This window comes from Oncorhynchus clarkii, chromosome 12 (assembly GCF_045791955.1).
Source record: "Oncorhynchus clarkii lewisi isolate Uvic-CL-2024 chromosome 12, UVic_Ocla_1.0, whole genome shotgun sequence".
NCBI classification, from domain to species: domain Eukaryota; kingdom Metazoa; phylum Chordata; class Actinopteri; order Salmoniformes; family Salmonidae; genus Oncorhynchus; species Oncorhynchus clarkii.
In genome coordinates this window covers 27,155,548-27,262,217 of record NC_092158.1, presented here as the reverse complement: position 1 = coordinate 27,262,217, position 106,670 = coordinate 27,155,548, and the positions used below count along the sequence as shown (strand labels likewise).

General features: G+C 42.5%; 1 protein-coding gene across 1 annotated transcript; it reads left to right on the top strand.

The window, feature by feature from the left end:
• Nucleotides 1–56,117: 56,117 nt before the first annotated feature.
• Nucleotides 56,118–104,120, top strand: LOC139421953 (NALCN channel auxiliary factor 2). Its single transcript, XM_071173091.1, has 3 exons — nt 56,118–56,965; nt 103,274–103,445; nt 103,597–104,120. The coding sequence occupies exons 1-3, from the start codon at nt 56,246–56,248 to the stop codon at nt 103,905–103,907; spliced, it is 1,203 nt and encodes a 400-aa protein (XP_071029192.1). The 5' UTR covers nt 56,118–56,245; the 3' UTR covers nt 103,908–104,120.
• Nucleotides 104,121–106,670: the final 2,550 nt, after the last annotated feature.

The window sequence follows — 106,670 nt, the reverse complement described above, 5'->3', positions numbered from 1 at the left end:
TTCAGATCATTAAACTCCCTGACTGGCATTTCTCTAGGTGAACTCTCGGACACCAAACCTTCAGGCCTCTCACTCCATCAGCCACCATATACCCCCCTCCCCTCCCCCTCCCCACACACAACCAAAAACCCCTTGCTAAAGCCTTTAAGCACCAACCATTTTAATAAAGTAGAGGGTTGTCAATAGACTGCCTCCTTTTTGGGATATATGACTGGATAAACATCTGGGTCTTGTTATGGTCACGGAGAACAAGCCTCGCCACAGTGCCGAGTTGGGGAGTTTTCATACAGTATATCACCAGGCTATCTCCACTCAGCTCTCCTCTGCAAAAACCAAACAGGCCTCTCAACCACACAGATTTATTACTCATTTTTGCAGTGTGTGGGGAGTGGAGCTATAGATGGTGCACACCAGTTAACAAATGGCCAGAATGAAGAATGGGCACTTGACACCAGCCTCAGTGTATTAGTCTGCCTGGCTAATTGTGCCAGCCTCCTGCCACCCAAGACTGTCTCCATCTGGTCTCTAACATCCTCTCTCTACAGGAATCTACCCTACCTTGACTTGCTGTATCTCCTTAACTATTACATCCTCTACCTTGGCCTGAGAATCGCTCACTCTTTTCTTTTCTCTCTCATGCTGCTTTTCTGGTCATTTCTATCTCCATCTGTGTCTCATCTCTCATCTAACCCAATGGGTTTGCCTTACCCGTCCCAATCTTTCTGATTCTAGCACTGGCTAGTTCTGTCTCCAACCGATGGAGGAGGACATGCATCATTAACTTCCTGAAGAATAGTATTCATTTATATATGGATATAAAAATAATAATGAAAACTTGGATGTTGATGAAAGGAGTTCCTGGATGTGAATGAGGGACTCAATGTCTTTGTCAAAATTCAAACAGTATGTCGCCCAAACTAAAAATAAAATATGCTTTGGGAGGAATGTTTTGCAAACCTTAATTTTCAGGTTTCATGTTGAAACTTATTAATAAGCTATACGTTACCTTCATCTCTGTTCAGTCTGATCCTTACTCCCCTAACATATCTCCTTCCATTGGAAATGGAATTCAAACACACACAAACACACACATGCTCCACACTCACCTCAGCTATTCTATCCAATCATTTCTCATTTTCATTAGATTTAAAGTAAATCATTGACAGAACAAATGCGGATTATTGCCTAGTAATTTTGTTTAATACTATGATTGCTATCTTAGGCGATAATCATTGCAATTGTTTTGACTAATACTTTAATCCATAGATTTAAGAGTTGGGCTACATGTACCCAACAGTTTCCAAACAGGTTATCTACAATATTTGGATGTAATGGACTGTAGGCCTACTGTATCTACTGAGACAGAGATAGTGATAAAAAGCTAATCTACTGGAAGTATGTGTAACTGTTCCCTTAGCGATGGACCAACTGACAATTACCCTCCCCACCTAAAAACTTTTTTTTTTGCACACACTGGGCTTGGTTATCTGGTGGAAGACTATACTAGGAGGAGTGGTTATCTGGTGGAAGACTATACTAAGAGGAGTGGTTATCTGGTGGAAGACTATACTAGGAGGAGTGGTTATCTGGTGGAAGACTATACTAGGAGGAGTGGTTATCTGGTGGAAGACTATCATGGAGGAGTGGTTATCTGGTGGAAGACTATACTAGGAGGAGTGGTTATCTGGTGGAAGACTATACTAGGAGGAGTGGTTATCTGGTGGAAGACTATACTAGGAGGAGTGGTTATCTGGTGGAAGACTATACTAGGAGGAGTGGTTATCTGGTGGAAGACTATACTAGGAGGAGTGGTTATCTGGTGAAAGACTATACTAAGAAGAGTGGTTATCTGGTGAAAGACTATACTAGGAGGAGTGGTTATCTGGTGAAAGACTATACTAGGAGGAGTGGTTATCTGGTGAAAGACTATACTAGGAGGAGTGGTTATCTGGTGGAAGACTATACTAGGAGGAGTGGTTATCTGGTGGAAGACTATACTAGGAGGAGTGGTTATCTGGTGAAAGACTATACTAAGAGGAGTGGTTATCTGGTGGAAGACTATACTAGGAGGAGTGGTTATCTGGTGGAAGACTATACTAGGAGGAGTGGTTATCTGGTGAAAGACTATACTAGGAGGAGTGGTTATCTGGTGAAAGACTATACTAGGAGGAGTGGTTATCTGGTGGAAGACTATACTAGGAGGAGTGGTTATCTGGTGGAAGACTATACTAGGAGGAGTGGTTATCTGGTGGAAGACTATACTAGGAGGAGTGGTTATCTGGTGAAAGACTATACTAAGAGGAGTGGTTATCTGGTGAAAGACTATACTAGGAGGAGTGGTTATCTGGTGGAAGACTATACTAGGAGGAGTGGTTATCTGGTGGAGGACTATACTAGGAGGAGTGGTTATCTGGTGGAAGACTATACTAGGAGGAGTGGTTATCTGGTGGAAGACTATACTAGGAGGAGTGGTTATCTGGTGAAAGACTATACTAGGAGGAGTGGTTATCTGGTGGAAGACTATACTAGGAGGAGTGGTTATCTGGTGGAAGACTATACTAGGAGGAGTGGTTATCTGGTGGAAGACTATACTAAGAGGAGTGGTTATCTGGTGGAAGACTATACTAGGAGGAGTGGTTATCTGGTGGAAGACTATACTAGGAGGAGTGGTTATCTGGTGGAAGACTATACTAGGAGGAGTGGTTATCTGGTGGAAGACTATACTAAGAGGAGAGGTTATCTGGTGGAAGACTATACTAGGAGGAGTGGTTATCTGGTGGAAGACTATACTAGGAGGAGTGGTTATCTGTTGGAAGACTATATGGGAAAGAGTGGGAATCTGGAGAAGTTCTGCCCCCAGATATAGAGCTTTCTGTAGCACCCAGCTGTCACAGCCCTAAGGTGAATCCTGCTTGATGCACCAAAAACGGGCACCTTTTAGAGAGAAATGACCTAGTGTTAGCCTAGTCCTGTTTCACTGTAGATTTTCTATGATTGATCAAAATATCTCGCTGTCACAATAGCTAGCACAGTGCTCTGTGTTATTTTGTGCTTAATGTAATGTTTATTTATACCGTCTCCCACGCTGCACTCTGCTATTCATGTGAAGGCCAAATTGAATGCATTCATTGTGCTCTGGCAGTATTATTTTTTTCTCCTGTGACAAATTAAGAAAATCTATAGTTTTGCTTGAGGAATTCAAATACGTTCTGAGAATTTTGTTTATGTTGCATTAATTGAGGGAAGTCTCGTTCTTTCCCATCAGTGAGGGGAGAAACAGTATCCCCTTCCCTGCCAGCATTGTTTACTGAGATATTATGGTGTATGCTGTGTGCCCGCCCGTACCTGGCTGCTGATGACAGTCTCCTTCCCATACCACCTGGTGCCAGACCATATTTCACAAAGTCAGACAGAACTGCAATCAATCAGAAGCCATCCCCCGCCGAGCCTCAGCGCCCTGGAAATATTCCCTAAAAGCTGCAGCCAATTCCTCTTTACTGAACCCCCAACCCCCCTTTGGGCACACATGTTTTCCGCTAGTGAGAATCCCTCTCTCATTATTCCAGGCTAAACGTAACCCATGGTAAGGTAACCAAGCCTCTGTTTTGCATGACAGGAATGCTAAAAAAGATGTGCTTTTCCACAACTGAGATTCCAGCCTCCCGCCACCCCTCTCCCTCGGTGGACATATGACTGATCCTTAAATCTTTAAACTGAGACCGGCTGTCAAAAGCTGTAAGACTCAATATTCTTGTGCCAGCCAGAATAGGACCATGACGCTCAAAGGCTGGAAAATCCCCTCGAAGGAGCCCCTCGAGTAACAGACAAGGCCTTAAAGTCTCTATCACCTTGGTGGCTAAGAGCCCCTATAGGCTAACATCACAACTTTACAGTGTCTCGTTAATCTAAAAGCCATCATTAGGAGTCAAACTTGTGGTCGTCTCAGTGATTTTAGCGATTGAATATTTTCATTTCACTTTTATTTTACAGTCAAGGTAATATAGCGGTGATATTTAAAACCAATCAGATTAATTAACATGTGGCCCTGGCCTCCACATAATGTTATTGAAATTAGATATGCATTAGGTTGCCTGCCTCCCAGGTGGGTCCATAGGCAGGCAGAGATATGCTTTACTCCTTTTCCACATAGCAGAAATTGTTCTATGCCAGTGTTGCAGACCAAGTGGTGGTCGCTAATTAGCCGACCGATTAGCGAATGAAAATAATCATTCCTCAAATATGTTGGTCAAATTAGACAACATGCTTATGGTCATCTTAAAATCTCTGGCTCAGAGCAACCACACAGAGAGATACAGTAAAATGTCTGGGCTGAAATGTCCTGGGGCCTGGAACCTAAAGTCTTGTGGTCTGTCCGACTACCCCTGTAAAGTCTCTGGTGGCAGGCTCGTAAAGCTGGGCATGATTCATCCCTGCCTCAATGCTTCTCTCTTATACAGTGCAGTGACACCATGCCAGACAGTGATGATTATGACAGCCATGCAGTTGCTAGTATGATAATACAGCATTGCAGTGTTTTAGTTACACTAGACAATCATACATTTAAAAAATATGGTTGATGGTTTGAGGGGTGGGTAGTACTTGAGTCCTATATTTCTGGGTAAATTCAAGGTCAACCAAAGATGTACTTGACTCCTTTTGTAGTAGGCTTTACTAATAGGCACAAAGCAATTGACCTCAAGCCTTTATACTTGTGTTGTGTACCACCTGTGTTGCCACCACCTGTAGAAATAAATGTCTACTGATAAACGTGTTTGACATAATTGAGTAATGATGGATGCAAATTATGTATGCACATTGAATGACTTACATTTAGATGTAGATGGATATTTAATCTACATTTAGATGTGGATTTATAAGGAATTTTATTAATTGTAATGTCTTAAGAGATTGACCGCTTACTGCTTACAAATGTGTATTGTATGGGTGGGGATCTGAGAGGGCCGTAAGGTTGCCTGACATGATTTGAGAGGCTGAAAATACAGGCGCATCTTGTCCTTTCAATTGTGCAATAATTTGTTTTTGAATAATTTAATTTGACTAATTACATGCTATACTAAATTAAGCAACAGGATAAAAGTGTGCTTTTGTGAGTGATGTAGTAAACAAATTACCCCTCTAAAAATAATGAAGCTGGAGTAGCTGACTCATTTATTCTCAGAGCAGAGCAGCGCACTCATATTTTCAGTCTCTATTTATATCAAGTATTCTACATTGTTGAATAGCAGAAATCAACTGACCAGATGTTTCATGAGGACACTCCTGAAGTAAAGCATAGCACTCATCCAGAGTGCCTGTCTGAGAGGGTTGGAATTCCACTCCATGGCTCGGATGGGAAAAAAATAATATTTTAACCTACCATTTACTGCATGGCGGTTTAGGGGTTTAGGGGCAAGAAGAGAAGAATAACATTCACACATCGCTATCATTATTTATTATTTTATCAATAGCACAGAAATGTGTGTCTATGTTCCCTGAGTGTGCGTGCCAAGAGTCATGGTACATTTCAGTTGGTTCAGTACACCCAGAGTAAGAAAACCAATGAGAAGGCGACGTTCTTCTGGATAGGTACAATATTGGGTTTGTTGTAAGTTATTAAAATAAGTTATTAAAATAATAATTATTTATGTGAAGCTAGCACCAAGCAAGCCAAGTACCAACGCATCAGCGTCATATTTATACAATATCTACTGCAGTACATTTTCCTTTGTAACATTATCTCTTCAAGTGGATATAGATTTTTAGCTAGGAATGTCTGGCCAAAGACAAATGCAAGGCAAATGTACGTATCTCTTCCTTTGCACTGTACAAACAGACACTTTCCATGTACTGTACAGCTTTTTTCCTGCCCCTCCCTAGCACCTGTAGTGAATATGATAGATGTTAAAAGCTGTAGATTTTATGTCAGCATGGAACTGTACTGTACATGATGTCATCAGTCAAACCGGAAAAAAAGATAACATTTCCCCCCCTCTTCCTGAAAGGTAATTCTACTTGCAGCTGGTGCGCAATATTTTGATCAGTCCATTACTTGCCCAATGTATACATCAGCACTGTGCCTGTTTTGCTTTCATCAAAGTAAATGAATCAAAGGATGCATCCTTCAAAGCTATTGTGAGACAAGATTATTGCATATATTTCAGTTTGACAGCGATTGAGCTCCTCTCATAAAGATGATGGGCCTTTTAAAAAAGTGTCCTCTTACTCAGAGCAAAATCTATAAAAACTGTTGTTGTTTGCGGGTCAGATGATGAATGAGTCAGTCTGAAAGACAGGAAGGCTTTCCGTGCCCTGTGGCACAAACAAAGCAGTCTGTAATGTAAACTTGTACTATCGGATTACCCAGACTGTGCCGGTGGGGCTGTTTTTACCCTCGGCTCACTTGTCTTGGCTGTACAGTGGTACATCAAGAGCACAGGCTAATAATACATTTCTGTGTGGCAAGGACCCACTGCACACATTTAGCTCCTACATGGAGATCATTCAGGGCAGGACAGTGCAGCTGTACTTGGAATTAGAACATGGGTTACTTGTCTTTTCTTTACGTTTCCCACTTCCTACAGAGGATGGCTGTTAGCTCAGGTCACAATGGTTTCTAAACGTAATGTCATGTGGTCCAGTAATGAGCATAGGCAGAATTGTTATACCTCCAATTGGATTACTTCAGAGAAGCGTTCCTACAGCTGATGACTTTGATTTGCATTACAGGAGATTTTTTTCTCAACCAGAATCTGGGGGAATGTATTTTGGGGTATTGCAAATGTAAATATTAGCAAGTTTTAGAATTACGCATGTGTTCAAACCCTTCCCCAACGCTTCTTGTTGTGTTGGGAGTTACTGTATTCCTCATGGCCATCAAAACATGACCCTACATATCTGCTAAGCATATCCAGATATTCATATTCTAACAGTTTCAATACTCTTGTGGCATTTACTTTCAGCAATGTTCTTGATGCCAGACTCACAACAGCAAGCTTTCCAGAACATGTTGCATTATTTTGGTTACAAGTCTGCTATATGAGAACATGGAGAATACAAAGCTCAGAGGACGTCAAGCTAATCCAGCAACTAGCTACATTATTAATGAATCAACACCCACAACTGCTTTGTTTCCTGAGAGGAGACCCCTCCAACAGCCAGACACAGCCCCTTATGAATAAGCAGTGAGAACTGCCCCATTTTCCCTGGAATGCTGTGGATGGATTTATTGACTTGCTCCCTCAACTGTGACTCGACTGTGATTATGTCTGTGTTGACTGGAAACTCGCCCTTCATAAAACTCAACCTTTGGGACCGGGGGGGTTCACTTATACGTCTATTAAGGGAGCAGTTCTAATGAATATAACTAACAACATTGACATCTTTATTCTAGCTTTTCGTACTGTATGTGGTGTGTCTGTCTTTTTTTACAGTATATATCAGCTGTTTCCATGAAGGAATAGCTATTTATATCCCTAGACACTCATAGAGTTGGTGTTGTTATGAAGAACAGAATAAGTATACCACTGGTTGGCCTCTCCATAGGAAATGCAACTTCCCTTAGCACCCCATAAAATACGCATTCCCCCTCCCTCCTAGCCCGATGTGTAAAACAAACAGACAGGCCTCAGAAATTATGGTAGGCCCTAAGACCTTTTATACAATGATTAAGTAAAGCTCTCTGTCTGCTTACAACAACAAAAAATATGTTTAACTGAGTCTAAGAATTTATATATTAGAAACAAAAGATTTCTCAAGATTTTTTACTAGAAATTGAAGCAGCGTGTTTCCCCCTGAGTATGCCATTGCAAAACAAACAATCATTGTTGTTTAAGTCTGCCACAGGTTTGAGCGATACTGTAGTAAGTGATATCTTCAATTTCACAGTGTGATGTCTCCATTGACATTTTGCCTTCAATGCAGCTTAAAATTACACATTTGATCAAGTCATTGGAGAGGAAACTGTGTTAGATACGTACATCACTGAAAAAGTAGAAGGCTAGCCAAATTTTGGTATTTTCTTTGTGAGGAGAGTGAGTGAGTGCATTTGGTGATACATCTTTCTATTCTAACCACAGTCTTATCAGAACTGTGATGGACTAGAACAATAGATGATTTGAATGGGAAATGATAACACTGAGGTGTTTGCTGTTGTAGCCTAAATACAGTGGGGCAAAAAAATATTTAGTCAGCCACCAATTGTGCAAGTTCTCCCATTTAAAAAGATGAGAGAGGCCTGTAATTTTCATCATAGGTACACTTCAACTATGACACACAAAATTAGAAGAAAAAAATCCAGAAAATCACATTGTAGGATTTTTAATGAATTTATTTGCAAATTATGGTGGAAAATAAGTATTTGGTCACCTACAAATAAGCATGATTTCTGGCTCTCACAGACCTGTAACTTCTTCTTTAAGAGGCTCCTCTGTTCTCCACTCGTTACCTGTATTAATGGCACCTGTTTGAACTTGTTATCAGTATAAAAGACACCTGTCCGTCCACAACCTCAAACAGTCACACTCCAAACTCCACTATGGCCAAGACCAAAGAGCTGTCAAAGGACACCAGAAACAAAATTGTAGATCTGCACCAGGCTGGGAAGACTGAATCTGCAATAGGTAAGCAGCTTGGTTTAAAGAAATCAACTGTGGGAGCAATTATTAGGAAATGGAAGACATACAAGACCACTGATAATCTCCCTCGATCTGGGGCTCCAAGCAAGATCTCACCCCGTGGGGTCAAAATGATCACAAGAACGGTGAGCAAAAATCCCAGAACCACACGGGGGGACCTAGTGAATGACCTAAGTAACAAATCCTACCATCAGTAACACACTACGCCGCCAGGGACTCAAATCCTGCAGTCCAGACGTGTCCCCTGCTTAAGCCAGTACATGTCCAGGCCCGTCTGAAGTTTTCTAGAGAGCATTTGGTTGATCCAGAAGAAGATTGGGAGAATGTCATATGCTCAGATGAAACCAAAATATAACTTTTTGGTAAAAACTAAACTCGTTGTGTTTGGAGGACAAAGAATGCTGAGTTGCATCCAAAGAACACCATACCTACTGTGAAGCATGGGGGTGGAAACATCATGCTTTGGGTCTGTTTTTCTGCAAAGGGACCAGGACGACTGATCCGTGTAAAGGAAAGAATGAATGGGGCCATGTATCGTGAGATTTTGAGTGAAAACCTCCTTCCATCAGCAAGGGCATTGAAGATGAAATGTAGCTGGGTCTTTCAGCATGACAATGATCCCAAACACACCGCCTGGGCAACGAAGGAGTGGCTTCGTAAGAAGCATTTCAAGGTCCTGGAGTGGCCTAGCCAGTCTCCAGATCTCAACCCCACACAAAATCTTTGGGGGGTCTGTGTTGCCCAGCAACAGCCCCAAAACATCACTGCTCTAGAGGAGATCTGCATGGAGGAATGGGCCAAAATACCAGCAACAGTGTGTGAAAACCTTGTGAAGACTTACAGAAAATGTTTGACCTCTGTCATTGCCAACAAAGGTTATATAACAAAGTATTGAGAAACGTTTGTTATTGACCAAATACTTATTTTCCACCATAATTTGCAAATAAATTCATAAAAAATCCTACAATGTGATTTTCTGGATTTTTTTTCTCATTTTGTCTGTCATAGTTGAAGTGTACCTATTATGTAAATTACAGGCCTCTCTCATCTTTTTAAGTGGGAGAACTTGCACAATTGGTGGCTGACTAAATACTTTTTTGCCCCACTGTATGTGCCAACGGGGATTTCCAGAGGCGAATGGTTCATCATCTAATGCCTTCAGCTGGCAAACTGTTTGTCTTTTAGCTACTCCATTGCAAACAACAATGTTATCACATCCATGTGTCACAATCTCTTACACACATTACATACACAGAGCCACACACAGTTTTGGCATGAAATACCAAGCTGGTTTGAATTCATAATTCAAGGCATTGCTGTGTTAACATTAAATCTATGATACAAGTGATGTTAGCTTACAATACAATAGCAAAGGGGGAACTCCGCCTATGTCCACCACTCCAGGTCCCATCAAATCCCCTGTGATTACTCTCCTGCCGTCCACTAGGACATAAATCTCTGCTTATCTCAGCCCCCAAACAGCAGGATTTTTCTAAATATCTGCTTTATATTAAGTTGCAGCCTCTAAAAGGAGAACAAAGTCTTGTTGAGGGAATAAATAATGCCCAGGGTGAAGTCATGAGCAGATTTACACTGCTAGACTGGGGGGAAGGGATTACCTCTGCCACTCCTCAGCTAGGCTGTAGCCCAGCACTGACCAACTCTCTGTCCAGTTAGAAGGATGTCCTAGGGCCACGTAGGACCAGGCCTAGGTCTGGAATGTCTGAGTTCACAGGGTCATCACAGAACCTTCACCCCACATAATCAGGGTTCCAGTGATTAACTTCCAATACTCCCCTTTCCCAACAGACGCAGCTCGAAACATAAAGAAAATATTTCAAGCTCAGATTATGTCGGTGCTCTATTGAGATTGATGCATAGTTGGCCTGGTGATCCATTAGTTTGTTTGAACCAAATGTCTTTGTTGTTTTATCACAACAATTTATAGCAGCAGGAGTCTTTAAGTTGTGTACACTTGTAGGAGGTCCTTCCAACGCCCTCATAGAATTAGCTTTGCCCGTTGAATGTGGATAATTGAGTGGATATAGATTTGAAGGGGCATTGCAGGAGGAATCTTTTGAGAATTATTATCAATACCCAGCATTCAAGCAAAACTAAACATTAAATATTTTAATAAATGTTCATGTTTGGTTTTCTGCTCTGTTTACACTTCACATTAAATTCCAAATGAAGCATAAAGATAATAACCAAGATTTTAAGTATTGAGTCTCCTTTAACAGTCATCAATTTGTAATTGTATGTTTGAAATGACCAAGGAAAAAAAATATTTGTTCTAGTCATTGCTTCTAATTTTTTCTTATATAGTATTGCAATAGATCATTTAGAAAGAAAACAACCTGTGAATGTTTTCTTAATTTGGTGGTTTCTTCCTGGGCAGTATTACTTCCATCATTAAGGCCTCAAACATTCGACCACCGTCTGTATTACTCTGAACATGTAACCGATGTGCATAGTTTTTCCTTTACACATGCCTACACAGCATAGGGAGCTTGTCCCTAAACTATTCCCGCTAATCTTTATGGATCGTGAGAGGATAATCCAAGAGCAATTTTAGTGTTAACATTTGTGGTGGTCATCTGAACCTGTATAGCACCTTCTATTACAGTTGGATTACTGGACATTTAATAACTCTGGACATTTTTGCTCAGTAATTCTGCAAGTACAGACCTCTGAGGTTCCAGTAAGATGACCTCAGCAATGTGTAATATCCTCTAAAGGAATGAACAATTGTATTGTTAGAAAAACATTTTATTTTAAGGACATGGCATTGTCCTTAAACAACCTTTAAGGGTAGGGTGCATTTTTGTGTGTCTATGGTCAGCATTTCCTGTTTATTTGTATCACATAATAAACCAGCCTAATAACAATCCTAGATTAATCATTGTTTTATCTTTTGATTGAGGTTTACTTAAAGGGAAAATCAGCATTTGCTACTGTACATCCATTTTTGGACTAAATTATTGATATTGATTCTTGAAGAATATAACTTATGAGTGGTTGCACCCCATCAGAACCCAAAATATAACATTGTTTTACTCCAATGTTTTAAAACATAGAAAATGTAAACAAACACTATGGAACCTCAAAACATGGATAAAACTAAACATTTTATATCATGGATGGTCAGTCCTTGCACCCATAGCTTTGACTATGAATTTGAGAGTGGTTACATTTCTCCAGCCCCATCCCTCCGCATTTACCGAACCAGGGGCGGGGAGTCCGCTTTGTTATTGTTAATTCTCCTAATTGCCGCTTTAAATGTATGTAACCATGTATTATTAAATACTGCAGACTTGGTCTAAAAACATCTGTTTCTGGTATGTGTTACCTATCGAGCCAGGTTAAACATCTGTTTCTGGTATGTGTTACCTATCCAGCCAGGTTAAACATTTGGTCTTTCTATCTGAGCCTCTCCTGGGACTAGGATTAGGGTGAGATTAAAAGAGGTTATAGTTTCCCCACGGTGTTTAGTTTACTCAGTGCATACTCTGGGTTAATAATCTGAGTTGGAGAGGAGAGGTTCTCTGTAATTAATATCACGGACAGTTACAACATTGCACTTCATTCACGACTCAAATTAATCTAAAGTCTAAAACAACAAAACTATGTATTTGTCAAAAAGGGAGTGTTTCATTTTTTGTTAAAGAAATGTTTAATGAATGCATCAAAATGTGGTTGTGAAATAGACCTTTTTTTTTATCGTAATATGAATAGACTGAAATATGGAAATTGTGATTCCGTATGGCGACTGACATACAGTACAGTACTCTGCCATGGGAATATTTTCAGTAGCTGCCTGTCCAACGTGCTAACGTAAAGCATGGCACTGTTCTCTCTGGTGGAACAGAACAGGACAGGGTGCAGGGTAGCAAAGGTCTCTCATGTAAACATCTCTTTGTTTAGACATGTCAGGGACGTGGTGTAAATATAGCCATGTGCGTCTATGTATTTATCCTAACATTTCACAGTCCTGCAGACATAGCATTGGCATTTCCTGTAGTTGTTCAGTGTGAAACTAACAAGATCATAAGAACCCTAATGTCTCATACCGTATCTGAAGAATGAAGAGGAGTAGAGGCCCACCGTTGCCCTTTTCATGAGAGACGCGTTTGAAAAGCGCTGGAAAGTAAACACAAGTTAACCTGTGGGAGTGGAGAACTTAAGAGCTCCCACTATCTGTCCATCAGGGCCTATGGTGCCTAGTGATTAATGCTGTGTGGTTGGGAGGCCTCTTCAAAATATACAGTCTCTTCAGCTTGTTCTGTTGTTCCCTTTACTATCTCCAGATAAACCATAGCCAGCTGCAGACTGGTTAGTTCTGGTCCTAGGGTGCTCTAAGATATTAGACATCAGCTGTGCTAACAACCACACCTCAGAGTCCCGGATGCTATATCCCAGTTGACATGTAGAATTATTTTTTGTGGCCAAAAAATACATTGAGGAGGAAATTATGTCCTCAGTGAAGTAATGAGAAGGGTTTAGGCATACAATAGGAGTCGGTTACACTCTAGTGTTGTAGGCATACTGCTGTGAGACTGAGGGATAAAAACACAATCCAACTTTATTTTCTTCGTCCCAGTCTCCCATGAATTCCTGGGGCAGCATATAAAAATAACAAATGACCACAATGAAAACTAACAATTTCACGTTTCACACATTCAGGATCAAATCAGTTGTTGTTTCAGTACAGACAACAATGCTTTTTGATTCCCTCTCATAAGGTTTGTGCGTAGCAATATGCACTTTTATGAAAATTGGCCTTTGTCTTTAGTGAGGCAACTGTTTGAAGATAATTTATTTGAAATAAAAAAGGTAAAATGTGATGCTTCTTAAAAGAGCACTGATAACACTTCTGCACAACTTAAACCTTTTACAACAACATTAAGTTCATTTGGCTCTCCCCCAATTTTGGGGGGGCGCTTTCGATTCAAATGTGAGTGTCTGCCTCCAAACAAGAGGCAGTTAAAGCAAGAAAGTAAGAAATAATTAACAAGGTTGACAAGTAATCAGAGAAATAATTTGGTCCATTAAGAAAGTAGCATAATAATACGTACCTAAATGTAATGTTTTGTTACGATCAACTAGGAGTGGTGGGTGGAATCAGGCGCAGAGAGCAGAGTTCTGTCGTTTGTCAAATTTATTCACCAGCGCAACAAAACGGTCACGCCAACACACAGGGCATATATAAGTTGCCAGTCCCTGACGCGCAGCTCCCGCAGCGCCCCGACCCCAGCCACGAGGACGACCCGGAGGACGAGGCGCAGGGCGATCCGGGTGGAGGCGGTGGAAATCCCTAAAGAGGGAAGGATCTAAAATGTCCCTCCCCGGTACCCAGCACCTCTCCTCCGGACCGTACCCCTCCCCCTCCTCCTCCTCACCGTCTTGTAGGGGACCAGCTACCACCGGCCTGAGGAGAGACACATGAAACGAGGGGTTAATACGATAATAAGAGGGAAGTTGCAATCTATAACACACCTCGTTTATCCTCCTCAGGACTTAAAATGGCCCCACACACTGCGCCCCAGCTTCCGGCAGGGCAGGCGGAGGGGCAGGTTTCGGGTCGAGAGCCAGACCCTGTCCCCTGGTGCGAACACCGGGGCCTCACTGCGGTGGCGGTCAGCGTCTCTCTTCTGCCGTTCACTGGCCTGCCTGAGAGAATCCTGGACTGCCCGCCAGGTCTCTCTAGAGCGCTGTACCCACTCCTCCACCGCAGGAGCCTCGGTCTGACTCTGATGCCACGGATCCAGGACCGGCTGGTAGCCCAGTACGCATTCGAATGGCGACATGTTCGTGGACGAATGCCGAAGAGAGTTCTGGGCCAACTCTGCCCACGGGACGTACCTCGCCCATTCTCCTGGCCGGTCCTGGCAATACGACCTCAGAAACCTACCCACTTCCTGGTTTACTCTCTCCACCTGCCCATTACTTTCGGGGTGATAACAAGAGGTAAGGCTGACCGAGATCCCCAGACGCTCCATAAACGCCTTCCAAACCCGGGACGTGAACTGGGGACCCCGATCGGAGACAATATCCTCTGGAACCCCATAGTGCCGGAAGACGTGGGTAAATAGAGCTTCTGCAGTCTGTAGGGCCGTAGGGAGACCAGGCAATGGGAGGAGACGGCAGGACTTAGAGAATCGATCCACAACGACCAGAACGGTAGTGTTCCCCTGAGATGGGGGAAGATCAGTAAGGAAATCTACTGAGAGATGGGACCATGGCCGTTGTGGAACCGGGAGGGGCTGTAACTTCCCTCTAGGAAGGTGCCTAGGAGCCTTACTCTGAGCGCATACCGAACAGGAAGAGACATAGAGCCTCACATCCCTAGCTAAGGTGGGCCACCAGTATTTCCCCCTAAGACCCCGCACTGTCCTATCAATCCCCGGATGACCCGCAGACGGTAGTGTGTGGGCCCACCGAATCAACTTATCACGGACACCAAGCGGTACGTAAGTTCGACCAGTCGGACACTACGTAGGCGCAGGTTCAACCCTCAACGCCCGCTCGATGTCCGCGTCCACCACCCATTCCACTGGGGCCACCAGCCGAGAGGCTGGAAGGATGGGAGTGGGTTCGATGGACCGGTCCTCGGTGTCATAGAGACGGGACAGCGCGTCGGCCTTAGTGTTGAGGGAACCTGGTCTGTAAGAGATCGTAAATCTAAAACGTGTAAAGAACATGGCCCACCTAGCCTGACGCGGATTCAGTCTCCTCGCTGCTCGAATATACTCCAGATTACGGTGGTCAGTCCAGATGAGAAAAGGGTGTTTAGCCCCCTCTAGCCAGTGTCTCCACACCTTCAGGGCCTTTACCATAGCTAGTAACTCCCGGTCCCCCACATCATAGTTCCACTCCGCCGGACCCAGCTTCTTAGAAAAGAAAGCGCAGCACGGAGCTTCGGTGGCGTGCCCGAGCGCTGAGACAACACGGCTCCAACCCCAGCCTCGGACGCATCCACCTCCACTATGGATGCTAACGAAGGGTCCGGATGCGCCAACACGGGAGCCCGAGTGAACAGTGCCTTCAACTGGTTGAAGGCTCCATCAGCCTCTGCTGACCACCGCAGACGCACCGGCCCCCCCTTCAGCAGTGAGGTAATGGGCGCCGCTACTTGGCCAAAACCCCGGATAAACCTCCGGTAGTAATTGGCAAACCCTAAAAACCGCTGAACCTCCTTTACCGTGGTCGGAGTCGGCCAATTACGCACGGCGTTAACGAGGTCACACTCCATCATCATCCCCGAGCTGGAAATGCGATAACCCAGGAAGGAAACGGCTGGTTTGGAGAACACACATTTCTCAGCCTTGACGTATAGGTCATGCTCCAGCAGTCGCCCAAGAACCTTGCGCACCAGGGAAACATGCGCGGCGCGTGTGGCAGAATAAATCAAGATGTCATCAATATAGACTACCACACCCTGCCCGTGCAAGTCCCTGAGAATCTCATCTACAAAGGATTGGAAGACGGCTGGAGCATTCTTCAACCCATACGGCATGACGAGGTACTCATAGTGGCCTGATGTGGTACTAAACGCTGTTTTCCACTCGTCTCCTCCCCGAATACGCACCAGATTATACGCGCTCCTGAGGTCCAGTTTTGTGAAGAAACGCGCTCCGTGGAATGATTCCACCGCCGTAGCGATGAGAGGTAGCGGATAACTAAAACCCACTGTGATCGAATTGAGACCTTGATAATCAATGCACGGACGCAGACCTCCCTCCTTTTTCCTCACAAAAAATAAACTTGAGGAGACGGGTGACATGGAGGGCCGAATGTACCCCTGTCTCAGAGCTTCCGTGACATATGTTTCCATAGCCAGCGTCTCCTCCTGTGACAGTGGGTACACATGACTCCGGGGAAGTGCAGCGTTCTCCTGGAGGTTTATCACGCAATCCCACCGTCGATGGGGTGGTAATTTGGTCGCTTTCTTCTTACTAAAAGCGATAGCCAAATCAGCATATTCTGGGGGAATGCGCACGGTGGAAACCTGGTCTGGACTCTCCACCGTCGTGGCACCGATGGAAACTCCTATACACCTCTCTGAACACTTGTCTGACCACCCCTTAAGAGCCCCCTGTTTCCAGGAAATAAGGGGATTGTGAATAGCCAGCCAGGGAACCCCCAACACCACCGGAAACTCAGGTGAACAAATAAGGTAGAAACTGATCCTCTCCCTATGATTCCCCTGCGTTACCATGTCCAGCGGAATCGTGGCCTCCCTGACCAGCCCTGACCCTAACGGTCGGCTATCTAAGGAGTGCACGGGGACAGATGGGTCTATCTGCACTAATGGAATACCCAATTTACGGGCGAGTCCACGATCCATAAAACTCCCAGCTGCGCCTGAATCGACTAGCGCCTTATGCTGAAGAGAGGGGAAAAACGCAGGGAAAAAAATTAACAAAAACATGTGACCAACAGGGAACTCTAGGTGAGTTTGGTGCTTACTCACCTGGGGTGGCCGAGGAGTGTTCCGCCGACCATCTCGACTACCAGAGGGACTCCTCCAACACCGGTCCGAAGTGTGTCCTCTCCATCCACAATAGGAGCAGGAGGAGTCCCCTCTGATCCCCCTAGATGCAGCTCCTCCCAACTCCATCGGAGTGGGAGTGGGAGAGCTGGAAGGTGGAATTAACAGGACCCCTTCTGAACGCCCGCGGGCAGCTAGCAGGTTGTCCAATCGAATAGACATGTCTATTAGTTCATCCAGGGAGAGAGTTGTGTCCCTGCAAGCTAGCTCCCGGCGGACGTTCTCCCGGAGACTACACCGGTAATGGTCCATCAGGGCCCTGTCATTCCACCCAGCACCAGCAGCGAGGGTCCTAAACTCCAACGCGAAGTCCTGCGCGCTCCTCGTCTCCTGTCTGAGGTGGAACAGTCGCTCACCCGCCGCTTTACCCTCTGGTGGATGATCGAACACAGCTCGGAAACGGCGGGTGAACTCCAGGTAGTTGTCCCGAGCCGAGTCTGGACTGTTCCAGACCGCGTTAGCCCAGTCCAGGGCCCTGCCCGTTAAACAGGAGACGAGGAGGCTCACACTCTCCTCACCCGAGGGAGCCGGACGCAAGGTAGCCAGGTAGAGCTCTAGCTGGAGCAAAAATCCCTGGCACCCAGCCGCCGCTCCATCGTACTCCCTCGGGGGGGAGAGACGCAGTGCGCCGGACCCAGAGGACGACGTAGGTGGAGTAGGTGGTGTCGGCAGTGGGGGAGCTGGGGTAGACGTCGGTAGACCACTCCTCTCGCTCCATCCTCTCCATCATCTGATCCATCGCGGTACCAATCCGATGGAGGATAGCTGTGTGGTGATGGACGAGCTCCTCCATAGTGGGGAGAGGTGTGGTCGCTGCTCCGGCTGACTCCATTTCAGGTGGTGCGGGCTTCTGTTACGATCAACTAGGAGTGGTGGATGGAATCAGGCGCAGAGAGCAGAGTTCTGTCGTTTGTCAAATTTATTCACCAGCGCAACAAAACGGTCACGCCAACACACAGGGCGTATATAAGTTGCCAGTCCAAACAACAGGACAAAAATAGTCCGAAGAATAAAGACTTGAATAAATCACACCATCAAACACAGAGTAACAAAAAACAAGCCCGCACAAACACCCAGCGGACCTAGTGTCCTTAAATACCCTACAAACAAACCCTAATACAAAACAGGTGTACCCAATTACCCAATAACCAAAACAAACAGAAAGGGAATCGATGGTAGCTAATAGGCCGGCGACGACGACCGCCGAGCACCGCCCGAACAGGAAGAGGCACCATCTTCGGCGAGGTTTGTGACATGTTTAAAGTTTTATTAGCTTAATTACTGTTTTGACTGCTACTTTGTAGTCAAATTTGTTTGTGAAATTGGCTTGAACAGGAGAAGTTATATATAACAAGTATTATTTATTTGATCATTGATCATTGATCATTAAAGCCCTTTTGGGTAAACTCCCTCTTTACCTCTAAAGTCTGATCTCCTTCACCACCAGCAGTTACCGTACCCGGTCTGCTAGGTGGTTGCTACTGAAAGTCCAGAGGACATTTACAGTATCGTCTTGTGCACCAGTGGCATGGCATAGTCTACAACCCATGCTTCATCTAGATATGTTAATGCCACTGAATACATTTGACATTTTGATGGGAGACTGTTACAGTGGAGTGTAAATTCTTTTTTTAGGCTGGATCATGTTGTTGAATTGTATTCTGTTGTTGTATATTGTAATCTGTAATGTATTGATTTTTGCCCCCTTCTGGGCCAGGTCTCCCTTGAAAAAGAGAATGTGGGTCTCAATAGGCTTTTCCTGGTTAAACTAAGGTTAAAAATAAATAAATAAATTGTTACGTGAATGAAGAAATTGTTACGGGAATGAACCTGGGTCTATAGTAACGCCTCTGACACTGCGATGCAGTGCCTTAGACCGCTATGCCACTTGGGAGGCCCCTGCTGCTAGGTTTAAACAAAATAAGAATTTAGCTCAACAGCTAAAATCATTACTTAAAGATTAAAAAATATTCCACTTACATTAAAACCATAGTGCAGTGGGGCTTGGCTGGTAGAAAGGGTTTTAAAGTTTCTGCATTCTTCAGACGTCCTTTCCCATTGTTTATGTGTGTTTGTCACTTATGGTAAGCATTTGTCTAAGGTATATAATGAATATGATTGCGTAATGAATATGATTGACTGTCTGGCTCTGACTATGTTGATTGTCTGTCACTTAGCACTCTCACATTGATAGATGTATTTTCTAGAGCAACTTTCTTCAGGAAGTACAACCAATTTTTTATAAAGATGGTTCCCATTTTAGAGGATGCCAAATGACTCCAAAATCCTGACTCTGAGAATGTTTATCCTTATATATCATCAGGGCTACGTCACCTCTAAGTGTTCCCATGTTCTGGATCAATATTAAGTGTCTTTATTAACCATTATAAATGATGTTTATTGATTACTGTACCCTACCGGTCATCACGTGAAAACCAAAGCATAAGTGCATATGACACCAATTTCGTTTCCTTTCACATGGCAACCAAAGTGCCTGAGTTCTATGCAGACTAGAATTGGCAGTGTTGAAAGAGTAGAGATTGTTTTGGTCATGGAATATGGTGGGAAGTTCAGAGATTTTTTTAGGCTGGTTTGTTGTTGTACCGACATAGTAAGTGTTGATTGCTATCCTAAAGCTTTTCATTTGGTTGAAAGATTGTTAGAAGCTAGGAGGAAAACTTGGAAGACTTAGTTTTTTTTCTCAGTGGATTAAAAAACAACTTCCTCCACAATGTATGTTGCAGTGCAGAAACACCGGGGTGTTTAATACTGGGTGACCGTGCACCACTCCTACCCATAATGATGTCTTTGTATCACAGAAAGTGCCTCTGGCTTTCTGTCCAGTACTCTGCTAGGACCGTTTCAATGCACACACTTTTCCCCAAGCCGGAAGATTGTTTTATTGTGCAAGAGTATGGCAAGTATTGTAGCTCAAGTTAAAATAAACAACTCTATCCCCAAGCTATTAAACAAACACTCATGACAAAATCAAGTTACTTGTTATGTTCAGACCAAGTCTCCAAGTTCTCTCCCCCCCCCCTTTGTTGTTCCTTCCCTTCTCTGGTTATGCATATAAAAGTCACTGAGATCCCCCCCCCATCCAAAAGTCCAAAGACTAAGAAAGCGCCCCAAGTGTTGTGCTAGAAATCGAACAGGCAGAAGCAGACATTTTCTAAATATTCTCTGGTTTCTGGCTGCTTACATTACACAAAGTTATTAGTTTGGCCTTAGCAATCAAAGCAAATCAAGAGTCCACACTCTGAAAACCAATCTGTGTTTATTGGCCTTGGTGATGCCGACATTCCAGCTGGTGGCTCTATCCCGAATCCTGATCCTGCTTCACTAACTTTTAATGTCCTCAGCAATATGTCACGAGGGCCAACGCTGAAGCCAACGTGCACCCAGAGCACTGCAAACGATCCATGAACTAGCCTTGTATTTTTGGCCAACTCTTCAAAAAACTAAGACCCCTCTTCCTACTTTCAATCAATAAGTCACGTATAGTATACGGGCAGTAAGATAAATACATAATTAATTGCCAATGTTTTCATACTCCACATCTGTAAAAACAAAAGGTGTTAAAAGGTTTTTTGGGGGGAGCACTTGCTATGAATCACTCATCGTAGTCGGATCAAATGAAAAATAGTACTGGCTTTCACAAGAACACCTATTCCCTGGGACTTCTCTTTTACATGAGCTAACAGGCCCTGTTGAAGTGAAATGCACTCAAAGTGAACATGTTGGCTAGTGTTACACATCTCCAAGGTACAGTGGTTTCACAGTGAAGTTGGTTACGGTGGCGTGGTCATGTTCAGGGTTTGGTCTTGGCAAGAAACGAGGCTCCTGGTTTTAAAAGTGCGGGATATCTTACATGAGAGAATAAGAAGTCAGGTTCAACAAACCTGCCACAGGGACAGATCGAACCTGGCAAACAGGAACAAATTATCTGTAATTGTTGAAGGCTCTTTTTAAAGCAAACCATGGCCACACACTCTGACAGCCCAGGAGGAATAGCCCTCTTCTCCTTACAAAGAGCCTGATGTTTAGGTGAGGTCCAACAGGCATAGGAGAGACATCCAGCATCCGCTCAGCTATGCAAACAGAGCACGACTCCAAATGCAAAAACAATGTTTGACTGTGTGTGCGTGCGTGCATTGCCGTGTGTGTGGCCGCGCATGTGCGTTTGCATGTGTATGTAGGCGGAGGAGAGAGGAAAGGACACAATGACTTTCAGAGACAGAGCAGCATTGCATGAGCCTTCTCTGCCGAAGGCCACCCATTGGCTGTGACAGGTCATTTCTGTGGTGTTGCTGCAGGTGTGTCCTCAGCTGTGCAGCTTGTGGGAAAGGAGCAGGAGGCTTGTATCCCACTGCCACATGTACAGAATGGAGCTGAGCAGGCCACAGCCTGACTGACTGTGGGCCAGCCATCACCCCTCCTTTCTGAACTGCCTCCACCATATTAGTTGCAGACGTTTCCTTCTATGGCAAAACTAAACAGCAGATATGAGAAAGAAGCACCGCCACACCACGTTATATTTTACAGCGAAGGCTGAAGCAGAAGCAAACTCTGACTCTTTCGTCTGTGTGTGCGCGATTGGCTGTCAAACAACGCGTGTGCGCTGGTGGCTCCGTGGCCCCGTGGCCCCGTGGGGAAACTTGTGAAGGCGCTCATATCTTTTCTGTGGGGAAACTCGTTTAAACCTGTCTGAAGGCTCTTATATATTGGTTCACTTATGACCTAAAATAAATGTGTTCATATGGGCAGATTATTGTATATAAATTAGTTAAAATGGGCAGATTATTGTATATAAATGAGTTAAGATGGGCAGAATATTGTACAAAATCAAATAAATGAAATGCGCTGCATAAAAAAATAAAAAATAAATAAAACAGGGATGGGTAAATAACTTGAAAAATATAGTCCGTACTAAGACATTAATTAATTAATAAAAACATGCACATGTAAAGACATTTTATTTCAACCTTGTAATAATGTAATAAGCATTACAACTCCACCAGAATAACCATTGCATTAAGTACATTCATATCCAGTGGAATGCTACGTTTGCCTTGCAGCATACTCCGAGTCGATATTCACTCATAAGAATGAATTCAACCGCGACCACGGCCATAAAATTGGGGAAAACAAACATTCTTTCCCATTGACCCCTATTGTAAAACAGCCAACTTCGTCATCGATTTTAAGTTATGCAGAAATAACAAAACATGCCAAAAAGCTGCTGTGTTGTTCAATGTACATGTAACCAGGTAGAAAATCCCGACCTATGCTTTGCAATGCTCCCATGTACTGTAGGGAAATAGAGCATGCGAGAAGAGCCCTGTGGCTTCAGGCTATTCAGATGTATAGTCTGTTTGTTTGTGTTTTTTGTCTTGGCTAGCTTAATAATGTTCCGGTCGGTAGCTAGCTAGCACTCACTCATGTAGCTGTTATCATCGTCATGAAAAGGGGCATGTTTTTCTAAGTAGTGAAAGTAGTGAAAGTAGTTTTTCTATGTTGAAAATTAATCTTTAGACATGTTCTCCTTAAATGTAGTTTTGTAATTGATGAAAACAAGCACACAACAAGAAAACTGCATTTGAAAAAGATCCAGTTTTTTTTTTGTGAACCAATGTGATAGGGAACCACAGTTTGTTTACCACACAGTCGAATGGGGCTGCTACGTTCTATAATAACGACTGGGACTATTGAGTTGCAGAGGCAGTAGCAGTGCGTTCTGTGTTCTGTGTGGTGCATATATTGGATTTATCCAAGGTATCCAAGGTATGCATCAAATTGTATGCGTAGACTTAACAGAATAGTAGCAAAAGGTGAATGTTTAACTTTTGTTGCACAAATATCTACTAAAATGTTGGATTACATAATGAAAAAAGTTGAAATGCAAAATGTATTATGCAGTATTGATGCACTGATGCTGTCGGTCTGATCAAGGTGTCTATAGTGAGCTGCACCAATAACCTATGTAAAGTCTGTATCAATAGGCTACCAGTTGCATTTCTTCTATATGAAAAGGAGAGGGATATATGACTGACCTGGACTGCACATAGGAAAGTGTCCAGACGATTGTGAGCTGATTTTTATTTTTTATTTTATTTCACCTTTATTTAACCAGGTAGGCTAGTTGAGAACAAGTTCTCATTTACAACTGTGACCTGGCCAAGATAAAGCATAGCAGTGTGAACAGACAACAACTGAGTTACACATGGAGTAAACAATAAACAAGTCAATAACACAGCAGAAAGAAAAAAAGAGTCTAAATATACATTGTGTGCAAAAGGCATGAGGAGGTAGGCGGATAATTACAATTTTGCAGATTAACACTGGAGTGATAAATGATCAGATGTGCAGGTAGAGATACTGGTGTGCAAAAGAGCAGAAAAGTAAATGAATGTAAACAGTATGGGGATGAAGTAGGTAAATTGGGTGGGCTATTTACCGATGGACTATGTACAGCTGCAACGATCGGTTAGCTGCTCAGATAGCAGATGTTTGAAGTTGGTGAGGGAGATAAAAGTCTCCAACTTCAGCGATTTTTGCAATTCGTTCCAGTCACAGGCAGCAGAGAACTGTAAGGAAAGGCGGCCAAATGAGGTGTTGGCTTTAGGGATGATCAGTGAGATACACCTGCTGGAGCACGTGCTACGGATGGGTGTTGCCATCGTGACCAGTGAACCAGTGATATAAGGCGGAGCTTTACCTAGCATGGACTTGTAGATGACCTGGAGCCAGTGGGTCGGGCGACGAATATGTAGCGAGGGCCAGCCGACTAGAGCATACAGGTCGCAGTGGTGGGTGGTATAAGGTGCTTTAGTAACAAAACGGATGGCACTGTGATAAACTGCATCCAGTTTGCTGAGTAGAGTATTGGAAGCTATTTTGTAGATGACATCGCCGAAGTCGAGGATCGGTAGGATAGTCAGTTTTACTAGGGTAAGTTTGGCAGCGTGAGTGAAGGAGGCTTTGTTGCGGAATAGAAAGCCGACTCTAGATTTGATTTGAGATTGGAGATGTTTGATATGAGTCTGGAAGGAGAGTTTACAGTCTAGCCAAGCACCTAGGTACTTATAGATGTCCACATATTCTAGGTCGGAACCATCCAGGGTGGTGATGCTAGTCGGGCGTGCGGGTGCAGGCAGCGAACGGTTGAAAAGAATGCATTTGGTTTTACTAGCGTTTAAGAGCAGTTGGAGGCCACGGAAGGAGTGTTGTATGGCATTGAAGCTCGTTTGGAGGTTAGATAGCACAGTGTCCAAGGAAGGGCCAGAAGTATACAGAATGGTGTCGTCTGCGTAGAGGTGGATCAGGGAATCGATCAGGGAATCGCCCGCAAAGAGAGCAACATCATTGATATATACAGAGAAAAGAGTCGGCCCGAGAATTGAACCCTGTGGCACCCCCATAGAGACTGCCAGAGGACCGGACAACATGCCATCCGATTTGACACACTGAACTCTGTCTGAAAAGTAGTTGGTGAACCAGGCAAGGCAGTCATTAGAAAAACCAAGGCTACTGAGTCTGCCGATAAGAATATGGTGATTGACAGAGTCGAAAGCCTTGGCCAGGTCAATGAAGACGGCTGCACAGTACTGTCTTTTATCGATGGCGGTTATGATATCGTTTAGTACCTTGAGCATGGCTGAGGTGCACCCATGACCGGCTCGGAAACCAGATTGCACAGCGGAGAAGGTACGGTGGGATTTGAGATGGTCAGTGATCTGTTTGTTGACTTGGCTTTCGAAGACCTTAGATAGGCAGGGCAAGATGGATATAGGTCTGTAACAGTTTGGGTCCAGGGTGTCTCCCCCTTTGAAGAGGGGGATGACTGCGGCAGCTTTCCAATCCTTGGGGATCTCAGACGATATGAAAGAGAGGTTGAACAGGCTGGTAATAGGGGTTGCGACAATGGCGGCGGATAGTTTCAGAAATAGAGGGTCCAGATTGTCAAGCCCAGCTGATTTTTACGGGTCCAGGTTTTGCAGCTCTTTCAGAACATCTGCTATCTGGATTTGGGTAAAGGAGAAGCTGGCGAGGCTTGGGAGAGTAGCTGCGGGTGGGGCGGAGCTGTTGGCCGAGGTTGGAGTAGCCAGGAGGAAGGCATGGCCAGCCGTTGAGAAATGCTTGTTGAAGTTTTCGATAATCATGGATTTATCGGTGGTGACCGTGTTACCTAGCCTCAGTGCAGTGGGCAGCTGGGAGGAGGTGCTCTTGTTCTTCATGGACTTTACAGTGTCCCAGAACTTTTTGGAATTAGGCTAGGTGTGAATGGTCTGAAAGCTGAATACGAAACCCATCGACCCTTTATGGCCCATCAGTGGGACAGAAGACTGGCTGAGTCTATGCGATGGTGCACTAGTAAATGTCAGCTTTATCAAATGTTCATATTTATATTTTAGACTACGCCGTGAAAACAGTTTCATGGGCACACAAATCCAAAATGTTGTAGTCCTATGTGATTGCAAAGTCGAAGGAAACTCAATGTATCTCAACGATTTTGAGTGTGCGGGGGGGGGGGGGGTCTGTACGCAGCGTAGTACCTTCCACAAAAAATTTTGCTCAACAAAAAGGCACGTAAGCACTAAGCACACAGACTGGAAGTGGTTTTAAGTTCACGCAGCTCTCCCACTTGGCACAAATTGGTTCAATCAATGTTGTTTCAACATAATTTGTCAATGTATTGTGACGTGGAATCTACGTAGAAAATACATTGGTTTCGAAAAAGTCGAAAACTGTTGTTTTGAGGGTGAAATTTCAACCGGAGTATTATGTCATCATGGTAACCAAATTTCAACAAGGACAAACCTTGTATAAAATATGTTGAATATGTACCTCTAAAACCACGTCAGATCTTCAGATCTTATATCCACTATCAGAAAAAAACAATAGTCTGGGCAGCACCTCCTACTGGAGAATTAATACCTACAGATACCCTTTGGTCTCCCAACCAGGGATTTAACCATGCCCAGTTATGATATTTGTTACTGACTATTACCAATGTGCTATGGTGAGAATTATTGTTGTGATATCTCTACTTAAAAACTAAATATATTCACTGTTGCTATTGCTGTCATTAGAAAGGATGGGTTTAAGAGAGCAAATTAAATGTGAGCATACTTTACCACAAATGTATCATCAATGATGCTATTTAGGACTATATAGCATTTGCAAAGTCATCAACAGTTGTTTCAATTCAACCCAAAATTAACCTCTACGGGATCGCCCTCCCCTTTCACCCGCGGAACGGTTGAGCTAACATGCGCTCATGTGATTAGCATTACGTTGTAAGTAACAAGAACATTTCCCAGGACATAGAAAACTCTTATATGGACAGAACGCTTACATTCTTGTTCATCTAACTGCACTGTCCAATTTACAGTAGCTTTTACAGTGAAAAAATATCATGCTATTGTTTGAGAGTGCACAACAACAAAAAACCTTTACCATGGCAGCTAGTTTGATACATTCACCTTTGAAAGTAAATAATGTACTTGCATTCAGTAATATTGCTTTGATTTGTCATCCTGAGGGTCTGAGAGATAAAATGTAGAGCAGTTTTGTTTGATAAAATATTGTTTTATTCAAATGTAGGAACTGGGTTCTACAGTTTGAACCCCTGCTGTGTCTGACCCCTGCTGTGTCTGACATTACAGAGTACTTTATGTAGTTTGTTGACAAGTAGTCTGAATACTTATGCAAAGTACTTTTGCAAGGTTGATATTTGGTTGTGTTGACAACCAAACAGTTGAATATCACTAAATGTGATTACATTTTAAATCATCCAGAGCTTGAAACCCTAATCCTATTGTATTGTCTATTTTTAGTTACATTTTGGGTTAAATTGAAACAATACCTGTTGATGACTTTCGCAAATGCTACATAGTCCTAAATAGCATCATTGATACATTTGTGATAAAGTATGCTCACATTTCATTTGCTCTGTTAAACCTATTATTAGAAAACGTATAACTAATATATGGTTGTTGCTGAAAGGTGAATTCCTCTTCGAGTCTCTGGTGTAAAGCAGACTGAAGCAGGTTTTCCTCTAGGATTTTGCCTGTGCTTAGCTTCATCCCGTTTCTTTTTATCCTGAAAAGCGTCCCATTATTTGCCGATGTCAAGCATATCCACACCATGATGCAGCCACCACCATGCTTGAAAATAAGGAGGCAGTGATTTGTTGTGTTGGATTTGCCCCAAAGATAAGGCTTTGCATTTAGGCCAAAAAGTGTATGCCTTCGCATTTTTTTGTTCCAGTCTTACTTTAGTGCCTTGTTGCATACTGTAGAAGATTAATGTTTTGGAATTTTTTATTAATCTTTTACCACTGTCATTTAGGTCATTATTGTGGAGTCAATACAATGTTGTTGATCCGTCCATAGTTTTTTCTCATCACAGCCATTGAACTCTGCAGCTGTTTTACAATCACCAATGGCCTCATGGTAAAATCCCTGAGAAATGTCATTCCTGTCCTGCAGCTCAGTTCAAAAGGACGATTGTATCTTTGATGTGTCTGGTGGGTTTAATACATAATCCATAGCATAATTATTAACTTGAACATGCTTAAAGCGATATTTAATGTCTGATTTGTTATTGTTATTCATCTACCAATCACTGCCCTTCCTTATGAGGCTTTCAAAAAGCTCCCTGGTGTTTATAGTTTAATCTGATATTGAAATGCAAGACTTGACTAAGGGACCTTACAGATGTTGTATGTATGGGGGACAGAGGTAGGAGTTGGTCATTCAAAAATCATGTCAACCCCTATTATTTCACACAGAGTCCATGTTACTTATCATGTGATTTATTAAGCCAAAATGTACTCCTGAACTAATTTAGGCTTGCCTAAGTAAAGGGTCTGAATACTTATTCAACTACTATATTTTATGTATACATTTGTTATTTATGTTTAAAAAATAAAAACATTTTCTTCCATTTTGACATTAAAGAGTATTTTGAGTAGATTGTTGACAAAAAATTACAATTAAATTCATTTTAATCCCACTTTGTAACACAATACATTTCACAGTAAAGTCTACACTTGATTTATTTGGCGCATGTGAGTGGTTTTATTTGAAGAAAATGTAAAGAAATCCAAGGGGTCTGAATACTTTTGCAAGGCACTGTATCTTCTGCTTGGATAGTTCCATCTGTGCCACTGGCTTTAATGGTAGTATATATGATACCAAAAATGAATGTTAATTTAATTGGACTAAATCAAATCAAACTTTATTTAAAGTGCATTTAGTCCTATTATTTAACTTGGTTTTTGGGTTGAGATATCGATTATTCATTTGTAGACAAAACTGAAATTAAAGCCAGACTAAGTCAGTGGCACAGATGGAACTTGTTATGGTGAGTGAATGAGGACCCAAAAGCGAACTAACTTAAACAGAGCTTCTTTAATAACCAAACATAGGTAGGCTCAGATAGACCGGCAGATTCCGACAGGACAGGACAAGGTTACAGCAAACATGACGATAGTCTGGCTCAGGCATGAAACACAAACAAGAATCCGACAAGGACAGGAACAGAAACAGAGAGAGATATAGGGACCTAATCAGAGGGAAAAAGGGAACAGGTGGGAAACGGGGTGAATGGGTAGTTAGAGGAGACAAGGAACAGCTGGGAGAAAGCGGGGGAGAAAAGGTAACCTAACAACGACCAGCAGAGGGAGACAGGGTGAAGGGAAAGGACAGAGACAAGACACAACATGACAGTACCCCCCCACTCACCGAGCGCCTCCTGGCGCACTCGAGGAGGAAACCTGGCGGCAACGGAGGAAATCCTCGATCAGCGCACGGTCCAGCACGTCCCGAGAGGGAACCCAACTCCTCTCCTCAGGACCGTACCCCTCCCAATCGACAAGGTACTGGTGACCACGGCCCCGAGGACGCATGTCCAAAATCCTGCGGACCCTGTAGATGGGTGCGCCCTCGACAAGGATGGGGGGGGGGGGGGGGAAAGACGAGCGGGGGCGCGAAGAACGGGCTTAATACAGGAGACATGGAAGACCGGGTGGACGCGACGAAGGTATCGCGGAAGAAGAAGTCGAACTGCGACAGGATTAATGACCCGAGAAATACGGAACGGACCAATGAACCGCGGGGTCAACTTGCGAGAAGTCGTCTTAAGGGGAAGGTTCTGAGTGGAGAGCCAAACTCTCTGACCGCGACAATATCTAGGACTCTTAGTTCTACGCTTATTAGCAGCCCTCACAGTCTGCGCCCTATAACGGCAAAGTGCAGACCTGACCCTCTTCCAGGTGCGCTCGCAACGTTGGACAAAAGCCTGAGCGGAGGGGACGCTGGACTCGGCGAACTGAGATGAGAACAGCGGAGGCTGGTACCCGAGGCTACTCTGAAAAGGAGATAGCCCGGTCGCAGACGAAGGAAGCGAGTTGTGGGCGTATTCTGCCCAGGGGAGCTGTTCTGACCAAGACGCAGGGTTGCGAAAAGAAAGACTGCGTAAGATGCGACCAATAGTCTGATTGGCCCGTTCTGCTTGACCGTTAGACTGGGGGTGAAAGCCGGAAGAGAGACTGACGGAAGCCCCAATCAAACGGCAAAACTCCCTCCAAAATTGAGACGTGAATTGCGGACCTCTGTCCGAAACGACGTCTGACGGAAGGCCATGAATTCTGAAAACATTCTCGATGATGATTTGTGCCGTCTCTTTAGCAGAAGGAAGCTTAGCAAGGGGAATGAAATGAGCCGCCTTAGAGAACCTATCGACAACCGTAAGAATAACAGTCTTCCCCGCTGACGAAGGCAGTCCGGTGACAAAATCTAAGGCGATGTGAGACCACGGTCGAGAGGGGATAGGAAGCGGCCTGAGACGGCCGGCAGGAGGAGAGTTACCGGACTTAGTCTGCGCGCAGACCGAACAAGCAGCCACGAAACGACGCGTGTCATGCTCCCGGGTGGGCCACCAAAAACGCTGGCGAATGGAAGCAAGCGTACCCCGAACGCCAGGGTGGCCGGCTAACTTGGCAGAGTGAGCCCACTGAAGAACGGCCAGACGAGTAGGAACGGGAACGAAAAGAAGGTTCCTAGGACAAGCGCGCGGCGACGGAGTGTGAGTGAGCGCTTGTTTTACCTGCCTCTCAATTCCCCAGACAGTCAACCCGACAACACGCCCCTCAGGGAGAATCCCCTCGGGGTCAGTGGAGGCTACTGAAGAACTGAAGAGACGAGACAAAGCATCAGGCTTGGTGTTCTTAGAGCCCGGACGATAAGAAATCACGAACTCGAAACGAGCGAAAAACAGCGCCCAACGCGCCTGACGCGCATTAAGTCGTTTGGCAGAACGGATGTACTCAAGGTTCCTATGGTCAGTCCAAACGACAAAAGGAACGGTCGCCCCCTCCAACCACTGTCGCCATTCGCCTAGGGCTAACCGGATGGCGAGCAGTTCGCGGTTACCTACATCATAGTTACGTTCCGACGGCGACAGGCGATGAGAAAAATACGCGCATGGGTGGACCTTGTCGTCAGAGAGGGAGCGCTGAGAAAGAATGGCTCCCACGCCCACCTCTGACGCGTCAACCTCGACAACGAACTGTCTAGAGACGTCAGGTGTAACAAGGATAGGAGCGGATGTAAAACGATTCTTGAGGAGATCAAAAGCTCCCTGGGCGGAAACGGACCACTTAAAGCACGTCTTGACAGAAGTAAGGGCTGTGAGAGGAGCGGCCACCTGACCGAAATTACGGATGAAACGACGATAGAAGTTCGCGAAGCCGAGAAAGCGCTGCAGCTCGACGCGTGACTTAGGGACGGGCCAATCAATGACAGCTTGGACTTTAGCGGGATCCATCTTAATGCCTTCAGCGGAAATAACAGAACCGAGAAATGTGACGGAGGAGGCATGAAAAGTGCACTTCTCAGCCTTCACAAAAAGACAATTCTCTAAAAGGCGCTGGAGGACACGTCGAACGTGCTGAACATGAATCTGGAGTGACGGTGAAAAAATCAGGATATCGTCAAGGTAAACGAAAACAAAGATGTTCAGCATGTCTCTCAGGACATCATTGACTAATGCCTGAAAGACAGCTGGAGCGTTAGCGAGGCCGAAAGGAAGAACCCGGTATTCAAAGTGCCCTAACGGAGTGTTAAACGCCGTCTTCCACTCGTCCCCCTCCCTGATGCGCACGAGATGGTAAGCGTTACGAAGGTCCAACTTAGTGAAAAACCTGGCTCCCTGCAGGATCTCGAAGGCTGAAGACTACATAAGAGGAAGCGGATAACGATTCTTAACTGTTATGTCATTCAGCCCTCGATAATCTATGCAGGGGCGCAGAGACCCGTCCTTCTTCTTGACAAAAAAAAACCCCGCTCCGGCGGGAGAGGAGGAGGGGACTATGGTACCGGCGTCAAGAGCTACAGACAAATAATCCTCGAGAGCCTTACGTTCGGGAGCCGACAGAGAGTATAGTCTACCCCGGGGGGGAGTGGTTCCCGGAAGGAGATCAATACTACAATCATACGACCGGTGTGGAGGAAGAGAGGTGGCCCTGGACCGACTGAACACCGTGCGCAGATCGTGATATTCCTCCGGCACCCCTGTCAAATCACCAGGCTCCTCCTGTGAAGAAGAGACAGAGGAAACAGGAGGGATAGCAGACATTAAACATTTCACATGACAAGAGACGTTCCAGGAGAGGATAGAATTACTAGACCAATTAATGGAAGGATTATGACAAACTAGCCAGGGATGGCCCAAAACAACAGGTGTAAAAGGTGAACGAAAAATCAAAAAAGAAATGGTTTCGCTATGATTACCAGAAACAGTGAGGGTTAAAGGTAGCGTCTCACGCTGAATCCTGGGGAGAGGACTACCATCCAGGGCGAACAAGGCCGTGGACTCCCTTAACTGTCTGAGAGGAATGTCATGTTCCCGAGCCCAGGTCTCGTCCATAAAACAGCCCTCCGCCCCAGAGTCTATTAAGGCACTGCAGGAAGCTGACGAACCGGTCCAGCGTAGATGGACCGACAAGGTAGTGCAGGATCTTGAAGGAGAGACAGGAGTAGTAGCGCTCACCAGTAGCCCTCCGCTTACTGATGAGCTCTGGCTTTTACTGGACATGAAGTGACAAAATGACCAGCAGAACCGCAATAGAGACAGAGGCGGTTGGTGATTCTCCGTTCCCTCTCCTTAGTCGAGATGCGGATACCTCCCAGCTGCATAGGCTCAGCTCCCGAGCCGGCAGAGGAAGATGGTAGTGATGCGGAGAGGGGGGCAACGGAGAACGCGAGCTCCTTTCCACGAGCTCGGTGACGCAGATCAACCCGTCGCTCAATGCGAATAGCGAGTTCAATCAGGGAATCCACGCTGGAAGGGACCTCCCGGGAGAGAATCTCATCCTTTACCTCTGCGCGGAGACCCTCCAGAAAACGAGCGAGCAAAGCCGGCTCGTTCCAGCCACTGGAGGCAGCAAGAGTGCGAAACTCAATAGAGTAGTCTGTTATGGATCGATTACCTTGACATAGGGAAGACAGGGCCCTGGAAGCCTCCTCCCCAAAAACAGATCGATCAAAAACCTGTATCATCTCCTCCTTAAAGTCCTGATACTGGTTAGTACACTCAGCCCTTGCCTCCCAGATTGCCGTGCCCCACTCACGAGCCCGTCCAATAAGGAGAGATATGACGTAGGCGACACGAGCAGTGCTCCTGGAGTAAGTGTTGGGCTGGAGAGAAAACACAATATCACACTGGGTGAGGAACGAGCGGCATTCAGTGGGCTCCCCAGAGTAACACGGCGGGTTATTGATTCTGGGCTCCGGAGATTCGAAAGCCCTGGAAGTGGCCGGTGGATCGAGGCGGAGATGGTGAACCTGTTCTGTGAGGTTGGAGACTTGGGTGGCCAGGGTCTCAACGGCATGTCGAGCAGCAGACACTTCCTGCTCGTGTCTGCCTAGCATCGCTCCCTGGATCCCGACGGCTGAGTGGAGAGGATCCGAAGTCGCTGGGTCCATTCTTGGTCGGATTCTTCTGTTATGGTGAGTGAATGAGGACCCAAAAGCGAACTAACTTAAACAGAGCTTCTTTAATAACCAAACATAGGTAGGCTCAGATAGACCGGCAGATTCCGACAGGACAGGACAAGGTTACAGCAAACATGACGATAGTCTGGCTCAGGCATGAAACACAAACAAGAATCCGACAAGGACAGGAACAGAAACAGAGAGAGATATAGGGACCTAATCAGAGGGAAAAAGGGAACAGGTGGGAAACGGGGTGAATGGGTAGTTAGAGGAGACAAGGAACAGCTGGGAGAAAGCGGGGGAGAAAAGGTAACCTAACAACGACCAGCAGAGGGAGACAGGGTGAAGGGAAAGGACAGAGACAAGACACAACATGACAGAACTATCCAAGCAGTAGATGCAGGTAACTGCCAAAATAAAGGAAAGACTAACATAAAGTGTGTTAATAGGGCATTGGGCCACCACAAGCCAGAACAGCCTGAACGCACCTTGGCATAGATTCTACAAGTGTCTGGAACTCTGTTAGAGGGATACAACACCATTATTCCACAATAAATTCCATAATTTGGTGCTTTGTTGATGGTGGTGAAAAACGCTCTCTCAGTTGCTCACCGCTCCTGAATCTCCCAGAAATGTTCAGTTGGGTTGAGATCTGGTGACTGACACAGCCATGGCATATGGTTTACATCATTTTTATGCTCATCAAACCATTCACTGACCACTCGTTCCCTGTGGATGGAGGCATTGTCATCCTTTAGGGGAATAGCCATAGTGCAAAAATGAATGACCCTAAGCATGATGGGATGTTATTTGCTTAACTAACTCAGGAACCACACCTGTGTGGAAGCACCTACTTTCAATATATTCTGTATCCCTCAAAATGTTTCCTTTACTTTGGCAGTTACTTGTTCATCTCCTTTAAATATTGATATTTGGTTGCAGCGTTTTTTTTGCCACTGAGTGTAAATGTCATTGCAAAATGTATTTTTGCTTAGTGTTGATATTATTTGTATTTGCTTTGATATATGAATAAAGGTATTCTCCGTCTGCCTGCCACCTGTGTAAAAAGTTTGCCTTTTCTTAGTTACAGTATATAATTTAAGTAAACACCAAGAAGATGCAGTAGTGTCCAATGTGGATGTAAGCAATTATGAGGCCATAATGAAATGTAAGCACTCAGTATAATGAGGACTAATGACTTTATAATGTAGACACATAAAGGAAACTATGTATGTTTGGTTGCTGTAATCACAAAGTCAGACCTCCAGTTCTGCCTACTGGCTCTAAATCCCAAGGAGACAAGCCCACTGACCCTCTCATTTGTAAGGTCCTACGCCTCAAAACGCACAGGCCTTTGATCAGTGGAGTCACCACAGAGCTCGTCCTGTAGACTGACTCCAGCAGCTCTGAGATCAGTGATAATATTATACAGAAAAATCACCTCTTTGGAAAATGAGCTGGGGGAATTCTGTAGATAGAGTTGCAGGCAGTAGTTTTCTGGGTTCGTTGTATTTTGTAACACAGCAGTTAACCATCTGTGCTAGTTTTCTTTTTTTGTTTGCACCTGAGCCCATGGTTGTAAATCTCAATTACCTTACATGCCAGTGCACATGTAGGATAGCAGAACCAATAATACTGCCAATTTGTAATAAAGGTGAGGGTTGGTTTTATCATTTAGCCTTTAATCTTACTTAAACAGTTCAATACACGCATGTGGAGTAACACCCGGGAAAGCATAAAGAATAATACAAGGGTCTTACGAGCATCTCTATACCCATGGATCCTTGCCTGCTAATGAGCAGCTCAGCCCCGAAGCAAGAAGAGAACTAAAGATAGTTAACTGATAGTTTTACTGAAAGATGCTGATTTAACTTTTTAAAATATTTATATTGGTTTTGCTTTGTGCATGTTCAATAGAGGAATCTGGCTTTTTTTCTCAATAATTGTCAAGTTTTGAATGATCCACACTCTTATCAAGGAAAATATTTTCATAATATTCCACGATGCTCACATGCCCTTTTACATGCTCACATTTGACCACATGTCCTTAAGTGACTGAATCAAGTTTGCCACAGGGATGTCATCTAATCCTTCATCACTAATCAGCTCCATATGCGGAATAAAGCAGTAAAAATGAATGTGTGCCTCTGAGTGAGCCTCCTCAAACACAATGGAAGGAAGCCATGCCAGAGAGAGCCTCTCGCATTGCACACGCCTGAGTGTGTGTGTGTGTTTGTGTGTGTGTATGTCGTCTCCCTAGCCAGGCCAGCCTTGTGTACGCGGCTCATTAGCATTTCCCATATACTTCCTGGCCATCAGCTTGGAGAGGTTTCCCAGCATATGTAACTGATGAGAAAGCTGTGTTGAGCCCACCATGACACAGTTACTTTTTAAAGAGCTCAAAGAGGGCAGTGTTTCATGTGAAACCCTGTGCTATGTTCTCATTGTGTATCAGAGCGGTGTAATGGAGGCTGCTCTGACTGAGCTAATGGTACAGACTTAGTGCTCTCCCACTGGGCTCAGACGTGAGTTCAACGTCTAGTTTTGATTTACATTTGGTTGAGTTGTCGACTAACATGAATTCAATGTGACAATATTATTTATTTATTTTAGACTAAATTCCCTTACGTTAATGACTTTCTTTCAAATTCAATCAGTCTTACACATTGATTCAACATCATCACATTGCATTTTTTTGGTTGCAATGACTTGGAAACAACGTTTATTCAACCTAGTGGGCTAGTACTTTGTTCCAGACTTTTCTATTTCAATAATAACCACTGCAAAAACTGCCCTGCTTGCCATAGACTCTCTCTTAAGTAAATTTACTGTAATACTGTATGTTATGTGATTTTCACAAGTCTTTTAGGACATAGTTAGAGCCAGAAGGGCATTCTTTTCAGTGAAACGAAAGGAAATGTGCTTTTCTTGTCTTTATTTTGAGGTTGTCGTCCTCCACCCATTGCACTCAAAATGGTAAACGGCTCAGCCTCTGTTTTCCATTTTTCCAGAGAAGGACTGTGTCATTACTCTGTGTTGGCTGGGTGGTGGTGAGACTGTGCATTTTGGTGCTGGTACATTAGTCATATGAGACAGGAAATGCAGTTGCTCATATTCTGTTGACGTGTCAAATGTACTTGCTTTTTCACATCCAATGAAGAAAGGGCCCAAAAAAAGAAATGGATTTATGCTGACATTCTGTTCAAAAACCCACAAACCAATATGACGTGGTGGAGCAGCACATACAGAAGTCCAGAACCTGCCTTGTCAATGAATAAGACAACAGACTAGTTCAACCAGGAAAGACTGTTACTGCCATCTAATGGTTCAATTTATCACAAACAGATTTTCTTGACAGTAATGGCTTCAATGCGCTCTCATTTCTTTCAGAAGATTTTGGTTTCAATGTTTGGGTGCCTCTAGTTTCACATTTAGCCTTTTGGTTTCCGCAAATGCTTTTTTTATATATATACTGTACATCATGGTGTCTCAGGAGTCATTAAGATGGCCTTTTAAATTCAGAATTGCTTCACTAACTTTTGTAAATATAAAACAATAAGTTAAAATGACCTTACAGTGATTGAGAGTTGTTAGAAATCTCATATTTTTGAAAGAAGAAAAACGACACATCCCCATTCTTACGTCTCTGCACATTGAGATAACCTGCCCTAAATAACCCGTCCTCCTACTGCTTAAAAGCTCAGACCTTACTTTTTTCTTAAGTGTCTACTCTTTCACTTCTCTTATGACTTAAACATGGCCTTTATCAAAGGGCAGCTCTTGGAATTTGTACCCTGCAGTGCTGTTTAGCAAGAAGCAGTAGGAGGACAGATTATTTAGGGCAGGTTATCTCAGTGAGCAGCGACGTAATGCTTATTGGCAGCTTATGCACAGGGTTGTGTCGTGTGACCCAGGTAACTAGCCTACTCCAGACAGAGGGAAGAACTGATCAAATTCTAGGAGGGGCAATGAATTACAGTTCAGAGCAGAGGAGTGGCTCCTCGTATGATGTAATTCACTCTAAGTCCCCCCTACCTGACAGCCATTACTCATCTTGACCCCTGACCCTTCAACTCTGTTATCCAAGGTCCTGTCATAGAGAATGTGCTGTGTTGCAGGGAGCCAAAGACCAGGCTAGTTCTGTTAAACCTTTTGAGTGTGTGTTTAGAGGTGTGTCAAGGATGATCCGGGAACAGTAAAATGAAACTCAGAACGCACTGGAATAGTTCTAAAGGGATTTTTCTTTTTCCTCGAACATGAATACTGTGTAGGCGTACACCAATTAATTCATGTTTCAATATGTTACTAAATTTTTTTCATAAGCATAGGCATTTTATAACATACGTTACTGTATCTAATCAAATGTGTTCAAACTAGACTGTACTGAGCTGTAAATGATGTGATGATACTATTCCGTTTGAGCGAATTAATGTAAATGTTGACTTAGTTTTTCCTTGCTTCACCACAGCAAGGAAAAGGGTAGCTCTGTTATTCTACATCATTTCCCACTTATAGAATGGCACTGGGTGGGGTGCAGCATTGCAAAATATACTAAACAATGGCTGCCCATGTTGTGGTTGGCAGGCGGAACACTGTCATTATCAAATAATTTATGTGACAACTGCCTGCCATCGACCAACATAGGGGAGCATGATGACAGCTATCATTAATAAAGACTTAGAGGCACAGAACAAGAGAAACCACAAGATGGTTATTGTTGGCCTTTAAGGCTACAGAGGGAGTCAGCTTGTCGTTGGATTTGTTTTTTATGAAATGGGCTCAATTATTTGATCGAGATGGCATCTATCATGTTACAAGTCATGATGACTGATACTTGACATAAAAGACAATGCATTAGATTGTTTATTTTCTAGAATCTGCATTATTACAAAATGTAAAAGTTTTGATTAGAGCTTGTCTGCAATCATACATACAGTTATATAAATCTTCCTTGCACTGGCATCCCTCTAACAATTCCCATAACTCTCATTAATGTAATGACCCACTGGGCACAGACGTTCAATGTCTAGTTTTGATTTACATTTGGTTTGAATTCTAGGTGAAAACAACATAACATTTCACCATGTCAATGGATTTAGGCTAAATTTGGGTTGCAAATCCGATTAGTTTTTCACATTGATTCAACGTCATCACCTTGATTTCTAGGATTGAAATGACGTGGAAACAATGTTGATTCAACCTGTTTTTTCCCAGTGGGGACTATATGTTGGCTCCAGGCACTATGGCTGTTGGCCTGTGGAGAAGCAGCCTGGCAAACGATTAATTTGCTATTTTTAATGGGGCTGATCCACACGGTATGGTAAAATATGTGGGTATACAGTACAACATTGTGATTGTATCTATTTGTCCTACATCTTAATAAATAGACATCTAATGTTGATAAAAAGACATCACAGATACAGTACATTTCTGAGTACCATATATCAGATCATTTGTGTATTGGCTTAAGTCGATCACACCAGCGATTTCACAGGTGTGTTGTTATCACCTGAGACTTGGAGCCCTCACAAGTCAAACAGGCAGAGACGGAGAGCTCTGGCCCTCTCAGAGAGGGTAGGGGCCTAAGGAGATTCACTCCATGGTTGCCTCTCAGCACTTTGGCCTATCACGTTACGCCAGCTCTCCAAACATACCAGGGCCATTCAGGCCTGCCAAAGGAAGTGTTATCTTATCTCACAGTTGAGCAGGTTTGGACTCCTCCACTTTCAATACCCTCACCACTCCTTTAGCCTTCAGTAGTCTTTAAAGACTGAATCAGGATCAGCTTCTGAGTGACCTCTGGAAACACAACACTCCGTGGCAGTTTAGACAGATATCAGGAGCTGGGCAAAGACTGATACTATCATTTTGCCTGGCAGTGGTGGCTAACCCTTGACCTTGAGGTTTGAGACTGATCATTGGAGCTCTTAGGAGAGACTGTGTATTATTCTAATTGAGAAGTATAATACTGTTGATCTGCACGCACAGGAAAGTCTGTCTTGAGGGATGGATTACTTGGTCCTGCTCTTATAACTCAGGCAGTCAACCACTCCATTACACTCAATCCGTGTCCTTCTGACGCACAGGGGGCAAATAGATGTCCCCCGTGATCTCTCCATCAATGCTCTGCTGTAACTCAAAGCCTATTGACAAACATTAGAGAACTGGATGTTCTTGATATATCTATTGGACTAGATGTCCTCAATGCAGGGATATGAGGAAGTTATTGTCCACTGATCTGATTCACTGCTATTGGCATTTTCTATTTTGGTCATTGGGTTTCTGTCTGTTATCAACCCAATAAATATTGATTTGTTTGTCCACTAATTTGGCCTGTATAGATTAATGTATTAATGTAGAACTGCTGCATTATGGAATCAGGACTCTGCTCTACAGTCATCTGTCAATAATAATACCCATAGGAAATACTTGACGATTTTGGCCATGTGTGTGGGTGGGTGTGGGCTTTGGGTTTGTTATGGGTGAGACCCTTGAGTCTTTAAGAGCAACTTCCTGAGAGAGGGAGTCGACAGCCACACTGACGGAAGGACGCTGTAACAAAACAGCCATGTCGCCACAAAGCCCTAAGCAATGGTGATATGGCGAATCAAAACGTAGGTTGTCTTTCATCTGGAGTCATATAGAAGTGTGTTTACACGCAAGTATTCTCAAGTATTTTTATAATGTGGGTTAGACGATATACCTAATGGCAATGACTTAGCAGACCATTTACTTTTTACTCTCCAACAATAAAATATGCAATGCAACAACACATCTGAAAATATTTGGTTGTGTAAAAACACTATGTCACTGTCATTGTTTGATAAGGCAATCTTATATAAAGAAATAAAAACTACCGTAGCAACTTCTTTATAGAGGAAGCACCTCTAAATCTAATCCACTCAAAAAGTCCAGCTACGGTCAGGTTGAGTTTAATCTTTGTTAAGATTTTACTCAGCAATTGAAGCAGTGTGGAGCAGATAATTACCAGCTCATTATTCCCCATGTGCCCAGTCCAAGACACAAGGCTCAGTGATTGTGACTGATTAGATGTCTAATGATATAATGTGCCTGTTTTGTGGCCTTCTGGTGATGTGATGGGGAGTCTGTCTAAACTAAAGCACATCCCTCTTTGAATTCCTTCCTTCTGCAGAACCTAATTCCTGACCTGGCTGTCTCTGATTTACGACGCTGGCCCGGAGGCTGAAACAAGCCCAAACAGACCCCCTTTGGTCTGGACACATGGCCCCACACGATGGCCCAGCTGGTCATGCAGCTATCAGAGGTAAATATGTAAACATCTCTCTGGGATCTGGACGTCCAGACAGCTGATACCGCTGTGATATACTATGAAGCCCAGAGACGTAGAGACAAAGGAGCAGAGTAAAACACATGCATTTGTTTTGTGTTTCCACTTCAAACAGACTGCGGTATTTGAGCTGGAGCGGGGAGGGAAGTGAGGAGCTGCCCAGCACACTGTGCTCATATCAAAGAGGACTTCCTTCACAACACACCTCCCACCCTGTCACATACACACGCATGCGCACACACACACCACACACACCAACAACAACCTCTGACTTTCTTTAGCCCTCATTGTATGAGAGTGGGTTTGAGTGTCATAAAACGCAGCCTTTACAGCAGGGGAGAGAGAGTTTTCGATGTCATCATGAGGGCTCGGGTCAGGAGGATATTGTACTAAGCAATACATCAATGACAGACTTGAAAAACATACAACTAACTAACAAAAGAGGCTTTCAGACAACTTTCCTAACCCCCCATTAGGTTCTAAAAGGCCAGACTTGACGTTTCGGGGAATGTTTAATAGTGTTTTAAAAATATGTGCATTAAAATGCATATGCCTACAGTACTCTAACTGTCATCGTGGCCAAACAGAATTATTAGAAACTGACAGCATCACCCACTGTTGAATATTTTTATTTATTATTTATTTGTTATTTAATTATTTATTTATTTTTATTTAATCTTTATTTAATGAATGTGTCAATAAAAAAGCATTGTTTTAGCATATAGAAAATATAATATTTGTTGAAAAGAATAGTTTAGTGTAAAGATAAATAGTTGATAACAGGCTTACATTTAGAACACACTTTTTAATCATTAATCTGGTCTCCATCGCCCTCTATTGGCGATAAATATGTACGATGTTGTTCCAGAATTCTCTTACCAGCAGGGGGACCTGCAAAACAATTTATAGTACTGGCATGTATCCTGATACCATATTGTCAATGGTTCCTTTCCTATGGTTGATTGAAATCATGTGGTATTGAAAGTGGCTTGTTAGTGGAAGGTAGCATGTAGGTTTTCACTATAGGTGGAATCATTATTTGAGAAGCACACACATTACATTTCCCTTAAATCATTGCATTGATGTCAATTACAGATGTTTGCAAAAGTTTGGGCAACAGAAGCATATAGATTTCGCCGTGCAGTTCCACTGTCTTACCACTAATAGGGGTTGAAGTCGGTGCTGTGCTATGCTTGTATCAGGCATGTCTTGGCCATAGAAGTTACAGAGAAACCTGCTCAATGCAAAGCCATGGAAACACTCTGTGTGTGTGTGTGTGTGTGTGTGTGTGTGTGTGTGTGTGTGTGTGTGTGTGTGTGTGCGTGTGTGTGTGTGTGTGTGTGCGTGCGTGCGTGTGTGTGTGTGTGTGTGCGTGCGCGCATGAGTGTGTGTGTGGCAGAGACATGGTAATAATTCCCCTACAGTTTTAGATTTCACATGATGCATATGCATCATATTCCGCATCCATCTCAAGTCCTGACATCATGTGAGAGGAAGTTTCTAATTACACTTGGGTAATTTACCACTGATGTAGCCTTAGAAAGTACCACATTTCAAGGGAGAGAAATTGATTTCCACTCCTATTATATTTTTAAGCACAAAATACTGAACTTTCATCTTCTGCCAAGCCTCCCCTTGTAATAATAGACAGAACTTTTCTGAGAGACTACTGATTGTGGAATTTACTCTTGGTGTTCGGGTTTTACAGAACATTTGGGTACAGTGCAATCTGTGAGCAACACACTGCTTTAAAAGTGTGTTCTACAAGTGTATGCCTTACCGGCACAGTGACAATGTTAGAGCACATTCAACAGCCAGATGCATTTACAGCGAAAGCACCTGCAGGTCTGACACACCAGTCATCTGTGGTTGACCATTTATTTTTAAAGAAACCACAAGCGAAGGAGAGGTGTCCTCTCTGAAGATACTCCTTTCACTATAGATATGTGCTGGTATGGCATGGCTTCAAATACCCAATCTGTGCACCAAAAAACTATTCCTGGATTTGAGATGATTGATGACTCTTTCACTTGGGAGGCAGAGGGGGGAAAATAACGATGTTTGATGAAATCCAGGTTAACACCCTAAAGAAATGTAATAAAGCATGGGCAATGTTTGCAGCTGCTCGCCATGTTAAAATGACTAGGGCCTGTAGCTGGCAGGTTATCAGGGCAGATGGTTCTAATTGAACCTTTGATCTTGGTGCCAAGGTCTGTCATAAAGAAAGCTCATTCTCCCCATCTGCTAGTGACAAGGCCTCGTCTTTAAGGCCTGTCTGACAGAGGAGAGGTAAGCCACATGTTCATGTGCATTACAGGGTTAGCTACCCTATATAGTCTGATCTCCCATGGCTAACGTGGAGTTACATTACAATAGGCCATTTTCTGACTTCAGAAATGTGTTTTAAACTTTCTTTGTACAAATGTTCTGATTTACGCAGAGCTTGAACAATGCATGTTTGTCTCTCAAATCAGAATTACTTCCTTTAAGGTAGAGAAAGACATGATCATGACTTTCTATTAACTGTTTTTGGAGGGAGGAAACTAAATAAATGCCAGATACAAAACATTGATACAAAAATACATTTTACTGACAAAACTGAGTAAAGCATTTAGCATGTGACTACTAGAAAGAGGGGAGACCATACCTCATACCTAGATCTGGACCTGTGTGAGATACTGTAACTGTCAAAATGTCTGCTTGTTTACTAGCTGGTAATGTATTTTATTCATGTTAATAACATTAAAACACACCAAGTTATATAAAACGTGCCAGTTAATAAGACATATTGTTATTAAAAGCACTTTTCTAATGCTAAGTTAATTTGTAGTTTATTAGTTAGTTCTGTACATCAGTTATTAAAAGGGAGTCCCATTCTTTTTCCAACAGGTGTCCCTGTATATAAAAAATAAATGAGTTTGGTCAATGGTTGACAATTATACCTGATTCACAATATAGGGCTTACTTTTAACCTCTACAGGATTGGTGGGTCCCCCAGGGTTCGGTTGAGCTAACGTAGGCTAATGCAATTAGCATGAGGTTGTAAGTAACAAGAACCTTTCCCAGGACATAGACATATCTGATATTGGCAGAAAGCTTACATTCTTGTTAATCTAATGGCACTGTTCAATTTACAGTAGCTATTACAGTGAAAGAATACCATGCTATTTTTTGAGGAGAGTGCACAGTTATGAACTTCAAAAATTATTAATAAACCAATTAGGCACATTTGGGCAGTACTGATAATACATTTTGAACAGAAATACAATGGTTCATTGGATCAGTCTAAAAAGTTACGTGGAACACTGTTGCCATCTAGTGGCCAAAATCCAAATTGTGCCTGGGATGGAATAATACATTGTGGCCTTTCTCTTGCATAAAAAAATTCATGTTTTTTTTCTTTGTATTATCTTTTACCAGATCTAATGTGTAATATTCTCCTACTTTCATTTCACATTTCCACAAACTTAAAAGTGTTTCCTTTCAAATGGTATTAAGAATATGCATATCCTTGCTTCAGGTCCTAAGCTACAGGCAGTTAGATTTGGGTATGTAATTTTAGGCGAAAATTGAAAAAAAGGGGCAGATCCTAAAGAGTCCTTTCCAGCATAGTTCCAGCAGCTAAGGTGTATGCGTAACCAGGCCAGTCTCGACCAGCCCACTTCAGCTCAGCATGGATTGGCTCGATTTACCCTATAGTGTGAATCAGAGTTAAATCTACTTTATATATTATAGGAAAATTATATGAATTTTAAGCAGATGTCTTCTGTTAGTGCATGTGACATGGTACAGCAACCCAGGATCAGTCTAACAATGAGTAAAAACAGGTACTCAATACCTTTTGGACTTTAAACAGATCAAATTATAGAGGATGGTTGAAAGTTTTTTTATTTTATTCATTGATGTAGCTAGAAGGGGATTCATTTTTCTTGCAATTCGAAAACAATCTAATTTGTCCGTCAAGGTTTGGGCTTACTTTCTTGTGGACTTAAGGATGACTTTACTAATTCATTTACAATACAGTATAAGGCTTGATATACAGTACTGTGGGGTCCGAAATTATTGACACCCTTAATAAAGGTGGGCAAAAATGACTGTATAAAATAAATAAATCAAATACTGAGCTATATTGGGACTGTAGTGACAGTTCCTCCAAGGCACACAGACAGTTCCTCCATGCTGTGGCTGTTTCTCTCAGCATGCACTCAACAGATTCGTTCAAACAACAACAGCCCCCTGATGAGCAGGAGGCGCTGTCGTGCCCTCTTCACGATTGTGCGAGTGTGTGGACCATGTTAAGTTCTCAGTGACCACGTTAACATGCTCACCAATATCCCGTTATTATTCAGGATACTCAAGTATTCTGTTTTTACAATAACCCGAAAAAGCTTATATCCCGGTTATTAGAAACGCGGATATGATGCCTGGGATATGCTGATCTTCGAGGGGATAACCTACTGTGGCATGTAAACATCTTATCCGGTTACTGTTTTTTCGCCATCTGAGCAGGCTCAGTTATCATGGATGTTGTGTGATGATGTTTTCATCGGGTTGTCAAACAAATCACATGCGCAGTTCAATCACGCATAACATTTTATTTTGCTGATACTCCACACTGGCTACTTATTCACCGCTAATTTAGAAGTTTATGCTTATAATTTCCGACATTTGGAAGGCCATATTATACTAATTTCTGACATTTGATTGTCAGCTACAGTTAGATTAGCCTACATGCAGCATCTCTTCTGTCATAACTTGTTGCCCTAGAAGACTAAATAAAGTAGTGCTCCCTAGAATATTTTAATAAAGTTTTATTTAACCTTTGTTTAAATAGGCAAGTCAGTTAAGAACAAATTCTTATTTACAATGACCGCCTACCAAAAGGCCTTGTGCGGGGACGGGGGCTGGGATTAAAATGTTTTAATTAAATTACAAATATAGGAAAAAACACGACAAGAGAGACACCACAACACTACATGAAGAGAGACCCAAGACAACAACATAAAATGGCAGCCACACATGACAACACAGCATGGTAGCAACACAACATGGCAGAAGCACAACATGGTAGCAGCACAAAACATGGTGCAATTTTTTTTAGCACAGACAACAGCACAAAGGGCAAGAAGGTAGAGACAAGTATATCATGAAAGCAGCCACAACTGTCAGTAAGGGTGTCCATGATTGAGTCTTTGAATGAAGAGATTGTCCAGTTTGAGTGTTTTTTGCAGCTCGTTCCAGTCGCTAGTTGCAGCGATCTGTAAAGAGGAGCGACCCAGAGATATGTGTGATTTGGGGACCTTTAACAGAATGTGACTGGCAGAACGAGTGTTGTATGTGGAGGATGAGGGCTGCAGTAGGTATCTCAGATACAGTTGAAGTCAGAAGTTTATATACACTTAGGTTGGAGTCATTAAAACTAATTTTTCCACAAATTTCTTGTTAACAAACTATAGTTTTGGAAAGTTGGTGAGGACATCTACTTTGTGCATGACACAAGTACATTTTCCAAGAATTGTTTACAGACAGATTATTTCACTTATAAAGTTTACATACAATAAGTTGACTGTGCCTTTAAACAGCTTGGAAAATTCCAGAAAATGATGTCATGGCTTTAGAAGCTTCTGATTGGCTAATTGACATCATTTCAGTCAATTGGAGGTGCACTTGTGGATGTATTTCAAAGCCTACCTTCAAACTCAGTGCCTCTTTGCTTGACATCATGGGCAAATCAAAAGAAATTAGCCAAGACCTCAGAAAAAAAATTGTAGACCTCCACAAGCCTGGTTCATCCCTGGGAGCAATTTCCAAACGCCTGAAGGTACAACGTTCATCTGTACAAACAATAGTACGCAAGTATATAGACCATGGGAACACGCAGACATCATAACGTTCAGGAAGGAGACGCGTTCTGTCTCCTAGAGATGAACGTACTTTGGTGCGAAAAGTGCAAATCAATCCCAGAACAACAGCAAAGGACCTTGTGAAGATGGTGGAGGAAACAGGTACAAAAGTATCTATATCCACAGTAAAACGAATCCTATAACAACATAAAATGAAAGGTGGCTCAGCAAGGAAAAATGTATTTTTGGAAAAATGTCCTCTGGTCTGATGGAGAAAAAATAGAACTGTTTGGCCGTAATGACCATCGTTATGTTTGGAGGAAAAATGGGGAGGCTTGCAAGCCGAAGAACACCATCCCAACAATGAAGCACGGGGGTGGCAGCATCATGTGGTTGGGGTGCTTTGCTGCAGGAGGGACTGGTGCACTTCACAAAATAGATGGCATCATGAGGGGTGAAAATTATGTGGATATATTGAAGCAACATCTCAAGACATCAGTCAGAAAGTTAAAGCTTGGTCACAAATGGGTCTTCCAAATGGGCAATGACCCCAAGCATAGTTCCAAAGTTGTGGCAAAATGACTTAAGGACAACAAAGTCACGGTATTGGAGTGGCCATCACAAAGCCCTGAAAATTGTGGGCAGAACTGAAAAAGCGTGTGCGAGCAAGGAGGCCTAAAAACCTGATTCAGTTACACCAGCTCTGTCAGGAGGAATGGGCCAAAATTCACCCAATTTATTGTGGGAAGCTTGTGGAAGGCTACCCGAAACGTTTCAACCAAGTTAAACAATTTAAAGGCTATGCTACCAAATACTAATTGAGTGTATGTAAACATCTGACCCACTGGGAATGTGATTAAATAAATAAAAGCTGAAATAAATCATTCTCTCAACTATTATTCTGACATTTCACATTCTTACAATAAAGTCACGATCCTAACTGACCTAAGCCAGGGAATTGTTACTAGGATTAAATGTCAGGAATTGTGAAAAACTGAGTTTAAATGTATTTGGCTAAGGAGTATGTACATTTCCGACTTCAACTGTAGGTGGGAGTGAGGCCTAAGAGGGTTTTATAAATAAGCATCAACTAGTGGGTCTTGCAACGGATGTATAGAGATCACCGGTACCGCTTGCCGTGCTGTAGCAAAGAAAACATTCTATGACAAAGGTGGCTGGAGTCTTTGTCCATTTTTAAGGCCTTCGGAGGCTGAGCATTTGCCATACCAGGCAGTGATGCAACCATGGTGCAGCTGTAGAACCTTTTTCAATCTTCTGAGGAGGAATAGGCTTTGTCGTGCCCTCTTCACAACTGTCTTGGTGTGTTTGGGCCATGATAGTATGTTGGTGATGTGGACACCAAGGAATTTTAAGCTCTCAACCTGTTCCACTACAGCTCCGTCGATGAGGATGGGGGCGTGCTCGGTCCTCCTTTTCCTGTAGTCAACAATCATCTCCTTTGTCTTGATCACGTTGAGGGAGAGGTTGTTGTCCTGGCACCACGCGACCAGGTCTCTGACCTCCTCCCTATGGGATGTCTCATCGTTGTCATCGGCAAACTTGATGATGGGGTTGGACTCATGCCTGGCCATACAGTCATGAGTGAACAGTGAGTACAGGAGGGGACTGAGCATGCACCCCTGAGAAGCCCCCGTGTTGAGGATCAGCGTGGCAGATGTGTTGTTCCCTACCCTCTACACCTGGGGGTGGCCCCTCAGAAAGTCCAGTTGCAGAGGGAGGGGTTTAGTCTCAGGGTCCTTAGCTTAGTGATGATCTTTGAGGGCACTATGGTGTTGAATGCTGAGCTGTAGTCAATAAATAGCATTCTTACATAGGTGTTCCTTTTGTCCAGGTGGGAAAGGGCAGTGTGGAGTGCGATAGAGATTGCATCATCTGTTGGGGCGGTATGCAAATTAAGGTGGGTCTAGGGTTTCTGTTATAACGGTGTTGATGCGAGCCATTACCAACCTTTCAAAGCACTTCATGACTACGGACGTGAGTGCTACGGGTCTGTAGTCATTTAGGCAGGTTGCCGTTGTGTTCTTGGGCACAGGGACTATGGTGGTCTGCTTGAAACATGTTGGTATTACAGACTCAGTCAGGGACATGTTGAAAAGGCCCAGTCAACTTAGTGTATGTAAACTTCTGACCCACTGGAATTGTGATACAGTGATTTATAAGTGAAATAATCTGTCTGCAAGCAATTGTTGGAACAATTACTTGTGTCATGCACAAAGTAGATGTCCTAACCGACTTGCCAAAACTATAGTTTGTTAACAAGAAATGTATGTAAACAAGAAGTGTATGTAAACTTCAACTGTACATATGAGGTGAGTATGCGAGATATGTAAACATTATTAAAGTGGCATTATTAAAGTGACTAGTGTTCAATTTATTAAAGTGGCCAATGATATCAAGTCTGTTGGTAGGCAGCCACCTCTCTGTGCTAGTGGTGGCGGTTTAATAATCTGATGGCCTCGAGATTGAAAAACAGCTTCTATCTCTCTGTCCCAGCTTTGATGCAGCTGTACTGACCTTGCCTTCTGGAAAAGTTAGTGGCTCGGGTGACTATTGTCCTTGATGATCTTTTTTGCCTTCCTGTGACATCGGGTGTTGTAGGTGTCCTGGAGGGCAAGTAGTTTGCCCCTGGTGATGCGTTGTGCAGACCGCACCACCCTCTGGAGAGCCCTGCGGTTGTGGGCGGTGCAGTTGCCATACCAGGCGGTGATACAGCCTGACAGGATGCTCTCAATTGTGGACCTGTAAATTTCAGTGAGGGTTTTTGATGACAAGCCACATTTTTTCAGCCTCCTGAGGTTGAAGAGGTGCTGTTGCGCCTTCTTCACCACACTATCTGTGTGGGTGGACCATTTCAGTTTGTCGGTGATATGTACACAGAGGATCTTAAGACTTTCCAACTTCCCCACTGCTGTCCCGTCGATGTGGATAGGGATGTGCTCCCTTTACTGTTTCCTGAAGTCCACGATCATCTCCTTTGTTTTGTTGACATTGAGTGAGAGGTTATTTTCCTGGCAAACTTGACTGCAAACTTGATGATTGAGTTGGAGACGTGCTTGGCCAAGCAGTCATGGGTGAACAGGGAGTACAGTAGGGTGCTGAGCACACACCCTTGTGGGGCCCCCGTGTTGATGATCAGCGAAGTGAAGGTGTTGTTTCCTACCCTCATCATCTGGGGGCGGCCGTCAGGGAGTCCAGGACCCAATTGCGCAGGGCAGGGTTCAGACCCAGGGCCTAAAGCTTAATGATGTGCTTGGAGGGTACTATGGTGTTGAATTCTGAGCTATACTCAATGAATAGCATTCTTACATAGGTATTCCTCTTGTCCGATGGGATAGGGAATTGTGCAGTGTGATGGTGATTGCATCGTCTGTGGACCTATTGAGGCGGTAAGCAAATTGAAGTGGGTCTAGGGTGACAGGTAAGGTTGAGGTGATATGATCTCAAGGCACTTCTTGATGACAGAAGTGAGTGCTACTGGGCGATAGTCATTTAGTTCAGTTGTCTTTGCATTCTTGGGTAAAGTAACAATGGTGGCCATCTTGAAACATGTGGGGACAGCAGATTGGGATAGGGAAAGATTGAATATGTCCATAAACACACCAGCCAGCTGCTCTGCGCATGCTCTGAGGATGATCTAGGGATGCTATCTGGGCCGGCAGCCTTGTGAGGGTTAACACATTTAAATGTCTTATTTACGTCGGCCACGGAGAAGGAGAGCCCACAGTCCTTGATAGCGGGCCGCATAGGTGGCACTGTGTTGTTCTCAAAGAACATGGTTAGCTTGTCCGGAAGCAAGACGTCAAGTCTAAGTCCTTAGTAAAGGTAGACATCGAACATTTAAGCCCTTTCCAAGAAGGCTCAAGGTCATTGGCCACAGATAAAATAACTTCAAATCACGGTATATGTACAGTATATCTTTTGTGTATCTCTTTTGACACATCGTTCGTGGCCAATGTGTGCATGTTTGCAGACTTTTTGTACAGCTTTGACAGTGCCACTGATAGTAGTGGTGGCGCTTAGCTTGCACTTGCAAATTCAGCACAAACAACATTCTATAATAGAATTGTGTTATTTGACTTATCAAATTATAAAGCTTATTTAACATGTTAAATAGTGTTATTTGATGTGTATCTTTTTTGACACGGAAAGACCCAAACAGCGTTCAATGTGCCTCACCCTAAAAATTTGGTCTATTTTCCCCTCTGAATTTTGCCTACTGTTCTGACTTGGTGGTGCACCTGTAGCCTATAACCTGTTTAAGAGAAATGTAATCATTGAATATTGTAAGAGCTTTCAATGTCTGCTTATATGCCCCCTTTATTTATCCTACGGTTCTGACATGGTGCACAGAGAGTACACTGTAAGAACGACCCATGTTCTGAGTTCTGTCGCTGTGCATTTCAAAAGTGCAGAACAAATAGTTATATTGACTACGTCCATCGTCGCTTGCTCATTAATGTCTTAATCGAAATTACGGATTGCCTCTTATCCGCTCATCGTTCCCTTCAGCCATAGTTTGTACATCTAAACTGTCAGAAGAAACCACATTTGTTAAGCAAGTCAGCCATATCAGCTATGTTTTAAAAGGCAGTAAATGAGACTGAATTAACTGTTTCGCTGCCAGATATGGCTCCGTTGATAGCCAGGTGTAGCAGTGTTAAGGTGTTGGGACTGCTGTTGGTTCTCTGCTGTATGTAGGCCCTCACAGTTTGTGGGCACCGTTTGTCACTGTTATTGTGCAATTAATGTATTGTTTAGTGTTGTGTAGTGGCTTTGCTGGTATGCATCCCACATTTTTGCTAAAATCGATTTGGAGTAACAGTGGTCGAGTGTTTTAGCAGCGTAAGTACTACAGTCGATATGCTGAAATTCCTTGAGGGCTGTCATGGTATCGGCTTCAGGGGTGATATACAGCGAATTATCTTGGGTGATAATACGGTCTCCAGAAGGGCATCTTCTGAGGCTGAGGGTTGCTTTCTGATGGTGCTGTGGTGCTGCATGGAGATCACAAGCTCTTCAACTGGGCAGCAGTGTCGCGATGGAGGGAATAACCTATATGGAGACTACCCAAAACCATAGCAACAGAGTTATTGTAAAGTGTGGGAATAAACTTATGCCAGACTTGGACTACATTTAACCTCTCCCTACAGAATGGCAAGATTTTGAGTGATATCAAAATATTCTATAAAAATATATTTTGAGTGGCAAAGACTCCAGTGGTCATACATAATTCATAGATTCAACAAACATCTATTATTATTCTGTTTCATTATTCCTGGTTGATACTACTGGTTATGATTGCAGACAGAGCCCAGAGAATGGGATGGTGCAATATTGATTTAGTCATAAGGTGCATGCATGGGGATGCCCGTGCGGTGTATATACTGTACACCTAGCAGACTGAAACTTCACTGTTGTAGGCATAATACAGCTAGTGCTATCTAGACTTGCGCTGGCAAACAAATCCATTATATTAGCTACCTACATGTGAAGTAAACTCAACTGAGTAACAGAAAATGGAGACTTTTAACATGAAAACATGCAGGATACCTCTTTCCGGTTATGTTCTCCTAGCACTTCTCACAGGCCGTTTGGTGTACATTTTTTGTGTGTGTGTGAGATGAAACTGCCAAAAACTCTGAAAGGTAGTATTGTACGTCAGAATTACAACACAACATTTGTTCAAGCCTAAAAAGCTAATCGCTAGCTGGCTAGGTAAATACCCTTTAGCTAAATGCACTATTTTTGTATTTATTTGATTTAACCTTTATTTAACTAGGCAAGTCAGTTAACTAGTCAGTTAACAAGTCAGTGAACTAGGCAAGTCAGCTAAGAACAAATTCTTATTTACAATGACGGCCTACACCGGCCAAACCCTAACCCAGAGAGCGCTGGGCCAATTGCGCGTCGCCCTACTGGACTCCCAATCACAGCTGGTTGTGATACAGCCTGTAATCGAGCCAGGGTCTGTATTGACCGCTCTAGCACTGAGATGCAGTGCATTAGACCGCTGCGCCACTTGGGAGCCACTAGCTAGGGCAACGCAAATGCTAGCTCTAATACAGGTTGCTATTCGTCTGGTCATGGATTCTACAAGGCGTTGAAAGTGTTTCACAGGGATGCTGGCTCATGTTGACTTCAATGCTTCCCAAAGTTGTGTCAAGTTGTCTGGATGTCCTTTGGGTGGTGGACCATTCTAAATACACATGGGAAACTGTTGAAAGTGAAAAACAGCAGCATTGCACTGCTTGACACGAACAGGTGTGCTTGGCAACTACTAACATACCCCATTCAAAGGAACTTCAAACTTTTTTGTCTTGCCCATTCACCCTTTTAATGGCACACATACACAATCTCCTTCGCCTACACGGATTGAAGTGGATTTAACAAATGACATCAATAACATAACTTTCACCTGGATTCACCTGGTCAGTCTAGGTCATGGAAAGAGCAGGTGTTCATAATGTTTTTTACACAGTGTATACTGACCAAAATATAAATATACGCAACATGCAACAATTTCAACCATTTTACTGAGTTACAGTTCATATAACGAATCAGTCAATTGAAATAAATAAATGAGGTCTTAATCTTTGGATTTCACATGACTGGGCAGTGGCGCAGCCATTGGATGGCATATGCCCACCCGCTTTGGAGCCAGGCCCACCCACTGAGGAGCCAGGCCAAACCAATCAGAATGAGTTTTTCTCCACAAAAGGGCTTTATTACAGACAGAAATACTCCTCAGTTTGATCAGCTGTCCAGGTGGCTGGTCTCAGACGATCCTGCAGGTGAAGAAGCCGGATGTTGAGGTCCTATGGTGGCGTGGTTACACGTGCTCTGCGTTTGTGAGGCCGGTTGGACGTAATGCCAAGTTCTCTAAAAAGACATTGGAGGCAGCTTATGCTAGAGAAATTAACATTACATTCTTTGGCAATAGCTTTGGTGGATATTCCTGCAGTCAGCATGCCAGTGGAATGCTCCCTCAAAACTTGAGAAATCTGTGGCATTGTGTTGTGTGACAAAACTACACATGTAGTGCACATTGCCTTTTATTGTCCCCAGTACAAAGTGCACCTGTGTAATGATCATGCTGTTTAATTAGCTTCTTAATATCCCACATCTGTCAGGTGGATTATCTTGGCAAAGTAAAAATGCTCACTAACAGGGATGTAAACAAATTTGTGCACAAAATTTGAGAGAAATAAGCTTTTTGGAACATATGGAACATTTCTGGGATCTTTTATTTCAGCTGATGGGACCAACACTTTACATGTTGCGTGTATATTTTTGTTCAGTATACAGTATATTGCAAGTCAAATCACGATATTTGGTCGAAAAATCGCAATTAGATATTTTGCACATATCACCCGAACATCCTGGTAAATTTTAGCCTCATATGAACCATCCTGATCTCACGAGCTCACATTCAGAATGTGTGACAATAGTAAGAACTTTATGTACAAAAAAAGTCAACATAATCACGAAAAAAGCTAAGTCGGGTTGGAACTCGGAAGATGTCGCCCTTCTCCGTCGTTGCCATTTTGCAAGGAGTAATACATGCTTTTTCTCAAAAAGGTTGGACTCCAAACTCACCACTGTTGTGCGTGGCCAATTAGTTATATTTTCATGTCACACATGTAAACGCTTGGAGTTTGCTAAACAACATTGGCACTTGGATAGGAACCGGAGCTTTGGTCAGATGGCATGAAAATAGAAAATAGAGCTATTAATTGTCAACACACACCAGTGGTGGGTTTGGCTTCTAAATGAGATCGCATGAGCAGAAAATAATCCCATACCTACTATAAAATATGGTAGTGGATGTTTGATGTGAGGAGGCTATTTTGCTTCCACTGGTCCTGGGGTCCTTTTTAAGGTCAACGGCATCATGAACTTACTCAGTAACAGGATATTTTAGCCAAAAACCTGGTTGCCTCTGCCAGGAGACTGAAACTAACCACATGCACATATCAAAATCTACAAAGAAATTGGTAATTGGCTTCAAAATCAACATTGTGTAATGGCCATCTCAGTCTCTGGACTTGAAACCTATTAAAAACCTGTGGTTTGAATTGAAGAGGGCAGTCCATAAGAGCAGACGAAGGCTATCAAAGATCTGGAAGGATACTATATGAAGGAATGGTCTAAGATTTCACCCAATGTGTTATCAAACTCATAAAACATCCTCGCAAGGTAATGTATTGAAAGGTATTGAAAACAGGGGTATAAATCATTTTGACCCCTATCAGTTCGAGAAAAAATTGTATTACTCGATAAAAAAAATATCTTTCTCGGAGCAATTGTATGACTATAAAATAATATAATTTCCCTTTTTTTTAGCATACCATCTAGCTCAGTATTTGAATTATTTATTTTATAGAGACAGTTTTGCTCATCTTTATCAAGGGTGTCAAACATTTTTGACCCCACTATTGTTCTTATGTGCAGATTGCAGAACCATATATAGAGATTAGGATTATTGTGATTATTGATGATGATGCTAATCATGATAATTAGTATTGTTATTATGGTTATTATGGTTATAAAATGTAGTAGTAATAATTTGCCTAGTCAGGCATTAGTAGTAGGCCTACAGTAGTACTTGATGACAATTCATACCACTTCTTCTTTAAAATATGTTGGAGAACATCATCAAATAGTGTCAAATTAACATTTTTTTATTTTTTTATCCTGTGACCTCACATTTTCTTGGTGTACAGATTTACCACACTCAAAACCTGTAGTATCACCACACTCGAAACATAATCTAAATCTGTTTACCATGGAATATTATTTTGTAACATAACGTTTCATATTTTCTTGAAAACCTTGCAAACCAGATGGATCATGTGTTGTTTAATCTCTCTCCTTAAATTCCTCCTCGGGTAAGCATGCCCAATGAAAGGATTCCCAATGAAAGGGTTGAATGAAAATTGGGGAATGAATGGTTTTACGTTAAAGGCCCAGTGCAGCCAAAAACGTGATTTTCTTATGTTTTATATATATTTCCACACCATGAGGTTGGAATAATTCTGTGAAATTGTGAAAATTATGATAATCCACTTTTACTGTAAGAGCTGTTTGAAAAGACAGCCTATAATTCCAGCCTGTTTTGGTGGGATAGAGTTTTGGCCTGCCTGGTGACATTACCAGATGGTAAATTAGTTAATAGATCAATAAGAAAGAGTTCCAAACCTCTGCCAATAACAGCTAGTTTTCAGTTTTCCCCTCCCCACTCAGGACACTCACAGACTGTCATAGCAAAATACTTATTTGAGAAATTGCTCTTTGCTAAGAAGCAATTTTTGTTTATGTTTTACCATTTTAAAAACAATCTTTAAAAACAATTTTATATTGAGATAAAAACGGCTGCATTGGACCTTTAATGGGAATGTGAGAGGAGATGTGGAACCACAGGGGCGACCAATAGCGCAGGCGCTCCACCCTCTTCAATTAAATAATCTGAAGGTTTTCTGTGCTAAACCGAAGATGGCGACAGACTAAACTAGACTGTCATGAGAGGCAAATGTCGCGTTTTGCACTAAAAACGGAAGAAAAAATAAGACTTGTCATGTTTGAGAATGGCAGATATAGAGTAAAGATTTCGTTTTTGTACGTGCTATGCGTTTCTTGTGTGATGCTGCACCGGTGCTGGGGGTGTCGGTAGGATTTCAAAACATGTTACAATTTTGGGTGTATAGGGAATATTATGCCGGACGTTATCTATTTGCAATGGATTAGACGCCGGGGTTTGGAGCTGGATTGATTTCTTGACACAACAACTTGGAAAAAATGCTTCCCATCACCATGTTGCAAACGAGGTAGGGGATATATTGCAAAGGTGAAAAAGCCATCTGAGATCGCTTTTGTCTACCCCCTAAAATATGATCAGGGGTGCTTGGATGTTTCGAAGGGAAGATGACGCCGTGTTAAAAATATGTTGTGCACCCAAACAAAACGACAAACCCTGTGCCGATTCCGAGAGGGTACAGAAATGGCGAATGTCTTTGGCATCCCTATTATTTTTCACTGTCCTTCTCTCTAATCACCTCTGGCTGTGTGCTGGAGTTAAACTGAGGTCCAAGGATAGGAGCAACCGCAAAATCTGGATCAACGCGACTGACGGGGTCCACCCGGCTCTAAATGAGGGGAAATGTGGTATTTTTCTAAGCAATTTGACCAAATCCGCTGCTCCAGGTCCTCATTGCACTGATGCTCAAAGCCACCACACACACCTGGAGTCAGCCTGCACCATATTGTATCGGCAAAAAACTGACTTTAGGTCCTCAACTCCATCAACGTTCTCGTCACAGATGTTACTTGATTATTTTAGGAATTTTAGCCTCTCTTTTTGTGATTCTTACACCATTTCCGACTTACTGTTGGGGATGTCAAGCCCAGACAGTTTAAATTGCAGTCTTCAGAACATGGTTTTGGATTTGTTTAGCAGCGGTGGGGATGATGAGGATGTCTGCAGCATCTGTATCCAGGCGTACATGAGGCTGGACCAACACGCTCAGGAAAAATATGAGGAGTTTGACTTCTTCTTTCTCAAGTATTTATCAGAGGATTATTCTGTCCGATCCCACACAGAGGACTGTAAGGTAAGATCAATTTGTGCTTCCTGTCATAGGCTACACCTGTTCTCCAGGTGTACATGTTCCCTCATAATGGCAGTTTTCAGCAGGGGACCAGTAGGTTACACTCTTAGAAAAATGGGTCATTTGGCTGTCCCCATAGGACAACCCTTTTTGGTTCCAGGTAGAACTCTTGGATTCAATGTAGAACCCTTTGTGTAAAGGGTTCTACATGGAACTCAAAAGGGTTCTTCAATTCTTCAAAGGGTTCTCCTATGGGGACAGCACCTCTTTTTTTCTCTAAGTGTATGGATGGTAAAAACTCCTAAGTCTCCATTGGCATGTTTTGACAACACATTTACACACACATATTTAAGGTGACTAAATTATTACACAGATAATGTACTCTATGCCTACACAATACCTCTTCTTATGAATGTTTGCCATTTTGAAACAATGAATGTGCTGCATGAATAATGTGACTACTCACACTGAGTTGATGAATAGGCTAGTATGTGTTCAGAATAAGTGGTTCATGGTTGCATAAGACTCCCACAAAGATCTACCTATAGCAGATGTTTCCTTGTGCTTCTATAACAAAAAACATGTTAATACTGTTTTGTTTTTCATGCCACTACTCAGCTCTGGCGTCTTGCCACCTGTGTTGAGCTCTGATGTCACCCCTCTGTGCCCTCTCCGGGTTGCCTGAGTGGTCTGGCAGAGCCTTTGATGTTCCACTACCTTGCAGCACAGGGCTATCTGTGGTGAGGGCTATTTATGAGTCATTATGGACCACAGTCAGACTCTTTGACCTGGTTGGTATTGATAGGGCCATGATAGCCTACACTGTTATTATATATATTTTTAAATAATCAAAAATCCTATTAATTTACGGTAAGTCTGGCAGCACAGGTGCCAGAAATGGACTGTAAAACTACAGACTAAATATTTACATAAATAACATGTATAAAAACGGTGATTACTTTCCATCAAATGAAGTATATTACTGTAATTTCATGACATTAACTTCTATTTTTACCTGTAATAATTTTTTTGCTGGCATTGGTTGTGAAAATAAAGAATGGGCCAGTTAAAAAGCATAAAGAACTCCTTAATTGATGACAAAATATACAGATTATAATCATAAAATTACAAAAAACTGCTCTCAATTGAACTTAAACCCAGAAATGACTCCTGAATTTATGCCAAAATATAGCTAAAACACAGAATTGTCATGTTACTTAAACCTACTCTCAATATAACTGGCATCAGTTGTGAAAATGGAGTATTGGTCAGCTAAAAAACAGACAACTCCTTAATTGATTACAAAAACCTTACTCTCAATGTAACTATTATTGGTTGTGAAAATAAAGAATTCTCCAGCAAAAAAACAATAAGACATTACACAGGGATTTCCTTATATATTTATTAAGTTATTCAATACATGTTCAAACCTTAACCTGTGTGTGTGCAGTGGCATGGTAAAGGGGCAGAAAGGGAAGGGTGTGTTAAAGAGCGGTATCAGGTAATCTCAGTGTACAAACATTACACTTGAGTTACGGTGTTAGTATACACTTGAGTTACGGTGTCAAACATAGGAAATTCAATTATTTTATTTTTTTTAGATCAGTTTTTTAAAACATTTTGGTTATAAAATATAGGTCACGTTTTATTATTCTGTCATCCTAACCCATAACTATATGGGGAGGTGTGTGTGTGTGTAGGACAAGGTATGTCGATCCAAGTGCAAAAACATTTCTTGAACTCAAACTTTACATATATTGTGTCAAACATTCACTTAAAAGCAACTTACGACATGCTAATGTAAAAACATTCAGTTCTAACATTTTGGTCAAGTGTTGTTTTTAATCATCTGCCTCTTTCTTGACTGTGTGCTGCAGTCTGGATTTAAGTGCCTGTATGTATGTGTGCGTGTAAGGCTACTCCCTCCATAGTCTGCAATGTTTGAGATCAGAGAAATAACTTCTGGATTGATTGCATGCCACTGAGTTCTTCTCCACTTTGGACCCCTTATCTGGGTTGAATAGGCACCTGCGTTGGATGAAATAACAAATGCCATTCTATACCATTGTGTCCGTCATTCTTAAATCACTAGGAGTGGTCCTCTACCCCTTCAGATACAATAATTAGATTTGTTGACTAACATGGATTTTTTGCAGATACATTTGTATCTAATTTAAAGGATAGGATGTTTGCAATGTAATATTAGAAAATGTCTGATACAGTTAAGGTAACAGTGGAACGATGTTTCACAATGTTTTATTCACCAGAAAGTACTGCTCAAAAAAATAAAGGGAACACTTAAACAACACAATGTAACTCCAAGTCAATCACACTTCTGTGAAATCAAACTGTCCACTTAGGAAGCAACACTGATTGACAATAAATTTCACATGCTGTTGTGTAAATGGAATATACAACAGGTGGAAATTATAGGCATTTAGCAAGACACCCCCAATAAAGGAGTGGTTCTGCAGGTGTGGACCACAGACCACTTCTCAATTCCTATGCTTCCTGGCTGATGTTTTGGTCTCTTTTGAATGCTGGCGGTGCTTTCACTCTAGTGGTAGCATGAGACGGAGTCTACAACCCACACAAGTGGCTCAGGTAGTGCAGCTCATCCAGGATGGCACATCAATGCGAGATGTGGCAAGAAGGTTTGCTGTGTCTGTCAGCGTAGTGTCCAGAGCATGGAGGCGCTACCAGGAGACAGGCCAGTACATCAGGAGACATGGAGGAGGCCGTAGGAGGGCAACAACCCAGCAGCAGGACCGCTACCTCCGCCTTTGTGCAAGGAGAAGCAGGAGGAGCACTGCCAGAGCCCTGCAAAATGACCTCCAGCAGGCCACAAATGTGCATGTGTCTGCTCAAACGGTCAGAAACAGACTCCATGAGGGTGGTATGAGGGCCCGACGTCCACAGGTGGGGGTTGTGCTTACAGCCCAACACCGTGCAGGACGTTTGGCATTTGCCAGAGAACACCAAGATTGGCAAATTCGCCACTGGCGCCCTATGAAAGCAGGTTCACACTGAGCACATGTGACAGACATGACAGTCTGGAGACGCCGTGGAGAACGTTCTGCTGCCTGCAACATCCTCCAGCATGACCGGTTTGGTGGTGGGTCAGTCATGGTGTGGGGTGGCATTTCTTTGGGGGGCCGCACAGCCCTCCATGTGCTCGCCAGAGGTAGCCTGACTGCCATTAGGTACCAAGATGAGATCCTCAGACCCCTTGTGAGACCATATGCTGGTGCGGTTGGCCCCTGGGTACCTCCTAATGCAAGACAAGGCTAGACCTCATGTGGCTGGAGTGTGTCAGCAGTTCCTGCAAGAGGAAGGCATTGATGCTATGGACTGGCCCGCCCGTTCCCCAGACCTGAATCCAATTGAGCACATCTGGGACATCATGTCTCACTCCATCCACCAACGACACGTTGCACCACAGACTGTCCAGGAGTTGGCGGATGCTTTAGTCCAGGTCTGGGAGGAGATCCCTCAGGAGACCATCCGCCACCTCATCAGGAGCATGCCCAGGCGTTGTAGGGAGGTCATACAGGCACGTGGAGGCCACACACACACTACTGAGCCTCATTTTGACTTGTTTTAAGGACATTACATCAAAGTTGGATCAGCCTGTAGTGTGGTTTTCCACTTTAATTTTGAGTGTGACTCCAAATCCAGACCTCCATGGGTTGATAAATGTGATTTCCATTGATAATTTTTGTGTGATTTTGTTGTCAGCACATTCAACTATGTAAAGAAAAAAGTATTTAATAAGAATATTTCATTCATTCAGATCTAGGATGTGTTATTTTAGTGTTCCCTTTATTTTTTTGAGCAGTGTATATTGGGTGCATAGGAAGTGTATCCTGAAATGCTACATTTCTGTTGGCCAACAAGGGACTTGTGTGGTTCTATTTTGAAATTGAAAGTTGTAGTTACCAGTAAGGCATCCTAGATCACAACACTAGAGTTAGTTATAACTTCTGCAAAGAAAGTAATGTTTATTGCAATAGGTGCGCAATATAATGTTACACGCCACTTTCCCAAGTGCTACAAAGAAATCCTGGCAGAACTATACAGTCAGTCACTTCAAATGAAATTGTAGTGGGTAATAAGGGATGAATTCATACCTCTGCAGGAACTCCAATGTTTCTCCTAGATCAGAGGGGTAATTTATGTTGGTGATAATATGCCGCAAACCTCATTACCAGGGCATCGTTGAAAGTAAGAATGCCATTCAGGACGATCTGTTCCACAGAAACCATTAAGTTTCCAGCAGTCAGAGGAGAACTCCCTATGGTAAAACATTTCACCCCTTATCTTCCATTCAAACTCTTCCTCTCTTTACCCATCTCTCTCTTTACCTCCTGCAACCTCACCTACTTCATCTCCTTTTTTTGTTTTGTTCCTGCTCCATCCCTCTCTCTCAAACTCCCATTCTATCTCCCTCACACACACCCACACAGGACTGACACATTGTTACCCAAGCAAAAAAAGCTGTATACTTGTATTCTTTTGGAACTACTTAAGTTGTATGTTAGAACACTATATAGTATTCAAATCGTAGTAAGTAGAGATGGGAAGTTTATTTTTTTTACATTTTTTAAACAAGCTCTGATGCCCAGTTCAGTTTTCAAAGAGCTACCAATTAAATGCAGTAAGCCAGCAGCTTGTTGTCAAAGTTACACCATGTGTCTAATGACGTTCGACGCTTCGGACCTCACAACACCCTGACAGGAGTCGGACTCCTCTCCTCCTATTCATAAATATAGCTTCTGTTAAGTCTCCTTTTTGTTCCTTAGAGTGCATATTGGTTTACTGTTTATTTTATTTCCCTGAATGGTCAGAGAAGTTGACTTGTTTATTTAATATAAAACACTTTAAATTGCCCTTGGTTCTTTTTGTCTCGTTCCTTTCCCGCTTGTCCTACTTTATTGTTATGCAGGACCTGTCACAATACTTTTAATACAAGATTACAAATACCATTTCGGTACACTTAATAAGCTATTAGTTTAAACTAGCAATATATTTTAAGTGTATTCAAATTATATTTCCAATCCTGTATTATAAGTATACTAAAATAAATGGGTTTATATGATTACTTTTAATACTATTCAGTGTACTAAAGTAAAACGTGTGGTTCCAAAATAATACACTTCAGGAAAACTTCTGATTTTAACTTGGGTATGTAAAGTTAAAACATGTCTTTCCACAAACAACAATGCATGGTGTGCTTGGCAGCTTTGCACAGTCAATTTCCGATGGAAGGCAAGTTTCATCAACGTTGAGGAACATCTTGTTCTCTTCTTCATTGAATAAGTTAAGTAGCAGCAAAAAAGACCCAGGTAGGTTGGCTTCTGATTTCTCTTTGCCAAGACACTGTCAGGTATAGAAACTGTCAATCTTGCTCCTCCACTCACGAGGGAGAGATTTGAAGTATGACACAATTCTCCCACATTTGCTCGCCATGGCTTTCTCATGCTCTTCATTGAGTTCAACACCAGTAAGTTCTCTAAAATGAGTCTTGATGCCGGGGGTCTTGTGTAGATATGGCCATTCTTTGGCAATGTCAGAGGTCTCCATACCACAAATGATGTCTTTCCTCTGGGAGTAGAAGGTTGCTGGCATTTTCTTTTCAATACTTATCTTTGCTTCTGTTTTTGTACATCTTCTTTAGTGTGTGTTTCATTGGCTGGTAGACGTCGCCAGTTGATAAAGCTGTAAGAATCCAGGCATATCCTCTTGGATGGTGGATCCTCAGACTCACTTGACTGTCTTCTTTGGGAAAGGGGGGTGTTCCCTCGCTTCAAGTTATCAACTTGGCTCTGCAGCTGTGTCCCTTTAACAACAATTTCACCTTCAATAACATCTTGGATACGTCAGCACCATCTTTCTGGCTACTTCACTCAATACTTCTTTCCTGGCATTCGACAAACTGTAAGGATTTCATCTAGTCAGGTAAATAACTTTGTCTCTCCCTTCCAGTTGGACCCTCCTTGTTCTCCAGCTTTCTTGTAACCTCAGATGGCATTCGATTCCAAGGAATTACAAAACTGAAGAGCCAGTTATTATCCACTGCTGTCCGTCTACTCGGGCTGGAGCATGCGTTTGAACTAGCCAGTGGTGAGCTTGTGCTTTCAGTGTTGTATCTACACTGTGAAGGTGCACAAGAAACACATTTGGGGTTCTCTTAACTCCACGTTTTCTCCCTGACGCCACATACATTATCACGGAGTTTCTAATCCAAACTTAACTCCCATTGTAACATATACATATTGTTATCAATTGTCTGCTTTTTAAATTATATGATTATGACTACTTTTTATAAAAGCAATAAAACTACATTTGACACCATGAATAGGAGGGCTACACTAGGCTTAAACAGAGTCTGAGAAACTGAACCTAGACCTTTCTGTCTGTGTAGATTGAAATCATTGGTAGTATAGCTCAAAGCTTTCCAAAAGTTATGATTTGAACTATTTGACTTAGACATTACCTGACTTGACACCCACCTTAAATACTTTCTTGTCAATCATATCATCATACATAGAGCCCATTTGTACGTTTTGGGTGTATATGCACTTTTTTTAAACAGTGAATGTATAACCTGTTTAGCATTTTTGTATGTACTTATGTATAGCAATGGAACAATCCTTGCTGTGGGGTGTTTGGGGGCTACCAGACACACATCTGGGTTTTGGGTCATTCCTTTCAGTACTATCCTTTTCACCTTGGATAAGAATAAGAGGTTGGGAATCAGGCCGTGTACCATGTTCTGATTTTCTCATCATGCTTAACACATTTTACATAGTGACAATACCATGTTTTAATGATCGTTATCATGAGTTTTCTAAGTAACAAACTGACACTTAAATGTAGCGTTCACTTGGGCTATCTGCTTCCTTGCGTCTACTGGCCTCAAGACGTGGAGAAGATACATCATGTCTTCCAGCTCTTCCACACCCAATGTATTAAGAGAATCCAGCACTGACTGATGTCACACATCAATAAGATCTACACCGAACAGACTTTCAGCATCATCATGAGAACTCACTGAATTAACCGCATAATTGGACACATGCGCAGCTGCAGCATACCTATGCAGTCTTGAAATATGGGTGGTTAAAAGGATTTTAATGTAAAGGATTTGCTACAGTGTCTGAATGGGCATTTGACCTTTTATCTTTTTGAAACATGTGACCTTAGATGAGCAAGAAGATCCTTCAGCTCAAGGCATTGTTTCTGACAATGACGAGTTTCACATGTAAACGGCCCTTGCATCTTGTCACATTGTGATACAGCAGACTATGATGATGACGCATATGACTTTTAAAAGGATTATATTTTGTAAACTGACATTTGCAGCTAACCATGGAGCATACATATTGGCCATTTTCTTTATGTCGGTGTAATGACTGATGAACCACAAGCTCGTAACGTTTTAACTGTGAAGCCACAGGAACGACGTGCCAATTTGGGAAGACCTGACATGTTCCCAATTTCTCTATATTTACTACGTCTATACTACTGACGTGTATATTTATGATTTGCTTGATTACAATGACAATGGACTTCAAAAGGGGACAACAGTTATTATTTATTTGTACTTCCATGCTGAGCTACTCAGTTTGCTAAACTAGCTATGAATATTACTTCAGTTTGAGGATTACAGGGAATTTCCTCAATTCCAATTCAAGTAACTTTTGAAGGAGAGAGAGAAACATGTTATCAGGTGGAATTGGCTTACAGCAAACTACCTAGCTAGCAAGATTAGCACGCGCTAGCTAGGTTATGAAATGCAGCTAGCAATCTAGTGAAATAGCTGAATGTCAATGCATCAATATTCATAATTAAAACGTTAACGATCAACATATGTTACAAAAAAGTTTTATTTTAGCTAGCTTGCTGCTAGCTAGCCAAGGTCTGGTTGCTAGCTAGCGCCTTGGTAGTATTAGCTAGCTAACGTGTGAGCAGCCAACTACACACGCCACAATATTAGCTAGCAAATACAACACGAAGTTAATGAACTGCACATCTAGAAATTTCATCAACTTTTTAAACTTTATGTTAAACAATTAAGCAAACGTTTGGTGGTAGTGCTTGACTTGGGATGATATACAGTGCCTTGCGAAAGTATTCGGCCCCCTTGAACTTTGTGACCTTTTGCCACATTTCAGGCTTCAAACATAAAGATATAAAACTGTATTTTTTTGTGAAGAATCATCAACAAGTGGGACACAATCATGAAGTGGAACGACATTTATTGGATATTTCAAACTTTTAACAAATCAAAAACTGAAAAATTGGGCGTGCAAAATTATTCAGCCCCTTTACTTTCAGTGCAGCAAACTCTCTCCAGAAGTTCAGTGAGGATCTCTGAATGATCCAATGTTGACCTAAATGACTAATGATGATAAATACAATCCACCTGTGTGTAATCAAGTCTCCGTATAAATGCGCCTGCACTGTGATGGTCTCAGAGGTCCGTTAAAAGTGCAGAGAGCATCATGAAGAACAAGGAACACACCAGGCAGGTCCGAGATACTGTTGTGAAGTTTAAAGCCGGATTTGGATACAAAAAGATTTCCCAAGCTTTAAACATCCCAAGGAGCACTGTGCAAGCGATAATATTGAAATGGAAGGAGTATCAGACCACTGCAAATCTACCAAGACCTGGCCGTCCCTCTAAACTTTCAGCTCATACAAGGAGAAGACTGATCAGAGATGCAGCCAAGAGGCCCATGATCACTCTGGATGAACTGCAGAGATCTACAGAGATCTACAATCAGTCGTATATTGCACAAATCTGGCCTTTATGGAAGAGTGGCAAGAAGAAAGCCATTTCTTAAAGATATCCATAAAAAGTGTCGTTTAAAGTTTGCCACAAGCCACCTGGGAGACACACCAAACATGTGGAAGAAGGTGCTCTGGTCAGATGAAACCAAAATTGAACTTTTTGGCAACAATGCAAAACGTTATGTTTGGCGTAAAAGCAACACAGCTGAACACACCATCCCCACTGTCAAACATGGTGGTGGCAGCATCATGGTTTGGGCCTGCTTTTCTTCAGCAGGGACAGGGAAGATGGTTAAAATTGATGGGAAGATGGATGGAGCCAAATACAGGACCATTCTGGAAGAAAACCTGATGGAGTCTGCAAAAGACCTGAGACTGGGACGGAGATTTGTCTTCCAACAAGACAATGATCCAAAACATAAAGCAAAATCTACAATGGAATGTTTCAAAAATAAACACATCCAGGTGTTAGAATGGCCAAGTCAAAGTCCAGACCTGAATCCAATCGAGAATCTGTGGAAAGAACTGAAAACTGCTGTTCACAAATGCTCTCCATCCAACCTCACTGAGCTCGAGCTGTTTTGCAAGGAGGAATGGGAAAAAATGTCAGTCTCTCGATGTGCAAAACTGATAGAGACATACCCCAAGCGACTTATATCTGTAATCGCAGCAAAAGGTGGCGCTACAAAGTATTAACTTAAGGGGGCTGAATAATTTTGCACGCCTAATTTTTCAGTTTTTGATTTGTTAAAGTTTGAAATATCCAATAAATGTCGTTCCACTTCATGATTGTGTCCCACTTGTTGTTGATTCTTCACAAAAAAATACAGTTTTATGTTTGTTTGAAGCCTGAAATGTGGCAAAAGGTCGCAAAGTTCAAGGGGGCCGAATACTTTCGCAAGGCACTGTATATCCGCTCTCCTAGCAATGCATGTGCCAAGCTGCTGTATTCAATAGGCGCCAGTTGTGTGCGCGGGTGTTTTGAATGACGCCTCCGTGTTTCTGATTCATTTGTCAAATGGTTTCAAATGGAAAAATGCGACGTGAAATATTGACTAGTCTTAAATTACACTAACCTTCTTAATAGTTCCGAAGAGTGATGTAGTGGATGGTGACTTTGAAATAGAGGAGGAAGTGTCTGATATGGAAGAGAATGTTGGATCATAGTGAATGATCATAATGAATCGTACTCAGATGAGGACAGAATTGCATGATATTAATGTAAGTAAATTACAATATCGCATTGTCTTCTACCTGAGAATCAAGGTAGAATGCAGTCTACCTACATTACATAACATGTAAGCACAATCGCACACTGGTAAAAGTAGGCAACTCTGTATGGTCACTTTGATTGCAATAAACCTTAAATACTTAACGTAAATAGTTTTAAGTATTCTAGTTAGCTAGCTGGGTAGATTCGTACTGTCGTGACGTTGTATTAGGTAATGTGACGACTGTTGCTCATCGAATGATTAAAAGTTTCTAATTGCTTGATTAACTGAATCAAGCAATTATTAACTCATTAACCTGGGGCACCATGGGAAAATACGTTTTTTTGAGTTTCTATTTCCCAAATTAACTCAAAAAATATCATATCGATTTTACAACAGCCGCTAATTAATCAGTTACCTCTACAATCTTGTTCTGAACATCGTATAATCCGGGAATCTGCACGGACCCGGGTCTCACCAACGAGTTCGTACCACACCAATCTTAGTGGAGTATTTATTTACTAGAAAGCTGATGATAAAATATACACATTCTAGGCTATTGATTAGAACTTAGTATAACGGGCCAACACACTGGCGCGTGTTACCCAAAATTGAGATTTAAAAGAGAAAGTACACTAGAGAAATATACATTTGGGGGAATTTGTCAGCTATGATTATTCTAACCCTAGCCTTGCCCCAACTGCCGCTCTTATGGGTCAGAATATAATGATGTAATTACGTGGGGAAGGTCTCTGTGGATTATCCGCGTGGACCGTCCAGGCTGCTCAATGACGCACTTCTCCGGCGCACCTCTCTGGTCGTCCTCACGATGTCAGTGTCCTTTTGGCTTAGGAGTCTGTTCCCTCACCCTTGTTCTGGAAGGGCTCTTCTGAGGACAGACAGCTCTGTAGCTCAGAGCTCACAGCGTAGGAATGAAACAGTGTAGATACCACGATTCGATGGGAGACAGAGGCTAGGTGGTTCGACTGGAATTCACCCGCTTAGACACAGCTACTCATTACCTAGCTGTGTCTAAGCGGGTGAATTCCAGTCGAACCACCTAGCCCCTGTCTCCCATCGAATCGTGGTATCTACACTGTTTCATTCCTACGCTGTAGCTTGGGTAGAAAAATATTTTTGTCTTCAAACTTGTGTTGCGTTGGGTTCGTTTACTTTTTCGACCTCGACTGCAGCTTGGGTCACGTAGTCTTATCTGTAAATTCTTTACTCACAGGTTTTATACCCTCGTGTCAGAAGTGGGTGTAACCGCCTTTAGGGCAATTCTCTGGGCGTACCAAGTTATGGGCAAAGTCTAGATTTTACTCAAACCCAATTTTAGAAAACTAACTTCACATTTCATCTTTACCAAAACATTCTCTTTGATTTTGACATTTTCCATACAACGTACAATGTATAAACATCAAACACATACTAGGTAAATTGTTGACGTTACAATGTTTTCGTAATAACATCATTTATTAACCTTTTTAATAACAAAACAAAAATGACATACATTTTCATATTCCATCTATCATCATGACCACCATTGTGGCTGACGGAAACCATTATTCCAAAGTCCCTTTATTTCATATTTAATGCTCTGAGGCTGGTTCTCCATATTAACAGCACAAAAGGAATTTGTCTCCGGCCTAAGATTTGCCAGGGGCGGGAGGGGTCATAAAACCCCCACATCTTCAGACCCCTAGATCTCTCCTCCCCTGTTGGGGTTGAGAGATAATCTGTAGGGTTGTGGTCTCCTGAAACCTGATCTGATCAGGACAGTCATGACAGTACTGAAGCATAAATGCAATACAACCGTCGGCCTACTGGCTAGGTAGCTAGTAAGCAGTTGACATTCTAGCTACTGGTTAAAGGGGCCACAGAATGGCAAATGGGAAAAGTGGTGTTGAAACTGGTCAGAACCAGGTTACCATAGGCTAAATCAAAACTTTGATTATGATTTTCCAGTCTACTGTGCCCACACAAGCTAGTTAGCTAACTAAAGCAGTTGAGTTTAGGAAAAGTCTTGGCTATATGAATGCAAACCAACTCGGGTAAGTATATTGTCATTAGTTTGCTTGTTAGTCTACCTTGGTAACTAGTGGTTTTACCAGTAGCCTACCTAGGTAGATGCACCCCTCAAGTGTCCCACAAATCCTAGCTAGCTATTCAAAGCAGTTATAAGGACATAATCTACCTCCATTGTAAATGTCAGTAGGAATGCAAACCAGCTAGCTGGATCAAGGCAAAAGCAGGATGGAACTGAGACTACTGTACATAGACTGTTCACAAAAAAGAGCTGTAACTATCTGTTAAATGATATGCATTCACTTTCATTGAGGTATTGTAAATACTCATCATTTTACAGTTCTTGTTTAATGTAGTGATCAATATCAGTTCAGTCAGATGACAGCATTCTTTTTAAATTCTCTTTCATAGTTTTATAAATATATTTTTTACTATCATTCTGCATTTAGAATGTAAAACCTAAAGTAAATATCCATAAAACAATGGTAAATGTAGTTATTTCTTTATTACTGTATTTCTACAGATTATTGTTGTGAAAAGGGTATGCATGTCTAAAAATATAGGAATTTTAATATATTTAGCATTTACTGACATTTCATATTCTACATGACGAGAGTTAAATAAGTTTACCTGTCTATATAAGGTCCCACAGTTGACAGTGCATGTCTGAGCAAAAACCAAGTCATGAGAAAGAAGAAATTGTCCGTAGAGCTCCGAGACTGGATTGTGTCGAGGCACAGATCTGGAGAAGGGTACCAAACCATTTCTGCAGCATTGAAGGTCCCCAAGAACACAGTGGCCTCGTTCTTAAATGGAAGAAGTTTGGAACCACCACCGACCGACTCTTACTAGAGCTGGCCGCCTTTTGGATCCATTTTAGAATAAAGCTGTATCGTAACATAATGTGGAAAAATTCAAAGGGTCTGAATAGTTTCCGAATGCACTGTATACCCTTAGCCTCTACGGACATTAATTTGGGAGCTCTCCATCTGTAAAAAGGCTTTCACAGCTTTTCATATCTGAGGACAGAAAACATCACGAAGGAACAGGCTTCGTTATACTCAAATTAGACGGCACTGAATATTATGTTGCTATTATCTCTCTGTCCATAAAATATCACCTTCTATGGGAACTGAAATATTTTCATGTCCTCCCACAAAGTTACCTGTCCAATCCTACACTCTCCCTTTACAGACCGCTGGAGCTACAATTTCACTCTCTTCCGTGGCTGTTTTTAATAGCTCGCAAATAGGAAGTTAGCTAGCATGACATAACATTTAACTCACTTAGATAAACGGTGTGTTAAGTTAGCCTACAAAGTGGCCTACTGTTGCAAAATAACTAGCTAGCTAATAATAATAAATGGTTTTTTTAAAAAAAATGTAAACATGTATTGCTTCTTTTTATTTTTGTAAGGACAAAGAATGGGCAATCTTCACTGTTTTCGGTGGTAGAAAAGCACAGCCGTGTGGACGATTGGAGACAAGGAAAAAAGTATGTTTGTCACCAGAGCAGTTTTAGAACATGTTATAACGTTTGACTTCACTAGCGTAATACGCTTTCAATAAATATAAATCGCACGCTGTCGGACACACTTGATAACTATCACTTGAAGCTAGCATGGGCAACATCAACCCGGATGGAAAACAGTGATCCGAAGTTGAAGCCGGAATTGAGGTTAGTAACTGTCGATCTGATATTCAAAAGTTTTTGCTGATCAAAGGAAATGATAGCGGATACATTTTGTGCACCAAAAATCACAAAATAGCGAAGTTGGGTCGGCACATTGCAAGACTGCAGCCATACAGTACCAATTCCAAACAAAAACAGGACGTGATGTTCAGACACGTGTGAAGTACACATGGATTTTTCACTTGTTCATTTTTCACATGACTCAGACACATGGTTTCACATGTAACTGGCAGGATTAGAATCCGGGGTTACCACAGCAGAAGCCAATGTCTTGACCATTCAACCAAGAGGGCCAACGCAAATGTTGATGTCACTACCTCATTACGTGACCGTGCGCAACCATGACCGACTCGCGTCTGCTTTTTCACATTTTTAAGTTAAACTAGGGCTGTCAAACAATAAAACTATTTAAGTTAATCGCAGGATTTGCTGTGATTTAATCAAGATTATTCGCAAATTCATAATTTGTTCAAATTGAGCTCTAATTTAAGATTCTTTTTTATACAAAAAGCATTACAAGACTATTGAAGTATTGATTTTGTCCAAAGTAACAGTAAGACAAAAAAAAAAATTAAATTGATGAACACACTTTCTTTAACCTCAGAGAACTTGTTGACATGGCATTGTTTTATAGCAGTATATATTTTGTATTTCGGATATTTTCAGTGTATTTTGAATGCTTTCAGACAATGCAGCAAAAAAATTTGTGAACGTTAATTTAACTCAAGTTATCTGATTTCACTCTGACAGTGCAATTTTAACATGTTAAGCAGGTTAAATAAGGAGCTCTAGCTTCTCTGTTCTTTTCACTGGGCTTCTTCCAACGGTCAATGAACAATGTATGAAGAAGAGAGGTGTGCGACTGCAGCAGTAACACTGAATGGAAGGCTAGGAAATAAGTAATCATCACTTTTATCGCACTTGAATTGTTATACTCAGGTAGTCTTTTTTTTTAAAGAATAGAGTTACAGAATTTGCAATTCCATATGGGGAAACATTAGTATTGCAACATCTCACATAAAAATACTACAGTACTAATTATTTAGAATACTATACTACACACTGTGTAGTATCCCTTGATCATGTGTAGCACTTACTATAGAATGATGTAGAATATTATAGTAAAGACTACAGTAGAATCTGCAAAAAAATACTACACTTGAACTATTTTTATTTATTTCACCTTTATTTAACCAGGTAGGCTAGTTGAGAACAAGTTCTCATTAACAATTGCGACCTGGCCAAGATAAAGCAAAGCAGTTCGACACATACAACGACACAGTTACACATGGAGTAAAACAAACATACAGTATAAACAAGTCTATACGATGTGAGCAAATGAGGTGAGAAGGGAGGTAAAGGCAAAAAAGGCCATGGTGGCAAAGTAAATACAATCTAGCAAGTAAAACACTGGAATGGTAGTTTTGCAATGGAAGAATGTGCAAAGTAGAACTAAAAATAATGGGGTGCAAAGGAGCAAAATAAATAAATAAATTAAATACAGTAGGGAAAGAGGTAGTTGTTTGGGCTAAATTATAGGTGGGCTATGTGCAGTAATCTGTGAGCTGCTTTGACAGTTGGTGCTTAATGCTAGTGAGGGAGATAAGTGTTTCCAGTTTCAGAGATTTTTGTAGTTCGTTCCAGTCATTGGCAGCAGAGAACTGGAAGGAGAGGCGGCCAAAGAAATAATTGGTTTTGGGGGTGACTAGAGAGATATACCTGCTGGAGCGTGTGCTACAGGTGGGAGATGCTATGGTGCCCAGCGAGCTGAGATAAGGGGGGACTTTACCTAGCAGGGTCTTGTAGATGACATGGAGCCAGTGGGTTTGGCGACGAGTATGAAGCGAGGGCCAGCCAACGAGAGCGTACAGGTCGCAATGGTGGGTAGTATATGGGGCTTTGGTGACAAAACTGATGGCACTGTGATAGACTGCATCCAATTTGTTGAGTAGGGTATTGGAGGCTATTTTGTAAATGACATCGCCAAAGTCGAGGATTGGTAGGATGGTCAGTTTTACAAGGGTATGTTTGGCAGCACGAGTGAAGGATGCTTTGATGCGAAATAGGAAGCCAATTCTAGATTTAACTTTGGATTGGAGATGTTTGATATGGGTCTGGAAGGAGAGTTTACAGTCTAACCAGACACCTAAGTATTTGTAGTTGTCCACGTATTCTAAGTCAGAGCCGTCCAGAGTAGTGATGTTGGACAGGCGGGTAGGTGCAGGTAGCGATCGGTTGAAGAGCATGCATTTAGTTTTACTTGTATTTAAGAGCAATTGGAGGCCACGGAAGGAGAGTTGTATGGCATTGAAGCTTGCCTGGAGGGTTGTTAACATGGCGATGGCGGTTAAGATATCGTTTAGGACCTTGAGCGTGGCTGAGGTGCACCCATGACCAGCTCTGAAACCAGATTGCATAGCAGAGAAGGTATGGTGAGATTCGAAATGGTCGGTAATCTGTTTGTTGACCTTAGAAAGGCATGGTAGGATAGATATAGGTCTGTAGCAGTTTGGATCAAGAGTGTCCCCCCCTTTGAAGAGGGGGATGACCGCAGCTGCTTTCCAATCTTTGGGAATCTCAGATGACACGAAAGAGAGGTTGAACCGGCTAGTAATAGGGGTGGCAACAATTTCGGCAGATAATTTTAGAAAGAAAGGGTCCAGATTGTCTAGCCCGGCTGATTTGTAGGGGTCCAGATTTTGCAGCTCTTTCAGAACATCAGCTGAACGGATTTGGGAGAAGGAGAAATGGGGAAGGCTTGGGCGAGTTGCTGTTGGGGGTGCAGTGCTGTTGACCGGGGTAGGAGTAGCCAGGTGGAAAGCATGGCCAGCCGTAGAAAAATGCTTATTGAAATTCTCAATTATGGTGGATTTATCAGTGGTGACAGTGTTTCCAATCTTCAGTGCAGTGGGCAGCTGGGAGGAGGTGTTCTTATTCTCCATGGACTTTAGTGTCCCAGAACTTTTTTGAGTTAGTGTTGCAGGAAGCAAATTTCTGCTTGAAAAAGCTAGCCTTGGCTTTTCTAACTGCCTGTGTATAATGGTTTCTAAGCTACCCTGAACAGCTGCATATCACGGGGGCTGTTCGATGCTAATGCAGAACGCCATAGGATGTTTTTGTGTTGGTTAAGGGCAGTCCGGTCTGGGGAGAACCAATATCTGTTCCTGGTTCTAAATTTCTTGAATGGGGCATGTTTATTTAAGATGGTTAGGAAGGCATTTAAAAAAAATATCCAGGCATCCTCTACTGACGGGATGAGATCAATATCCTTCCAGGATACCTCGGCCAGGTCAATTAGAAAGGCCTGCTCACTGAAGTGTTTCATGGAGCGTTTTACAGTGATGAGTGGAGGTTGTTTGACCGCTGACCCATTACGGATGCAGGCAATGAGGCAGTGATCGCTGAGATCTTGGTTGAAGACAGCAGAGGTGTATTTAGAGGGCAAGTTGGTTAGGATGATATCTATGAGGGTGCCCGTGTTTAAGGCTTTGGGGAGGTACCTGGTAGGTTCATTGATAATTTGTGTGAGATTGAGGGCATCAAGTTTAGATTGTAGGATGGCTGGGGTGTTAAGCATGTTCCAGTTTAGGTCGCCTAGCAGCACGAGCTCTGAAGATAGATGGGGGGCAATCAGTTCACATATGGTGTCCAGAGCACAGCTGGGGGCAGAGGGTGGTCTATAGCAGGCGGCAACGGTGAGAGACTTGTTTTTAGGGAGGTGGATTTTTAAAAGTAGAAGTTCAAATTGTTTGGGTACAGACCTGGATAGTAGGACAGAACTCTGCAGGCTATCTTTGCAGTAGATTGCAACACCGCCCCCTTTGGCAGTTCTATCTTGTCTGAAAATGTTGTAGTTTGGAATTAAAATTTCAGAATTTTTGGTGGTCTTCCTAAGCCAGGATTCAGACACAGCTAGAACATCCGGGTTGGCAGAGTGTGCTAAAGCAGTGAATAGAACAAACTTAGGGAGGAGGCTTCTAATGTTAACATGCATGAAACCAAGGCTATTACGGTTACAGAAGTCGTCAAAAGAGAGCGCCTGGGGAATAGGAGTGGAGCTAGGCACTGCAGGGCCTGGATTCACCTCTACATCGCCAGAGGAACATAGGAGGAGTAGAATAAGGGTGCGGCTAAAAGCAATAAGAATTGGTCGTCTTGAACGTCTGGAACAGAGAGTAAAAGGAGGTTTCTGGGGGCGATAAAATAGCATCAAGGTATAAAGTACAGACAAAGTTATGGTAGGATGTGAATGCAGTGGAGGTAAACCTAGGTATTGAGTGATGAAGAGAGTGATATTGTCTCTAGAAACATCATTGAAACCAGGAGATGTCATTGCATGTGTGGGTGGTGGAACTAATAGGTTGGATAAGGTATAGTGAGCAGGACTAGAGGCTCTACAGTGAAATAAGCCAATAAACACTAACCAGAACAGCAATGGACAAGGCATATTGATATTAAGGAGAGGCATGCTTAGTCGAGTGATCAAAAGGGTCTGGTGAGTGGAGAGGTTGGTTGGGGGTCACGGCGATTTAGACAGCTAGCCAGGCCATCGGTAGCAAGCTAGCATAGGATGGAGGTCTGTTATTAGCCACCTCTTGCGTTCCGTCAGTAGATTAGTGGGGTTCCTTGTGGTAGAGGGGATTAATCCAAATCACACAACAACAACAAAAATAAAAACAATAGATATAGTTATAGAGGCCCAAGAAGAAAACATCATCCATAATAATAATAATAATAATAATAATAATAATAATAATAATAATAATAATAATAATAATAATAATAATAATAATAATAATACAAATAAATAAATTGTCCGCTTGTCTATTCAGATAGCAGCCGATAAGACAGCTAACGGTTAGCAGGCCGCAGATGGGCGTTCAGGTAACGTCGCGACGGAGGAGCCAACCGGATAACTCCTTCGGGTAGATAACGTCGGCAGTCCAGTTGTGAAGGTCCGGTGGGGCTCCGCGTAGGCAGCAAAACGGGTCCAGATAGGTGACTGCAGCCCAGGAGTGATTGATGGAACTCAGGAGTGATTGACGGAGCTGGCTAGCTCCGGAATAATTGATGTTTGCTCCGGAATCGACAAAGGCCGATAGTCACACGGATAGCAGCTAGCCAGCTGTGAGTAAATACTACAGTATTTAATTTGCATGTACCCTGCCCATATCCCAATTTGTGCCACCCATAAGTGAGAAACCAACAAGCAAGTATAGACCATATATTGGGTTCCCTACAGTTTACAGAAAAGAGCAGATCTATCTGTTCAGACCCCAGTCCTACCTACCAACAGGTTATTGGAAAATGTGCTCTTTTAGTATCGATTTAGTGAATAGACTGTCTCCATTTAGGTTTCCTCCAGGAGAAAGCCTGCAAATCTATGTCAAATATATATTAAAAGAAAAACACTATAGTAAATACTACAGTCCACAAAAACATGAATTACTATAGTGTGTGTATATACTACAGTTATTTTACTACAATATTTATACCCTAGTTAACCTAAAAATTCTAAAATATTTTTTTGAAATATGTAACTTTCACACATTACCAAGTCCAATACAGTAAATGAAACATAAACATCTTGTTAATCTACCCATCGTGTCCGATTTAAATAAATAAATAAAATAAATAAATAAATAAAAAAATGCTTTACAGCAAAAGCACAACATATGTTTATGTTAGGTCATAGCCAAGTCAAAAGAACACACAGCCATTTTTCCAGCCAAAGATAGGAGTCACAAAAAGCAGATAAATTAATTACCTTTGATCTTCATCAGATGACACTCATAGGACATCATGTTACACAATACATGTATGTTTTGTTCGATAATATGTATATTTATATCCAAAAATCTGTTTACGTTGGCACCTTATGTGCAGTAATGTTTTGATTACAAAACATCCAGGGATTTTGCAGAAATACTCATAATAAACATTGATAAAAGATACAACTGTTATTCACAGAAATAGAGACTTCTCCTTAATGCAACCGCTGTGTCAGATTTTTAAAAAACTTGATGCTTTTTACGTAATCTGAGAACGGCGCTCAGAGCCCAATCCAGCCAGAGAAATATCTGCCATTTTGGAGTCAACAGAAGTTAGAAATAAAACAATAAATATTCACTTACCTTTGATCTTCATCAGAAAGCACTCCCAGGAATCCCAGTTCGACAATAAATGACTGATTTTGTTCCATAAATTCCATAAATTCCATCATTATGTCCAAATAGCCACTAATTAATCTTCATGAGGCGCGAGCACTTCGTCCAGACAAAAATTCAAAAAGTTCCGTTACAGGTCGTAGAAACAAGTATATACAAGTGTGTGTATGTGTGTATATATATATACACACACATACACACACTTGTATATATATGATCCAAAACATAAAGCAAAATCTACAATGGAATGGTTCAAAAATAAACATATCCAGGTGTTAGAATGGCCAAGTCAAAGTCCAGACCTGAATACAATCGAGAATCTGTGGAAAGAACTGAAAACTGCTGTTCACAAATGCTCTCCATCCAACCTCACTGTTTTGCAAGGAGGAATGGGAAAAAATGTCAGTCTCTCGATGTGCAAAACTGATAGAGACATACCCCAAGTGACTTACAGCTGTAATCGCAGCAAAAGGTGGCGCTACAAAGTATTAACTTAAGGGGGCTGAATAATTTTGCACGCCCAATTTTTCAGTTTTTGATTTGTTAAAAAAGTTTGAAATATCCAATAAATGTCGTTCCACTTCATGATTGTGTCCCACTTGTTGTTGATTCTTCACAAAAAAATACAGTTTTATATCTTTATGTTTGAAGCCTGAAATGTGGCAAAAGGTCGCAAAGTTCAAGGGGGCCGAATACTTTCGCAAGGCATTGTATGTATATATATATATATATATATATCACACACACTATGCGGTGTCAGAAGAAGGCCCCCCCCCCCCATTGTTTTTACACTGCTGCTACTCACTGCTTATTATCTATGCATAGGCACTTTACCCCTACCCACATGTACAAATTACCTTGACTAACAGGTACCCACGCATATTGACGGTACCGGTTCCTCCTGTATATAGCCTCGTTATGTAATTTTCTTGTTACTTTCTGATTTTATTTTTTTACTTAAGTTTATTTAGTAAATATTTTCTTTTTCTTTGACTGCATTGTTGGTTAAGGGCTTGTAAGTGAGCATTTCACTGTAAGGTTGTATTCGGCGCACGTGACAAATAAAATTAAGATTACAGTTAAGTCAACAAAAACACTACAGTGAATTCTATATTTATACTATGTTTTAATGTGCAATGTTAACACCACCTTTTCACGTGAGGAGAATAACACTATTTTAATATCACATGAACGTGCAATTCTACATGTGAACTGTCACACCCTGATCTGTTTCACTTGTTTTTGTGATTGTCTCCACCCCCCTCCAGTTGTCGCCCATCTTCCCCATTTTCACTTGTGTATTTATACCGGTGTTCTCTGTTCGTCGTTTGCCAGTTCGTCTTGTTTGTCAAGTCAACCAATTTGTTATCAGCTCCTACTTTTCCCAGTCTCTTTTTCTCGCCCTCCTGGTTTTGACCCTTGCCTGTCCTTTGTCTGCCGCCAGGTACTGTTGCCCCACCTCTGGTTTACTGACCCCTGCCTACCTTTAGCTGTATTTTGCCTGCTCCTGTTGGATTATTAAACCATTGTTAATTCGACTGTATCTGGGTCTTGCCTTTATACATGTTTGTACGAACTGGCCATGACTGACCCAGCAGACCCGGGCCAGCTGCGCAGCTCCATCTCCTCCCAAGGAGCCTCCATTGGTAAGCACGAGGAATTGCTTCGTGGTCTTTATAGAGGGTGTCCAAATGTTGCCTGAGCACCATGACCGGGTGTTGGACATGCTGCTGTTGGACAGCCTGCCACGGTGGTAAACCCACCACCCCTCAGTAACTCGGTGGTTATCCCCGTTTACCTCCCCCGGAATGCTTTAATGGAGAGCTGAGCACCTGTCGGGTGTTTTTAGCTCAATGTGCCCTCATTTTCGTGCTCCAGCTGTGGTCCTTCCCCCTTGGATCACTCCAAAATAGCTTATCTCATCACGATGTCTGGAAGGGATCTCACCTGGGCTACCGCCATTTGGGAACAACAGCCGGCAATGTACGTGAGTGAGGCCCCGTTCTCTGGGAGAGAAGCTGCCCGCAAGCTAATTCAGCTCCGGCAGTATGCCCGAAGGGTGGCCGACTAAACGGTGGATTTCCGCACGTTGTCAGCAGACAGTACGTGGAACCAGGAAGCACTGTTCGAACATGTTCCAGCAAGGCATCTCAGAGGAGGTTAAGGACGAGCTTGCTGCTCCGGAGTTACCCACGGCTCTAGACTCCCTCCGCGCTTTGACCATCATCATTGATGGGCGACTGCGGGAAAGATGGATGGAGTGGGAATTTGATTTAGCTCGCACGTCCAAGGATTCCACCTCGCCTCCGAGTCATGCCGGAAGTCCCCGACGGTGCAATTGCCGAGAGCACCCGAGGTTCCCCGACCTTCTTCGGGAGTCACCGAAGATGGCCAAGGCGCTGTTTCCCGAGCCTATGCAACTAGGCAGAGCTGGGGTGTCGCCAGCGGAACGGCAACACTGGATCAACACAAGGAGCTGTCTGTATTGTGGGACTTTTTGTGTCTTCTTACACGGTAAAAGACCAGGCTCATCGATAGGAGCGAGGACTCTGGTGGGCCATATGGAGAACTTTTCTGCTTCCCTTACTCACACCCCTTTTCATGTCATTCTTCTGTGGGGAAACCAGTCCAAATATCTCCGGGTCCTCATTGACTCTGGGGCTGATGAGAGCCTTATGGATGCCACACTGGCTTCTGAGCTGAACAGCCCCTATCCATTCCCATGGATGTTAGAGCGCCCGTCCAGTGCTCTATAGGTCGGGCCACCCATAACACCACTCCCATCAAACTACGTGTGTCAGGGAATCACAGCGAGACCATTCAATTCCTGCTCATCAAGTTCCCCCAGATTCCCGTAGTTTTGGGATTCTCCTGGCTCCAGTGACATAATCCTCTCAACCGGTCTACAGGTGCTATCATGGGCTGGAGTCAGTTCTGCCACGCCCATTGTCTGAAGTTGGCGTGGGATGTCTTCCTGTGGGCTCGGAAGTTGCTCCGGACCTCTCTGCCATTCACGCGGAGTACCAGGACCTCTGGGAGGTGTTCATCAAGTCCCGGACCACTTCCCTTCCACTGCACCTCCCCAATGACTGCGGGATTGACCTTCTCCCTTGCGCCAAGCTTCCCTGAGACGTCTGTTCTCTGTCGGGACCAGAGACCAAGGCTATGGAGATCGACATTGGGGACTCCCTAGCTACAGGATTTATCCATCCCTCTCCTGCTGGCGCAGGGTTCTTACTCGCTGAGAAAAAGAACAAGACCCTGTTCCCATGCATTGACTACCGGGGACTCAATGACATTACTGTGAAGAACCATTATCCACTACCACTCATTTCCTCGGCCTTCGAGCCGCTCCATGGGGCCACTGTTTTCTCCAAGCTGGATCTACAAAATGTGTAACACCTGGTGTGGATACAAGAGGGGGACGAGTGGAACACCGCCTTCAACACGGCCAGCGGCCACTACGAATATCTGGTCATGCCCTTTGGCCTCACCAACGCCTCTGCCATGTTCCAGGCTCTGGTGAATGATCTCTGAGACAGGTATTGAATGATCTCTCCAACTTTTATTGCCACTTTATTCGGGCTTATAGCACCCTGGCCTCCCCCCTGTCTGCACTCACCTCTACCAAGGTTCTGTTCACGAGGTCCTCTGCTGCTGACAGGGTGTTTCCGGGCTCTTAAACACCGCTTCACCACTGCTCCTATCCTGGTTCATCCTGACACTTCCTGTCAGTTTGTGGTGGAGGCCGATGCCCTGGACCTTAAGCTGCATCCCTGCGCCGCCTTCTCCCACCGCCTCAATGCCACAGAGAGGAACTACAATGTGGGGAATCGGGAGCTTCTCGCTGTGAAGATGGCGTTGGAGGAATGGAGGCGCTGGCTAGAAGGGGTGGAACATCTGTTCACTGTGTGCACCGACCACACAAACCTGGAGTATCTCCACTCCGCCAAGCGCCTCAACTCCACGCAAGTGAGGTGGGCCCTACTGTTTACCCGGTTCAACTTTTCCCTCCTACCGGCCGGGGTCCAAGAACGTCAGGCCGGATGCCCTGTCTCGCCGCTATAACCCCACGGTTATTACCCTGGAGACCGAGAAAATCCTTCCCACCTCATGCCTAGTGGGGGCACTCAGCTGGGGGTATAGGGAAACAGGTCCGGGGGGCAAAATAAGTCTGTTTGTGCCTGATGCTGTCCGCTCCGTGGTCCTGGTGTGGGCCCATTCCTCCAGGCTTGGCCTGTCACCTGGGCTCTCGTCGGACCCTGGCCTTTGTGCAACAACGCTTTTGGTGACCTACTATGGTTCTGTATGTTGCCACATTAGTCGCCACCTGCACTGTCTGCGCACAGAACAAAACTCCTAGGCAAGCTCCGGCTGATCTTCTCCAACCACTGCCTCCCTCACCGTCCCTGGTCCCATATATCCCTGGATTTCACCACGGGTCTCCCCCTTCTGAGGGCATCGCTGCCACTGGTCGATCGGTTTTCCAAAGCCGCCCACTTCATCCCTCTCCCCAAACTACCCTCTGCCAAGGAGTGGCCCCAGCTTATGGTGCAGCACGTCTTCCGGATCCACGGACTCCTGGTGTACATGGTCTCCGACTGAGGTCCGCAGCTCTCGTCCCAGTTCTGGAAGGCATTCTGCACACTCATTTGGTCGTTGGCCAGCTTGTCCTCTGAATTCCACCCCCAGTCCAATGGCCAGTCGGAGCGTGCTAACCAGGACTTAGAGACGACTCTTCGACTGCCTAGTCTCCGCCAACCGTACCACCTGGAGTCAGCAACTGGTATGGGTTGAGTACGTCCACAGCACCCTTTCTTGCTCTGCTACGGGTCTTTCGCCCTTCGAGTGTTCCTTGGGATATCACCCTCCGCTCTTCCACGAACAAGATGAGGAAGTCGGTCATCCCTCTGCCCAGAAGTTCATCCGCCGCTGTTGCCGTACCTGGAAGAGAGCCCTGGCCACTCTGTTGAAGACCACTTCCAGGTATAGGTGACAAGCAGATTGCCACCGGACCCCTGCTCCATGCTATTGGCTCGGGCAGACGGTATGGCTCTCTGCCCGGGACCTGCCCTTCTGGGTGGAGTCCCGGAAACTTGCCCCCCGTTTCATCGGCCCGTTCCCCCCGTTTCATCGGCCCGTTCCCCATCTCTAGAGTCATTAGCCCCACTGCTGTTCGTCATTTGTTACCCCTTACTCTCCGTATTCACCCTACTTTCCATGTGTCTAGGATTAAGCCTGTTTCACAGCCCTTTGTCTTCTGTTTCCAGGCCCACCCCTCCGTGTCTTCGATGGCCATCTGGCATACACTGCGAGACGCTTCCTGAGTGTTCGACCACGGGGCAGGGGTTTCCAGTACCTGGTTGACTGGGAGGGTTATGGTCCGAAGGAGAGGTGCTGGGTCCCCGCTAGAGACATCCTGGACCCGGACCCAGCCCTCATCGCTGACTTCCACCGCAGGCACCCCGGTCAACCAGGTATGCGCCCAGGTAGGACGCCAGGCGGCGCCCCGGGGGGGTTACTGTCACACCCTGATCTGTTTCACTTGTCTTTGTGATTGTCTCCACCCCCTTCCAGGTGTCACCCATCTTCCCCATTTTCCACTGTGTATTTATACTGGTGTTCTCTGTTCGTCTTGTTTGTCAAGTCAACCAGTGTTTTTGTTATCAGCTCCTGCTTTTCCCAGTCTCTTTTTCTCGTCCTCCTGGTTTTGACCCTTGCCTGTGCTGACTCTGAGTCTGCCTGCCTGACCACTCTGCCTGACCCTGAGCCTGCCAGCTGACCTGTACCTTTGCCCCACCTCTGGTCTACTGACCCCTGCCTGCCTTTACCCGTCTATTGCCTGACCCTGTTGGATTATTAAACCATTGTTAATTCGACATTGTCTGCATCTGGGTCTTACCTTCATACCTGATATGAACGTGAGATTTACACATGAGAATGTGTTTAAGATTTGAAACTGCAAACTTCACATATGCAACTGCAATTCATATGTAAGTTGTGAAAACAAACATGTTATTCTTCTCACATGTGTAAAGGTGGTGTTAACATGTGAACCCTTATTCAAAAGGCACTCGTGCATCTGAGCTACGTTTGTTGCAGGTGCATGGTAACAACTGAATAAGATGAGAAAAAAATAAGAAACCTGCGCACAGAGCTCTTATGAATGCCTTGAGGCAGATTGGTAAGCTTAATAAAGAGCAGTGATATTAGCAAGAGCAGTGTGCGGGTTTCTTATTTTATCAACATGTGAACTCTAAAATTAGTGCATGTGAAAATATGGTTTCACGTGAAATTTAAGCTCAGCATGTGGAAACATCTATTTCACATATGACAATGTGATTTCACATGTGAAACTGCAAATTTTAATCATGTTTTTTTTGTTGTAAGAGCTGTGTGGCATAAATATCAAAAACAAGCAAGGCACCCTGTCTTCCTCTTAAACAAGACGGTCTTAAAAGTTTGTATCGAGGTCACCTTTTGTAGAGCAGAGCACATCGGTTGCCCTCCAAGTGTGGCACACTCTCACATTTTATTTTTAATGAGCGTCTAGTAGAAATGCCTGTCAGCTAAGGAAGCCTATCCAAACAGATCCCCCTCTCTTTCACTAGACTGTACCGCGGTGACACATGTCCCCTCCCTGTTGTCCCTACTGACACCCTGTGTTATGGCAGATTTGCTATCCCAGACAAGTGGAGGCACCATGGGACTACAGAGTTCATGCTTTCTGACAGGGTGGCTGATTGGTTTGAGTGGTTTTAGCATGGATGTGGCCTCTAGCGCACCTAATGTATTGTATTATACCAAATCAATCTGTCCCAACAGTAGTCTCTGCAGTGCAGAAGCTAGAAGCTAGAGGGGACAGCAACTTTCACTCAGCAGGCCTTCCATTCCATGTTTTCAAATCACAATTGTCCAAAATGCAGAAAAACAATGTGAAATAGAAAATAATTTGGTGTATTCCTGTATTAAAATAGCCTGGTTAGTAACAATTCATTTAATAAGACCAAAGGAAATACTTTAGGCTTTGACGGAATGTACACTGAACAGATATATAAACACAACAGGGTTGGTTTCATGAGCTGAAATAAAAGCCCCCCTAAAATGTTCCATACACACACAAAAATGTATTTCTCAAATGTTGTGCATAAATTTGTGTAAATCCCTGTTAGGTGTGACATATCAAGAAGCAGATTAAACAACATGCTTATTACACGGGTGCACCTTGTGCTGGGGACAATAAAAGGCCACTCTTAATTATGACATAGATGTCTCAAGTTCAGGGAGTGTGTAGTTAAAAAAATATATACATTTAACCTTTATTTAACTAGGCAAGTCAGTTAAAAACAAATTTCCTACTTACAATGACGGCCAAATCCGGATGATGCTTAGCCAATTGTGCGCGGCCCTATGGGACTCCCAATCACTGCCAGTTGTGATTCCACCTGGCATGCTGACTGCAGGAATGTCCACCAGTGCCGTTGCCAGAGAATGTAATGATCATTTATCTACCACTAGACTACCTACCGGGGCGGCTACCTAGTGGTTAGAGCGTTGGACTAGCAACCGAACGGTTGCAAGATCGAATCCCCGAGCTGACAAAGTAAAAATCTGTCACTCTGCCCCTGAACAAGGCAGTTAACCCACTGTTCCTAGGCCGTCATTGAAAATAAGAATTTGTTCTTAACGGCCTTGCCTAGTTAAAGGTAAAATAATACAAATAAAATGACTCCAATGTAATTTTAGAGAATTTGGAAATGCGTCCAACCGGACTCGCAACTGCAGACCACGTGTAACAACGCTAGCCCAGGACTTCCATATTCAGCTTCTTTACCTGCGGTATTGTCTGAGACCAGCCACCCAGACAGCTGATGAAGCTGTAGGTTTGCACAACCAAAGAATTTCTGCACAAACTGTCTCGGGAAGCTCATCTGCATGCTCGTCTTCCTCCCCAGGGACTTGATTTGACTGCAGGTCGGCATCGTAACGGACTTCATTGGGCAAATGCTCACCTTCAATGGTCACTGGCACACTGGACAAGTGTGCTCTTCACAGATGAATCTCGGTTTCAGCTGTACCGTGTCATGTCGCAAGAATCTGTACACATTTCCTAGAAGCTTGAAATTTCCATGGCCTATATACACCACCAGACATGTCACCCATTGAGCATGTTTGGGATGCTCTGGGTCTGTAGTGTTCCAGTTCCCGCCAATATCCAGCAACTTCGCACAGCCATTGAAGAGGAGTGGGCCAACATTCCACAGGCCATGTGTCTTGCTGCATGAGGCAAATGTTGGTCACACTAGATACTGCCAGATTTTCTGATCCACGCCCCTACCTTTTTTTAAATGTATTTTTGACCAACGGATGCATGTCTGTCTTCCCAGTCATGTGAAATCCATAGATTAGGGCCTAAGGAATTGATTTCAATTGACTGATTTCCTTATGAACTGTAGAATCTTAATGTTTGCATGTACTGACCAAAAATATAAAAAAAACACAACATGTACAGTGAGCCTATTTATTTACTAGAAAGCCACACGGCTTCTGCGTTTCACTAGTAAACAACCAGAAAGGTCTATGTGAGTAGGGCCATGAACTGAAATATTTTAGGTCAGAAGATGTTGCTGTCAGATTCCGTTTAGTTCTCTGATCTCCTTTGCTGTGGATGTTCTTGTTTGTGTGATCCTACACTGGACATATGTTGGTTGCAGTAGTAAAATAAAATAGAGATGGATAGGAGGTGACAGCCCACACAGTCTAATTCCTTATCTTTCCTCTCATGTAGGCTAGAGTTGCTGTTATTTCAGATTCTCTCCAGGCCCTTGTCCAATATTCCCGAAAGCATTCCCGTTTGACATAATTATTGCTCTTTCCAAGGACAAATATCTTATTTTTCTCAGTGTGACCTTACAGATCAGTCTTCTTTGGGGATGGAACACTGAAATCCTTCAGGCATAACTGTTATGGATGATGTCAACATCTTGGTGGGGGCATCTACAGATAACTTTCAGTTATGTTTTAACATGGGAGTGTCAAGTCTAAGCTGTTATGTATACTGGCTAATACTTTACATAAATGAATGGACACATTTCATAGGTGCAGTGGATTAGAGTGGGATTGTCCCTGTGCCTACCTGTTTCTTGCCTTGAGTCATACACATTTACTCTTAAAACATTACAACTGCTTTGTGTTCTGTAAGACTGCTCTGTCCGTACATATTGTGCACATTTCTCCAGTTCAGTTTAACAGGTTGGCCTATCCTAATATTCAGTCACAGTACTTTCCTGTTACCATATCATTATCTGAGTAGTGTAGAATATTTGTTAGCTTTGATTCTACATATTTGCTAATGTATTGGACCAGCTCTCACTATTTTTAAAATATGATATGGTCAATTATTTATGATCCCCCTTCTGCTGCTGCTGCACAAAGGCAGCCAGTAAACACACCCTAGCAGTGTGTCAAATCAGAATCAATGTTTAATCACTGTTAATCTTATGTGACATTAGCTTTCTCGACGGAATAACAGGAGCAGCAGCTGTGCACTCTGCTTTTAGATATGATAGTACAGCCACCACACCAAGCTGCTTTGAAATCTATTTCCTATTGCAGGAAGTAAAGAAAATGTTATAATCTTAATGAGTACTGTATATTAATATTTACCCCTGACACTCACATTCTTTACCCATATCAATCTCTTTTCACACAAATTTTCATACACGTTTTCAGCAATATATTGCTTTCTGTTATTCGTGCGAATGTGTATTTACTAAGTGCATCATCAAATATACATCCATAACCTAGGAGTATTTTGCTTCTATGTAAACAGGTGTATATGATGTTGGATGTCACATCTGACCCCATATGCAGCTGTTAACCTAGCAGTGTGTAAAGGATGGTAGTTTGGAACAGAGAGTGCTGGGTTTTGAAGTAACACAGCTGGCTCAGAGTATAAAGCAGCTGACTCTCAGCATTCTAGAATATCAATGAGGCAAGCTGGAGCTTCCTAAAGGATTTACGAAAGGGTTGTCACATACCCACACCGCCAGTATTCGTCCAGTCCATTGGCTGCTGATTGGCCTCATCTGACCAATAAAAGGGTGTTAGCCTGGACCATCTCTTTCATAAGCATGCGGTCATCCATATTCACCCCATGCATTGAGGAGCAAGCATGCTGCATCACATCTGTGCTGTGAATACTTGCAGTATAAGGAGTGACATCTTGCATTTGGGAAATCATTCCATTTATCCTAAATGGAAGTCATAATAATAGTAATCTTAACGTTGTGAATTACATGCTGATAAGGTCGTTGCCCTGATCTTTTTTTCCTTCTTCCTGAAAGCAGTGAAGACTCCCTCCAGGGTCCTACTGCTGATGTGCTTGCCTTGATGGAAGGCCATGCTGTCTGCCTGCTTATCACCCTGGTGAATGGGCTCCATCAGCTGTGTAATGTGGCCTCCCTCTGTTGTCCTGGTTGGCAATATTATAAATGTGCTCACAGATGAAAGTGGCACCACAGGGAGAATGACTGTTTCTACTGTAAACAAAACCTAAACAAAGGGATATTTGCTTTATGCAGTTAATCAATTCCATGCTTAACATTGGAGGTTTTCAAGTAAAAGCTGATCTTGTTTGTTTGTATTTTTATGATTTTGGCTTTGCATTCATAGAATTCATTACAATTGGTTTAATTTATTTAGTTTATTCCATTTCATTTGGTTAAATAATAATGTATGAATAATAGTTTAAGATTTTTCCTCATTAAGGTGACAATTTTCAACAACATATTGTGTCCTCATAATATGTCATCTATTTAATAGTGTAGTCTGAGGTGTCCACCTGAAAATATATTTGTAAATAAAGCTAGTTATGAAAGTTGTATTACTTTTATTACACTTGGGCTTCATATAAAGGCCCTTTTTAAAAGACTGCAGAATTGGGGCAGTTTTATTTTCAGAAACAATCTCTCCATGAACCAGTTTCAATAATTAGATGATGTCTTACAGTGCCTTCAGAAAGTATTCATACACCTTGACTTATTCCACATGTTACAGCCTGAATACAGAATGGATTAAATACTTTTGTTTTCCCTCACCCATCTACACACAATACCCCATAATGACAAAGTGAAAACATGTTTTAGAAATGTTTGCAAATTTATTGAAAATGAAGTACTGTATTTAAATTACATAAGTATTCACACCCCTGAGTCAATACTATAGTCTGTAGAAGCCCCTCCGGGCACCGATTTACAGCTTTGAGTTGTCTTGAGTATGTTTTCAGCTTTGCACATCTGGATTTAGAGATTTTCTTCCCTGCAGATTTTCTCAAGCGCTGTTAAGTTCGATGGGGAGTGGCGGTGAACAGCAATCTTTGAGGCTTTCCACAGATTTTCAATGTGATTCAAGTCTAGGCTTTGGCTGGGCCTCTCAAGGACTTTCACATTTCTGTTCTGAAGCCAGTCCAGTGTCGCCCCAGTCTGTCATTTTCACTCTGAAGCTGGTTCTCATCAAGGATTTGCCTGTATTTGGCTCCACTCATTATTCATTCTATCCTTACCAGTCTCCCAGTCCCTGCAGCTGAAAAGCATCCCCATAGCATGACTCTGCCACCACTGTGCTTCACGGTAGGGAAGATGTTAGATGGGTGATGAGCTGTGCCTGGTTTTCTCCAGACATGACGCTATACATTCAGGCCAAAGAGTAAAATTTTGGTCTGTCATATGCATTTTTCTCAGGAGTGTCTTCTGTCTGGTCACACTCCCAAAAAGGCCTAGATTGGTGAAGTGCTGTAGAGACTGTTGTCCTTCTGGCAGGTTCTCCCATCTCAGCTAAGGAACTTTGTAGTTCTGTCAGTGATTATTGGGTTTTTAGTCGCCTCCCTGACAAGTCTTTCTTGCCCAGTTACTCAGTTTGGTCGGATGCCAGCTCTAGGCAGAGTCTGTTCCATATTTTCTTCAATTTCCCAATGATTGAGACCAATGTACTCTTGGAATAAACACAGTGCATTCGGAAAGTATTCAGACCCCTTGACTTTTTTCACGTTTTGTTACGTTACAGCCTTATTCTAAAATTAAATATTTTTTTCCTTCAATCTACACACAATAACCCATAATAACAAAGCAGAAACAGGTTTTTAGTTCAGTTTTTATTTTTAATACATTTGCTATCACATTTACCTAAGTATTCAGACCCTTTACTCAGTATTATGTTGAAGCACCTTTTACAGCCTCGAGTCTTCTTGGGTATGAAGCTACAAGCTTGGCACACCTGTATTTGTGGAGTTTCTCCCATTCTTCTCTGCAGATCCTCTCAAGCTCTGTCAGGTTGGAAGGGGAGCGCCTCTGCTCAGCTATTTTCAGGTCTCTCCAGAGCTGTTCGATCGGGTTCAAGGCCGGGCTCAGCCTGGGCCACTCAAGGACATTCAGAGACTTGTCCCAAAGCCACTCCTGTGTTGTCTTGGCTGTGTGCTTAGAGTCGTTGTCCTGTTGGAAGGGGATCCTTTGCTCCAATCTAAGGTCCTGAGCACATTGGAGCAGGTTTTCATCAATGATATCTCTGTACTTTGCTACGTTCATGTTTCCTTTGATCCTGACTAGTACCCCTGTCCTTGCCGCTGAAAAACATCCCCACAGTATGATGCTGCCACCTCCATGCTTCACCGTAGGCATGGTGCCAGGTTTCCTCCAGACGTAACACTTGGCATTCAGGCCAAAGAGTTCAATCTTGGTTTCATCAGACCAGAGAGTCTTGTTTCTCGTAGTCTGAGTTCGTTAGGTGCCTTTTGGCAAACTCCAAGCGGCTGGCATGTGCTTTCAACTGAGTGGCTTCCGTCTGGCCACTCTACCATAAAGGCCTGGTTGGTTGAGTGCTGCAAAGATGATTGTCTTTCTGGATGGTTCTCCACAGAGCTCTAGAGTTCCTGTCATAGTGGCCGGGCGGCCAGCTCTAGGAAGAGTCATTGTGGTTCTAAACTTCATCCATTGAAGAATGATGGAGGCCACTGTGTTCTTGGGGGGCCTTCAATGCTGCAGACATTGTGTGGTACCCTTCCCCAGATCTGTGCCTCGACACAATCCCGTCTCAGATCTCAACAGACAATTAATTTGACCTCATGGTTTGGTTTTTGATCTGACATGCACTGTCAACTGTGGAACCTTGTATAGACAGGTGTGCCTTTCCAAATCATGTCCAATCAATTACATCTTTGAATTTACCACAGGTGGACTCTGATCAAGTTGTACAAGCATCTCAAGGATGATCATTGGAAACAGTATGCAACTGAGCTCAATTTAGAGTCTCATAGGAAAGGGTCTGAATACTTAGACATTTTTTGAAATCAGAAATACCTTAAGTACCTGTCATAATGGGGTCATAATCTGTCATAATGGGGTATTTTGTGTAGATTGATGAGGAAAACATTTCAATTAAAGCCTTTTTCTAAAATGGATTCAAAGTAACAATGTGTAAGAAGGGAAGGGGTCTTTAAACTTTCTGAATGCACTGTACCTCATCACAATTCTACCTTGTCGATCTACAGACAGTTCCTTGAACTTCATGGTATAGTTTCTGCTCGGCCGTGCACTGGGACCATTATATAGACGGGAGTGTTTCTTTCTAAATCATGTCCAAAAAAATGTAATTGGTTTCAGGTGGACTCCAGTGAAGTTAGTGACATCTCAAAGACGATCAAAGGAAATTGGATGCACCTGAGCTCAATTTGGAGTGGCATAGCAAAGGGGTGTGAATACTTACAGTACCTGTCAAAAGTTTTCTTCATTGTAGAATAATAGTGAAGACTTCAAAACTATGAAATAATCATGTAGAATCATATCATGGAATGGAATCATGTAGTAACCAAAAAAGTGTTAAACAAATCAAAATGTATTAGATTCTTCAAAGTAGCCACCTTTTGCCTTGACAGCTTTGCACACTTAGCATTCTCTCAAACGGCTTCACCTGGAATGCTTTTACAACAGTACTTGAAGGAGATCCCACATATGCTGAGTACTTGTTGGTTGCTTTTCTTTCACTCTGTAGTCAACTCATCCCTAACCTTCTCAATAGCATTGAGGTCGGGTGATTGTGGAGGCCACGTCATCTGATGCAGTACGCCATCACTCTCCTCCTTGGTCAAATAACCCTTACACAGCCTGGAGGTGTGTTGGGTAATTGTCCAGTTGGAAAACAATTGATAGTCCCTTTAAGTTCAAACCAGATGGAATGGCGTATTGCTGTAGAATGCTGTGGTAGCCATGCTGGTTAAGTGTGCCTTGAGTTCTAAATAAATCATTGACAGTGTCACCAGCAAAGCACCCCTACACCATCACACCACCTCCTCCATGCTTCACGCTGGGAACCACACATGCGGAGATCATCCGTTCACCTACTCTGCATCTCACAAAGACACGGCGGTTGGAACCAAAAGTCTCAAATGTGAACTTGTCAGACCAAAGGACAGATTTCCACAGGTCTAATGTCCATTGCTCGTGTTTCTTGGCCCAAGCAAGTCTCTTCTTATTATTGGTGTCCTTTTAGTAGTGATTTCTTTGAAGCAATTCGACCATGAAGGCCTGATTCACACAGTCTCCTCTGAACAATTGATGTGTCTGTGAAGCATTTATTTGGGCTGCAATTTCTGAGGCTGTGAACTCCAATGAACTTATCCTCTGCAGCAGAGGTAACTCTGAGTCTTCCTTTCCTGTGGCGGTCCTCATGAGAGACAGTTTCATCATAATGCTTGATGGTTTTTCTGACTGCACTTGAAGAAACTTGAAAATGTTCTGCATTGACTGACCTTCGTGTCTTGCTGATTTGAGCTGTTCTTGCCATAAAATGGACTTAGCCTTTTTGGTAAAAGACCATCTTTTGTATACCACCCCTACCTTGTCACAAAGAAATTCCACAAAATTACTTTTATTAAGGCACACCTGTTAATTGTAATGTATTCCAGGTAATTGTAATGCATTCCATTCCATTCCACCTCATGAAGCTGGTTGAGAGAATGCATAGAGTATGCAAAGCTGTCATCAAGGCAAAGGGTGGCCACTGAAGAATCTCAAATATAAATATATAGATTTTCTTTTTGCTTACTACATGATTCCATATGTGTTCTTTTGTAGTTTTGATGTCTTCACTATTATTCTACAATGTAAAAAATAAAGAAAAAACCTTGAATGAGTAGGTGTGTCCAACCTTTTGACTGGTACTCTATGTAAATTAGATATCTGCATTTAATTTTCACTCAATTTTGAAAAACAATATGTTTTTTGCACTTTGTCGTTATGGGGTATTGTTTGTAGATTTTTAATTAGGGCAAGAACGCAACAAAATGTGGAATAAGTCAAGGGGTATGAATTCTTTCTGAAGGCACTAAAAGGGTTTTGAAATGCTGATGCCAAGTTTCAACAAAACTCCAGAGGACACTTGATGACTAATGTACTTTTTGAATTTGTTGCATAAGAGCATTTTATTGAATACAATTGTATCCATCTGCATTTATTTTAAGATTTGCCACAAATAACTTTGTATCAAAGGGGTGAAGATACTTTATCAAATGAAATTATGACACATTATCCAAGTCTAAGGGCAGTTTCAAAAATAATGGTGAGAGATTGGTGTACTGGTAGTAAAGTGGTAGTCAAGTAAGACAAAGCAAAGTGAGATATAACTAATTTACTTAGCCATTATTTAGCCATGTCCACAGACTTTATGTTCTGAGAGGAGGTTTAAACTAAGAGGATTGCGTATTTAATCGGCTCTCCATCTCAGGGTGCCTATCAGGGGAAGGGGATGTGACTCTCTAGAAGGATCAGAGACACACTAAATTAAGATACCTCACTTTTTCTCTGTTCCTCTTCCCATAACTGTGCCTGCACAAGATGTCCAGGACCATGACTCAATGAATCATCATCCTCACTCCAGAATTGGCATGTCCATTATGAGCTCTGTTAACACAGGGATGCTCTTAATTTCCCATTGTCCAGTGTATACCAGAGATCCCTCTGCTGATTATTTTGTCTGAGCATTTTTCAATAGGGGTTCATTACACAGGTTTCATCATTTCAACTGCCTATTCACACACCATAGCCCTTCCTCCAATGGCCTCTACCACTGCTGACATTGTGAGACTATCAAAAAAATGTTGAGGCCTTTAGTAAGAGGTACTGCTCTGTTTTAGGCCACCTGGGATAACAAAGTGTAGTATAGTAATGGCCTTCTCTGTCCACAGCTGGTGTAACCCTCACAATGTCCTGGTGCCCTGTCTGATTGGTGCCCACCTGGGAGACCTGTACTCTCCAACTCGTCTCCCATGCAGCCACCCTTTGCTTTAAGGGACATAGCGCTCCATCATCTGTCCAGATCGTTTTGTTTCCTCATAATTTTCTTGCCAAAGCCAATCAGTTTGTCTACAACTTAAAATCACTTGTAACACTGAATTCTTATGAAGCCACTATTTGTAACATGAAGCGGTATACTATTACATCTGTGCTGAAACTATTCTGTGTGGCATCTAGCGGAATGGACTGACTGCCATCATTTACTATCTATTAACCATAACCTTTGTCAGAATGCCAGATTTCTAATGATTTTTAATTAATCCATTCGGGGATGTTTGAGATCTATGGACACTCCAGCATTACAGGTAGAACTGTCACCCATTTAATGTCTTCATATGGCAGAGGGCAGCAGTTACATTAGACTGCATCTTCAGATATGAAATTCTGTGATATTTTGCTCCAGAACAGCAACTGTCTGTTATTCAGACCACTAGTTCCCCCGCTGAGGTTGTGTGTGTCGTTTCCTTTCCACAAGGATATTCCAAAGATCTTGACAATGGTTATATAACATTGTAGCTGTGTTAATTGACATGAACATGTTGCTCCCATTACTATTGGTCATAATGTGCTGCCACCCCACCTCTCACATCACTGTAGGCTATGTGTGGCATGTGCTAAGCTGCTCTCCTCCATGTGTATGGTCCTGGGTATGTTCTGTCCATGAAATGGCTGCAGTCAGTCAGTGTTATATTCTGTGATGTGTGGGAGGAAACTCCCTGTTTGCATGATCTGTTTCCTCTGTCTTTATTTAGCTGTCCAGGCAGCTGAGTGTGTCCAAATGAAGGGTTGGCAGTTCACAAGCTCCTAGCCTTCCCTCGGGACAGTTACCATAGATACCACAGTCTGTGCCTAGCAACCTTCCTCTGTATGGCTTAGAGAATAATCACAATTAGAAAGGATATGTTTCAATTTAAACTAGCCTCTGAAGGGTTTACCGGTAATGTCACTTCTCAGGTATTTAGATACTTTGACCATGTGCAGATGAGATAAGTAGTGAATGGTGATAGGATTGTTCAAGTTATTATCAGAAATTCCAGAGTTGTCATAAACTGTCACATTGATTAGATGGGCACCACTCAAGCTGAAATTATTCCTGGAAAATATAGGGTGCATTGCATTTGAAGTTCTACCATGAAGTGTAACACATTTTATTTTACTCTTCAGAGATAAAGTAGAGTCAATAATATTAAACATCTCACAGTTAAGATAAGAAAACAGAGGGACATCCAAAGGATTGAGCCAACACAACTGTTTGAAGCAATATCATCTGTAGCCAACATATTATACAATATTCAGGAGCAGTCAAATAAAGATTCTTCTTCCAGCAATTAGCTTTTTCTGACAGAAACTTCACAGTTAATCCTAAAATTAGTCTTCATAGGTATCTGAGATTAGTATGCCACAAACACCTGCTCCTGTAGACGCCAATCAACCAACAGATCAAAACCTCCAAAGGTGTGTCTGTGCTTTTAATGCTACTTATAGTACATAGCAGAGGTACTATACCGGTCTTAATACACCAGCTATTGCGGTGAACGTTGATTAACAAGAACTTTCTACAACAGATGTTTAGTGGACTTGATGCACCATGTTATGAACATCAGGGCTCTTCCTGAAACCTACCGGTCTCCCTATCTAGCTACTGTACATGTAGTGTATGGAAATGTCTGAATGCATATTTTGGAATATTTGGGAGAGATATATCTAAAGCACATCTATTACCAGTTTATTACAAGCAATACACGTGGAAGAATATATTATTTTCCTAGAGGCACTGTAAAAGGGAGTAGCACTATTGCAAGTAGACATCAGAGAAAGCAGAGTGACTCATCTATTGGCAACCAACGTGGAAGACACAGGCCAAAACTAGGGCATCTATTGCTCTTGATCGTATCTGTAACTCCACTCTGGCCGCTGACTGGAAACCTCCATCAGGAACTGTAGTATTCAGATACATGTGTGTCACATTCCTGTGTATCATGTTTTAATGTGCCATTGTGCTTAGCACTGCATTATCCTGTAATACAACTCCAGTAGAATAGTCATGCAGGGGGAAAAGTGATCAACTAATGTTCTAATGTACAACATGATCTTGTGATAATTTAAGTCAGATGTTCCTGATACATTTTTCTGACCCATGGCAGTATTCTCTTTCCAACAATAAGGTGTTCCTTGATCCAGGTCTTCAGTGAGACTTGATCTTTCTGATTATTCAGAGGATACATGTTTATGACAGCTGTATGCTGGGCCATTTCCACCCAATTTATACATGTATAATTGCTTCACATCACTGTTACTGAAAAGGAACCCAGCTGCCATAGAGCTGCAGTGTAGGCCCACTGTCACCTGACCCCTTTAGCTATGAGAATAGATTTGGGAGAGAGATACAGAAAGAAAGAGAGCTCTTATAGCAGGACTTTCTATCCCCTTTAGCGATGATAATTTATTTTGGAGAGTGAGAGCTCTTAAGATCGTCTTCAATAATATATTACTATAACATACAGTTTAGCTTTTGTCCCAAAGTAAGCCAAATGGGGTAACTAAGTATATTTGGATTCTAGATTCCCTATAGGTTATAAATACTTGACAACCGATCTACTAAAGATACCACTGGTTAGTACTGCAACATAAGATACCTGACGGTATCGCTTGTCAATGTCTCAAATGTGTTGGACTAAAACTGGTCTGTATTTTGTACTAACTGAGTGCGATCTGAGGTCACATTCGTTAGAACTGATGCAGACTCCAAAGGATTCTCTTGGAACAATTAATTTGGAGTTGTATGGTTCCTCCCCTTAGCAACAAGCTACCTATTGATTTAACAGCAAGCCAGGTGCTCCACGGGCATGGAGCATTTTAATGTGTTTGACAGGTCGCCATTGTAAATATGAATTTGTTCTTAACTGGCTTAACTGTATAAATTATTAAAAAATGTATCCTAGCTAAAAGTATAGGAGGGAAAATTAAAATAGTAGAAGATTGAGTAGGCAATACTGTAATAAGCTGTAGGTAAATTGAATACAACACACTAATGCTAGGAATTTCTAGACTTGTTTTGGCAACTCCAAGCGAACCTTTGAGGCTCATGCTCTTAACTTGCTCTCTGCTCTTTTCCTGAGCTGTGCATAATGACAGGTTTGCCTGTGTAGTGGCAGGAGTGGAGAGGAGAGGCACTCACACTGGTTATTGCTCTGTGAAATGAATAAGCATAACTACTGCATATGTTTGATGAAAAACTCATGATTTGACTAATTGATAAATGGAACAAATTAAGAGGTCCTGAATAAATATAATATGCCATTAAACAGACGCTTTTATCCAAAGTGACTTACAGTCATGCGTGCATAGATTCTTATGTAATCATGGTCCCAGGAATCAAACCCACTATCCTGGCTTTGAAAGTAACAAACGCATGCTTTACCAACTGAGCTACAGAGGACCACTCTGCCACCTGGATGTGAAAGGGCTTGTTTTGCTGTGGCCTGTTCATCCCAACATTGAGGTAGTTATGGTCTTATCTTGGAGAAAAATAGAGTTCAAATCACATCTGCTCCACCATAGAAGTGACTCCAAAAGGTTCATGATTAGATACCTGCTTAACGAGGTGATTAAAACAGTGCAGACGTACTTTGCTTTAATTGAATCTGCTCTGGATGCTTTCCTCATCACTTTCAGTCCTGGCCAAATATAGGACCTGCAGCAGACAGTGAATATGACTCATTACGTTCTACCTCACCTTTACATACTAGACGCTTGCTGCATTCGCAAGACATCTGTCACACATTTTAAAAGAGCTTACATTAAATACATCACTTATCTGCACTTCAGCTACACTCTGTACAGGAATGGAAACGCGTTACAGCAGCATGTGAAACACTGTAGGAGTGGTAGAAGGCTTCTTTTCACTGTGTCTCTTACCTTTTTCTATTGAGCACTTGAAACATCATTGGTCTCATGCAGTTGACTGTCTGTCCAGACTGTAACAGACTGTCCAGCCTGTTAGAGCAGCCCTGTGCTGTACATCTGTCTGCCGGGCCGGGAATAGAGCCAGCTCATTGGGCTGTATAATGATAGCCAGGTTAACAGGCCCTCATTCAGAGCCAGACAAGCGGCTAACACTCCTCAGTCTGAGACCCACACAAAGCCAGGTTGTCAGGTTAGCACACTGCTTTCCTTGAGTCTGTGGAAGACCACAATCAAAGTCAAGCTAGCTTTTAGCCCTTCTAGCAGGCAGACTATCACCTTTATGTAGAACATAATTTCATGATTTGGGTTTGGGCTCATAATGTACTCAAAGTTTATTTGACCAGGAATTCAATGCATTAATGTAATGCTGTCGCTCTGAAAGCCATCTCAATCAATTACACTGCTCTATAAAATTACTGATTGCTTTCTGACTGTTAAAACTGTTCACATCAAACTCACTAAAGGTTGTTTAATTAAGGTAGTTTTATTATGATTGGAAAATAAGTTATGGGTTTGTGATTCTTCACATTTTATAGGAAATTATTTTGAATCATTGGGTGTTAACCATGCTGTATGATTTCCAGTGACACAAACAGGATTTCAGTGTAGCAGTGAGGACATCTGCTGGTGAAAAGAATACTGCAGGCAACTTTTGCATTGACTGAAAGACTGTAGTAGACTATACAGCAGTATGTGCAAAGCCATGCCCAAAGAAGTACAATAAAAACAGACATTTTATAGGTCTTGAATACCCATGTCATGCTGTGTGGTCTCTAACTGTGCAAAGGATTGCTGTGTGGAAACAGGCCTTGTTTTAAAAGGGTGTTGTCGACTGACTGGGGATGCCTAGGGGTGTATTCATTAGTTGGATCTGTTGAAAACATTCAGTCTGTTGCAAAATGTTTAGCAACAGAAACCGTTTACCGTTTTAATTTATACTAGAAACTAATAGAAACTGTTGTTTTCATTGTAAAACGTTTTCCGTTTGGAGTAAACGGTTGACTAAGAAAACAACCGTTACTATTAGACAAATGAATGTAGGTCCCTCCCCGTTTGGTTCATAAATTAAACGGTAAACGGTTTCTGTTGCTAAATATTTTGCAACAGACTAAATGTTTTCAACAGAAACCGACTAATGAATACACCCGAGGGCAGACTTTTTTTAATAGGCCTAATAAAAAAGGCAGACAAAGCCCTGATGTCATGAGAAAATCCATGGAAAGGTTGTTAAAAAGCAGACATTAAACAGCCCCCAATTAGCTTGAAGAGTAGACTTCATCCAACTGTGTGCAGCATATAAAGTTAACTTTAGGCCTAAATGTAACTTAAACCATTGATTCTGTTATGTTTTTGTAACTTGTGCAGTTTGCTTTGGCCAGAGGAGTCCACATTTTTTTTCCTACAGTATCGTTGGTCGGTGCTGTAGATCTACAGTTAAAGTCGGAAGTTTACATACACTTAGGTTGGAGTCAATAAAACTAGTTTTTCAACCACTCCACACATTTCTTGTTAACAAATTATAGTTTTGGCAAGTCGGTTAGGACATCTACTTTGTGCATGACACAAGTAATTTTTCCAACAATTGTTTACAGACAGATTATTTCACTGTATCACAATTCCACTGGGTCAGAAGTTTACATACACTAAGTTGACTGTGCCTTTTAAACAGCTTGGAAAATTCCAGAAAATGTCATGGCTTTAGAAGCTTCTGATAGGCTAATTTACATCATTTGAGTCAATAGGAGGTGTACCTGTGGATGTATTTCAAGGCCTACCTTCAAACTCAGTGCCTCTTTGCTTGACATCATGGGAAAATCAAAAGAAATCAGCCAAGACCTCAGAAAATAAATTGTAGACCTCCACAAGTCTGGTTGATCCTTGGGAGCAATTTCCAAACGCTTGAAGGTGCCACTTTCATCTGTACAAACAATAGAATGCAAGTATAAACACCATGGGACCACACAGACATCATACCGCTCAGGAAGGAAACGCGTTCTGTCTCCTAGAGATGAATGTACATTGGTGCGAAAAGTGCAAATCAATCCCAGAACAACAGCAAAGGACCTTGTGAAGATGCTGGAGGAAACGGGTACAAAAATATTTATATCCATAGTAAAACAAGTCCTATATCGACATAACCTGAAAGGCAAAGATTGTACTTTTTGAAGAAATGTCCTCTGGTCTGATGAAACAAAAATAGAATGGTTTGGCCATAATGACCATCGTTATGTTTGGAGGAAAAGGGGGGAGGCTTGCAAGCCAAAGAACACCATCCCAACCATGAAGCACGGGGGTGGCAGCATCATGTTGTGGGGGTGCTTTGCTGCAGGAGGGACTGGTGCACTTCACAAAATAGATGGCTTCATGAGGGGTGAAAATTATGTTGATATATTGAAGCAACATCTCAATCAGGAAGTTAAAGCTTGGTCGCAAATGGGTCTTCCAAATGGACAATGACCCCAAGCATACTTCCAAAGATGGGACAAAATGGCTTAAGGACAACGAAGTCAAGGTATTGGAGTGGCCATCATAAAGCCCTGACCTCAATCCCATAGAAAAATTGTGGGCAGAACTGAAAAAAACGTGTGTGAGCAAGGAGGCCTACAAACCTGACTCAGTTATAGCAGCTATGTCAGGAGGAATGGGCCAACATTCACCCAACTTATTGTGGGAAGCTTGTGGAAGGCTACCTGAAACCTTTGACCCAAGTGAAACAATTTAAAGGCACTGCTACCAAATACTAATAGAGTGTATGTAAACTTCTGACCCACTGGGAATGTGATGAAAGAAATAAAAGCTGAAATTAATCATTCTCTCTACTTATTATTCTGACATTTCACATTCTTAAAATAAAGTGGTGATCCTAAATGACCTAAGACAGGGATGTTTTACTAGGATTAAATATCAGGAATTGTGAAGAACTGAGTTTAAATGTATTTGGTTAAGGTGTATGAAAAACTTCCGACTTCAACTGTATGTCAGCATCAATCAAGCTGGCCTCGACAGTGTTGGTAGTGAACTCGGGGGTGGCATTTACTTTGTGTCCGTTCATCATTCTGATATTGTTACAGAGAGAAGTCAACTTAATGTTACTAGATATAAGTTTTCCAGAGGCATTATCCAAAATCTCCAAGTGCTATAATGCTCCAGCTGTTTTCAGACTTTGAAAAGGTAAACGTGTGTTGCGGTTGGGGAGGCAGGCTAAGGATAAGAAAAGGAAAAACATCTGATTTCATTCACAAGTCAATTGTAGTGATGGTGGCGGTGGTCAGAATAAATAATAATGTCCACAAAATAAGTGAAAGTACTTACAAAAACACACGAACAATGACATTTTTTGGACAGGTTCTGACATCAAAATCAAAGCTAAAATAATCTACACTAGATCTGGCCTAGAATCAGGCTACGAGCATAGCAACAAAAGTGGCCTACCACATCAACACTCTCAAATAACACTACAGAAGACTGGTAGAGCTACAATAGGTAGAAATACCTAGTGCCACGTCATGAGCTAAACCACAATGAGCAGGGGTGCTCTTGACCAATTAACTTGTAGCCTCTTTTACCCAACACAGAGACAAACATTATAGCCTACAATAGCTACAGCAGACTATCATCATAACAAAATATTCACAGGCCTTTCTCAAATTAATCCCGGTTTCAACTGTACCGGTGTCGTGTGGGTGAGTGGTTTGCTGATGTCAACGTTGTGAACCATGGTGGCGGTGGGGTTATGGTATGGGCAGGCATAAGCTACGGACAACAAGCACAATTTTCATGTTATCAATGACAATTTGAATGCACAGAGATACCAGGATAAGTTCCTGAGGCCCATTGCCGTGCCATTCATCCGCTGCCATGATAATGCACGGCCCCATGTCGCAAGGATCTGTACACAATTCCTGGAAGATGAAAATGTCAGTTATTCATACACGCCAGACATTTCACCCATTGTGCATGTTTGGGACGCTCTGGATCGTTGTTTATGACATCGTGTACCAGTTCCCGCCAATGTCCATCAACTTCGCACAGCCATTGAAGAGAAGTGGGACAACATTCCACAGGCCACAATCAATATCCTGATCAACTCTATGCGAAGGAGATGTGTCGCACTGCATGAGGCAAATGGTGGTATTTGTATTTTTGTTCAGGATACATATAACGTGGCTAAAACAGTATGTACAAATGATTAAAGTGACCAGTGTTCCATGACTCTATACAGGGAAAAGCAGTGTCAATACATGACAAACACAATGCACTCCAAATAAATGCACCAGTTGGAGGAGAGAACTCCACTTGAATTACACAGAACTGATATTTCATAGTCACGTGTTTAAAATCAGTAGCAAAATTGGGGAACTTCATAATTTAGTGGGGCGCACACAAGCGTGAACAGGGTTTGAATTTGGCACAAATGTGATAGTCGCCATCTTTGATTGCTGTGTGCAGTGAAGATAAATTGTCCCCAGTTCAACCGTATAAAATTGAGTCTTTGTACAGATTGCAGACATGGCATCGCAAGAAGAGGATGAAGGGCTTTTGAACTTAATCCCAGATTGAGATTGAATGAATCAGTGCTCGCTGGAGGCTCATTGATTGCACCTCAAATCTATTTATCCCTCCTGTCATTGGTTCCTTTCTCTGCCAGCTACTGTCAGTCACCATGCACTAGGGTTTATTATCATGTGCTTTTCAGTAGCTTTTAATGCTAAACATGTCTGAAACTAAAGTTGGAATATTATTGATGATTTCTACCTGTCCAAAGAGGGAGAATGTAGGCCTACAGTAAAAACAAAATGGTAAGAATGGATGAGAAATACCATTTATTGTTCTTATCCCCTCATCTCTCAAGTATTTTATTTCTTATTACAGGATTAGTATTGTTTTGCAATAGGTTGTCCATACAGTACAAAAATGTTTGATAACATCTTATGTTACAGAGTCAACTTCTGTGGTTTGAACTTATTTATTCAGATGAGTTCAGTTCTGAGGCCCCTTGTTCTTGAGGATGTTGCTGAGGCCCTAGATGGTCTTTGTCATTCTCAAAACACAATTCCAGCGTACCATCTGTCAGCAATATACTGCAGGTTAACGTGTATGGAAATGTAGTCAGGGAATTCCTCTATTCTGTGTCTGTCAGGAGTTGGTAATTGAAATGTTAACCGAGGAAGCACGCAGAGGAAGACATACTGAACATTGGGCTACGGTGTAATAGTGTGCAATGTAGTGTGTTTTAATTGTGCGAGAAAATAATTGAGTATCCTCCTCCTTTAGCGATCTACCATGTTTATTCTAGGTGGAGCAGGTGACTTTAGTCCTTTAGATTAACCCCCATCTCCTTGGGTTGATGTGTCACTGGATAAGCATCATCTAATCCTCTTGTGAATAGAGCAAAAGAGGGTTGTAGTAGTGTTGTGTGTACTATACCGATGGGAGGTTGACCACATGATAAATATAATGACTGTGAAAGAGGCTCTGGCTCATCCTGCTGCCTTGACAGCAGTAGCCCTTGGCTCCACAGCAGAGCGGAGGTGAAGAAACTGCTGTGATCCTCTGTCTACGTCACTGCTGCCCTGCTTCCTGTGCATCTGTCTATGGCGAGCTGCTGCCAACTTGCTCATATTAACAGCTATATTTATCTCTCTTACTTTATCATACACAGGACCCGGTGAAGAGCTTTCTGAGTAGGTTGAAGATATGCCCTGGATCTCCTTTAGATACATAGTACTGTACTCCAGTTTGCTGGCCCCATACAGTGCTTGTTACAGTGATTTTCAGTGTGCATTACCACATATGCTGACTCAGTTAGTGTCACTATATGGTTCTGTGGTTATAGCCTTGAGAGTAAACTGTTGATGAAGTGTATACCGGGTTGACTTTGTTTTGACAAGGTTTTCTTGCACTGTAGTCAGCCCAATTAGTATCATCTGTCCACTTATGGCCACCTCAGCAGAAGATAGTAGATGTTTGTAATAGCTGCTAATACTGTAGAAATGGTTTTAATGTCCATCCATTAGCCTCAATTACACCCATTATCACCTCAGGCACTGCTATGACAAAAACCTGCTGTGTGTGAAAGCCGCCAGGCGCTGTGCTCTTTTCTTGCAGTCAGTCTACAAAGCCTGGTTATGCTCAGAATACTTCAACGCCACCCAGAGCCAGTGTCAACACAGGATTCCCTGCAAGCAATATTGTCTGGAGGTCCAGACCATGTGCCCCTTTGTGTTACCAGACAATGACGACTTGGTCTATGGAGGACAATCCAGTTTTATCTGTGCAGGTACAGTATGATTGGGGCCTTGAGTGACATTCTGTTGTTTGTGTTGCTATTTTTCGCTCACCTCCCATAATTTCACAGGGACTATAACTTGTTTGTCATCTGATAAGATCATCTGGATCTTAAATCTGTTTATTATCTGTGTGTGATGCAGGGCTACTAGAAAACCATTTAACCAATGCAGACCCAGAGTGTTGTGACGTCAGATGGAGTGGCTGCGACCCCTCTGTGGGGGCGGCGTGTGCCCTGACCCAGCTTCCGGGGTCATCATCATGGCAGCGGCGCAGCTCCCCACCTGTGTCGGCTGCGTCGCGACTGTGCAGCAGCAGACTCAGACTGTGTGTTCTGGTCCTCATCCTGCTGCACACTGTCGTCTCCTTTTCCACTGTCCAGAGCAGTGGCGCTGTGGGCCTGGAGGCCATGGTACCCCTGCCCCTGGAGGAGAGCTCTGCCCGAGAGGAGTGACTGATGATGAACAAGAGTTTCTACTGTTCCCCCCCGGCTTCCAGTCTACAGAGACTCCCTTCCTTCCCACTACCTGAGGAGTGAGGCGTTTATAACCCTCTCTCTCCATCCAGTCCCCTCCACAGGACATCAGGAATGAGGAGGTTATACACCACTCCAGGGAAGGCTACAGGTCGGTATACCTCTTCGCCCTCTACCACACTAGAGGAGTGGCGAAGCACGGGCCCTCCCCTCCCGCAACACAGAGGGATATGGAGGTAGATAAGGCTTCGGAACTGAGAGCCAGCCATATCTCACGTGTAAGGAGGACATGAGAGGGCATGGTGAAAGAGGCGGGTCTCCCATCATGCTGAAAGAGGTACTGAATGCTGTTTCTAAGAAGGGTTTGGGTACAAATGGCCTTTTTCGCTTATCACCACTCTATTTAATACGTTGAGTGATGGTTTTGGGGAGTTACGTACGAGGTTGAGTTTGTGAATTGCACAATTGGGAAAGCGTGAGTTGCAGGCTTGTATGCTACTTTTTATAAGTTTTGTGTGTGTGTGTGTGTGTGTGTGTGTGTGTGTGTGTGTGTGTGTGTGTGTGTGTGTGTGTGTGTGTGTGTGTGTGTGTGTGTGTGTGTTTGTGTTTGTGTGTGTGTGTGTGTTTGTGTGTTTGTGTGTGTGTGTGTGTGTGTGTGTGTGTGTGTGTGCAGTTAACAAGTCAGCAATTTAATTTATATGACCCAACACATGAAATCAGGTGATCATTACATCTTTCAAGCCAAAAGTATACTCACGAGAAATACTTTGTTTGGCTTACAGTAAATATAGTTATTATTATTCTCAGTAACACTACCCTCATTGTCATATACCAAGCAGAATAATTTCATGCAAATATTAGATTACAGATCCTAACCGAAGGTAAACCATGTTGTTTTTGATAGATGTCAGAGGTATACTATTAATGCTGTGGAGGAACATGTGTCTATGCAAAGCTGATTGAAACCAGTGGAAACTCCCCCTGGGTGTCTAATCGCTTACAGAAGGTAGATGATTGTGCCATGGAAGACTGTCTGGATTATAACTACACCAATCATTTCTTACTCATAAAACAGACAATTTACCACATATAACATATAACAAAGACCCAGAATGGCTAATTGGAGCAGGAGGCCCTTAATCACGGCTAAATGTTTAAGAAAATATTTTCAAGATGCGAATGCGTCGCATCATCAAAAACAATTTCTGTCACAGTAGAGATTTAGGGTGTGTCTATGCCCTCAATGTGAAATAGAGTGATTATTTGGAAAGAACCAAAACGTTGATATATATATATATATATATATATATATATATATATATACTTCTAAATTCTAAATATCAGAGATATGAAAAAGGTCCACCTTGATTCTTTTCATAAAGGTCATCTGTTGGCACGGTATTGTTATTTGTAAAGAAGAGCTAGAGTATAACTATATAAATGGTTCTCATGTGTTTCTGATTAATCACATAAAATTATTCTGACCTCTCTCTTCCTGGCATAATCTGTGTATTATTAAAAATAAAAAGTTTTTTACATTTGGGCTTGTCTTTGGGAAGCTGAAATAAGATGTCTTCCAATGTGACAAATTGATTCACAAATACAAATATATTTGACACATTATTTGTATCTTACAAAGTCATTCTAAGCCAAAACTATTGTTTTAGAGTAATCCTGGGTTCACCTCCCAAACACATACTGTATGTGACCTTGGTCTACCACAACACAGGCATACTGTTTATGTCCTAACAAAGCTATTGTAACTATTTTACTATTGAAAAACTATATCATAGCAGAGGTTTTTACAGAGTATATGTATATGAATTGAACTTGGATTTGAAAATATGATATAAAAAAGTATGACATTTATGAGATTCTTCATTTATCCTAAATAAAATATATAATATCACTGTAGCCTTTGAATGCCTACAATGAATTAGTAGGTGCTAATTTTATGTCAGTGTCTAACGAACTGCTAGTTTCTTTAGTTTATATTGCTAAAAGATAGTTATTTTTCTTACGACTGACTGTGGTGTGTAACTGAATATCTAACAGACATTGTTGACATGCTGATTTATAAACTGGTTGAAGATACCAAACACTGTAAAAGAGACAACCATGTTGATAACTATACCTTGGGATTGAAAATCCTGCCTGCCTTGTATGACTAACGTGTGAAACATTGTCTGGTCTCCCTATTTCCAAAAAGGCCACTTGTACCCTTCATTCATATCAGTCATGGCTGTTGCTCATCCTGCTAGAATATGAAGGAATCGTACCTCTATCAGAGAAGGGAAAAGGGGTTATACATCTACACTGGTGTCCTAAGCCTGTATTCTGTTAGGGAAATACTTCTTATGCCATTTTATACACTGTGCTTCATTGTTTAGAACGTTTTGCACTAGTTCTAATAACATTTATTTTTCTCTGAGATTGTTTTGAAACTGTGCTAATTAATTCCGTTCTAAAAACAAATATTATCCCATATCTGTGTTTCTAGCTAACCTGTATATATGAAATCGGTTTTCTGTTTCGTTTGTATTTTGGGCAGATCAGTGCCTGTTCACTGTTAAAGCCCAATAAAGTAATACAATTGTTCATCAACAGCCTCTCTTTCTGTGAGCAGTGCGTTGCTATACAACCTGAACTTTAGATTAAAAGTGAGCATCACCCTCATAATCATGCAGAGAAATATATCAGTTGAAGGGTCACTTAAATCATGTCATGTCCGTGTTACTCTGT

Bases quoted from the DNA above. Each gene is read 5' to 3' on its own strand.
- LOC139421953 (XM_071173091.1), top strand. From the start codon at position 56,246: ATGATCAGGGGTGCTTGGATGTTTCGAAGGGAAGATGACGCCGTGTTA. The intron at 56,966-103,273 runs GTAAGATCAATT...CTTTTCTTGCAG, and splicing joins CCCACACAGAGGACTGTAAG to TCAGTCTACAAAGCCTGGTT. The intron at 103,446-103,596 runs GTACAGTATGAT...TGTGTGATGCAG, and splicing joins ATCCAGTTTTATCTGTGCAG to GGCTACTAGAAAACCATTTA.